The sequence below is a fragment of the Mchenga conophoros genome, linkage group LG6 (genome assembly GCF_057382185.1).
Source record: "Mchenga conophoros isolate Kocher_MC1m ecotype Shallow Benthic linkage group LG6, M_conophoros_male_GT1.1, whole genome shotgun sequence".
NCBI classification, from domain to species: domain Eukaryota; kingdom Metazoa; phylum Chordata; class Actinopteri; order Cichliformes; family Cichlidae; genus Mchenga; species Mchenga conophoros.
Window position 1 is genome coordinate 21,402,835 of NC_140531.1, and position 130,356 is coordinate 21,533,190.

General features: G+C 42.8%; 8 protein-coding genes and 7 long non-coding RNA genes across 16 annotated transcripts; 11 read left to right on the plus strand and 4 right to left on the minus strand.

The window, feature by feature from the left end:
- Positions 1-5,029: 5,029 nt before the first annotated feature.
- Positions 5,030-5,780, plus strand: LOC146572557 (uncharacterized). The gene is made up of 4 exons (XR_014892918.1): positions 5,030-5,075; positions 5,187-5,259; positions 5,423-5,470; positions 5,593-5,780. It is a non-coding gene; the product is annotated as an uncharacterized LOC146572557 (long non-coding RNA).
- A 5,957-nt stretch (positions 5,781-11,737) lies between these two features.
- LOC146572558 (uncharacterized) lies at positions 11,738-17,494 on the minus strand. The gene is made up of 3 exons (XM_085278489.1): positions 16,165-17,494; positions 15,208-15,714; positions 11,738-11,935 (listed from the first exon to the last, which is right to left on the minus strand). Exons 1-3 carry the CDS (start codon positions 17,263-17,265, stop codon positions 11,738-11,740), a joined length of 1,806 nt encoding a protein of 601 aa, XP_085134615.1. The 5' UTR covers positions 17,266-17,494.
- A 3,315-nt stretch (positions 17,495-20,809) lies between these two features.
- LOC146572559 (uncharacterized) lies at positions 20,810-21,583 on the plus strand. Its single transcript, XR_014892919.1, has 4 exons — positions 20,810-20,855; positions 20,967-21,039; positions 21,203-21,250; positions 21,387-21,583. It is a non-coding gene; the product is annotated as an uncharacterized LOC146572559 (long non-coding RNA).
- A 5,247-nt stretch (positions 21,584-26,830) lies between these two features.
- LOC146572560 (uncharacterized) lies at positions 26,831-27,604 on the plus strand. Its single transcript, XR_014892920.1, has 4 exons — positions 26,831-26,876; positions 26,988-27,060; positions 27,224-27,271; positions 27,408-27,604. It is a non-coding gene; the product is annotated as an uncharacterized LOC146572560 (long non-coding RNA).
- A 10,696-nt stretch (positions 27,605-38,300) lies between these two features.
- Positions 38,301-39,078, plus strand: LOC146572561 (uncharacterized). Its single transcript, XR_014892725.1, has 4 exons — positions 38,301-38,427; positions 38,539-38,612; positions 38,705-38,752; positions 38,889-39,078. It is a non-coding gene; the product is annotated as an uncharacterized LOC146572561 (long non-coding RNA).
- A 4,547-nt stretch (positions 39,079-43,625) lies between these two features.
- LOC146572562 (uncharacterized) lies at positions 43,626-44,490 on the minus strand. The gene is made up of 4 exons (XR_014892921.1): positions 44,328-44,490; positions 44,143-44,216; positions 43,941-43,988; positions 43,626-43,804 (listed from the first exon to the last, which is right to left on the minus strand). It is a non-coding gene; the product is annotated as an uncharacterized LOC146572562 (long non-coding RNA).
- Positions 44,491-56,138: 11,648 nt separating this feature from the next.
- Positions 56,139-59,102, plus strand: LOC146572563 (uncharacterized). Its single transcript, XR_014892726.1, has 3 exons — positions 56,139-57,473; positions 57,602-57,649; positions 57,786-59,102. It is a non-coding gene; the product is annotated as an uncharacterized LOC146572563 (long non-coding RNA).
- Position 59,103: 1 nt separating this feature from the next.
- On the minus strand, positions 59,104-65,715 carry LOC146572564 (uncharacterized). Its single transcript, XM_085276791.1, has 3 exons — positions 65,642-65,715; positions 61,947-62,102; positions 59,104-60,131 (listed from the first exon to the last, which is right to left on the minus strand). The coding sequence occupies exons 2-3, from the start codon at positions 62,070-62,072 to the stop codon at positions 59,898-59,900; spliced, it is 360 nt and encodes a 119-aa protein (XP_085132917.1). The 5' UTR covers positions 62,073-62,102; positions 65,642-65,715; the 3' UTR covers positions 59,104-59,897.
- A 1,923-nt stretch (positions 65,716-67,638) lies between these two features.
- Positions 67,639-69,106, minus strand: LOC146572565 (uncharacterized). Its single transcript, XR_014892727.1, has 4 exons — positions 68,925-69,106; positions 68,740-68,813; positions 67,965-68,012; positions 67,639-67,828 (listed from the first exon to the last, which is right to left on the minus strand). It is a non-coding gene; the product is annotated as an uncharacterized LOC146572565 (long non-coding RNA).
- A 3,210-nt stretch (positions 69,107-72,316) lies between these two features.
- On the plus strand, positions 72,317-81,217 carry LOC146572566 (uncharacterized). Its single transcript, XM_085278490.1, has 5 exons — positions 72,317-72,923; positions 73,013-79,207; positions 79,319-79,392; positions 79,546-79,593; positions 79,730-81,217. The coding sequence occupies exons 1-2, from the start codon at positions 72,317-72,319 to the stop codon at positions 75,595-75,597; spliced, it is 3,192 nt and encodes a 1,063-aa protein (XP_085134616.1). The 3' UTR covers positions 75,598-79,207; positions 79,319-79,392; positions 79,546-79,593; positions 79,730-81,217.
- A 16,860-nt stretch (positions 81,218-98,077) lies between these two features.
- LOC146572567 (uncharacterized) lies at positions 98,078-100,540 on the plus strand. Its single transcript, XM_085278649.1, has 7 exons — positions 98,078-98,627; positions 98,826-99,098; positions 99,193-99,249; positions 99,435-99,608; positions 99,692-99,727; positions 99,836-99,874; positions 100,003-100,540. The coding sequence occupies exons 1-7, from the start codon at positions 98,574-98,576 to the stop codon at positions 100,297-100,299; spliced, it is 930 nt and encodes a 309-aa protein (XP_085134775.1). The 5' UTR covers positions 98,078-98,573; the 3' UTR covers positions 100,300-100,540.
- A 573-nt stretch (positions 100,541-101,113) lies between these two features.
- On the plus strand, positions 101,114-103,492 carry scpp7 (secretory calcium-binding phosphoprotein 7). Its single transcript, XM_085278650.1, has 9 exons — positions 101,114-101,221; positions 101,346-101,410; positions 101,700-101,744; positions 101,961-102,008; positions 102,099-102,140; positions 102,383-102,442; positions 102,526-102,693; positions 102,998-103,073; positions 103,207-103,492. The coding sequence occupies exons 2-8, from the start codon at positions 101,357-101,359 to the stop codon at positions 103,028-103,030; spliced, it is 450 nt and encodes a 149-aa protein (XP_085134776.1). The 5' UTR covers positions 101,114-101,221; positions 101,346-101,356; the 3' UTR covers positions 103,031-103,073; positions 103,207-103,492.
- A 556-nt stretch (positions 103,493-104,048) lies between these two features.
- scpp5 (secretory calcium-binding phosphoprotein 5) lies at positions 104,049-106,168 on the plus strand. Its single transcript, XM_085278651.1, has 11 exons — positions 104,049-104,141; positions 104,259-104,319; positions 104,407-104,460; positions 104,596-104,661; positions 104,793-104,843; positions 104,963-105,031; positions 105,156-105,185; positions 105,295-105,342; positions 105,439-105,489; positions 105,612-105,695; positions 105,810-106,168. The coding sequence occupies exons 2-11, from the start codon at positions 104,266-104,268 to the stop codon at positions 105,825-105,827; spliced, it is 525 nt and encodes a 174-aa protein (XP_085134777.1). The 5' UTR covers positions 104,049-104,141; positions 104,259-104,265; the 3' UTR covers positions 105,828-106,168.
- A 4,747-nt stretch (positions 106,169-110,915) lies between these two features.
- Positions 110,916-113,922, plus strand: enam (enamelin). Its single transcript, XM_085278652.1, has 8 exons — positions 110,916-111,392; positions 111,582-111,658; positions 111,765-111,788; positions 111,962-112,024; positions 112,140-112,181; positions 112,320-112,340; positions 112,444-112,527; positions 113,096-113,922. The coding sequence occupies exons 2-8, from the start codon at positions 111,605-111,607 to the stop codon at positions 113,483-113,485; spliced, it is 678 nt and encodes a 225-aa protein (XP_085134778.1). The 5' UTR covers positions 110,916-111,392; positions 111,582-111,604; the 3' UTR covers positions 113,486-113,922.
- Positions 113,923-114,359: 437 nt separating this feature from the next.
- cnga1a (cyclic nucleotide gated channel subunit alpha 1a) lies at positions 114,360-119,199 on the plus strand. Of its 2 annotated transcripts, none has more exons than XM_085276794.1 (9): positions 114,360-114,745; positions 115,502-115,603; positions 115,699-115,758; positions 115,845-115,898; positions 115,996-116,133; positions 116,225-116,329; positions 116,651-116,757; positions 117,272-117,882; positions 117,984-119,199. In XM_085276794.1, the coding sequence occupies exons 2-9, from the start codon at positions 115,524-115,526 to the stop codon at positions 118,983-118,985; spliced, it is 2,157 nt and encodes a 718-aa protein (XP_085132920.1). In that variant the 5' UTR covers positions 114,360-114,745; positions 115,502-115,523; the 3' UTR covers positions 118,986-119,199. The 2 variants fall into 2 exon arrangements, with proteins under 2 accessions (XP_085132920.1, XP_085132918.1); XM_085276792.1 differs by having other exon boundaries at positions 114,506-114,745; positions 115,696-115,758.
- Positions 119,200-130,356: the final 11,157 nt, after the last annotated feature.

Genomic DNA, 130,356 nt, shown 5'->3' on the forward strand with positions numbered 1-130,356 from the left:
AATGGTGACAACTAGTATACCCTGAAGTAACAGAAACATGTAGTGCTTGCCTGCCTTCTCTGCAATCGTCCGATTGCCTGCAAGTCAACAAGGATTCAAGTCACTTTACTCGCAGCTGTCAGTCACTGTGGCCTTTGAGCTTCAGCCTCGTTCCTCAAGCCCTGCACGAACTTATCGGCTTCCGAAGCAGACGTAAACCACTGTTTCTCCCCTGCGGGCAGAACGATGCGCAGTTTAGCCGGGAAGAGGAGCGCAGGTTTAAATCCCCGCTTATAAAGTTCAGACATCGCGTCTTTATACTCAGCTCGGTTCTTCACCACCTCCGGGCTGTAGTCTTCATATAGCCGGATCCTGTGGCCGTTGTAGCTGAGCTCGCCTTTCTTACGAGCTTCCCGGATTATAAGATCTTTTATTTGGTACCGGTGAAATCGCAGAATGACCGGCCGTGGTTTCGTCGATTTCGGAACTGGACTCCGGTGCGCCCTGTCCAGCTCGGGCGGCGAGGGAAGCATCTGCGTTCCAAAAACATCGACGAGGAGTTGAGAAAAGAAAGCTGTCGGGCGTGGGCCTTCAATGTCCTCAGGTAGTCCTACAAGTCGTATATTCTGCCTCCTGCTGCGACCTTCCAAGTCTGCCACCTTGGATTTTAGCCAGTTGTTGTCTTTGCGAAGCATAGAGCATTCGGACTCTAATTGGTCCAGACGTTGGTCAAATTCAGTGTATGTCGATTCCAAAGAATCAATGCGTTGACCGTGGTCCTGCACTGCAGACTGCACAGTGTCTAACTTAGAGGACAAGTCCTGAAAGGATGACTTGAAGTCCGCTAGCAATGCAGCTCTATGCTCCTCGAGCATTAAGCTAATCTCGGCTGCAGTTACAGGCGCCGCAAGTGTCGAGGTTTCTCGGTCTTGTTTGCCCCTTGACTTAGACATTCTTTAAATCTTCGGTAACCGACAAAAGCAAAAGGCATCCAAAACTGGGAAGCAAAATCTCAAAAAAAAGTAGGTTCGTTAGGTAAATGCTGAGCCGTGTAGCGGAGCGGACCTAAAGCACGTCTACCCAGTAAACGCCATTACCCGGAGGTTTTATTTTTTTTGTGTGTGTTTTTTTGTAACCGTTCTCTGGGAATCAACTCATTTGTGCAAAAATACAAATTTCTGCCTGTCAAACTATGTTCTTTTTTGTGGTTGTTCGTAGATTCAACTAAAGAAATAGTAACAAATTAACTGTATCTGTGCTAGACTGCTAGTAACAAAGTGCCTACAGATACAATGTAATCATTAGTTCTTTGCACATTCGTTGGTAATGAGTAGACACAGCACTGGTTTGTCCATTTATTGAGGTGCAATGGCCAAGTCAGTCACCCAACACAAACCCACACAGCAGATACTGGAGACAAAACTGAAGAAAAAGAGACCCACAAAGAAGCAGCACCTGAAGACTTTTCCTAAAGGCCTAAAAAAAAATCTGAAGAGAACCAGTATTTTTGATGCTTATGGTTTGTGTTATTTCCATCAAAGTATAAAAAATAATGTTTGTATATAAAATGATGTCAATTCATCCAGCTATTTTTGAGCTGCTGGGTCTACAGATAAAAGGTATCGGTATTTGTAGTTCTTACACAGTCAATGCAGTATTTTTCTAAAGACACTTGAACTAAAGCTGAAAGTCTGCAATTCAACATTATCTTGATGGTTTGTTTGAAAATTCACTGTGATTGTGTACAGAGAAAAAATGAAAAAATATGTGTACAAAAACTTGTGGGCTTAAAAATAGAAAGGTGTATGTAAAAATTAAATAAAAAAATTTGAGTCAGATTTTCAGTGATGAACTTTATTTGGCAGTGACTTAACACAATAGTGAGCAGAAAGATTTAATAAAAAAATCAAGATTCAATTTGGAAAAGAGGAAATCTAATGCAAAACAAGCAACATTGTGCTGGCTTCATAAAAGCAATGCTGGCTTAAAACCACTCATTGAAATTTAGTTTCCTTTACGATTTCAGGGAGTTATAGTGGGTGCAGCTGTTATAGTAGCTGTAGCAAGTGCTTGTAGGAGGGCAGAGAGAAGCTGCTGCAGGGAGATATTGTTGTTGTTGGTGCTCTGTAGAGAGAAACCCCCCCCCAAAGCTTTTACAGTTCATCTGTGATTTGAATGTGGGGGCGAAAGAAAGCACTCGCCTCATAGTGTCCGTGTGCCCTCACCATCATCCAAAGTGTGGTATTACTTGTATTTGCATATTAAAATAATATCTGCTAATATATCACTTATGATAATACTTGCAGGTTTAACCAGAGTCCCGCACAGGAAGCATCCAAGCAGAAGTACTTTCAGTATTGTTTCAGTTAATGTACCTGTTGAAAAAAGATTAAAGACAATAAGATATGCTAAAATGACAAATTCACTCAAGCAAAAAAAAAAAAAATGTCTTTCACAATCCTTACTCAAGAAATGCTAAGAGTAAAGATTTAATCACCTTAAGTTGTAAGGCCGCAGCAGATTGTCTCAAGGAGGTTGTTGTAGTGGTGTTCTGGATGTTCAGCTTTTCTTATATACAGTTACTGGATCAGCTTTGTTAAGAATACATCCTCCTCCACATTTCAAGGTGTGGCTGATGACTAGCCCTGTAAAGCCAAGTGTAACATATTTGATCTTTTTTTTTTTTTTTACTTTTGTGACTTTTTGTTGCCAGATGTAGCAAATATGATACAAATTTAAATACCTGTATGTGAAAATTTAAATTGAATATCTTTTTGAAAACATTTCATCAGAAGGGTTCAACAAACACTCAAAATTTAAAAAAAATTTCTGGCATTTATTTCACAGTTCAAGCTGATATAATTATGTTGGACTCATTTCATCACAAGTTTCAGAAATAACACAGTTTAATAGATTTGTCCAATACTGAAATGTTAACATTAATCTGAATATAACCAGAAAACATTGCACATTACCACCGTAATGTAGGTCTCCACCCTGTAGTGTTTGCAAACTGGTAAACAGATGGAAATCCTCGCTATGATTACAAATCAGGAGCTTTACCAGCTTAGGCAGTTTACAGACAACACCCAGTGTAGCATCAGGGATTGTTGGGAAATGAGTCGCTGTTATAGGTTTGAGTTTATTTGATAGATGGTCCACATAAAACTTAAAAGGTATTCAATTTGGGTGACCGTGTTTCAGGGGGTGGGGAAGCTCATCTTGTAACCGGATGGTTGCCGGTTCGATCCCCAGCTCTGTCTGTCTTGGCTGTTGTGTCCTTGGGCAAGACACTTCACCTACTGGTGATGGCCAGAGGGGCTGATAGCGTGATATGGCAGCCTCGCTTCTGTCAGTCTGCCCCAGAGCAGCTGTGGCTACAACTGTAGCTTGCCTCCATCACTGTGTGAATGAATAGTGGAATTGTAAAGTGCTTTGAGGGTCTTGAAAAGGGCTATATAAATGCAGTCCATTATTATTATTAATTAAAGAACAGGAAAGGTGGGTCCTTGCTTGTGTTTTTGAAATGAGAGCTATACCACACCAAAAAAAAAAAGCTGACTAAACAACAAAACCAGCCAGGTCATAAGCTAAAATTTTGCTAGGATTAGGTTCGAGTGCCCTATCACACTACATATATCACACTTTCCCGGTGATAAACAGTTTCATCACATTCTCACATTGTATGAGAGCTTATTTGTCAAGAGGCTGAGTCCAACACTGTTACATCAACTTCAGAGAAAGTTTCACTAATGCTGGCTAACATCAGTTAACAGCTAAAATCAGCAGCAGTTACAAAGACAAAAGTTCAGGATATCTTCAACAACCCACCGCAGTGTCGCTGCCATCACACAGAAGTGAGCTTCATAAAGTTGTATCGGACTTATTGCGTCTAACTTTTGGTAAAATCTTCTTTGGACTGATGAGACAAAAGTTGACCTTTTTGAGAGGTTTGAGGCATTAGGCCAGTCCCTTTGGTGCAAAACTAAAACAGTGACAGTGGTAAAACTGTGACAGTGGTAGTGACTTCTTTTCTCTCTACCATAAAATCCTGAAGGAGAAAGTTATCAGTTCATGTCCTCAAACTCCAGTAATTTGATTAAAGAATGCCCAAGGCAAGACAGGAGAGTAGGACAACTACTTTTTTTCAAGTGAAAGTCCTTAGTGATTGCTTAGGTGTTACGAGCATCGGAACAGCTGAGAAGCATTTTCTCTAAACACTGCGCTCTCCTACTCTAAACGCCACATCAAGATGGACAGATTCAGTTTTTCAACTTCCTTACCAGGATGATTGAGCATGCATCAAGATACTTTACAAAGCTTGTTAGACACTGTGAAACACATCATGAGGATCCCTGGATGTTAGAAGATAAATAGAAATGGTCATGCTCACTTGCATTTTTAAAAATTCTTTTAATTGAAACTGCAGTGGTAATACACAAAGATTTATTATATAGATATAAAGATAGAGAGGACATAGTGACCATTCTTCATATATTTTTATGTGTAGACAATTGTACGTAATTGTACGTAAGGAACATTCACAAAAACATTTTAGTTTTGTATGTGAATACATACCATGCAAATCTCATATCACTGTGGTTCAGAAACAAGATTAGCTCTTGCATACACAACAGACCACAAATCCCCAGTATTATTCTATAAAATACAACATTTCTTCACATTCAAGACCTCTAGGACAAAAGAAAATATCACTGAATGCTGACTGGAAGACTGGTACTTAACCCTTTAGTTTTAAGTATCTCAGACCAAAATTGATATCAAGTAAGGACAATGTACACCACAGTTTCACAATTGAATGTTAGACAAAACCAACCATGGCATATAATTTCTGACAGAAATCATACCTACTAAGAATTAGGTGTAATTCAGGTGTGTCCCTGATTATTGCCTAATTGTGTTTCCTCTTATATTAAGATGAGGATGTTTACTAAGAATTATAATTTCCCAACAGTTACGCAAATGAGATTAAATCATCTCTTGCAACTGTGTATAAAAAGCTCCACTGTCAGTACAGCATTACCACAATCATCCACATCTCTGAGACAGTCTGCTGAAGTTGTGAAGACCTGACGGTAACATTTCTCATCAATCCTTTATTGCTTCTGTGTTTTCAATGTAATGTTGGTGGAATGGTGATTTGGCTGATGGTTTTGACCACATCTCATCAAAATTATTGTTAACAGGTGAATCACTGAAACCATGATCAAGGTTGTGTTTCTGCTTGGATGCCTGCTGAGCCTTGCTCTGGCAAATCCTGTAAGTGTAATATGACTGAAGACTAAATTAATGTTTTAATATATAATGTATAACTATATCTTGTACTGTGTGTGGAATCGTGTCACCAGAGACTGTATCAGTGTTCCTGTACTGTTATATCCAAACAACACATTTGCATGTATTTTTTGTTTTTTTTAAACAGATTGACTCAGCACACGAGCGTGATGCACGTTCTTCATCTAGGGAGGGGGTGAGTGTCATGTTTGAACATTAGACACACTGGACTCTCCAATATTATCATATCCAAAGAAAGCCATTCAACAGAGAATGCATTATCCCATGTAATAATATTTATTACTTATTTTCTTGCAGACTACTGGGACTAACACAAGTTATCTTACCCTGATAACAGCTCTTCTACAGAATCCAACACTTCTGCAGAATCCAACGCTCCTTGCAGCGATTCTTGCCGCTATACGATAAGCTGCTCCTTCACCAACAGCTATTACTGTTACAAAGAATGAATTGAAAATGAACCAACAATGAATAAAAACCTATGTTGAACGGCATCATTGTTTTTCATAATTTATTCACACAGATTATTGAAAATCTCCACTTATTTTTGAATGACTTGGTCTTATAGAGAGTTTAAAAAAGCTTGCACGATTCATAGGTCAGTGTTGTGGCTTAACAGAAAAACAAAAATCTTTTGAAATTCTGACTTATTTTCAGAAAGCAGACCATTTTCAATGCAAAATGTCTTACTCTCTACTCTTGCTCAGCTGATTAATGCGCCACGGTGCAAAAACACATTGAAAAAGGGGTGGCTGGAGCTTAGGAGGTAGCACAGATCATCTACTGATTAGGAAGGTTAGTGGTTGAATCCCTGGCTTCCCCAGTCTGCATGCACAATACTTGTCTCAAGTTAGTAACCCCAAGTTACTCTGATGCATCCATTGGAGTATGAACGTGTGTGAATGTTAGCTAGGAAAGTTAATATGGGTGAATGTGGCATGTTGTATAAAGCAGGGAGAGTAGAAATGCACTATATAAGAATCAGTCCACTTACCAAAGCAATACAGCAGCTATTAAAGACAAAACTGAAGATAAAGAGAACCAAAGAGAAGCAGCAACCGAAGGCTCTGTAGTAAATGCCAAGAAGAACATCTGAAGGGAGGAGACACAGTATTTGTGATGTTCATGGTGTATAGACTTAAGTATTTCAGTCAAAGCATAAAAAAAATGATGTTTGTATATAAAATGATGTCAGGTTATCCAATTAGTACTGAGCTGCTCAAAATTGGGCACTAAAGATAAAAATGTTTGTAATACTTAAACAGTTGATGTCATATTTTTGTAAAGACCCACCCACATTAAAGGTGAACGTCTGCAATTCTGCAATAGTATCTCAATTGTTTGATTTAAAATTCCCTGTGATTGTGTACAGAGAAAAAATGGCAGAATCTGTGTACAAAAACTTGTGCCTAACCATACAATACAATGGTGTTTGTGAAAAACAAACAAACAAAAAAAATACATTTTGAGTTTAACTGATTTTCACTGATGAACTTTATTTGGCAGCTACTAAACACAACAGTGATCAGAAAGTCAAAAGTCAAGATTCAATTTAGAAAAGAGAAAAAGTAAAGCAAAACAAGCAACATTGTCCTGGCGTCATAAATGCAATGCTGGCTTAAAACCACTCTTTGGTTTTTTAGTTTCCTTTATGATTTCAGGGAGTTATAATGGATGCAGCTGTTGTAGTAGTTGTAGCAAGTGCTTGTAGGAAGGCAGAGAGAAGCTGCTGCAGGGAGATGTTGTTTGTTGGTCATCTCTAGAGAGAAAAATATCCATTTTACAGAACATTTTACAGAAAGTGATGTTCAATAAGATGAATAGATAAGTTGAGAAAAAGTTAAGATACAATAAGATGAACTAAAACGACAGATTCATCCAAGCAAATAAAAATTATCCTTCACAATCCGTGCACAAAAAATACTGAGAGTAAAAATGTTATTTGTACAGCTGCAGCAGACTGTCTCTGTCACAGCTGCAGAGGCAGATGTGTGGGATTTTAGAAGAATGGGGACCCAAATGCAGACATGGATGCGGGAGAATGTTTTGAACAGAAAGCGAGCCTTTATTTATGGATGATCAATACTGCAAACAGGTGGAACAGAGAAAACTAACAAAACCTAAATTAGGGAAAACTAACCATAAACATATAACCTGAGGATTGACCAGAACCAGGGGATGAGGAACCAGGAAACACAGGAAAGCTGATGGAGAGAACGCTGAGGCAATACAGGGACGTCATGCAGAGGTAACACAGGAGGGAGACATGGCTCAACCTAATGAACATGACGAGACAGGGAGGAAGGAAAACTGAATACAATGACATAAGACACGGACCTTCAAAGTAAAACAGGAAACATAGCGACTGAACACAAGATAGTAAACTTAACAAAGAGACCGGGGAGACAGAGAACATAGGAACGTGAAACGTGGGATGGGAGGGCACCGAGTAGACAACACAGGACACAGGGAAGCCAAATACCAAAACCTAAGAACTAGAACTCAAGAAATACTACTGAACTAGGGAGCTAGAAATACTAGGACAGAAACCAAAACACTAACAGTGAAAACCATGAATAACAAATAATCAAGAAACACAAATTAAAGAGATACAGAACACTGGGTCACCAACTCAGGACTGTGACAGTCTCAGAGAGAAGGAGGTTGTTGTAGTGAGATTCTGAATGTTCAGTGCAGGAAGCATCCAAACAGAAATGCCTTCAGCATGGTTTCAGTTATTATACCTGTTGATAAAAAACAAACAAACAAAGACATTAAAGACAATAAGATAGCAAAATGACAAATACATCAATTAAAAAACAAAACAATTATCTTTCACAATCCTTACACAAGAAATGCTGAGAGTAAAGATTTAATTACCTTAAGTTGTAAGGCTGCAGCAGACTGTCTCAGAGAGAAGGAGGTTGTTGTAGTGGTGTTCGGGATGTTCTGGATGAAATAATACAGGTCAACAGATTTGTCCAATACTTCAATGTAAACATTAATCTTTATATCTGTCACGGTCCTGGGTCATTTGACCCAGCTGTCACAGGCTGGGTCTCCGACCCAGCACTCTGAGTTTTCTTTGTATTTTTTGATATGTTATTAGTTTGTGTTATTTCCTATTTTGCCTTTAGTTTAGGCAGTTATTGGTTATTGTTCCTGGGTTTTCTATGTTTTGGGGTTTGGTATTTATTCATCACGTGTTGGGTCTGTTGAGTTGTGTTGTCATGTTTAGTTGTTAGTATTTCCTGTTTTATTTTGACAATGTCATGTGTTCTTTGTTCATTGTATTTAGCTTTCTCTCCTGGTCCTGTCATTAGGTTTATGTCTGTCAGCTGTTCCCCCATGTGTCCCCACTTCCCCTGATCACCTCTTGTCTGTATTTAAGCCTTTTGTTTTCTTCATGCCATTGTCGGTTCGTCTGTTTATCTCACCAGGGTCACAGTTTTAGTCATGGTCTTAGCCTGTTTACCTCACCTCAGTCATAGTTCTAGTTTTCATCTGTTATGTATTATTAGTCTTAGTCATGGTCTTTGTTTATTATTTTTCCACCACAGTCATAGTTTAGGTTTTGGTCTCAGTACCATTTAGTATTTTGTTTCTTAGTGTTTTGCCTGTTTGTTTTTGGTCTCTTGGTTCATTTCCCTGCCGTCATCGCATTAAAGGTTCACCTTTCTGTTAATCATTACAATTCCTCGTCATCATCTGCTTTTGGGTCCTGTTTCCACACACATCGGCGCACCCCGCCGTGACAGTATGAACCGACCAGTCATGGACCCAGCGGATTCTGCTCTCACCGTGTGTCTGGAGGAGACTGCTCGGATCCAAGCGATCCTCGACCGCATCTTTTCAGCGCCCGATTTGAAGAGCAAGTTGGTAATGATTAACGTTGCTGAAGCTATTATGGAGAGGGATCCCCGCCTTCTCCAGCTCCCGGACTCACCTGCCATAGTTGCTGCCTTTACAAGGATAAAGGAGATGCTGCAGGCTCAGGGACTGTCGAGTCAGGAAATGGCTTCCAGCACCCACCAGTCACAACAACCCCACAATCAGTCATCACCATTGCTGCCTCCGGAACCTGAGTGTGTTCGTGTCGGTTTGCTGAGATTCGCCGCAGCGTCACCACCTCTCAGCTCGCCAGTTTCCACGCCCTCATCACAGTTTCGCCATACTCCTGTCACAGTTCAGCGCGAGGAAGCGCCGCACACCATAGACTTGGACGACGACGAGCGCCAGTCTATGTTCTGCGCTCTCTTGGAGGAGGAGCTCCGGTGGAAGCCGTGGCTCATTCCGGAGCACGAGCATTCTTTCCGGGGAACTCGACTGGCTCTCGGGGGACCTCGGAGTTATCAGGGACTTCCACCCATTGCTCCGCCATCTTCCACTCCTAAGAAAAAGCGGCGTGCGCGCCACCGACGCTCCGTATCACAAACACCAGTGAGTGACTATATCTTGGCTCCTCATGTTTTTTCTCCGGAGGTTTTTGAAACTGACACTGCTTCTCCGGTTCATGAGCTCGGCTGCAAAGAGACTGTTTGCACAGGAAATGCTAGCCATCAGGCTCAGCTAAGCTGTTGTGGGACTGCAAACCAGGCCGTTTTGGAGCCGGGGACGGAGGTGCAGTTTGTGCAGCCTTTTTCAGTGTTAGCTGGAGGGCCCGAGGAGCCCGTCCGGCCTCACATTTTGTCTGCTGGAGGTTCAGGAGAACCCAGCCAGCTTCATGCTTCGTCTGCTGGAGGTTCAGGAGAACCCAGCCAGCTTCATGCTTCGTCTGCTGGAGGTTCAGAAGAATCCAGCCAGCTTCATGCTTCGTCTGCTGGAGGTTCAGGAGAACCCAGCCAGCTTCATGCTTCGTCTGCTGAAGGTTCAGGAGAACCCAGCCAGCTTCATGCTTCGTCTGCTGGAGGTTCAGGAGAACCCACCCAGCTTCAAGTTTCGTCTGCTGGGGGTTCGGGTGAACCCAGCCGGCTTCAAGTTTCGTCTGCTGGAGGGCCCGAGGTGCCCGTCCAGCCTCATGCCACGTCAGCTGGGGGTTCAGGAGAACCACACCAGCCTCATGCCTCGTCAGCTGGAGGGCCCGGGGAGCCCATCCAGCCTCATGCCTCGTCAGCTGGAGGGCCCGAGGAGCCCATCCAGCCTCATGCCTCGTCAGCTGGAGGGCCCGAGGAGCCCGTCCAGCCTCACGACTCGTCAGCTGGGGGTTCAGGAGAACCGCACCAGCCTCATGCCACGTTTGCTGGAGGGCCCGAGGAGCCCTTCCGGCCTCATGCCACGTCTGCTGGGGGGCCCGAGGAGCCCTTCCGGCCTCATGCCACGTCTGCTGGGGGGCCCGAGGAGCCTTTCCGGCCTCATGCCACGTCTGCTGGGGGGCCCGAGGAGCCTTTCCGGCCTCATGCCACGTCTGCTGGGGGGCCCGAGGAGCCCTTCCGGCCTCATGCCACGTCTGCTGGGGGGCCCGAGGAGCCTTTCCGGCCTCATGCCACGTCTGCTGGGGGGCCCGAGGAGCCTTTCCGGCCTCATGCCACGTCTGCTGGGGGGCCCGAGGAGCCTTTCCGGCCTCATGCCACGTCTGCTGGCGGGCCCGAGGAGCTCGTCCAGCCACCTTCTGCTTCTGCTTCGCCTGGTCCAGCTTCAGCCTCTGCTTCGCCTGGTCCAGCTTCAGCCTCTGCTTCGCCTGGTCCAGCTTCGGCCTGTGCTTCGCCTGGTCCAGCTTCAGCCTGTGCTTCGTCTGCTGCGGCTCCGGCCTGTGCTTCGTCTGCTGCGGCTCCGGCCTGTGCGTCTTCAGCCTCGTCTGGTCCGGCCTCCGTGTCTTCAGCCTCGTCTGGTCCGGCCTGTGCGTCTTCAGCCTCGTCTGGTCCGGCCTCCGTGTCTTCAGCCTCGTCTGGTCCGGCCTCCGTGTCTTCAGCCTCGTCTGGTCCGGCTTCGGTGTCTTCATCTTCGCCTGGTCCGGCTTCGTCAGAGTCGTCATCTTCGCCTGGTCCGGCTTCGTCAGTGTCGTCATCTTCGCCTGGTCCGGCTTCGTCAGAGTCGTCATCTACGCCTGGTCCGGCTTCTGCTTTTGTTTCGCCTGGTCCGGTTTCGGCCTCGACTCCTGTTTCGCTGTCATCAGTTCCGGCCTCGGCTTTTGTTCCTGCTTTGCCTCCGCCTGGGCCGGCTTCGGCTTTTGTTCCTGTTTCGCCTCCGCCTGGTCCGGCTTCGGCCTCTGTTTCTGTGTCGGCCTCGCCTGGTTCTGCGGTTGTGTTGCCATCGCCCAAGCCTCGTTTTGTCCCTCGGGATCGCCGGCCGCTTTCCGGGCCGTCAGCTGGACATCATTGCCGTCGGGGTCGGTCCCCTGGACCTTTGACCTCCGACCTGCTGTGCTTTCGACCTCCGGGTCGGCCTCCTGAACTTTTGTCTTCTGACCTGCTGTGCTCTCGACCTCCGGGTCGGCCCCCTGAGCTCATGGGTTTTGGACTGCTGGACCGTTGGCCTCCTGGTCGGCCTCCTGAACTTTTGGATTTTCTTTGGTTTTGCTGTCGACCTCCGGGGCGGCCTCCTGAACTTTTGGATTTTCTTTGGTTTCGCTGTTGACCTCCGGGGCGGCCACCTGAACCGCTTCGCCATGCGCTCCTGTTCTGCCGGGTTCGTGGTCGCCCTCCTGAAGATGGGTCTCGGATTTTTGTGCCCTTGTTGTTTTTGGCCTGTGTGCTTCTGGTGCTTTGTTTTTGGTTTTGTTTCCGGCCCTCCTTCCTGGTCCCCCTCCGCCCGCCCTGGGTGGGTTGTTGTGGTTTTTGTGTTTGTTTTCTGGTTGTTTTCGGGCGTCTGGAATCCGCCCTTAAGGGGGGGGCTCTGTCACAGGCTGGGTCTCTGACCCAGCACTCTGAGTTTTCTTTGTATTTTTTGATATGTTATTAGTTTGTGTTATTTCCTATTTTGCCTTTAGTTTAGGCAGTTATTGGTTATTGTTCCTGGGTTTTCTATGTTTTGGGGTTTGGTATTTATTCATCACGTGTTGGGTCTGTTGAGTTGTGTTGTCATGTTTAGTTGTTAGTATTTCCTGTTTTATTTTGACAATGTCATGTGTTCTTTGTTCATTGTATTTAGCTTTCTCTCCTGGTCCTGTCATTAGGTTTATGTCTGTCAGCTGTTCCCCCATGTGTCCCCACTTCCCCTGATCACCTCATGTCTGTATTTAAGCCTTTTGTTTTCTTCATGCCATTGTCGGTTCGTCTGTTTATCTCACCAGGGTCACAGTTTTAGTCATGGTCTTAGCCTGTTTACCTCACCTCAGTCATAGTTCTAGTTTTCATCTGTTATGTATTATTAGTCTTAGTCATGGTCTTTGTGTCATGCGGCGGCTGTGTGAAGGCAAGAGAGGACCCAAATGCACGGCTCTAGACACACGGGGATGAACTCAAAGGCCGGTCTTTATTAACAGGAACATAAGAAGTCATATAAAACTATACTGGGAGCAACTAAAAGCTGAGGCGCTGGGAAGACACGGAAAATGCACACAACCTAGAGGGACGACGCAACACAGAACAAAGGGACACTCTGACATAAATACACAGAAGGTAACGAGGGGAGTGGGAACACACGGGGAACACAGCTGAAGACAATTACTCATGGCCGAGCAGGGAGGACACGAAACTGACGATACTGACACCAAGATGTGGACCTTAAACACAACACAGTACACAGAGATGAGCACGGAGAGAGAGAGGCAGAGAGAGAGGCAGAGAAGAAGGATGAATACGAGGGGATGAGGAGAACACAGAACACATAGGGTGGGAACACGGTACCAGAGCAGACACCACAATAAAACATGGACACAGAGGGAATCCAAATACCAAACCAAACAATCCAATGGACATAAGAAACAAAATACAAAACTACAGAAAAACTAAGAACACTGGGTCAAAATGACCCAGGACCATGACAGTACCCCCCCCTCAAGGGCTGGCTCCAGACAGCCCAAACACAGGAAAACAAAACCCAAACAGAAAACGACCCAGGGTGGGCGGCGGGGGCCTAGGACGGAGGGCTCGGAACAAAAAACAAAAACGAACAACAGAAACACAGGAGCACAAGACCAAAGGTCAAAGAAAGTTCAGGGGGCCAACCATGCGGAAGGCAACGGCGGAGACATGGAACCAGTTCAGGGGGCCGACCATGCGGAAGGCAACGGCGGCGATGCGGAAACAGTTCAGGAGGCCGGCCGTGCGCAAGGCAACGGCGGCGACGTGGAAACAGTTCAGGAGGCCGGCCGTGCGCAAGGCAACGGCGGCGGCGAAGGAGACAACGGAGCAGTTCAGGAGGCCGACCGCGCGGAAGGCGGCGGCGAAGGAGACGACGGAGCAGTTCAGGGGGCCACCCGCGCGGAAGGCAGCGGCGGCGGCGAAGGAGACGACGGAGCAGTTCAGGGGGCCGACCGCGCGGAAGGCAGCGGCGGCCCTCCAGTCTCAGGCGTGCTGGCCATGGCCTGGTGGGCACAGGACCAGACGAGGCAGGACCAGACGAGGCAGGACCAGACGGTGGCGATGCGGGGGCCGGACCAGGCGAAGCACAGGCTGAGGCTGGACCAGACGAGGACGAAGACTCGGAGGCCGGACCAGACGAGGACGAAGACTCGGAGGCCAGACCAGACGAGGACGAAGACTCGGAGGCCGGACCAGGCGGAGCTGCAGAGGCTGAGGCCGGACCAGGCGGAGCTGCAGAGGCTGAGGCTGGACCAGGCGGAGCTGCAGAGGCTGAGATCGGACCAGGCGTAGCAGAAGCACAGGCTGAGATCGGACCAGGCGTAGCAGAAGCACAGGCAGAGGCTGGCCCAGGCGTAGCAGAAGCACAGGCAGAGGCTGGCCCAGGCGTAACAGAAGCACAGGCGGATGCAGCTGGACCAGGCGTTGACGAGGCGGTCGCAGGTGGCGGCTGGACAGGCTCCTCGGGCCCTCCAGCTGACGTGGCAGAAGGCTGAACGGGCTCCTCGGGCCCTCCAGCGGAGACAGGTGGCTGAACGGGCTCCTCGGGCCCTCCAGCGGAGACAGGTGGCTGAACGGGCCCCTCGGACCCTCCAGCGGAGACAGGTGGCTGAACGGGCTCCTCGGGCCCTCCAGCTGACGTGGCAGAAGGCTGAACGGGCTCCTCGGGCCCTCCAGCGGAGACAGGTGGCTGAACGGGCTCCTCGGGCCCTCCAGCGGAGACAGGTGGCTGAACGGGCCCCTCGGACCCTCCAGCGGAGACAGGGGGCTGAACGGGCTCCTCGGGCCCTCCAGCTGACGTGGCAGAAGGCTGAACGGGCTCCTCGGGCCCTCCAGCGGAGACAGGTGGCTGAACGGGCTCCTCGGGCCCTCCAGCGGAGACAGGTGGCTGAACGGGCCCCTCGGACCCTCCAGCGGAGACAGGTGGCTGAACGGGCTCCTCGGACCCTCCAGCGGAGACGAGGAGGTGCTGGCCGGGCTCACTGGAACCCCCAGCGGACAAGGTAGATGGCGGCGTGGGAGCCGCGGAGTCCTGGATGAGCTCATCCGAGCTTCCAGCAGGAGCTGATGTAGAGCCAGAGAGGTTTGGGACCCCTGGCTGAATGTTAAGCCGAACAGAAGACCGTATTGCTATCGGGGACTGGGCCAATGGTTCAGGTGCGAGCTGAGCTACTGGAGATGCGGATGAGAGTGGGAGCTGAGCTACTGATGGTGGTGAAGTAGATAACTGCACGGGAGACTGAACTGAGGGCGTCTGCACTGGCACAGGGGACTGAACTGATGTCTGTTGTAACGGAGGTGGTGAGAGTGGAGTAGGCAGTGGAGTTGATGACTTCACAGGAGAATGAACCAGAGGTGAGTGCACAGGAGACTGAGCTAGAGGTGGTAGTGATAGTTGAGGGGAAAGTGGAGCTGGTGATTGAGTGGATGACTGTGCTAAAGGAGGCTGCACTGGGGACACTGGAGACTGCACTGGGGAAAGCAGAGCTGCAGGAGACTGCGCTAGAGACTGCAGTGATGGTTGTAGTGGAGGTGTGACGGGTGGAGGAGTGGCTGAAGTGGCTGCGGGTCGGGCGGCTAACGGCTCAGCTACAGAGTGTATTAATGGCAGGGTTATGGGTCGAATGACTGACTGAGGGGCATCCTGTGCAGCTGAGTGCAATGATGGGTGTGGGAGCGGATGTAGGACAGGTGGCAGTGTCAGTTCCCCTGGGCCTACAACGCAGTTGAAAGGTGCAGGCACCTGCTGGACACCAGTCGCTCCCACCTGAGGAGTAGGTACAGGTGCAGAGACTGGCTGGGTCCTGGCGGGCCCCACCTCAGCGGTTGGCACAGATTTCGGCAGGGACTGGGCGGCTGCTGTCCCCACCCGAGGAGCCGATACGGGTGCAGGGACCAGCAGAGCCTCAGTTGACCCGGAAACCGGAACAGGGACCAGCTGGGCGCCAGCCCCCCTCACCTGGGGAATTGAGACAGGTGCAGGTGAGTGCTGGGCCGCAGTTATCCCTAGAACACAAGGGGCCTGGGAGGCGGGCCTAGAAAGAACAGTCTGCAAGAGATCGATTCCCTGCCCTGAGTGAGCGGATGAGGAACAGCGCTCTGACTTCGTAGCGTTAAGTGTACTAAAGCTGTAGCTTACAGGCACTAATGCATCACCTTCAGTGTGTACAGACTCTAGAGAAATGTGATCAGCTGATGCATCAACAGTCTTAGAGCTTCTTTCTTCGGAGCTAACCGTACTTATACTGACAGAGGAGGGGTTAATAGCCGATGTAAACATAGGTCTGTGCACCGGAGAGGCAGATGAAACAAAGTCTTTTACCACCGGATCGCCGGAAGCAGTAAACCTAGGGTAAACAGTGGTGGGTGTAGAGCCCCCTGACTCAAGAACATTTGAATCAGTACATACGTCAGAATGGACAATCCCCGGGGGTGATGGCTCAGAAGCAACGAGCTGGGGTCGAGCTATCACAGGAACATTTACAGTCTTGGATTTTACTGTTTTACCATCTAAGGGGGCAGGTAGTAAAGCCCCAGGGGTGAGCTTAACTGCAAAACAATCATCCTCAGCAGACACACAGGTAAAGGGCACAGAGACAGGTGTCTCTAACTCAGGAAATGCTGACTTCGAGTTTTTAGACCTAGGAAACACTAGCGAAGGATGATCTTTCTCGAATATGAGTCCAAACGTAGGAGAAACTGTCTCTGAGTTGACCCTCCGGGCAGTACAATGGTTCATAAGAAGTTCGGGTTCAGATTCAACGTTTACAGACCGTGAGCCTTTAGCGTCTACGGCAAGAGTCACAGAGTTTGCATTCCTGCATTCAGAGTAGTGAGAACTAGCCTCAGAGTGAACAGAGAAAGTGTCTTTGTCACTCACCCCAGCCGGCTGCCCAGTAGTCCCGGAATCCGACTGAGGAGAGGACCGGCGACGGCGTCTCCTCCTTAATGAGGGAACGGAGGTGACGGGGAAAACCGGTGATGATGCGGGGGTGACGGTCTCCTCTTCATCATCCGACCACATCGCTGCTAGGAGAGCAGCGGGAGAGCGACGGTCAGAGCTGAGAGGGGATGGAGAAGGGCTCTGCGGCAGCGGCGCCAAAAAACCCTCTCGTTTTAGCAGCTGCTGTTGCGACACCGAGAGCCCCGTCTGCTGCTGCGGTACCGTCGCGGCGAGCTTAGTTTGCTGCTGCTGCGGCGGCTGATGGGCGGAGATCTCCGTCTGCAGTCGCTGTGGCGTGGAATCCCGGGAACGGACATTGTCTGCCAGCTCACGGGCTTGTAATGCCTCCTTAGCTCGGCTCAATTCGTCGATAAAGCCTTCATAGCAGGTGAGCTGCTGAAGGAAAGGGTTTCCCTCGATTATTGCCTTTATGGCGTTAAGTCCGACGGAAATTGTCCGTGAGTCCGAGGCGTGGGTTATTCGTTGCACCAGACTCTGTACACGGAGAATATCTCCCTCACGGGCGGAGCCTGCTGGGTCCATTTCGTGGTTGCGTCGTTCTGTCATGCGGCGGCTGTGTGAAGGCAAGAGAGGACCCAAATGCACGGCTCTAGACACACGGGGATGAACTCAAAGGCCGGTCTTTATTAACAGGAACATAAGAAGTCATATAAAACTATACTGGGAGCAACTAAAAGCTGAGGCGCTGGGAAGACACGGAAAATGCACACAACCTAGAGGGACGACGCAACACAGAACAAAGGGACACTCTGACATAAATACACAGAAGGTAACGAGGGGAGTGGGAACACACGGGGAACACAGCTGAAGACAATTACTCATGGCCGAGCAGGGAGGACACGAAACTGACGATACTGACACCAAGATGTGGACCTTAAACACAACACAGTACACAGAGATGAGCACGGAGCGAGAGAGGCAGAGAGAGAGGCAGAGAAGAAGGATGAATACGAGGGGATGAGGAGAACACAGAACACATAGGGTGGGAACACGGTACCAGAGCAGACACCACAATAAAAACATGGACACAGAGGGAATCCAAATACCAAACCAAACAATCCAATGGACATAAGAAACAAAATACAAAACTACAGAAAAACTAAGAACACTGGGTCAAAATGACCCAGGACCATGACACTTTGTTTATTATTTTTCCACCACAGTCATAGTTTAGGTTTTGGTCTCAGTACCATTTAGTATTTTGTTTCTTAGTGTTTTGCCTGTTTGTTTTTGGTCTCTTGGTTCATTTCCCTGCCGGCATCGCATTAAAGGTTCACCTTTCTGTTAATCATTACAATTCCTCGTCATCATCTGCTTTTGGGTCCTGTTTCCACACACATCGGCGCACCCCGCCGTGACACCAGCATTTTCAGTTTGTTGTATTTTGGTATTTATCTGTGATATTATTTATGTTCTGATTGTTTAGTTATCGTGTTTTGAATATTATAATTCTATGTTTCAGTTTATTCTGGTTTAGGGTTTGTTCTTAGGGTTTGTGTTTTGTGCCTTCGTGTTTAGTGTAGCTTTAGTTCAGTGTCACGCTGTCGTCTTTCTGAACTGTTTCCTGTTTTACTTTGAAGGTCCATGTCTTACGTCATTGTATTTAGTTTTGCTTCCCCCTCGTCTCATCACGCTCATCAGGTCCAGCTGTGTTTCCCACATGTGTGTAATCGCCCTGTGTTCTTCAGTGTGTATTTAAGTTGTGTCTACTTGTGTGCTGTTTGCTGGTCCGTCTGTGTATCTACTGTGTGTTTGCCCTGCTGTCAACCTTCATGTGCCTTCGCCCACCTTCCTCCATGTTCTGCTCTGCTGTTTTGTAGTTTAGTTTCTCCCAGTGTAGTTTATCTTTAGTTCCGTTTTGCCATTTTCTCCTTGTGTTTTATGTTGCAATAAACCTCGTTCGCATCTCAGCGAATGCCTGCTCTTGGCTCCTCATTTATGCCTCCACACGGCTCACCCCGTTTTCCGTGACAATATCAGTGTTTGCCAGCCACTGGAGAAATGATTAGGTGTGCCCTGGAAGATCATCTGGTTCCACCTGATTAGTACTCTAAGCAATGGGCATGAGTAACAGGCAGAACAATTACTTTCTCTTCCACTAGAGGGCAGTAATTAAATAGGTTGCCAACTCCCAGTAAAACAGAAGGACAGGAAGAAGAAATTACATAATAGTCATGCTGTGAGACCACGCAGGGCGTAATAGCAATAGATGAATAGTTGAAAAGAAAAAGTAGTCAATCTGATCTGGGTTCTGGAGAAAATTCTGACCAAGATGAAGGCCATAACATGACTAGTGGTCAGAACGAGGCAAAAAAGGTATACTGGGGACCAGTGTTGGTCAAGTTACTTGAAAAAAGTAATCAGTAACTAATTACTGATTACTTCCCCAAAAAAGTAATCCCGTTACTTTACTGATTACTTATTTTCAAAAGTAATTAATTACTTAGTTACTTAGTTCCTTTTTAAAAACACGATTTACAACCTGAAGAGGCGATAAAGCGATAGATCTTTCAGCCCAATTCTACTTTTTCTGCATAATCCATCATACAAAATGTAATCAAATGGAAAAGTCTCTTTTTTTTACTTGTTTTATTAGTTTTAATCTTTAAACTTTATGCATCAAGCAAAAATTTAATTATATGCAACATTCTCTGACTTGAATAAATTAGTTTAACATTTAAACCTATTTTCTGCACATTCCAGCACATAAAATAAAATATTTTTTGTGTTTACACTCAGTCTTTCAAATAGATGCAAGTAAAACACAGCAGAAAATAAATAAAGTCAAAGACTCAGCGGTCCTTTTGCTCTATTTTCACCTGTAATGCAGGAGTGGCATAGGCAGAGGTTTACCCTGGTGCAGGTGTGCTGCGGTCAGTTGAAGAATCCGCGAGTTTCTCTGTGAATTTCCCATTACATCGTTGCGCACTCGGTGCTTGCTTGGAAGTTTAGGGGGTTTTTTCGCTGTAAAAAGAAGTTTTCTTCCCACGCACAACGGACGCTAATGTTTTTGTCACTTTTTATGGAATCAAACTCAAAGTAAGGTCAGTACTTCCACGTTTTAAACGCTGCATGCTCATACTCTCTCCCACAATCGATATATGATCCATTGTTGATCTGCACACAGCTGTTGTCACTAAAGGCGCACTGGCTTACGTCACTGTCGTGAGACATTCTCGCAAAAAATCACGGTTTTAGTAACGCAGTAACGCAGCGTTCCTACGGGAAAGTAACGGTAATCTAATTACCGTGTTTGCAATAGTAATCCCTTACTTTACTCGTTACTTGAAAAAAGTAAGGGATTACTATTGCAAGATTACAGTAACGCGTTACTGCCCATCTCTGCTGGGGACACACTGAATCATTTCCACCACGGATTCTCAAGGGAAAATTATCAATATGCTTTTTGCAACATTTTGTTTGGTTGTGTGCTGTGTGATTTTTCTAATGTGAAATATTGGCCATGGCTCCAAAAGTTTGAGAAACACTTCTTCATATAACTAGAAAGTAATGCATATTACCACTGTAGGTGTCCACCCTATAGTGTCTACAAACTGGTAAACAGATGGAAATACCTCGCTATTATTACAAATCAGGAGATTTCGCAGCTTAAGCAGTTGACAAACAACACCCAGTTTTTTCTTAATGACTTGCTGTTATAGAACAAAGGTACATTAACTTTATTTAATAGATAAGAAGACAAAAATCAATTAAAGAACATCAAGAGCAAGTCCTGGTTTATGGAAACCGCTCGCTATTGTTCTCTCTCTCTCTCTCTCTCTCTCTCTCCGACTGTCGTCACCTCCAACGTTTTCAGGGGTTTCTAAACAACCAAATATCACATGTTGCCATATAATCTTTTGATTGGTTGACAGGATAAAAGTCAGCAGCTTGTTGCTATTTAATTGTGCTGTAGCAAAAGTGTTTAATCAGGTGTGTCCTTAAATATTGCCTAATTGTGTTTCCTCTTATATTAAGATGAGGATGTTTACTAAGAATTATAATTTCCCAACAGTTACGCAAATGAGATTAAATCATCTCTTGCAACTGTGTATAAAAAGCTCCACTGTCAGTACAGCATTACCACAATCATCCACATCTCTGAGACAGTCTGCTGAAGTTGTGAAGACCTGACGGTAACATTTCTCATCAATCCTTTATTGCTTCTGTGTTTTCAATGTAATGTTGGTGGAATGGTGATTTGGCTGATGGTTTTGACCACATCTCATCAAAATTATTGTTAACAGGTGAATCACTGAAACCATGATCAAGGTTGTGTTTCTGCTTGGATGCCTGCTGAGCCTTGCTCTGGCAAATCCTGTAAGTGTAATATGACTGAAGACTAAATTAATGTTTTAATATAAAATGTATAACTATATCTTGTACTGTGTGTGGAATCGTGTCACCAGAGACTGTATCAGTGTTCCTGTACTGTTATATCCAAACAACACATTTGCATGTATTTTTTGTTTTTTTTAAACAGATTGACTCAGCACACGAGCGTGATGCACGTTCTTCATCTAGGGAGGGGGTGAGTGTCATCTTTGTCTTTCTATGTTTGAACATTAGACACACTGGACTCTCCAATATTATCATATCCAAAGAAAGCCATTCAACAGAGAATGCATTATCCCATGTAATAATATTTATTACTTATTTTCTTGCAGACTACTGGGACTAACACAAGTTATCTTACCCTGATAACAGCTCTTCTACAGAATCCAACACTTCTGCAGAATCCAACGCTCCTTGCAGCGATTCTTGCCGCTATACGATAAGCTGCTCCTTCACCAACAGCTATTACTGTTACAAAGAATGAATTGAAAATGAACCAACAATGAATAAAAACCCATGTTGAACGGCATCATTGTTTTTCATAATTTATTCACACAGATTATTGAAAATCTCCACTTATTTTTGAATGACTTGGTCTTATAGAGAGTTTAAAAAAGCTTGCACGATTCATAGGTCAGTGTTGTGGCTTAACAGAAAAACAAAAATCTTTTGAAATTCTGACTTATTTTCAGAAAGCAGACCATTTTCAATGCAAAATGTCTTACTCTCTACTCTTGCTCAGCTGATTAATGCGCCACGGTGCAAAAACACATTGAAAAAGGGGTGGCTGGAGCTTAGGAGGTAGCACAGATCATCTACTGATTAGGAAGGTTAGTGGTTGAATCCCTGGCTTCCCCAGTCTGCATGCACAATACTTGTCTCAAGTTAGTAACCCCAAGTTACTCTGATGCATCCATTGGAGTATGAACGTGTGTGAATGTTAGCTAGGAAAGTTAATATGGGTGAATGTGGCATGTTGTATAAAGCAGGGAGAGTAGAAATGCACTATATAAGAATCAGTCCACTTACCAAAGCAATACAGCAGCTATTAAAGACAAAACTGAAGATAAAGAGAACCAAAGAGAAGCAGCAACCGAAGGCTCTGTAGTAAATGCCAAGAAGAACATCTGAAGGGAGGAGACACAGTATTTGTGATGTTCATGGTGTATAGACTTAAGTATTTCAGTCAAAGCATAAAAAAAATGATGTTTGTATATAAAATGATGTCAGGTTATCCAATTAGTACTGAGCTGCTCAAAATTGGGCACTAAAGATAAAAATGTTTGTAATACTTAAACAGTTGATGTCATATTTTTGTAAAGACCCACCCACATTAAAGGTGAACGTCTGCAATTCTGCAATAGTATCTCAATTGTTTGATTTAAAATTCCCTGTGATTGTGTACAGAGAAAAAATGGCAGAATCTGTGTACAAAAACTTGTGCCTAACCATACAATACAATGGTGTTTGTGAAAAACAAACAAACAAAAAAAATACATTTTGAGTTTAACTGATTTTCACTGATGAACTTTATTTGGCAGCTACTAAACGCAACAGTGATCAGAAAGTCAAAAGTCAAGATTCAATTTAGAAAAGAGAAAAAGTAAAGCAAAACAAGCAACATTGTCCTGGCGTCATAAATGCAATGCTGGCTTAAAACCACTCTTTGGTTTTTTAGTTTCCTTTATGATTTCAGGGAGTTATAATGGATGCAGCTGTTGTAGTAGTTGTAGCAAGTGCTTGTAGGAAGGCAGAGAGAAGCTGCTGCAGGGAGATGTTGTTTGTTGGTCATCTCTAGAGAGAAAAATATCCATTTTACAGAACATTTTACAGAAAGTGATGTTCAATAAGATGAATAGATAAGTTGAGAAAAAGTTAAGATACAATAAGATGAACTAAAACGACAGATTCATCCAAGCAAATAAAAATTATCCTTCACAATCCGTGCACAAAAAATACTGAGAGTAAAAATGTTATTTGTACAGCTGCAGCAGACTGTCTCTGTCACAGCTGCAGAGGCAGATGTGTGGGATTTTAGAAGAATGGGGACCCAAATGCAGACATGGATGCGGGAGAATGTTTTGAACAGAAAGCGAGCCTTTATTTATGGATGATCAATACTGCAAACAGGTGGAACAGAGAAAACTAACAAAACCTAAACTAGGGAAAACTAACCATAAACATATAACCTGAGGATTGACCAGAACCAGGGGATGAGGAACCAGGAAACACAGGAAAGCTGATGGAGAGAATGCTGAGGCAATACAGGGACGTCATGCAGAGGTAACACAGGAGGGAGACATGGCTCAACCTAATGAACATGACGAGACAGGGAGGAAGGAAAACTGAATACAATAACATAAGACACGGACCTTCAAAGTAAAACAGGAAACATAGCGACTGAACACAAGATAGTAAACTTAACAAAGAGACCGGGGAGACAGAGAACATAGGAACGTGAAACGTGGGATGGGAGGGCACCGAGTAGACAACACAGGACACAGGGAAGCCAAATACCAAAACCTAAGAACTAGAACTCAAGAAATACTACTGAACTAGGGAGCTAGAAATACTAGGACAGAAACCAAAACACTAACAGTGAAAACCATGAATAACAAATAATCAAGAAACACAAATTAAAGAGATACAGAACACTGGGTCACCAACTCAGGACTGTGACAGTCTCAGAGAGAAGGAGGTTGTTGTAGTGAGATTCTGAATGTTCAGTGCAGGAAGCATCCAAACAGAAATGCCTTCAGCATGGTTTCAGTTATTATACCTGTTGATAAAAAACAAACAAACAAAGACATTAAAGACAATAAGATAGCAAAATGACAAATACATCAATTAAAAAACAAAACAATTATCTTTCACAATCCTTACACAAGAAATGCTGAGAGTAAAGATTTAATTACCTTAAGTTGTAAGGCTGCAGCAGACTGTCTCAGAGAGAAGGAGGTTGTTGTAGTGGTGTTCGGGATGTTCTGGATGAAATAATACAGGTCAACAGATTTGTCCAATACTTCAATGTAAACATTAATCTTTATATCTGTCACGGTCCTGGGTCATTTGACCCAGCATTTTCAGTTTGTTGCATTTTGGTATTTATCTGTGATATTATTTATGTTCTGATTGTTTAGTTATCGTGTTTTGAATATTATAATTCTATGTTTCAGTTTATTCTTAGGGTTTGTGTTTTGTGCCTTCGTGTTTAGTGTAGCTTTAGTTCAGTGTCACGCCGTCGTCTTTCTGAACTGTTTCCTGTTTTACTTTGAAGGTCCATGTCTTACGTCATTGTATTTAGTTTTGCTTCCCCCTCGTCTCATCACGCTCATCAGGTCCAGCTGTGTTTCCCACATGTGTGTAATCGCCCTGTGTTCTTCAGTGTGTATTTAAGTTGTGTCTACTTGTGTGCTGTTTGTTGGTCCGTCTGTGTATCTACTGTGTGTTTGCCCTGCTGTCAACCTTCATGTGCCTTCGCCCACCTTCCTCCATGTTCTGCTCTGCTGTTTTGTAGTTTAGTTTCTCCCAGTGTAGTTTATCTTTAGTTCCGTTTTGCCATTTTCTCCTTGTGTTTTATGTTGCAATAAACCTCGTTCGCATCTCAGCGAATGCCTGCTCTTGGCTCCTCATTTATGCCTCCACACGGCTCACCCCGTTTTCCGTGACAATATCAGTGTTTGCCAGCCACTGGAGAAATGATTAGGTGTGCCCTGGAAGATCATCTGGTTCCACCTGATTAGTACTCTAAGCAATGGGCATGAGTAACAGGCAGAACAATTACTTTCTCTTCCACTAGAGGGCAGTAATTAAATAGGTTGCCAACTCCCAGTAAAACAGAAGGACAGGAAGAAGAAATTACATAATAGTCATGCTGTGAGACCACGCAGGGCGTAATAGCAATAGATGAATAGTTGAAAAGAAAAAGTAGTCAATCTGATCTGGGTTCTGGAGAAAATTCTGACCAAGATGAAGGCCATAACATGACTAGTGGTCAGAACGAGGCAAAAAAGGTATACTGGGGACCAGTGTTGGTCAAGTTACTTGAAAAAAGTAATCAGTAACTAATTACTGATTACTTCCCCAAAAAAGTAATCCCGTTACTTTACTGATTACTTATTTTCAAAAGTAATTAATTACTTAGTTACTTAGTTCCTTTTTAAAAACACGATTTACAACCTGAAGAGGCGATAAAGCGATAGATCTTTCAGCCCAATTCTACTTTTTCTGCATAATCCATCATACAAAATGTAATCAAATGGAAAAGTCTCTTTTTTTTACTTGTTTTATTAGTTTTAATCTTTAAACTTTATGCATCAAGCAAAAATTTAATTATATGCAACATTCTCTGACTTGAATAAATTAGTTTAACATTTAAACCTATTTTCTGCACATTCCAGCACATAAAATAAAATATTTTTTGTGTTTACACTCAGTCTTTCAAATAGATGCAAGTAAAACACAGCAGAAAATAAATAAAGTCAAAGACTCAGCGGTCCTTTTGCTCTATTTTCACCTGTAATGCAGGAGTGGCATAGGCAGAGGTTTACCCTGGTGCAGGTGTGCTGCGGTCAGTTGAAGAATCCGCGAGTTTCTCTGTGAATTTCCCATTACATCGTTGCGCACTCGGTGCTTGCTTGGAAGTTTAGGGGGTTTTTTCGCTGTAAAAAGAAGTTTTCTTCCCACGCACAACGGACGCTAATGTTTTTGTCACTTTTTATGGAATCAAACTCAAAGTAAGGTCAGTACTTCCACGTTTTAAACGCTGCATGCTCATACTCTCTCCCACAATCGATATATGATCCATTGTTGATCTGCACACAGCTGTTGTCACTAAAGGCGCACTGGCTTACGTCACTGTCGTGAGACATTCTCGCAAAAAATCACGGTTTTAGTAACGCAGTAACGCAGCGTTCCTACGGGAAAGTAACGGTAATCTAATTACCGTGTTTGCAATAGTAATCCCTTACTTTACTCGTTACTTGAAAAAAGTAATCAGATTACAGTAACGCGTTACTGCCCATCTCTGCTGGGGACACACTGAATCATTTCCACCACGGATTCTCAAGGGAAAATTATCAATATGCTTTTTGCAACATTTTGTTTGGTTGTGTGCTGTGTGATTTTTCTAATGTGAAATATTGGCCATGGCTCCAAAAGTTTGAGAAACACTTCTTCATATAACTAGAAAGTAATGCATATTACCACTGTAGGTGTCCACCCTATAGTGTCTACAAACTGGTAAACAGATGGAAATACCTCGCTATTATTACAAATCAGGAGATTTCGCAGCTTAAGCAGTTGACAAACAACACCCAGTTTTTTCTTAATGACTTGCTGTTATAGAACAAAGGTACATTAACTTTATTTAATAGATAAGAAGACAAAAATCAATTAAAGAACATCAAGAGCAAGTCCTGGTTTATGGAAACCGCTCGCTATTGTTCTCTCTCTCTCTCTCTCTCTCTCTCTCTCCGACTGTCGTCACCTCCAACGTTTTCAGGGGTTTCTAAACAACCAAATATCACATGTTGCCATATAATCTTTTGATTGGTTGACAGGATAAAAGTCAGCAGCTTGTTGCTATTTAATTGTGCTGTAGCAAAAGTGTTTAATCAGGTGTGTCCTTAAATATTGCCTAATTGTGTTTCCTCTTATATTAAGATGAGGATGTTTACTAAGAATTATAATTTCCCAACAGTTACGCAAATGAGATTAAATCATCTCTTGCAACTGTGTATAAAAAGCTCCACTGTCAGTACAGCATTACCACAATCATCCACATCTCTGAGACAGTCTGCTGAAGTTGTGAAGACCTGACGGTAACATTTCTCATCAATCCTTTATTGCTTCTGTGTTTTCAATGTAATGTTGGTGGAATGGTGATTTGGCTGATGGTTTTGACCACATCTCATCAAAATTATTGTTAACAGGTGAATCACTGAAACCATGATCAAGGTTGTGTTTCTGCTTGGATGCCTGCTGAGCCTTGCTCTGGCAAATCCTGTAAGTGTAATATGACTGAAGACTAAATTAATGTTTTAATATAAAATGTATAACTATATCTTGTACTGTGTGTGGAATCGTGTCACCAGAGACTGTATCAGTGTTCCTGTACTGTTATATCCAAACAACACATTTGCATGTATTTTTTGTTTTTTTTAAACAGATTGACTCAGCACACGAGCGTGATGCACGTTCTTCATCTAGGGAGGGGGTGAGTGTCATCTTTGTCTTTCTATGTTTGAACATTAGACACACTGGACTCTCCAATATTATCATATCCAAAGAAAGCCATTCAACAGAGAATGCATTATCCCATGTAATAATATTTATTACTTATTTTCTTGCAGACTACTGGGACTAACACAAGTTATCTTACCCTGATAACAGCTCTTCTACAGAATCCAACACTTCTGCAGAATCCAACGCTCCTTGCAGCGATTCTTGCCGCTATACGATAAGCTGCTCCTTCACCAACAGCTATTACTGTTACAAAGAATGAATTGAAAATGAACCAACAATGAATAAAAACCCATGTTGAACGGCATCATTGTTTTTCATAATTTATTCACACAGATTATTGAAAATCTCCACTTATTTTTGAATGACTTGGTCTTATAGAGAGTTTAAAAAAGCTTGCACGATTCATAGGTCAGTGTTGTGGCTTAACAGAAAAACAAAAATCTTTTGAAATTCTGACTTATTTTCAGAAAGCAGACCATTTTCAATGCAAAATGTCTTACTCTCTACTCTTGCTCAGCTGATTAATGCGCCACGGTGCAAAAACACATTGAAAAAGGGGTGGCTGGAGCTTAGGAGGTAGCACAGATCATCTACTGATTAGGAAGGTTAGTGGTTGAATCCCTGGCTTCCCCAGTCTGCATGCACAATACTTGTCTCAAGTTAGTAACCCCAAGTTACTCTGATGCATCCATTGGAGTATGAACGTGTGTGAATGTTAGCTAGGAAAGTTAATATGGGTGAATGTGGCATGTTGTATAAAGCAGGGAGAGTAGAAATGCACTATATAAGAATCAGTCCACTTACCAAAGCAATACAGCAGCTATTAAAGACAAAACTGAAGATAAAGAGAACCAAAGAGAAGCAGCAACCGAAGGCTCTGTAGTAAATGCCAAGAAGAACATCTGAAGGGAGGAGACACAGTATTTGTGATGTTCATGGTGTATAGACTTAAGTATTTCAGTCAAAGCATAAAAAAAATGATGTTTGTATATAAAATGATGTCAGGTTATCCAATTAGTACTGAGCTGCTCAAAATTGGGCACTAAAGATAAAAATGTTTGTAATACTTAAACAGTTGATGTCATATTTTTGTAAAGACCCACCCACATTAAAGGTGAACGTCTGCAATTCTGCAATAGTATCTCAATTGTTTGATTTAAAATTCCCTGTGATTGTGTACAGAGAAAAAATGGCAGAATCTGTGTACAAAAACTTGTGCCTAACCATACAATACAATGGTGTTTGTGAAAAACAAACAAAAATCCCCCAACACATTTTGAGTCTAACTGATTTTCACTGATGAACTTTATTTGGCAGCTACTAAACGCAACAGTGATCAGAAAGTCAAAAGTCAAGTCAAGTCTATTATTACAAATCAGGAGATTTAGCGGCTTAAGCAGTTAGCAGACAACACCCAGTCTGACATCCTTTTTTTAGGGCCTGAGCACTGACAGTGTGAAGGCCCTATTGCATGGCTATTCAACTAAGATGTTAGTTGGGCCAGATTTTCAAACCGAGGAATTTATCTGGGCCAGATATTTTTTTGCAGCCAGTAAGCAGCAGATCATGATCAATTTCAAACCCACACAACATTATTTAAAAACAAGTACTTTTTTTAAAATTCCTTTTTCCTCTGTAAATCTGGTGACCTCTCACAAATGCACACCAAAAGGTCCATTAAAAAAAAGGGAGCTACAACTAAATTAATTTTTTGCACATTTGAAATAATAATTTTAAAAAAACACATTTTGATAATTCCCTTTCAAATTAAAATAAATGTTTTGCTGACCACTCACTTTTCCTGCCACGGATGGAGCCCCATCCGTCACAAGCAGTGGCGTGTCTAGAAAATTTTTGTTGGGGGGGCCAGGTAGGGGCACAGATTTGGAGAAGGGTGGCAGATTTAATTGGCAGATAATGTTTAAAAAAAAAATTCTACCAACCCTTAACCATAATTCAATAATCCTATAAACCTAATAACCAAATGCACTTTTAACTCTTATTAGAATGAGATTTTAACCACTACGGTGCAAAGTTTTTAGATACTGCGTTGATAAAGTACAAGAGATACAATCAGTGCTTTGTCAGTGTTTACTCAGCATTCAAGGACAACAATATTTGCATAGTATTTTTACTGACATATAGTGCACATATGTTTTGGGCAAAAACATTTTTGAAAATTAAAATACGAACATTTGTAACAAACAATTGACAAATTAGCCAATGCCAATGCAAAACTTTATCTGCCTGTTAAAAAAAGAAGATAATCTTCTCACAAACTGGTGTTTGATTTTGAAACAGGAAAAAAGTGGGGAAACAACTGAAAAGACTAACATTTGAATGAAACCTGAAAGCAAGTAAATACTTTCTATGCTGCCTTATGGTAAACTTTGGTAATATTGATAAAGAACAACACTGGCTGATGATAAAATACAGTCAGCTGGCATGGTGACACTGCCAGTATTAACCTGCAGGGCTGGACTGGGACAAAAAAATTGGGCATTTTTACTACAGACCGACCCACCAGGTAGTAAAGCCATAAAGACTTTGACTGAAAACAAACCCTGTTGTGACAGTGATGTACAGTCTTGTTGGTATATGTATGATTTCTATACATTTTACGTCAGATAAAAACTTTGGTTGTAAGATTTAGATAATTATTTAATAAAAACTAGGTATTTTAAATGAGAATAAGAAAGAAAAGTATTTCTTTGTGCCCACCTTTCCCTGTTAATGCCCTACCTGGCCCCCTGGCAAAACTTTTCTAGACCCGCCCCTGCACAGTTACCAGCTGTCAGCTACATAAAAAAGGATCCTGGTGTTATTTGTCTCTCAGAAACAGTTCATAACTTCCCTTCAACTCATTCATGTCACCTAAAAGGTAAACCTGTTTCTCCATCACCTGTTCAGCTCTGATGGTTCAGTAAGGACATCTCCTGGTTTCATCTTCATGTTTCCCTCTCACCACATATCTAAACAGACATCATGACCAGCAGCTTTACAGCTGTGGCTCCAGCAAACATCAGCTGATACTAGAAATTAATATTAAATACATTCTAACAACAGCCGATCAAGCTTAAACGTGCTGCTGTTGTTTAGCGCAACATCTGCTGGTTTCCTCTTTCTGGCGCAAAGTGGGCGATAAATAAACAAGAGAGAAAAGCCGATCAGCTGATCATTGATCAGTTTAATGATTGAAGTAGCAACAGGAGAGGGAGGGGGAGAGAATGAGAGAAGAGGCAGCTGTGCAGCATAAAGACAGAATAAATCCAGCTTTGTGTCTTTTTTCCATTCTAGCTAAAGTCCGGGACAAACTGCGTCTCTTCTCAGCTCAATACGAAACGTGTAATATTTTCTCTGAATGAGGGACCATTCCATTTTTTTAAGGAGCCGTTGGCAACTCTACTAACCTTATGAATAAAATAAAGTTCACTATCAGTAACATCATAGCACCCACCCAGCTGTATAAAAACTCCGTCAAACTGGCTAGAACGCAGTATGAGTTATTGCAACTGACAGTAAAAAGTCAGCAACATGAAAATAAACTCCACCTAAACTTGGTTTATATCTGACCCAGATAGACTGCAGGTCATAACTTCTTACCTGAAGTTCAGTTCACCTGACACTCGGACTGGTGGCTGCTTCGGGTCTCTCCTCCTGCCTCCCCTTCCCTCATCCACCTGTTGCCTCTGTGGAAGCTCCGTCATAGCCACCACCAAACAACGGAGTTATTTCTACACATCGACCTGCATCTGGCCAATCCACCACCTCTCATTGTTCATGCCGTTACAAAAAAAATAAAAAATAAGTCACTGGGGATATGCCCGGTATGCCCGATGGCCAGTCCAGCTATGTTAACCTGCAACCAAATCTGCAGCTCCATACAGCAATGTTACGACTTAGATTATATCTTATAACGCATAACTCTTATGTTAGCTGCCCTCAGTAGCATACTGTCTGAAATATTCCACAGCTGCAATAATTCTTTAAGTGTTATTTTTTTCCTTGGTATTCTAATTTCACCGAAGTTTACTAAACTCAACAAACTTGATATTACTTACCGGGACATTTATTCTGTCCTCATTTTCTTTCACCGAAAAATTGTTTCCTGCAGTGCCATCTTTCGTGCTTGGCTCTCCTACCTTTGCTAACGTGATGCGCATAGCGCAGAAGCGATGCTGCATTCACTTACACTCAGATATCTGAGCGTCACCGTGAAAACATAATCGGACATTTGATATTTGATTGAATTTTATTGTTTTGCCTTTGGGGTGGCACCTGGGGTGGCCAGTCTGGTTTGGGGGGTGGCCTGTGCCCCCCCAGGCCACCCCGCTGGACACGCCATTGGTCACAAGTACACAGACATGCTTCATATCCAGACCATTTTCCTCAAAAAGAGCTGAAATCTTCTTAACCCTGATGCACCCGCCAGGGGGAGAGCGGCAAGGTCAGGGGATGCGGGTCCCCCACAGAGGGAGGGAGGGATGGAGGGAGGAGGTCGGGGTCGCGAGATTCCCCCCCCCCAGGGGATGGGACGGGATGGGAAGGGAGGGCGGGGCCGGGGGATGCCGGTCCCCCGCGGAGGGAGGGAGGGATGGAGGAGGTCGGGCGGGGCCGGGGGATGCGGATCCCCCGCCGAGGGAGGGAGGGAGGGAGGGAGAGAGAGAGAGAGAGAGACATGAGTTTGACAGAGAGCACACGTGCAAGCACGGACGATAAAGTCTTGTAAAAGGTGGCCGAGAAACACCCCGGCGAGAGCACAGCGCGTTGCGCGGAGAGATGATAAGAGCGCGGATGGCGGGTACTAAGCGCGTCGGGGTTACGGGTTACAGAGGCGATGTCCGGGCGCGTGCCGTACTACAACGACGACAACAACGGCAACAAGGTGCCAACGAGAAAGAAGAAGACGAAGAAGACAATGTCACGCACTAGACCGTGGGAGCCAAAGAGCACTAAGGTCGGTACAGGCGGATCGCAATCGCCGGCGGTGTCCTCCTCCTCCTCCTCCCGCTCACCATCACCATCGCCATCGCCAGCGCATTTGGCGTACGCTGCATGGTCGGCTCCAGTCGCTCCGTTGTTGCGACCGGCCACGTTTCGCTATCGAGGGCTAGGGGTCGAGGAAGACCAAGAGCAGCGGCGGCGGCAGCAGCAGCAGCAGCAGCAGCTACAGGAGAACTTGGAGGAGGACGAGAGTGAGGAGGAAGAGGAGCAAGAGGCCGAGGGGGACGACAACGACGACCCGACGGCCCGAACGCTCGCAGACGACGAGGAGGAGCGCTACTCAGAGGATCAGGAGGACGAAAACGATGGGGTGGATAGGTATTTCGGGGAAGAGGATCGCGGTTACGAAATGGCGTCGCAACTCTGCCAGGACGGCGGCTCGCAAGGCGAGTCGAACCGCCGAGAGGGAGAGGAAGAAGAAGCAGGCGCCGACCCGGGGCAGGGGACTCGGGAGATTTGGCAAGAGGACGACGCCGGCCGCGCTGCAGGTGGCGTTCATGATCCTGGGCGCGATCCTGGGCGCGATCGCGGCCGCGGCGCTGTCGGTGAAACTCGCGACGCGGATGTAGCCGACGATTACGACTACGACGATGACGAAGAAGACAAAGACTATGAAGAAGAAGAAGAAGAAGAAGACGAAGACGTCCTCGCCGATGATGATGCGCTGCGGGACTGTTTTGATCACGCGGACTGGGAAATGTTTCACGTGGCCGCCAGAGACATTGATGAATACACAGACTCAGTCTGTGGATTTATCAGGAAATGCGTGGAAGATGTCGTCCCATCCAGAACAGTCAAATCCTTCCCAAATCAAAAACCCTGGATTAACGGAGATGTTCGCGCGGCACGGAACACCGCCTTTGCCTCCGCGAACACATCGGACTACAAACACGCACATTACCAACTCCGGAAGACGATCAAAGCAGCCAAACGTGAGTACAGGGACAGGGTGGAGCAACAGTTTGACAACCCTCGGAGTATGTGGCAGGGACTAAACACGATCACAGACTTTAGAGGGAAAACCAGCACACCGCAGACCACGGCCTCTCTATGTGAGGATCTAAACGTATTCTACGCTAGATTCGACACAGCGAACACCATGAGACCGGACAGTGTGCGCACCGCGGATGACGTCAGTGCGCACACTGTGTCTGAGGAGGATGTGCGGAAGTGCTTCAGGAAGGTGAACGCACGCAAAGCTACTGGTCCGGACGGGATTCCCGGCCGCGTCCTCAGGTCATGCGCGGCTCAGCTGGCTGGAGTGTTCACACACATCTTCAACCTTTCCCTCTCTCTGTCTGTAGTCCCAGCCTGCTTCAAAATGGCCACCATCGTCCCTGTACCCAAATCCTCCACCATCTCCTCATTGAACGACTGGCGACCTGTAGCCCTGACCCCCATCGTAAGCAAATGCTTCGAGAAGCTGGTCAGGGACTTCATCTGCTCTGCACTACCCGACTCACTGGACCCTCTACAGTTTGCATACCGCCACAACAGGTCCACTGATGATGCCATAGCCCTGACACTACACACTGCCCTGTCACACCTGGAGAAGAGAGACACGTATGTGAGGATGCTGTTTGTAGATTACAGCTCAGCATTCAATACCATCGTTCCCTCGAAGCTGGACAGGAAACTGCAGGATCTAGGACTGAGCAGCTCCCTCTGCAGCTGGATCCTTAGCTTCCTGTCTGACAGACGCCAGGTGGTCAGACTGGGCAGCATCACCTCATCCCCCATCACACTGAACACTGGTGCTCCACAGGGGTGTGTACTGAGCCCTCTCCTGTACTCACTCTACACCTACGACTGCACAGCCACTAACAGCTCCAACATCATTGTGAAGTTTGCGGACGACACTACAGTGGTGGGTCTTATCACCAACGGTGATGAGACGGCTTACAGGGAGGAGGTCAGCGCCCTGACCCACTGGTGTCAAGACAACCATCTCACCCTCAACGTCGCAAAGACAAAGGAGTTGATAGTGGACTTCCGGAGGTGCAGAGAAGTACACACCCCCATCACCATCAACGGCGCTGCTGTGGAGAGAGTGAGCAGCTTCCGGTTCCTTGGAGTACATCTGGCTGAGGATCTTACGTGGTCAGTACACACAAACAAAACAGTGAAGAAGGCGCAGCAGCACCTCTTCTTTCTCAGGAGACTGAAAAGATTCGGCATGAGCCCCCGCATCCTCAGGACCTTCTATCACTGTGCCATTGAGAGCATCCTCACTGGATGCATCACCACCTGGTATGGCAACAGCACCGCCTACAACTGCAAAGCTCTCCAGCGAGTAGTGCGGTGCTCTGAACGGATAATTGGAGGTGAGCTTCCCTCCCTCCAAGACATCTACAGGAAGCGCTGCCTGAGGAAAGCGGGGAGGATCATCAAGGACTCCAGTCACCCCAGCCATAAACTGTTCAGACTGCTTCCATCAGGAAGGAGGTTCTGCAGCATCCGGTCCCGTACCAGCAGACTGAGAGACAGCTTCTTCCACCAGGCCATCAGACTGCTGAACACGTCATAGACACCTCAGCTTCACTACTGGAACTTCAACATTATGCACTCCACACTGTATATAAATGCCACTTGTTTTGCACATATTCAACTCTGTATATTTTATATATTTTATTATTATTATTATTATTATTATTATTTATTTATTTTTTTTTCATTTTTTTACTATTTAATTTGTAAAAATGTGTATACACACACACACACACACACACGTAGGAAAATATTTAGTATACACATCCAGAAATGCATACATTATTATATATTGTACATATATTTATTAGTTTCAGGTTGGCCATTCTTGTATTTTGCTCGTTTGTGTTGTTGTGTTTGCACATCTCTGTTGCTTGTGGGGCTCGCACACAAGAATTTCACTCGCATGTGCTGTGCCAGTGTGCCTGCACATGTGATGTGACAATAAAAGTGATTTGATTTGATTTGATTTGATGATGATGAAGAAGAAGAAGAAAAAGAAGAAGATGTCCTCGCCGATGATTATAACGATGACGATGAAGAAGAAGACAAAGACTATGAAGAAGAAGAAGAAGAAGAAGAATTAGAAGAAGAAGACAACGACGACCTCGACCCGCCAGGACGAGGCCCCACCGAAGAGGCCATGGCAGCGGCGCGAGACGAGGCCTCCACGTTCATGGCCTACTTCCCGCCGGAGATAGAGGACTCGGTGATCGGCATGACCAACCTGGAAGCGGACAGGCGCAGGCCCGCCATCGACGGCTGGAAGCCCATGGGCCGCGTCGAGTTCCGAGCCTACGTGGGGCTGCTCGTGCTCGCCGGCGTGTACAGGTCCCGGGGAGAGGCCTGCGAGAGCCTGTGGCACGCCGAGAGCGGCAGGTCCGTGTTCAGAGCCACGATGCCGCTCAAGACTTTTCGAGCCTACTCGAGCGCGCTGCGCTTCGACGACAGAGAGACCAGACGAGCCGGGCGAGGCGACGGCAACGGCGGCGATAGCTACGACAAACTGGCCCCCATCAGAGCCGTGTGGGATGAGTGGTGCGCGAGGTTGCCCGCCATGTACCGCCCGGGACTGGAGGTCACCGTCGACGAGAGACTGGTGCCGTTCAGAGGTACGTACGTGGTGTGTGTGTGTGTGTGTGTGACTGGGATAAGAGAGGAGGAATAGGAGCGGGAATGGCGAAAACAGGCTAGTTCGCTTCGTTGTATATTCGTGTTGGGTTCCGCGTTTGTGCTTTCGCATGACTCTTTATGTCTTCCACGCTTGCAAGCAAGCAAGCGCGTTCTCTGTCAAACTCACGTCTCTTCTCCTTGTGTTTCTGCTCCAATCTCCCCCACACTTTCTCACATCTCTCTCTCTCTCTCCATCCATCCATCTCCATCTCTCTCTCTCCATCTCTCTCTCTCTCTCTCTCTCTCTCCATCTCTCTCTCGCTCTCTCTCTCCATCTCTCTCTCGCTCTCTCTCTCCATCTCTCTCTCTCTCTCTCTCTCTCTCTCCATCTCCATCTCTCTCTCTCTCTCCATCTCCATCTCTCTCTCTCTCTCTCCATTTCCATCTCTCTCTCTCCCCATTTCCATCTCTCTCTCTCTCTCTCTCTCTCTCTCTCTCCATCAGGACGGTGTCCGTTCAGACAGTACATGCCCAGCAAGCCGGCCAGGTACGGGATCAAGATATGGGTGGCGTGCGATGCGCGTTCCAGCTACGCGTGGAAGATACAAGTCTACACCGGCAAGCCCGACAAGCGCGGCCCTCCCGAAAAGCACCTGGCCACTCGAGTGGTCGTGGACCTCACCGAGGGACTGACTCCGGGACGCAGCGTCACGTGCGACAACTTTTTCACCTCGCGCGAGCTCGCCGACAGGCTCTATCGCGAGAGAGGCCACACCGTGCTGGGCACTCTGCGGTCGAACAGACCCGAGATCCCCAGAGAGCTGCGCTGCGTCAAGGGCAGGGCCGTGGGCTCCGTCGAATCCGTGGTACTCGGCGGCTCCGCGGGACGAGGAGGAGGAGGAGGACGAGGACGAGGAGGAGGACGAGGGCCCGACACGATCATCCTCTCCTACGTGGCCAAGAAGAACAAGAACGTGCTGCTCCTCACCACAGCTCCCCGTTACCACCATCGCTCCGGCCCCGAGCCCCGGCCTAGCCGCCGCATCGGCGACAGCAACAGCAGCAGCAGCAGCAGTGGCGGCGGCAACAAAAGCAGCGACAGAAGCGGCGCAAAACCGCCCTTGGTGCTGCATTACAACCGCACCAAGGGAGGCGTCGACAACCTGGACAAGGTCGTGAGCACGTACAGCTGCAGGAGAAAGACCCGCAGGTGGCCCGTGGCCCTTTTCCACAACATGGTCGACGTGGCGGCCTACAACGCGTTCGTGTTGTGGAGGGAAATTCACCCCGACTGGATGCCGGGCAAGCTCAACAGACGACGGCTCTTCCTCGAGCGACTGGGCAAAGCGCTCGCGCGCCCCATGCTCGAAGCCAGGGCTTTAGCGCGAGGAGGAGGAGGCGGCAGAGTCGCGGCCCGAGGCGCTACCGCCGAGGCAGCCTCTAACGCTACGCCACGCGACTCCTCTCCGGTCAAGAGGCGAAGGTGCCGCATGTGTCCCAGGAGCAAAGACGTCAAGACCAAGATCCTGTGCCGCGAGTGCCGAGTGCACGTGTGTACAAACTGCGCCGTCACGTACTGTCCCAACTGCACCGCTTCTTCCCGCACCGCCGCTCCCCAGACGCCACCGACGCCGTGATAACACAAGCGCCCCACGGTGGTCCTAGCGACCCCCCCCCACCCTATCATCATCATCACCATAACACACATATGCCCCGAGGGGGTCCTAGCGACCCCCACCCTATCATCATCATCATCATCATCATCATAACACATATATGCCCCGAGGGGGTCCTAGCGACCCCCACCCTATCATCATCATCATCATCATCATCATCATAACACATATATGCCCCGATGGGGTCCTAGCGACCCCCACCCTATCATCATCATCATCATCATCTGCCCCGAGGGGGTCCTAGCGACCCCCACCCTATCATCATCATCATCATCATCTGCCCCGAGGGGGTCCTAGCGACCCCCACCCTATCATCATCATCATCATCATCATCATCATAACACATATATGCCCCGAGGGGGTCCTAGCGACCCCCACCCTATCATCATCATCATCTGCCCCGAGGGGGTCCTAGCGACCCCCACCCTATCATCATCATCATCATCATCATCAATACCATCCTAATAACAACACACACACACACACACACACACACACACCCCTCGGGGGGTCACCACGACCCACGCCCCGAGAACAGGCGGGCACACAAGGGTTAAAGGAACATATACAAACAACAGTTAGTTTTGTATGTGACTCACACCTGGTCAATCTCACATCACTGTGTTGCAGCAAAAAGATTAATCAGGTGTGTCCCTGATTGTTGCCCAATTGTATTTACCCTTGTTAAGATGAGACGTTTTTCTAAGAATTACAGTTTCCCAACAGTTACGCAAATGAGATTAAATCATCTCTTGCAACTGTGTATAAAAAGCTCTGCTGTCAGTACAACATTACCACAATCATCCACATCTCTGAGACAGTCTGCTGAAGTTGTGAAGACCTGACGGTAACATTTCTCATCAATCTCTTATTGCTTCTCTGTTTTCAGTATAATGTTGGTTGAATGGTGATTTTGCAGATGGTTTTCACCACATCTCATCTGAAATATTGTTAACAGGTGAAATCACTGAAACCATGATCAAGGTTGTGTTTCTGCTTGGATGCCTGCTGAGCCTTGCTCTGGCAAATCCTGTAAGTGTAACATGTCTGTAGAATGATATATCTTGCACTGTGCGTGTAACTGTGTAACCAGAGACTGTATAAAACTGTTTGTTTTTAAACAGAATGACTCAGCACACGAGCGCGATGCACGTTCTTCATCTAGGGAGGGGGTGAGTCTCATGTTTGTCTTTCTAGGTTTGAACATTAGACACACTTGACTCTCTGATATTTACATATCTCTAAGAAGTTATTCACCAGAGAATGCATTATCACATGTAATAATATATATTACTGATTCTCTTGCAGACTACTGGGCCTTCCCTAAATCGTCTTACCCTGCTCCTACCTTTTCTACAGAATCCAGCACTTCTGCAGAATTCAACGCTCCTTGCTTTGCTTCTTGCTGCTATACGATAAGCTGCTCCTTAACCAACAGCTATTACTGCCACAAAGGAGGAATTGAAAACGAACAAACAATGAATAAAAACCTATGTTAAATTGCACTGGGATTTTTTTATTTATTTACACGATTATTGAAAATCCCCGCTTATTTCTGAGTGACTCTGTTTTAAAAAAAGTTTAAAAAAAAAAACAAGAACAGATTATTCTAGTCAATATAAACGACATCTCCTTGTTCATGCAGTTTCTCCCAAATCATTTTGTCTGATCATTACCCAATAACACGAAGAAGACCGACCTGGAGCCAAGTGTCGTTCCACCCACTTGACCTCCGTCAGACTCTCAGCCAGGTTCCCCATAGCACTCCTTTTATTGTGGTTACATGAATATGCATAGGTTCATTAACATATGACGTTTCATACACACAAAGAGTACCGTGCGTTGTGTGTGTGTGCCAGGAGTCTAGTGGTCCATCTAAACAAAAGGCTCTTACACTCAAACAGATATACGTGTGTTTGCTATACCATATATCAGCAAGAGAAGATACGACCTCTCCTAGGAGGTGTGTGATCTATGCCAGAACACTAGGGGTGCAAAGGTATTCGTATCGATATTGAACCGTTCGATACAGTGCTTTCGGTTCGGTACGCATATGTATCGAACAATACAACATTTGTAATTTATTTTATCAACTTTCCTTCTGACGATGCTGTCTGTGTTGAGCGCTCAGTGAATCTGCGTTCGACTACTCCGCCTAGGCTGCACTGTCGAGCGCAGATCCACTGAGCGCTCAACACAGACAGCATAGTCAGAAGGAAGAGCGCAGGGCAAGCTAGCAAGACAGAAGTTAAGCTCTCCTTGCAACATGGCAAATTGAACCTCCCCCACCCTCATTCAGATCTGGCGTTTGGAATTATTTTGGTTTTCATGTGACGTATGACCCTGAAGGTAAGCGAGTCATGGACTAAAGTAAAACAGTATGTTGGATGTGGCATGCAATGCTCAATTACATGGGTGGGAACTAGTGTGTTAGCGCAGTTAGCTTGTTAAGTGTTGGCCGTCTAGCCCCATGCACGGGGCGATCGGCGGTAGCTCGTTAACGGAGATTTGCCGTGTTGTGGCGTTAAGGTCATTTCAACGAGATTAACCTGAAAGCACTAGTGGGAACACAACGAATATGACTGCACATTTACGCCGACATCATCCTAGTGCAAAGACAAAAACAACAAGCATGCTACTAAATTTAGCCGAGTCATTTAGACAGCTGTTAGCACATGATTCTCCTTATGCTGCTGAGAATATAGCCCAGAAGAAGCGGATAGTATAGTTTTTATTTTGGAAAGAGCCATTTCTCTGTAATAAACTCTCTTTTCCAAAGATGAGTGATTCCTCAATCAGATACAGGGCTTGCAATATCGCTAGCCCGACGTCCCGGGGCTAGCGATTTTTTCAGTCGGGCTACCAAAATCTATCTCTTCCCTGCCCGTCGGGCTATTGTAGGAAGGAAAAATATATGTCAATGCTTTTGCATTCTTTCAGAAATGTAGCTGGGTAATTATGTCATTGGCATCGGTGAGCCACTGTCAATATGTGACATATTGAAATCGCGTTTGAATTTGCGCTTGTTTTTTTGCTTTCACTTTGCAATCGTGCGAACTGTGTATAGAGAGCGACAGTACTGATCTGTGAGTGATGATAATTTGTGCACCAATTCCTCTGACATCGTCTTATTAATCGTTAGCTTACTATGCAAACATGACAAGTGAAATCTCCCGCAGCAAGCTTAAACATGTGAGAGGTTGATCGTGCAGAGAATCGCTGAGCTTATGTGAGTGCGTGTGTAAAAGCAGCAGGATATATATTTTAGTTCTGCTGAGCCAAATAAGACAGGTCAGGGTGAAGAAGTGACAGCCAAAGAAAAGCTTACCACAAAACGGAAAAGTTATGACAAATCAGACTATAAGGCAAAAAGAAAGTGCAGCTTTATGGTTTCATGGACAAAATAATTTCTGTGGCTGCAATATGACGAGCTAAATAACCAGGGGTGCACATAAGTGGTCCGCAGGTGCGCATTCGCTGTCAAAATAAAAAACACACAAGGGTTAGGGTTAAATTTAAGAACTGTACTTTTGAGTTAAAATATATATTTATAATTTTAATAAATGACAAATTAAAAAGGCATGAACATTTTTTTTGTATCGAAAAAATATCGAACCGTGACACCAAAGTATCGAACCGAACCGAACCGTGAATTTTGTGTATCGTTGCACCCCTACAGAACACTGTAGAGGAGTGAACACACCCCCCTCTTCATGCTACACAGTTGTTACAGACCTCCTAGGATGACACATTCTTTCAACAAATGATTATATACTTCTAAGCATATGAGTAAATATTTCTAAGCATAAATGATAATGAACAATACAAATCTAACAGTGCACCTTAAAGCTGATACAGTGGTCCCTCATTTATCGTGGGAGTTACGTTCTAAAAAATAACCTACGATAGCTGAAATCGCTGAAGTAGCCAACTGTATTCTCTCTTTTTTTTTTTTACAATTATTATAGATGTTTTAAGGCTGTAAAACCCTTCACTACACACTATACACTTTTCTCAGACAAGCATGAACATCTTTACGCTTTTCTCTCTTGTTTAAACACTCAAAGTTCAAATCTTTGTAGAAAAACAAGTCTAGTATTCCAGAATGAAATCAAGGCTAAAAAACTGTTTTCAGGTCTAGAACATGGGAACAGAGCAGCTGCAAGAGAATTCAACATTAATGCATCAATGGTACAGAAGTAGAGGAAGCAAGAAGAATGAGTTGTGTAAAGTTTGACTTTTCGGACTGTTTTGTTTCGCTTAATGCGCCTTATAATCTGAAAAATATGGTAATTTCTACTTTCCGTTAGCATGTCCAGAAGTCCAACTTTTTGTGCGATTGTTAGCAGCCTCCTCTGCCTTTTGGGTGCTACCGCAGGTGCCTTTGACGGTGCAAAACATTTCGTCAACATTGTTGTGTTTGTTGGGGAGAAAACTTACAAACATGCAGTACAGCACTTCAGAGTCACACTGCTAGCGATCGAAGATTTTTGTAAATTTGACAAGCTGAACGCATTCTGTACTGTACAGGAAACCCGGCACAAGATTGGACGCAGAACACAATGCGCTGTGCAAACAAAAACTAAAACAAACTATGCAAAATTCTACCAAAAAACATTTGCGAAACAGCGAGGCCGTGAAAGGTGAACCACATTATAGCAAGGGACCGCTGTAACTCGTATGCTGCAGAAGAAATTGCACCTTACTAATTTAGAAGATCATCGTTTAGCCTGGAAAGCCAGTTTGCATCTGTATAAAAAAAGGCTATATAATAATACTAGAGAACATCTTACTATTCATCACTGATTGATGGAAATAAGAACAACCATAGGTTTCTCTATAACACTCTAGCCAGACTGAAAAAAACCCGGGGCTCTGTTGAGCCAACAGTCGTTTAACGTCAACTAGTGATGACTTTGTGAATTTCTTCACGTGTAAAATTTTAAACATTGAAGAAAAAAATTGCCCATAATCATCTCACAGATGTAACATTATGTACAGCTACTTTCAGTAGGAAAAATGACAAAAGCTTTGTCCAAAAACTTGTGTGTCATGGCTGTGTGAAGGCAGGCAGGAAAGGTGGACCAAAAAGCAGGACTCACAGAGGCACAGGTGTACTCAAAACCCTCAGCTTTATTGTGGGAATGCAGACTGAACAAAGAACTAACTAGACTGGAATGCAAACAAACTAGCAGGCAGGCAAACAGAACACACAGGGTGGTATGAGGATGAACAGACGTTAACGATGCCACACTGACACAAAGACACACTGGGCTTAAACACACTGAAGGAGTCATCAAGGAATTAAAGACACAAGGGGAACAGCTGGGAGGGATAAGACCTAACAAGACAGGGGGAATAAAGCTAGAAACACTGACAAAGACAGGAACATGAACCTTCAAAGTAAAACAGGAAACAAGACACACTTTACAAGGACACGGACTCGACAAAGTAAGACAGACTAGACGCTGAATTAAACCGGCAATAATAACAAAATACAACCCGAACCTTAGTCATAATGCAAAAACATACCAGAATAACTGAAACACAGATTCATAATTCAAAAATAAACCAAAGCATAAGGAACTCAAAATGCTGGGTCGATCCGACCCAGGACCGTGACATTATGGGCCAAACTGTACAATAAAAAGGTGTTTGTGAAAAACCCAAAACAAATTTTGTGTCTGCCTGATTTTCACTGATGAACTTTATTTTGCAGCTACCAAACACAACAGTGAGCAGAAAGACTAAAGAAAAAGTCAAGATTCAGTTTAGAAAAGAGAAAAACTAAAGCAAAACAAGCAACATTATGTGCTTTAAGGTGCCAATTTGAGAGGTATACCAGGGAATCAGGTACTGATTGAAGCCTTTCTTTTTCAGAAGAGCTACAGTATCCAGAGTTGTACGTAGTGAAGAAGTAGCGTTCAGCTAGCTACACTGCACTGTTGGCACAACAACATTTTTGATCTTATTTTAAGACAGAGTCACTCAAAAATAAGCACTGATTTTCAATAATCCTGTAAATAAATGACAAAAGAACCCCAGTGCAATTCAACATAGGTTTTTATTCATTGTTGGTTTGTGGCAGTAATAGCTGTTGGTTAAGGAGCAGCTTATCGTATAGCAGCAAGAAGCAAAGCAAGGAGCGTTGAATTCTGCAGAAGTGCTGGATTCTGTAGAAAAGGTAGGAGCAGGGTAAGACGATTTAGGGAAGGCCCAGTAATCTGCAAGAGAATCAGTAATATATATTATTACATGTGATAATGCATTCTCTGGTGAATAACTTCTTAGAGATATGTAAATATCAGAGAGTCAAGTGTGTCTAATGTTCAAACCTAGAAAGACAAACATGAGACTCACCCCCTCCCTAGATGAAGAACGTGCATCGCGCTCGTGTGCTGAGTCATTCTGTTTAAAAAAAACATGCAAATGTATTGTTTGGATATGACAAGATAGGAGCACTGACACAGTCTCTGGTTACACAGTTACACACACAGTGCAAGATATATTCATATATTACAGATAACATCACTAGCACAGTCTTCAGGCATATTACACTTACAGGATTTGCCAGAGCAAGGCTCAGCAGGCATCCAAGCAGAAACACAACCTTGATCATGTTTTCAGTGATTTCACCTGTTAACAATATTTCAGATGAGATGTGGTGAAAACCATCTGCAAAATCACCATTCAACCAACATTATACTGAAAACAGAGAAGCAATAAGAGATTGATGAGAAATGTTACCGTCAGGTCTTCACAACTTCAGCAGACTGTCTCAGAGATGTGGATGATTGTGGTAATGCTGTACTGACAGCAGAGCTTTTTATACACAGTTGCAAGAGATGATTTAATCTCATTTGCGTAACTGTTGGGAAACTCTAACTCTTAGAAAACATTCTCATCTTAACAAGGGTAAATACAATTGGGCAACAATCAGGGACACACCTGATTAATCCTTTTGCTGCAACACAGTGATGTGAGATTGACCAGGTGTGAGTCACATACAAAACTAACTGTTGTTTGTATATGTTCCTTTAAGTATAATTGTCTAACCTTTAAAATATAGGGGTAATGGTTACCAGGTCCTATCTATCTATATATCTATCTACTGGCTTTTTAAAAAATGTAAAGAAACTAGAAAATAATCAGGTGTTGTATATTACCACCGTTCAGGGGTGGGTCTGTGACCCAGCATTTTGTGTTATTTTATATTGTTGAGTTTTCTTTTATTCTGTTAAGTTCTATTATTATTATTCAAAATGGTTAAAATCACACACAGGTGTATCACGTCAGGTGCACAGGATCAGTACATTGTTACCCAGCATTATAAAGGAGACTTGTCCTATTGCAACCTCAGATTTAGTTTGGTATGCTCCTCACTTTTTAAGTGTTGAGATGAGCGCCATAGTGAGATCTAATAACTGTCTGACGCCCTAAGAAAGAAGACTGTGGCCACTTATGAGTCTGGTAAGGGATTTAAAAAGATCTCAAAAGAATTTGACATCAGCCGTTCCACCATCTGGAAAAGTATTTACAAGTGGAGGACATTCAAAACAACTGTCACCATGCCCAGGTCTGGCCCGCCAAGCAAATTCACCCCCAGAGCAGACCGCAAGGTGCTCAAAGAAGTCATCAAAAAGCCTAAAATGTCATCACTGGAACTACAGGAGGCTCTGGCTGCTGTCGATGTGAAAGCGCATGACTCTACTATCAGAAAGACACTACACAAGTTTGACTTTCATGGGAGGTGTGCAAGGAGGAAACCTTTGCTCTCTAAGAGAAACATTAAGACCAGACTGAAGTTTGCCAGGACAAACGTAGACAAACGCCATTACTTCTGGAATAATGTTCTTTGGACAGATGAATCTAAAGTGGAATTATTTGGAACCAGAACAGTAGACATGTTTGGCATAAACCAAATACAGCCTTGCAAGAAAAGAACTTCATACCAACTGTGAAGCATGGAGGTGGCAGTATCATAGTCTGGGGGTGCTTATCTGAGGCACCACCTGGCCAGCTCACCATCATAGAATCCATCATGAAGTCTGCTGTGTGTGAGGAGTGGGGCAAACTTTCTTCTGATCGATGTCAGAGACTGGTAAAAGGCCACAAAAGGTGTCTCACTGAAGTTATATCAGCCAAAGGTGGCAACACTAGTTATTAGGGGGGGTAGAATGTCCTAACTTTTTCCTCCATTAAAATACACAATTTTTGTTCCTTTTTTTGTTTTTTGTTTCCAGTAATACATGAAAACATAATTGGACAGTGATATGTGAACATTTCTTAATTAAGAGCTGATAATTTAATGCGGTGCCCTTATTTTCTCACATGACTGTTGTAAAAGTACCAGACACACACGAGGATTGTGCTCACTATTATTGCGTTTTCTTGACAGTTGTGAACTCAAGGAAAACAGTCTGTTCCAGTCGAGCTCTCTCTCTCCCGGCTCGAATCTGGCTTCACTATATAGAGAAATAGAAAGAGGCTGTGTCCCAATTCAGTGTCTGCACGCTTGAAGTACACGCACTACGCGTACTATAAGTACGAGAAGTGCGGAAGTGAGAGGCTTGTGAAATGGGACTGTCTAGCCTTTGTCGTGCTTTTCAGGTTGCCTAGCAACCATGATACTAACCGCGAGAAACATTACATACAGCATTGTTTGACATAAATGAAGGAGAAAAGATGTTTTGTTGGTCATTCAGTTTTTGTGCTGACATCACTTAGTCAGAGATTAGTTGAGTATCTGAGGCTGAGACCACGGAACTGTAAAACATGATTGTTGGGCTTCATTTGACTGAACAGTCATTTCAAGATTAGTTAATAAATAACAATTAGCTAATGTTGGTCATGAGACTAAAATCATCTCACTGCGGTAATGTAAATATAATATGGCCAATATTATATGTATTGTCAGATTATTATGAGATATATATATATTACAGAATATATTACAGCAGTGAGCTTGAACTGTGGGTCAAAGATTTAAGTTGCATTTATTTAAATATCCTATCACCTTAAATCTTCACTCAAAGACAAGTATCTTTGACAGTGTATATATAGATGTATCATATATAAGAGACAAATATTGTTCGTTTAATATATTGGCATTACTAAATTTGGCTCACCGCTTACATACATGTGGGGCAGGGATAGCCCAGTAGGTAGAGTGGTGGCCCCATGATCGGAAGGTCGGGGGTTCGATTCCCCTGAACAGCTACCCTGAGGTACCCCTGAGCAAGGTACCGTCCCTACACACTGCTCCCCGGGCGCCCAATGGCTGCCCACTGTGTCACTGAGTGAATGGGTTAAAATGCAGAGAGGATTTTCCCCACGGGGATCTATAAAGTACACTTTCTTTCTTCCTAAAAGCAAAATGTACGAGCTGTGAAAACTGTTTCTGATAGAATGAAGAGTAGACTGAGATATTAAATATTCCTTTATTGGGTGGGTGAGAAAATCAGACCATGTTATAACTGCTTTAAGTCATACAGAATAGATATCAGAGCCTTAAACAGGCTGACTTCTGCTAAATGGGTCAAACTGGGCAGAAAGTATACAAACACATAACATCCTTATAGAATATGATGTAACACTATAGATCAACTTACCTCAGAATATATAAAGCATATAAACAATTACAGCAATACGACACAACAAACACAGCAGTACTACTAATCCAAAATACTCAAAGCTTCATAGAACTGAAACAAACATTCATTTTTAGCTCCATTCTGCTGCTGATACATACTTTAGGTTTCTGAACATTAAACTTGTTGCTGGCTTTCATAGTGTGTAACCTGAAGGCCCTGAGTACTTTCTCCCACACTGAAAACACTGGAATGATAAAATTATTTGAACATTACCTAATAAGACTGATTCAGGACACACAATTAGTTATTTTAAACTTTCCTAGCAGTCCTTCACAAACAGGGAACAGTCTGTCTATTCTCTCCATCTGTCGTCAGCTGCTGGCTTTTCCTCCTCCTCTTCCTCACACACTGCTGAGTTTGTCTGAGATGATTTGTCTGAGATGATGTGCAGCAGTGTGTCCCTCAGTCTGTCCTCACTCTGGACACTTGCAGTTGTCACACATGGAAATCAAATGTGTGATAAGCTGCAGGATTCAACTGGTCTCTGAATGCTATTGACACCCTTTTCTCAACGAGAAGTCTGGGCTCGGGAGAGCCTGAGTGCCCTAGAGGGACTTTCCCTGCCGGATACACGATGGACGGGTGGCAGAACTGGAGGGTCATGTGCCTGGCAGGACTGTCGATCGAGGACGCTGAAGATATCTATCTATTCGGAACCGTGATAACAGGGTTCTTGCTGATTGGAGTTGGCTTAGCCCTGGCTTATCGGAGAAATAAAAGAGCGGAACCGGCTGTTCAAACCCCCCCAAGGCTGCCCGCTGGAATCGAAGCGATGGGACGAGGCGCGACCTCTCACAACGAACGTAATATGGTCAACACCTTGGAGACGCTTGCATCGGCTGTGAAGGCTCAAAGCAACAACATTGAGCGTGTGGGGGGATACATCAAAGAGAGGCCTGCTCAAAATGGGACCCTTGAGCGACAGTTGGAAGACATCGCGGAACGGATCACTGCAGCTGTGAGGTCTCAGAATCAAAAGAATGACAACACCATGGAACAGAAGTTTGATACCATCATGGGGAGGCTCGCGGCTCTCCAACGGAAGATTGAGAGACCAGTGTCGGAGTGTTAGGGCAGCCTGAAAATTCTCCTGGGCTGCTCGCATGGAAATTTACAAAATCAACATCGAGATTGAGGACCCCCATAACGGCACCAGCTGCAGGCCCAAGGCTGGAGCCGAACAATCACTCCCTGATAACGACTGTGTTACGGCTATTCTTCCCGTCCCATGCAAGGACACCTGGATTGCCTGGAGGACTGTTTACTTAACCTGATAGGCCGAAGGACACTGTCTCAGCTAAACTATGGTCACGCACACACATACACTTACACTGATAAGCACTCACTCATCCCCCCTCCCTTTCCAACGCCTTCGATGCTTGTTGCCCCCTGGGAACACGAGGCGGGTCGCGGCCCGTGCTGTCAAATAGATGACGGCGCCGTCGTAGGATGGCTGCTGTGTTGCCTGGGGTTACTCCTCATCCCCTACCCATCCCTGTGGCTTGTCATGTCTTCCATAATGTTGTGCTATGGACATTTATGTGCTTTTTGTGCAGAGGAGGTTTTTTTGTTTCCTGTTCTCGTGCTGTCCTACCATGGAAGCACAGCATGAGTGGAGGTCTCTTTTTTTCCTCTTGTACCTTCCCGTTGTTGTGTACATTTCAGTGTTTTTCTGTAACGCTACCGATCTCCGACTTGTAACCCCGTGTGATGTCTGTGTTATGTGTGTAAGGTCAGGGGGGGTTTCCATCTCGCTGCGGGGCAACCTGCATGTGACAAATAAAAGCTGTTTCATTCATTCATTATGGAGAAAAAAAAAACAGAGGAGAAAACAAACAAAAAAGAGCAACATAATAAATACAGCACCATCACAATAAACTAGCCAGCAGTAGATACTAAATATTAAACGCTATTGTGCAGCACGCAAGATAGACAACGTACAATGTGCTTTGAGGCAGCAGCCAAGAAAGGTGTAGTCCGCGTCTGTGAACACCCATGTGTACACCTGTGTGGATCAGCATGCTTGTATTCCAAAGGTTTCTCCATGTAACGATCTGCTAGGAAGTGTGGGGAGCCTGCTTCATGCCCCGTCCCCCAGGGCATGAAGCAGGCATGGAGGAGATCCAGGCCCCAGACATCTAGAGGCCCCAGAGTATGAGGACCCGAGGAGGCCCACCAAAGGGGGGGAACCGTGCCACCCTCCTGGGAAGAGCTGAGTAGAGCCCCAAACAAGGGGTCACCCAGCAGCTACGGAGCAGAGGCCAGAGGGGATTGCAGTGGCGTGCCCGCGGGCTCTGCCGGCAGCCAGCTGTGCCAGAGAGGACCGAGCTTCAGGCCCAGAGGCCTGAGGGCATCCCACCCCCCGGAAGGGGCCCAGCCGGGCCACAGGCGCCAGGCCCGGTCAATCGGTCACCAGGAGTGAGCCGGTACATACATGAGCGCCCAGCCCCAGTCGACAAGAACCACCAACACACCAATGTCTGAGGGCATCAGCCACCGGCAGGGAGTGTGGTGAGGAGAGATAGGCCTCTGTACTTTAGAGGGTCTGAGATGTACCCAGAGAGGTTGAGTCTAAGACCCAACCTGACATATAGACACAGACAAACAGGCGCACGCGGACACAAACATGCATTCCTACCCCCATATACACAACCAAATACTCGGCACTCACCCAACGTGTATACAGACACAAATAGACACTGCACAGACAGTCACACTCCCCAAACATACTCTATATCCCAGGTCCAGGTACCCCTGCCGCCAGAGGGGCAAGCCGCATCTAGACCCAGGAGATGTAACCCTTCTCTCTGGGGTGGGGGCAAGTGGACCACCTCCTTATCTGCAGTAGCAGGGAGGCCCCGCATCCCAGACCCCAATCTGACGGCCAGCACCTCCTCCCAGCCACCCAGCCCTGACGGCTAACAGAACCGGGGTGAGTGAAGACCCCAAACCTCCCTCCGCCTGCTCATATGTAGTGTTGCTGTGTGCTTTTCTAAAGTGCATTTAAAACACAGGAGAGCATGGTTCCTGCTTCCTATCAGAGAGCAGCACGGCTCCTCCCGAAAGCCCTCAGTGTCTTCATGATTTTAAAATTGAGGGTAGGGCACCAGCGCCAGAGGTGGGTTGGAATACACCGACCATCCTCTGGATGCTGTAAAACGTGCCCACCCCCAAGGCCCTATATGTATGTGTTATGTGAGAGTGTGAGTAATGTGGATGTCTAGGTTGCAGAATAAAATTGAGGCACAGGCGGCCAGAAGGGGACAGAGGGGAGTGCCTCCCCTGCACCCTGGTGACATACCTGCACCCCAAGCCCTGCGTGTGTGGGTGGGTGTGGTAGAGCGGGAATAGGGAGGCAGCTGAGGATGGGGAGGGAAGAAAGGGAGGGGCAAGCGGCCCCTCCCTGGGGCCAGCTTCCCCGCTGACCCCAGTAGGCACCCCCACACTCTGGAACCCACCAGGGCAAGGGGGCCCAGGCCCATCCAGACCGGGGCCCACAGCAGCAGCACCGCCCAGCCCCACAGAGTCCGGGGCAGCCCACCCGACTCCACCCCAGAGAAAACTGCACCCACCCCATCATCCAATCATCTCCCAAACTACACAAGACAATAGACACCCAGGTTGAGTTCATTCTCTACCTCTCCTATATCTCTCCCCCACCTGCAGAGTGAGCTCCTGTAGAGAGGAGACCACCTACAAAGATAAAACAGCCTCTCCACCAGTTAGAGCATGCCTATTCAACTACGAAGTTAGTTGGGCCAGATTTTCAAACCGAGGAATTTATCTGGGCCAGATATTTTTTTTGAAGCCAGTAAGCAGCAGATCATGATCAATTTCAAATCCACACAACTGTACTGAAAAACAAGTATTTTTTTTATTCCTTTTCCCCTATAAATCTGGTGGTGACCTCTCACAAATGCACACCAAAAGGTCCATTTAAAAAAGGGAGCTATAACTAAACTATTTTTTGCACATTTGAAATAATAATAACAAAAAACATTTTGATAATTCCCTTTCAAATTAAAAAAAATATTTCACTGACCACTCACTTTTCCTGCCATGGATGGAGCCCCATCCGTCACAAGTATACAGACACGCTTCATATCCAGACCATTTTCCTCAAAAAGAGCTTAAATCTTCTCAAACATAATTTCGCCAGCTGTGAGTCCCTCTAACGGTAGTAAACCGAGCAATTTCCCATCCAAAAAACGGACATATACGCATAACTGTGCATTATCAGTTCTGTCTGTGATCTCCTGCTATAGACATTACATCAGTTTTCTTCAGGTCATCTAACAGCATTTCAAACTCGTCTGACGCCAGAACTTCAATTCTACAAATATTTGAACTGTCCTACAGGGGTACGTTTTTAATAGCAGATGTCACACTCACTTTTCACCGCATCCACCACGGCCAGCATGCAGTATTTCATTGTTTCAGAATCTGTGAAAGGCCTTTTCTTCTTCGCCAAGAAGCAAACACGAAGGGAAGATGCTGCAGCTCTCTCTTGGGCTGTACAGGACCCTCACCATGGTAGTACAACTCCGGTTGTAAGATTATTAAACTCGGTAAAATGAATAAGTATTTGTCAGTCCAGGCAGGGTTAAACCGACAGTTTTCATTGTCAATTTTGCGCTTTTGGAGTGAGAAAGACATGCTGTTGTCACATCATATATTACGATGATTGTTTAATATGTTTACATCACGGTGCATTGTGGGTTAAATATTGCTAGGCTACTAGGAGTGTTGCATTCACAGTCTACACTACGCTGTAGGAATTTTTAATTTTTTAAAAATTAATTAATGAATTCATTTTTTGCGTTTTCTCTGTGTTTCTGCCAGGACCACAGGCAGGGCCACTCGCAGGTTGCTTCTGGGCCGCATTTGGCCCGCGGGCCGCCATTTGAACAGGCTTGAGTTAGAGAGTCCCCTAGTTGGGCCGATGCACCAGAGGAGCCCCCCTGCACCCACCCGCCCACAGCTCCGGCGACAGAACAACCAGGACCCAAGCTCCCAAGGCCCAGCCAGCACCCCAGACCGGGGGCGGAGCATCCCCAGACCCCCAAGCCTCCACGCTCGTCCCGGACCCACCCAGGGGCAGTCAGGCAACCAGGCCAGTAACCAACGTCCGGCAGCACAGACCCTCCCCCATCTCCGCTGTACGCAGCCACAAGGAAAACACCATCTAAGAGCCACCAGAGCCCCTAACCAGGTCATGGCCACATCCCCCGGGTTAGGCCCTCCAGGGAAAACGTCCCTATGGACTCCCCAGACGCCCTAAGGCCGTCCCTACCGCCATATCAACCACAATAGCGAAGGCAGGACCATATTGGTTAGAATTAAGATTATTTTTATTTTTCGCCTTCTACTGTCTTTAAAAGTGGGATTAAAGCATCTTTCTTTCAGCTTAACGAGTGAACCGTCAGCTCGTTCAAACACACGTTAAAGTCCGTTTGGCTCGACACCACCGAACAGAGGCAGCAATATAACATAGCTAACATTAACAGTGCAGTGAATCCTGCTTGTGCCGTGATATTCAGGACTGCAAACCGAGCAGCATCACTGACTTTCAGCTTGTTGTGTTTGTGGATATATGACTGACTTTAATTATGCATAAAATCATCACATTCTCTGTAAGATTAAGGTCAACTATATATATATTTTTTGAAGTAGAGGCTTTAAAACCAAGTTAACGCTGAAAGTACAAACATCACTAATGTCACATAACTTTGCCGACATGTGGCCAACAGTAATGTTTTAATGTTCTTCATTATTAAACATTCACACATAAATAAGTGACATCATATTCAGTACTTACTTTTGACAGTTCACTCTTCGGCCGCTCCCTTCTGTCCCTTCGAATTGGGACAGCCGTCGTTGCGTGGCGGTGACGTAATCGTACTCAAAATGCGTACTTCAAGCATGCGGTCTCTTAATTGGGACACAGCCAGAGACTCCATCATCAGTCAATCACCACCACCTGTGGCTCACCTGCCTCCCGGTACTGACCCCTTGAGCTCATTCCACCACTCCTCCCCTGCAGCTGCACCAGGGACCACACCTCAGCCACAACTGCATTTCTTGTGTAACAATTGTAAAAGATCATTTTTTTATTTGCTTGGATGAATCTGTCATTTCAGTACATCTTTATTGTCTTCATTGTCTTTTTTTTTCAACACTTATTGGTTCCACAATAAGTGAAACCATGCTGAAGGTATTTCTGCTTGGATGCTTCCTATGCCTCACTCTAGTTCAACCTGTAAGTATTATTATAAGTGATTATATATGCAGATACTACTTGAATATGCAAATACAAGTAATACAATACTTAGGAATTTTCTACAGATTGTCAATGTGTATGAAAAGTATGGTGGCTCTCACCACGGCTGATATGAGGTGAGTACTTTCTTTATCCTCCACATTTAAATCACACATGAACATCACTTTCTGTAAAATGTTTGGATTTTTTTTTCTCTCTACACTCAACTACCAACAACAATATTTCCTTGAAGCAACTTCTCTCTGTCTTCCTACAAGCGCCTGCTAAAACCACTACAACAGCTGCACCCACTACAACTCCCTGAAATCTGAAAGGAAACCAAAAAAAAGCAAAAATCGAGCCAGCATTGCATTTATTGTGCTGTCGCCAAAAATGCAATGCTGGCTAAATTTTTGGTTACCTTTTAGATTTCAAGGAGTTGTAGTGGATGCAGCTGTTGTAGCTGTTGATTCTGCGAAGAAGATTGGGCCATCCCCCAGCGATGTTAAAGACTCATTGCCTGCTATCACAAATGCTTGATTGAATTTCTTGGAGTCAAAAGTGGCACAACCAGTTATTAGGTTTAGGGTGTAATTACCTTTTCACACAGGACCACGTAGATTTGGATACATTTCTTCATTCTACTGTTTCCATGTCACGAAATACACCTTTTGAGATCTTTTTTTTGTTTTAGCTCAGAATGTAGTAGCATAATTTTCAAACAATAAGTCAACTATACCATTACTTAAGGATAGCACATGACTTTAACAAAATAATAACATAAGAAATCAACAATATAAAATAACACAAAATGCTGGGTCACAGTTGTAATATACAACACCTGATTATTTTCTAGTTTCTTTACATTTTCTAAAAAGCCAGAAGATAGATATATAGATAGTAGGGGTGCAACGATACACAAAATTCACGGTTCGGTTCGATACTTTGGTGTCACGGTTCGATATTTTTTCGATACAAAAAAAATGTTCATGCCTTTTTAATTTGTCATTTATTAAAATTATAAATATCAGGACTCACAAAATTTCAAAATCCCTGGTAGCCCTTCGGGCACGGACTCTTCAGTTTTTTGTAGCCCAAAATAAGTTTAAGTAGCCTGAATAAAAAAGAGAGCAATTTTTTGATTGATGTTTTGTTTCCCGTTTTGTTTCCTTTACAATATTATACATTAAGGTATAATATTGTAACGGAAACAAAACATTAATCAAAAAATTGTTGAAAAACAAATTTTAACATTGTATAAAAATTACAATCATCAACTCAAATACTTGGTTCTAATTGAACAGAAATTTCTATGAACTTGTAAGAACTGTGTAGGACATGAATCAGTCTGTGTCAGATCCTGAATTTTAAATTTCCACTGAAGTCACGGGTAAGAGACAAGTGGAACCAAGATCTAGGCCATTTGCTTTTTGAAGTTTGCAAAGACTGCTAAATTGTGCCAGTGGTAGTTCACTCTTTGCAACATAGTACGCTGTTCTAAACAGATTTTTCAGGTTTATTTTTAGTATGTTATTTGCAATTGGTGTTTGTTCTGGGAAAGATATTGCAGACTGAGCAATAATGCATTTCTTGCATTTCTCATGGGTTCTAATGGGGGCCTTTCTTAAAATGACTGGTCCCAGTAACAAAGGCGCTTGTCGAAAACCAACAACACACCCGGCAGAACATTATGTTATTTACACGAGTGCGCATAAGTGGTCCGCATGTGCGCATTTGCTGTCAAAATAAAAGACGTGCACCAGATAAGAAGTTGCAACGCGCGTTTGCGTCCATATAAAAAGCACTGTTTTTGTCTGCTAGAGTGGGATTTTCACGGCACATTCTGCACCACATCTCTGTGCGTTCATCATTTGTTTGAAGCCAGCTCACCTCCTGCAACCACTTTTCCGAGAATACGCGCTTCTTTTGTGGTTCGGACTCCTTCTGACATTTCTTTGGAGGTGGAGGAAAACCAAAGCAATTGCTTAAAGGAGCTTCTTCGACATCTTTAAGAGTTCTAAACAAATGTCTGTCCTCCTCCAGAAAATGTTATGTACACGCATTACAACTTCTTATCTTGTGCGCGTTTTTTATTTTTGATAGCTGCACTTTCTTTTTGCCTTATAGTCTGATTTGTCATAACTTTTCCGTTTTGTGGTAAGCTTTTCTTTGGCTGTCACTTCTTCACCCTGACCTGTCTTATGTGGCTCAGCAGAACTAAAATATATATCCTGCTGCTTTTACACACGCACTCACATAAGCTCAGCGATTCTCTGCGTGATCAACCTCTCACATGTTTAAGCTGCGGGAGATTTCACTTGTCATGTTTGCATAGTAAGCTAACGATTAATAAGACGATGTCAGAGGAATTGGTGCGCAAATTATCATCACTCACAGATCAGTGCTGTCGCTCTCTATACACAGTTCGCGCGATTGCAAAGTGAAAGCAAAAAACAAGCGCAAATTCAAACGCGATTTCAATATGTCACATATTGACAGTGGCTCACCGATGCCAATGACATAATTACCCAGCTACATTTCCGAAAGAATGCAAAAGCATTGACACATATTTTTCCTTCCTACAATAGCCCGACGGGCAGGGAAGAGATAGATTTTGGTAGCCCGACTGAAAAAATCGCTAGCCCCGGGACGTCGGGCTAGCGATATTGCAAGCCCTGTATCTGATTGAGGAATCACTCATCTTTGGAAAAGAGAGTTTATTACAGAGAAATGGCTCTTTCCAAAATAAAAGCTATACTATACGCTTCTTCTGGGCTATATTCTCAGCAGCATATTAAACATATCAGGTTCCCATAAGGAGAATCATGTGCTAACGGCTGTCTAAATGACTCGGATAACGTTTGTAGCATGCATGCTTGTTGTTTTTGTCTGCTTCCACTTGTCTTTGCACTAGGATGATGTCGGCGTAAATGTGCAGTCATATTCGTTGTGTTCCCACTAGTGCTGTCAGCGTTAATCTCGTTGAAATGACGTTAACGAGCTACCACCGATCGCCCCGTGCATGGGCTAGACAGCCAACGCGTTAACGAGCTAACTGCACTAACACACTAGTTCCCACCCATGTAATTGAGCATTGCGTGGCACATCCAACATACTGTTTTACTTTAGTCCATGACGCGCTTACCTTCAGGGTCATACGTCACATGACAACCAAAATAGTTCCAAACGCCAGATCTGAATGAGGGTGGGGGAGGTTCAGTTTCCCATGTTGCAAAGAGAGCTTAACTTCTGTCTGGCTAGCTTGCCCTGCGCTCAGTGAGTCTGCGTTCGACTACTCCGCCTAGGCTGCACTGTCGAGCGCAGATCCACTGAGTGCTCAACACAGACAGCATCGTCAGAAGGAAAATTTATTGTTCGATACATATGCGTACCGAACCGAAAGCACTGTATCGAACGGTTCAATATTGATACGAGTATCCCTAATAGATAGATAGGACCTGGTGACCATTACCCCTACATTTTAAAGGGTAGACAATTATACTTAAAGGAACATATACAAACAACAGTTAGTTTTGTATGTGACTCATACCTGGTCAATCTCACATCACTGTGTTGCAGCAAAAGGATTAATCAGGTGTGTCCCTGATTGTTGCCCAATTGTGTTTACCCTTGTTAAGATGAGAATGTTTTCTAAGAGTTAGAGTTTCCCAACAGTTACGCAAATGAGATTAAATCATCTCTTGCAACTGTGTATAAAAAGCTCTGCTGTCAGTACAGCATTACCACAATCATCCACATCTCTGAGACAGTCTGCTGAAGTTGTGAAGACCTGACGGTAACATTTCTCATCAATCTCTTATTGCTTCTCTGTTTTCAGTATAATGTTGGTTGAATGGTGATTTTGCAGATGGTTTTGACCACATCTCATCAGAATTATTGTTAACAGGTGAAATCACTGAAACCATGATCAAGGTTGTGTTTCTGCTTGGATGCCTGCTGAGCCTTGCTCTGGCAAATCCTGTAAGTGTAATATGACTGTAGAATGATATATCTTGCACTGTGTGTGTGTAACTGTGTAACCAGAGACTGTGTCAGTGCTCCTATCTTGTCATATCCAAACAATACATTTGCATGTTTTTTTTAAACAGAATGACTCAGCACACGAGCGCGATGCACGTTCTTCATCTAGGGAGGGGGTGAGTCTCATGTTTGTCTTTCTAGGTTTGAACATTAGACACACTTGACTCTCTTATATTTACATATCTCTAAGAAGTTATTCACCAGAGAATGCATTATCACATGTAATAATATATATTACTGATTCTCTTGCAGATTACTGGGCCTTCCCTAAATCGTCTTACCCTGCTACTACCTTTTCTACAGAATCCAGCACTTCTGCAGAATTCAACGCTCCTTGCTTTGCTTCTTGCTGCTATACGATAAGCTGCTCCTTAACCAACAGCTATTACTGCCACAAACCAACAATGAATAAAAACCTATGTTGAATTGCACTGGGGTTCTTTTGTCATTTATTTACAGGATTATTGAAAATCAGTGCTTATTTTTGAGTGACTCTGTCTTAAACTAAGATTAAAAATGTTGTTGTGCCAACAGTGCAGTGTAGCTAGCTGAACGCTACTTCTTCACTACGTACAACTCTGGATACTGTAGCTCTTCTGAAAAAGAAAGGCTTCAACCAGTACCTGATTCCCTGGTATACCTCTCAAATTGGCACCTTAAAGCACATAATGTTGCTTGTTTTGCTTTAGTTTTTCTCTTTTCTAAACTGAATCTTGACTTTTTCTTTAGTCTTTCTGCTCACTGTTGTGTTTGGTAGCTGCAAAATAAAGTTCATCAGTGAAAATCAGGCAGACACAAAATTTGTTTTGGGTTTTTCACAAACACCTTTTTATTGTACAGTTTGGCCCATAATGTCACGGTCCTGGGTCGGATCAACCCAGCATTTTGAGTTCCTTATGCTTTGGTTTATTTTTGAATTATGAATCTGTGTTTTAGTTATTCTGGTATGTTTTTGCATTATGACTAAGGTTCGGGTTGTATTTTGTTATTATTGCCGGTTTAATTCAGCGTCTAGTCTGTCTTACTTTGTCGAGTCCGTGTCCTTGTAAAGTGTGTCTTGTTTCCTGTTTTACTTTGAAGGTTCATGTTCCTGTCTTTGTCAGTGTTTCTAGCTTTATTCCCCCTGTCTTGTTAGGTCTTATCCCTCCCAGCTGTTCCCCTTGTGTCTTTAATTCCTTGATGACTCCTTCAGTGTGTTTAAGCCCACACTGAAAAAAATAATCAGTGGTATAAACGTAAAAAAATTATTGTAATCGGTTGCACGAAATTAAGTTATGTTTGGTTAACCTTAGTTTTTTATGTTATACCTGCACACATTTTTCTGGTAACACAAACATGACTTTTTTATGTTGTTGTTATGTTTTTCATTCCGGTCAAATATTTATAGAAACCACTTGTTTATCAGACATGAACTTTTTGTGTTAATTGTATTGGACTACTATGTGTTATATTGACAAGATTATTTTATGGTAAGCTTATTTTATTTTATAACAAATTTCTAATATATAATATATAATATAATATAGTATATAATTGAGTGTTCAATAAATAAAACTAAATTAAGGCTGATCCTATTGTATGTACTGTACACTTTCTCTTCAATCAAAGAAATAAGCAAAACATTTTTGAACAATGACCTGTATTTTTGAAAATACTACACAGTTGTAACAATGGACTTTCAATTCAGGCTTCCAAAATATACATGAGTCATATTTGTACAATGCATCTCTTGAAAAACATTCCACAACATTCCTCAAAGTTATCTGCTGTAACCTGAATTCAACATTGTGGGGCCTTATGACATCGCGCTTATGTAAAAAATAGTTTTTTAAATGTAAGAGCCATAAGGTAATATGGCAACAGGGGTGTAAATATTAAAATGACACAAAGAAGAGACTTAAAATAACATTATAACCCACAGGCACACAACCAAGAGACCTAAACTGATTAGTATTGGCTTGCTTCTATCACTAAACATCACAATCACTAATACTAGACAATGCAATCTGTTTGTAGTGGTGCACCTTGGGGAAAAAATTGCAAACTGGTGAAATTGGTGCAAGGCACCATTTCCATTGAGAAAAATGGACATTCAAAGTTTGAATTTTTTTTTAAAAGAGTCATGGCTTGAAAAGTGAAAACTGCAGTAATAAAGGCCCCAAGTTGAAAAGTGCCAGAAAAATAAGTTTCACTATGTCCTGCAACTTTACCAGTGCTGGCTTAAAAGAAAGGATGGTACATATTTGAAGAGGTAAACATGTTGTTCCCACATCATAACTGGAAAACTGTTCAATTGTACAGTCTGGTCCTGAAAACCTGGGCCTTCTTTGAAAGGCTGTTTCTTTTGAGCTCCATAACCAGTTTCTATAATACCTCAAAGGTATACTTTTCCAGTGGGTAGGTGAGGTTCAAAGTGTACATTAGTCCAAACAGCATTGCAGCTGCTAGGGTATAGTTATCCAAATCCTGCCAGACTCTCTGGCCTTCAAGGACTATCCCGATGTCCTCAGGGCTGCCATTGGCATCTCTTGACTTTATGATGTAAATTCCCATGGTTGTTTCCTTATTAGATCGTTGGATAATGGCTTCATCTTTGGCCTAGAAAATGCAGAATTCCAAAATTTAATTAAACAGAACACTGGTCAAAGAACATTATACCAAATCTTATTTTAATCTGTGTCACTATTCCAAAAAATGTTAACATTAACTAGAGATGGCACGATACCACTTTTTTATGTCCGATACCGATACCGATATCATAAATTTGGATATCTGCCGATACCGATATGAATCCGATAGTGTTTTTTTAATCAACAAAAGTGTTTTTTAAAATATCTTTCTGCATTTTGCAAGTCTGCAAGTTCATACTCAAGTTTAAAACAACAACTACACTAAAGCTATTCTGTTATACCTGTATGCAAAAAAAAATATTTCATAGTTCAGCAATACTGATCAATCTAATAAACTTAGACCTACACCATCCTCCCTATTCTGGTATTTTAAAGAGTACTTAGCATAAATATTAAGCAACCTAACTAATAGGGTTCCAACTCCCAGCAACAACAAAAATAAATAAATAAAAAATAGGGAACCACCCCTCACGCTCCACCTCATGATGCTTAATCAACGTAATCAACCTTAATTTGATGCAGTGTGAAAAAAAATGCACAGAAATAAATTATTTTTCAAGAAATATTAAATAGATTCAACAACTTTCTTCAACAAAATTGCAGACTGCACAGATGGTACCTTCCCAAAGGAAAAAGTACTATAGCTTACTAGGGTATATATTAGACTTAATAGTCACTATATACAGTAATTGACTTCTATTCCTTTTACATCAAATTAAAACTTTGGGTGTCAGATAATTATTTATTAAAAGCTAGACATTTTAAATGAGAATAAGAAAGAAAAGTATGTCTTTGTGCCCCCTTTTCCCTGTTAATGCCCTATCGGCCCCCCTGGCTAAACTTTGCTAGATCCGCCCCTGCACAGTTACCAGCGTCAGCTACGTAGAAAAAGATCCTCGAGTAGAAAGTAATATTAAATACATTCTAACAACAGCTGATCAAGCTTAAACGTGCTGCTGTTGTTCAGCCGCTGGTTTCCTCTTTCTGGTGCAAAGTGGGCCAAAAACAAACAAGAGACACGGACTCGCGACAGAAAAGCCGATCAGCTGATCGTTAAGCAGTTTCATGATTGAAGTAGCAGCAAGAAGAAGCAGTCGCTCCATATATCGCTCGTTAAGCTTAACGCAGGAATGCTTTACAAACATTCAGAGATGGACTTACACACTTGCTTTACTTCTCTCGGGGATAACTTTGTCGGAGATGAAATGCCGGGTTGCTAGCGAAGCTCCACATGCTATCCAGACCATCGACAGGTCCCGCATGCCACAGCCGCTCTATCACGTGATGCATACTGCTCCGACTGCTAACGTTCTGAGGTGAGTTACGGTGTGTTGCAAGTTTTGTGAGGTGCTTTCGTGATATTTAATGGATCGGATTACATTTTTTATTTTTCTCCGATATCCGATCCAGTAATTTAGGTCAGTATCGGACCGATACCGATACGTAATATCGGATCGGTCCATCTCTAACATTAACACATTAGGTGAACAAAAATGGATTCATTACAGCATGTGATTTGAGTCCTCAGAATGCTTAAAAAGGTAATGAAGTGAAATCTCCATGCAAAGAAGCAGAATACTGTCAGAGCACAGAGAGGTGTTCAACTATCAACTCCACACATAGAAAAATGCAGGTAAAAGAAAAAGAAAAAAAAACGCACCCATGGTAAATTGTGAAAATCCCAGGTGATTTTCAACATACTCCTGGCATAGAGTGACAAGCAGCATTTTGTTAAAATTATTATTTTCCCTAAAGTGTATACACAAATTAATTTTTTTCTTACCTGGGCCGTGGGCTCCAGAATGTTCTGAAGTCTTCTTCCTATTTGTCCTCCTCGCCTTTTGAAGACCTTTATTAGTTTGTCAGATAGCACATCTATCTGCGAGAGTAATCTGGACTGCAGTGGCATGGTGGTAATGCGCTTAAACTCTGCATTTATCTAAAAAGAGAAGTTGTCACATAAAAATGCTGTCAAAATCTCAAATCTCACAAGGTTACATCCACACAAAGTTATATTACTATTTATTAGCTATGGGTCCCATGTTGCTGAGCAGTTCCATAGTTGCCCTTACTTCCAAACCACCCAAAGCCTGTTTGCAACCACAGCAGTTGCCTCCTTCTGGCCATTTTGCAGTTCTGCCAAATGACCCAGAAACTACATCTATTATTGTCATATACACATCAAGGTCTTTCATTAATACTTAGTTAAATTAGTTAATTTGACCTTTCCAGAAAATTTACCTTACAGAATGTGAGATAACATATGCAAATCTTCACTAGTAAATAAAATAATGTTATTAAAACCTTAACAGTAACACCTCTACATAACAGCGCTAGAGAATTGTTCTGAAGCAACACCAATCTGCCCTTCAGCAGGGATAAGCACCATATATCGATACAGAAAAAATAAATTTAACATATTTATACTGTCATTATTTTTATCTCTTTAAGCCCTCCTCTCAGTCTCTCTATAAATCAGTTAAAATAATTTGTTGGGTTTTTGTGTGTCTTTAACATGTTATCAGTAGATTACATTCACTGCCCCAGAACATGAAATAAAGCCCCACGTCATGCACTTCCTCTCCTAATGAGTACTGCATAGGTGTCATGCCCTAAATAAACCGACTTTAGTGAAGACACCCCCCCCCCCCCCCCCAACACACACAGAGCCCACCCCATGGCAAACTAGCTTATTTAACTGTATAACTAAAACATTTTAGGTACAACCAGTTAACTAAATGGACACAAGTTTGTTAGTCTGTATTCACTGAGAAAAAACAAGCGAATGTGACTGGGCACACACTGAAAAAAAGCTAATGCACATAATATTGTCCCGCAGCTTAAGCTAGCATTATCGTTAGTTAACTTAAGGAATGACTTGTTTTTTACATTATGTTGCTCAACAGCAATTCATGAGAAAAACTTCCCCATCTAATGGATGTTCTCTTCGTTTCCTCTCAAACATGTAGTTTTCAGTTTACCTTGACAAAGTAAAGCTCAGCACCAAACGTAAACGAAGCGAAGACAAAAAATGGCGGACCGCCACAGTGAATTTTCCCTCGCAAAACACACCCTGGGGGGTGGAGTTTCAACAGAAAACATAACTATTTTCTGTTATTTTGATATGACTGGTTTTAAAAGACTGAACATCCTTCTAAAACAAGTGAAAGGCGTGAGACTTAATTATGTTTAGACCAAAAATATAAATGATTCATGTTGGATATATTTACTGTATTTTTACTAATTTAACAACCTCATCATTGCATTAGTTGCTTTATGCTATAGCATTACGCTTACATTAGCTTGAAGCTCAAGGTCGTCATTTTATTTAATTTCTTTTTCTGGGCTTACAAACAGGACACACAACATTTAGATAACCGTTACACTGAATCTTGGGTCTGTGTTGAGTCTTCCAGCTGCTGACTACAGAAGCTAGATTGACCTTTCAGCATGTTTATAGCGGCTGTGGCTATGTGCTGGTAATGTTACCGTGTGTGAGCAGTCACATTGGCAGCAGACATGTTTCAACAAACTAGTCATATCCCGGCCCTACATTAGCTTGTTTAATGGTTAAGACACTGCAGGTACCACCACTTACTACAGACACCGATGCAAGTTTGTAATAGTCTGTTAATTTAGACTGAAAGAATATAGAAACAATATTAACTCACATTATATATGTTAATTACTAATTTGCTTATCGCATAATTTCGGTTACCATTAGCTACAGTGGGGCAAAAAAGTATTTAGTCAGCCACCGATTGTGCAAGTTCCCCCACTTAAAATGATGACAGAGGTCAGTAATTTGCACCAGAGGTACACTTCAACTGTGAGAGACAGAATGTGAAAAAAAAATCCATGAATTCACATGGTAGGATTTGTAAAGAATTTATTCGTAAATCAGGGTGGAAAATAAGTATTTGGTCACCTCAAACAAGGAAAATCTCTGGCTCTCACAGACCTGTAACGTCTTCTGTAAGAAGCTTTTCTGTCCCCCACTCGTTACCTGTATGAATGGCACCTGTTTGAACTCATCATCTGTATAAAAGACACCTGTCCACAGCCTCAAACAGTCAGACTCCAAACTCCGCCATGGCCAAGACCAAAGAGCTTTCGAAGGACACCAGGAAAAGTATTGTAGACCTGCACCAGACTGGGAAGAGTGAATCTACAATAGGCAAGCAGCTTGGTGTAAAAAAATCAACTGTGGGAGCAATCATCAGAAAATGGAAGACATACAAGACCACTGAAAATCTCCCTCGATCTGGGGCTCCACGCAAGATCTCATCCCGTGGGGTCAAAATGATCATGAGAACGGTGAGCAAAGATCCCAGAACCACACGGGGGGACCTGGTGAATGACCTGCAGAGAGCTGGGACCAAAGTAACAAAGGTCACCATCAGTAACACACTACAACGGCAGGGAATCAAATCCCGCAGTGCCAGACGTGTTCCGCTGCTGAAGCCAGTGCATGTCCAGGCCCGTCTGAAGTTTGCCAGAGAGCACATGGATGATACAGCAGAGGATTGGGAGAATGTCATGTGGTCAGATGAAACCAAAGTAGAACTTTTTGGTATAAACTCAACTCGTCGTGTTTGGAGGAAGAAGAATACTGAGTTGCATCCCAAGAACACCATACCTACTGTGAAGCATGGGGGTGGAAACATCATGCTATGGGGCTGTTTTTCTGCCAAGGGGACAGGACGACTGATCCGTGTTAAGGACAGAATGAATGGGGCCATGTATCGTGAGATTTTGAGCCAAAACCTCTTTCCATCAGTGAGAACTTTGAAGATGAAACGAGGCTGGGTCTTCCAACATGACAATGATCCAAAACACACCGCCTGGGCAACAAAGGAGTGGCTCCGTAAGAAGCATTCGAAAGTCCTGGAGTGGCCTAGCCAGTCTCCAGACCTCAACCCCATAGAAAATCTGTGGCGGGAGTTGAAAGTCCGTGTTGCTCGGCGACAGCCCCAAAACATCACTGCTCTCGAGAAGATCTGCATGGAGGAATGGGCCAAAATACCAGCTACTGTGTGTGCAAACCTGGTAAAGACCTATAGTAAACGTTTGACCTCTGTTATTGCCAACAAAGGTTATGTTACAAAGTATTGAGTTGTATTTTTGTTATTGACCAAATACTTATTTTCCACCCTGATTTACGAATAAATTCTTTACAAATCCTACCATGTGGATTCATGGATTTTTTTTTTCACATTCTGTCTCTCACAGTTGAAGTGTACCTCTGGTGCAAATTACTGACCTCTGTCATCATTTTAAGTGGGGGAACTTGCACAATCGGTGGCTGACTACATACTTTTTTGCCCCACTGTAACTGGAGCTAGCTAACATTGGCCTCTCATGGTTTTCGATAAACAGCCCACATACCTGTAAAATAACAACACCCAGTAAAAGTCCACATATATAAAGGGTCTACACTCGTTCTCACTGGTGTGTTAGCTTTAAAATCTTATTTACCTTCAAGTGTAAAACTCCAGATGGTAGTAGATTTTCCAAAGCGAGAGACAAAAATGGCGGACAGCGCAGCCGATTTTTCCTTTCCAGGGGGCGGAGCTTGAGGATAAAACACGACTAACTTGTTTCTTTTCAACATGATTTGTTCTAAAAGAATCAATATTCTTAAAGAATATGTGAAAATTAAAAGACAAAAATATGTTTAGATGTGAAATTTAAATTAGTCATGCTGGATATATGAAGTAATTCTATGCAAATTCAACAACCACCCTATTGCATTTTTTTCAGTGCAGTGTGTCTTTGTGTCAGTGTGGCATCGTTAACGTCTGTTCATCCTCATACCACCCTGTGTGTTCTGTTTGCCTGCCTGCTAGTTTGTTTGCATTCCAGTCTAGTTAGTTCTTTGTTCAGTCTGCATTCCCACAATAAAGCTGAGGGTTTTGAGTACACCTGTGCCTCTGTGAGTCCTGCTTTTTGGTCCACCTTTCCTGCCTGCCTTCACACAGCCATGACACACAAGTTTTTGGACAAAGCTTTTGTCATTTTTCCTACTGAAAGTAGCTGTACATAATGTTACATCTGTGAGATGATTATGGGCAATTTTTTTCTTCAATGTTTAAAATTTTACACGTGAAGAAATTCACAAAGTCATCTTGTGCCGGGTTTCCTGTACAGTACAGAATGCGTTCAGCTTGTCAAATTTACAAAAATCTTCGATCGCTAGCAGTGTGACTCTGAAGTGCTGTACTGCATGTTTGTAAGTTTTCTCCCCAACAAACACAACAATGTTGACGAAATGTTTTGCACCGTCAAAGGCACCTGCGGTAGCACCCAAAAGACAGAGGAGGCTGCTAACAATCGCACAAAAAGTTGGACTTCTGGACATGCTAACGGAAAGTAGAAATTACCATATTTTCCAGATTATAAGGCGCATTAAGCGAAACAAAACAGTCCGAAAAGTCAAACTTTACACAACTCATTCTTCTTGCTTCCTCTACTTCTTTACCATTGATGCATTAATGTTGAATTCTCTTGCAGCTGCTCTGTTCCCATGTTCTAGACCTGAAAACAGTGTTTTAGCCTTGATTTCATTCTGGAATACTAGACTTGTTTTTCTACAAAGATTTGAACTTTGAGTGTTTAAACAAGAGAGAAAAGCGTAAAGATGTTCATGCTTGTCTGAGAAAAGTGTATAGTGTGTAGCGAAGGGTTTTACAGCCTTAAAACATCTATAACAATTGTAAAAAAAAAAAAAAAGAGAGAATACAGTTGGCTACTTCAGCGATTTCAGCTATCGTAGGTTATTTTTTAGAACGTAACTCCCACGATAAATGAGGGGCCACTGTATCAGCTTTAAGGTGCACTGTTAGATTTGTATTGTTCATTATCATTTATGCTTAGAAATATTTACTCATATGCTTAGAAGTATATAATCATTTGTTGAAAGAATGTGTCATCCTAGGAGGTCTGTAACAACTCTGTGTAGCATGAAGAGGGGGGGGGTGTTCACTCCTCTACGGAGTGTTCTGGCATAGATCACACACCTCCTAGGAGAGGTCGTATCTTCTCTTGCTGATATATGGTATAGCAAACACACGTATATCTGTTTGAGTGTAAGAGCCTTTTGTTTAGATGGACCACTAGACTCCTGGCACACACACACAACGCACGGTACTCTTTGTGTGTATGAAACGTCATATGTTAATGAACCTATGCATATTCATGTAACCACAATAAAAGGAGTGCTATGGGGAACCTGGCTGAGAGTCTGACGGAGGTCAAGTGGGTGGAACGACACTTGGCTCCAGGTCGGTCTTCTTCGTGTTATTGGGTAATGATCAGACAAAATGATTTGGGAGAAACTGCATGAACAAGGAGATGTCGTTTATATTGACTAGAATAATCTTTTCTTGTTTTTTTTTTTTTTTTTTTTAACTTTTCTTAAAACAGAGTCACTCAGAAATAAGTATGTAAATAAATAAAAAAATCCCAGTGCAATTTAACATAGGTTTTTATTCATTGTTTGTTCGTTTTCAATTCCTCCTTTGTGGCAGTAATAGCTGTTGGTTAAGGAGCAGCTTATCGTATAGCAGCAAGAAGCAAAGCAAGGAGCGTTGAATTCTGCAGAAGTGCTGGATTCTGTAGAAAAGGTAGGAGCAGGGTAAGACGATTTAGGGAAGGCCCAGTAATCTGCAAGAGAATCAGTAATATATATTATTACATGTGATAATGCATTCTCTGGTGAATAACTTCTTAGAGATATGTAAATATCAGAGAGTCAAGTGTGTCTAATGTTCAAACCTAGAAAGACAAACATGAGACTCACCCCCTCCCTAGATGAAGAACGTGCATCGCGCTCGTGTGCTGAGTCGTCCTGTTTAAAAAAAACATGCAAATGTATTGTTTGGATATGACAAGATAGGAGCACTGACACAGTCTCTGGTTACACAGTTACACACACACAGTGCAAGATATATCATTCTACAGTCATATTACACTTACAGGATTTGCCAGAGCAAGGGAGTGCAGAATTATTAGGCAAGTTGTATTTTTTGAGGAATAATTTTATTATTGAACAACAACCATGTTCTCAATGAACCCAAAAAACTCATTAATATCAAAGCTGAATGTTTTTGGAAGTAGTTTTTAGTTTGTTTTTAGTTTTGCAATTTTGAGGCTGCTGCATCCCTCTGCAAGATATCTCACTATTTTTGACTTTTCTAAGCCTGTCAAGTCCTTCTTTTGACCCATTTTGCCAAAGGAAAGGACGTTGCCTAATAATTATGCACACCAGATATAGAGTGTTGATGTCATTAGACCACACCCCTTCTCATTACAGAGATGCACATCACCTAATATGCTTAATTGGTAGTAGGCTTTCGAGCCTATACAGCTTGGAGTACGACAACATGCATGAAGAGGATAATGTGGACAAAATACTCATTTGCCTAATAATTCTGCACTCCCTGTATTGTTTGGATATGACAAGATAGGAGCACTGACACAGTCTCTGGTTACACAGTTACACACACACAGTGCAAGATATATTCATATATTACAGATAACATCACTAGCACAGTCTTTAGTCATATTACACTTACAGGATTTGCCAGTGCAAGGCTCAGCAGGCATCCAAGCAGAAACACAACCTTGATCATGTTTTCAGTGATTTCACCTGTTAACAATATTTCAGATGAGATGTGGTGAAAACCATCTGCAAAATCACCATTCAACCAACATTATACTGAAAACAGAGAAGCAATAAGAGATTGATGAGAAATGTTACCGTCAGGCCTTCACAACTTCAGCAGACTGTCTCAGAGATGTGGATGATTGTGGTAATGTTGTACTGACAGCAGAGCTTTTTATACACAGTTGCAAGAGATGATTTAATCTCATTTGCGTAACTGTTGGGAAACTCTAACTCTTAGAAAACATTCTCATCTTAACAAGGGTAAACACAATTGGGCAACAATCAGGGACACACCTGATTAATCTTTTTGCTGCAACACAGTGATGTGAGATTGACCAGGTGTGAGTCACATACAAAACTAACTGTTGTTTGTGTATGTTCCTTTAAGTATAAATATTTACCCTTTAAAATGTAGGGGTAATGATCACCAGGTCCTATCTATCTATATATCTATCTTCTGGCTTTTTAGAAAATGTAAAGAAACTAGAAAATAATCAGGTGTTGTATATTACAACTGTGACCCAGCATTTTGTGTTATTTTATATTGTTGATTTCTTATGTTATTATTTTGTTAAAGTCATGTGCTATCCTTAAGTAATGGTATAGTTGACTTATTGTTTGAAAATTATGCTACTACATTCTGAGCTAAAACAAAAAAAAGATCTCAAAAGGTGTATTTCGTGACATGGAAACAGTAGAATGAAGAAATGTATCCAAATCTACGTGGTCCTGTGTGAAAAGGTAATTACACCCTAAACCTAATAACTGGTTGTGCCACTTTTGACTCCAAGAAATTCAATCAAGCATTTGTGATAGCAGGCAATGAGTCTTTAACATCGCTGGGGGATGGGGGTTGGTGGTGATGTGTAGAGAGAAAAAAAAATCCAAACATTTTACAGAAAGTGATGTTCATGTGTGATTTAAATGTGGAGGATAAAGAAAGTACTCACCTCATATCAGCCGTGGTGAGAGCCACCATACTTTTCATACACATTGACAAACTGTAGAAAATTTCTAAGTATTGTATTACTTGTATTTGCATATTCAAGTAGTATCTGCATATATAATCACTTATAATAATACTTACAGGTTGAACTAGAGTGAGGCATGGGAAGCATCCAAGCAGAAATACCTTCAGCATGGTTTCACTTATTGTGGAACCAATAAGTGTTGAAAAAAAAAAAGACAATGAAGACAATAAAGATGTACTGAAATGACAGATTCAGCCAAGCAAATAAAAAATGATCTTTTACAATCGTTGCACAAGAAATACAGTTGTAGCTGAGGTAGAGCTGGGCGATATGAGATTTTTCCAAATCATGAAATGTTTTTTTCATTTCAGGCGATAACGATATATATCACGATATAAGCCAAATAACTATATTTGTGAGATTTAAATGTGCCGTTGCTCACAAGTAAAATGTGAAATAATCAGCAGCTTCTTTTGATTTAAATATTTATTTCCCATAATAAGTTCAACAGGGTAGATGTACTACAGAAACATGAGACTTTTTCAGATAAATAAAGGCAAATATTGCAAACTACACAAAAGGCAGCCGCTAAAGCGTTTAAGTTTCAAAATAGAACAAATGAAACAGACTAAATTGTCAATTCCACTTAGAAACAAAATATTAATTCTAAAAATAAATCTTAGTTTGTTTTACAGAAGAACAGACAAAACTGACTAACTTTTGTCAATATCAAATAAACTGAGAACTAAAAGGAAATTCTCAATCTCTCCTTGTTGTATAGCTTAGCTTTTCAAACAGTTTTAACAGTTACTTTAGTCTGACAAAAGCCGAATGACGAATTAGCGCTTCCAGTCAGAGATTGAGCATGCACCGGTTTATTGTATTTCCAGACTTGCTTTCGGCACATTTACAGTGCACGCTACTCTGTTTTTTGTCAGACTTGAAATAGTCGAAATACCTTCACACTACGGAACTTCTATGGCTCTTCCATTCGACAATCTCTCCGGCATTGGAACCATCATCTGTTTTCTCTTCGGTAACCTTTGGTCACGCTCTCGGTTGATTTTTCTCTAGTCGGCACACTCATTTCCTCCATTACCCGGGCGGCACGGCGGCTGGCTGCTTCAAACAAATACACATGTGCGGCTTGGCACTTGTGCTGTACGTAACAAGTCACGTGACGCGACGCTGCGGCTGTGATTGGTTCGGCTCTGCACTACTTAATTTGTATTGGCTGTTCTTCTTTTTTTTTTTTTTAAGAGGACATAAATTAAAATTAAACGCAATAGTTTAATTTTTCTATTGAGAAAAAGTTATTTCGCAATACATATCGTTATCGTTCTATCGCCCAGCTCTAGGCTGAGGTGTGGTCCCTGGTGCAGCTGCAGGGGAGGAGTGGTGCAGTGAACTCAAGGGGTCAGTACCAGGACGAGGGTGAGCCACAGGTGGTGGTGATTGACTGATGATGGAGTCTCTTTCTTTTTTTTTTTTTTTAAGGTTTGGCTCTTTTGCCATTAGAATTGTTGTCTAAAGGCGAAGAAAGATGCCCAACGGATTTACTTTACCAAATTGACCATCCCAGCCTTGCCGTAATGGTCTATTTGATTCACCTTTTATTGTTTATTTTATTTTCACTTGCTGAATACGGGACAGACTTGATTGGGGGAAAGAAAGGGGAGAAAGAAAGAGGGAAAGAAAAACAGCTGAGAAGAGGGACGGGGAAAAAAGGCAAAAAACAAAAACCAACAGAATAAACAGAAAAAAAATACATCTATCGATCACCTGGATCACCTGCTGAGAAAGATAAAAGAAAACAAGCAGAAGAAAACGAGAGTAATAGAATAAACAACATCACAATGATATATGGGAATATGACAGTAAATACTAAATATTAAACATTATTGTGCTGTCATGGTCCTGGGCCGGGTTGGCCCAGTATTCTTAGTTCTCTTGTATTTTTGTATTCAGTTCCCTGTTTAGGTTCTGTTTCCGGAGTTGCCCTGTTATGTTGTTCCCTGTGTGCTTTCCCTTTGTGACTCTCACCCCCTGTGTGCCCCTCTATGTATTCGTGAGCCCTTGTCCCCTTTCGTGTTTTATTCCATGTTTTCCCCAGCCTGTTATGTCTGTGTTCTCCCCGTGCTCTCTCCTCCTGTCTGAACCTCTGTGTACTTCCTGTTTGACTCTGCCTGTCTCCCGTCAGTGTTATGTTCACCCCGCCCTGTCTCGTTATGGTTATCTGTGTCAGCTGTGTTCCCCGTGTGTTCCCACTTTCCTCGTTAACCCTCTGTGTATTTCTGTCTGCGTCTCCCTCTGTTCGGCGTCGCGTTCTCCCTCATGTTGTGTGTTATTCTCCCCGTGGTTCCTGGTACATCTCATGTTTAGTTTTTCCAGTTTAGTTCAGTACTGTTTTGTGTTTCACCTTTAAGCCAGCATTAAAACTGTGATCTTTAAGTTTATCCCCGTGTCTGTGAGTCTGCATCTTGGGTCCTTCTCCTGCCTGCCACACAACGAATCATGACAAAAGAACGCGACCCCGAACTGGACCCAGCAGCTCACAACCCCTCCGCGGACCTCCAGGAAGACTTGGTCTACACGGTGGAATACCACTGTGAGGAATGGGCGACGCTGCCTAGAGGCGAATACCGGGAGACCGTAGCTGTCCGTCTTCAGCGGATGGTGTCCGGGCTCCCGTGGCTATTCGGCGCGCTGCGCCCCCACATCCGGGACTTTCTTGTGTCCGCTGTGGGCATCCGCCCGGGGCAGCTGTCCCAGAAAGAACCGGAAACGGTCAGGATCGGGACCATGGGGCTCACCACCGTTACACCGCCTGTTCGCTTCTCTTCGGCTTCTACATCTTCGCCACCGCCTGTCTACACTACGTGGCGCACGGAGATGCCAGAGGCCAGCGACTTTGGTGAAGAGGAGCGGCAGCAGGTGTTACGGGCGTATCGGGAGGACGAGCTCCGTTGGAAGCCCTGGCTTATCACCGAGGAGGAGCTCTCGTCAGCTGTCCCACCACAGATTGACCACCCACCCTCGCCGCCGCGATCGGGCTACTCGTCTCCTGCTTCCTGCCTGGCACGGATGTGGTCTGAGGGCGAGGAGCCGGTCGCCACGGAAGGCCAGGCTGAGCCCACGGCCGCCCCTGAGAGGAAACGGCGTTCCCGCCGCTGTCGCGCACCGCCACGGCCCGTTCTGCCCTCCACTGAGCAACACGAGGTGGCTGTGGGGGCGCGGATTCCGACCTCGAGGAGCGGCAGCGCGCCGTATGCGCGCAACTGGAGGAAGAGCTACGAGAGGAGCCATGGCTCGCTCCCCCCTACGATGAGGTTTTCCGCGGGACACGGCTAGCCCTTGGGGGCCCCCGGAGTTGCCTGGGACTCCCGCCTGCCACTCCGCTTACTACCGCCTCCTCAGCCGCTGCGACGCCTCAGGAGCCTCCATCTCCCACGTCTACGGGGCCCACGGCCAAAAGAAAACGGCGTTCGCGTCGCCACCGCATCGCCCGACGCTCGGAGGTGAGTGAAACTGTCCAGTCACTCCAAGTTACCTCTGAGCGGAAGGCATGTGAGGAGGCTACGGACTTAGCCGGTGAGGTGGCTAGCAATGAGCCATTCACCGAGCCGCAGGCCAGAGACAGTTCCGCTCCCGCTTCACTCCACCCGGCAGGGACCACAGACTCGATTCACAGACTGACAAGGTTTCCCACTGCCTTTGGTTTTAATAGCGGTAGGGAGGTGTTTCCTTTGGTGTCTCTTTCCGTGTCTGCAGTTCCAACTAAATCTGAGTTGCCTGTGGTTTCTCTCTTCCCTCCTGAGCCGGCCCTGCTCCTCCATCAGTCACTGAATGAAGGCAACGAAAGCATAGCTAGTGCTCCGGTGTGCCCAGCTACACTTGCTTTTCACGAACCAGAGACTGTGAACACTGGTCATGAACCCCTAGCATGTTACCAAGATGCACACATAACAGCAGATCATGGTGACCAGGACACTGTAATGTCACAACACGTCTCCTGTCTCCCCATAGGTAATAAACCAGGTGGTTCTGAACTGTTTTGCTCCAGCACCATAACCACCACTCAGGAGATGGAAGCTGGGGTCAGGATTTATGTGACACCATTTTCTCCTGCCTCTATGAACTCGTCACTAGATAGGGTTTTGGCCCCGAACAATGTCGTAACCACCCTCTCTCAGCCTGAAGTGTCACCTGCTTCAGTTAATGGTTCACGTACCGTTTCACCTATATCTGTCTCTCCACTCAATAGGGTTAGCACTCTGAAACCACAGATCACTGCGGGTACGGGTTCCAACAAACACATCCATCCAACACACCACAGTCATGCTACCACGGTGCCATTGGTTAGGTCCATATCTGTGTATTTACTGTTTTTCCAGGAGTCAGCTCCTGATGATCTAAGCTTTGTTTTTGTGGATCGAGTGGTGGTTCTTGTTTTCCGTATGGTCGAACCAGCTCCTCTGAGCCGCACACTACCACCGGTTGAGTCCAACCAGCTTATGTTGACCTCTCCTAGGACTACACAGACTGGGCTAGTAACCTCTGAGCCACTTCGGACTGATGCAGACTTTGGGAACCTAATGATTGCTGGCTCAGAACTGGTGGTCCCTACCACTGTCCACTTCATGGTTTCTTGTGTTAAGATGTTAAGCCCTATAGACTGTTTTTTACCTGCTCTCTCTCTCTCTGGGTTTGTGCCTCAGCAGCCTGTGTTTCCTCAGCTCCTAGTCCAGCCAGGGGCCTTCATAACAGTTTGTCCTGCGTCTGCTGTTGGACTCCCAGGTGTGCCTATCCGGCACCCTGCGGCGACGCCACCGCTTCGCGTCACGTCAGCTGGAGGGCGCGAGGGGCCCGTTCAGCCACCTGTCTCCGCTGGAGGGCCCAAGGGGCCCGTTCAGCCTCCTGTCTCCGCTGGAGGGCCCGAGGGGCCCGTTCAGCCTCCTGTCTCCGCTGGAGGGTCCGAGGGGCCCGTTCAGCCTCCTGTCTCCGCTGGAGGGTCCGAGGGGTCCGTTCAGCCCCCTGTCTCCACTGGAGGGTCCGAGGGGCCCGTTCAGCCTCCTGTCTCCGCTGGAGGGTCCGAGGGGCCCTTTCAGCCTCCATCAGCCTCTGCAGCTCCGTCTGGCCCAGCCTCAGAGTCTTCGTCCTCGTCTGGCCCAGCCTCAGAGTCTTCGTCCTCGTCTGGCCCCGCCTCAGAGTCTTCGTCCTCGTCTGGCCCAGCCTCAGAGACTTCGTCCTCGTCTGGCCCAGCCTCAGAGTCTCCCGCCTCGACCGGTCCCGCCTCGACTGGTCCTGTGCCCACCGGGCCTCGGCCAGTACGCCTGACACTGGAGAGCCGCCGCTGCCTTCCGCGCGGCCGGCCTCCTGAACTGCTCCGTCTCCTTCGCCGCCGCCGCTGCCTTCTGCGCGGCCGGCCCCCTGAACTGCTCCGTCGTCTCCTTCGTTCCCGCCGTTGCCCTCCGCGCGGCCGGCCTCCGGACCAGCTCTGTCACCTGTGCCACCCGCCCGGTCGGCCCCCCGACCGTGTGACCCGTGAACTTTTGTGCCGGTGGGCTCTGGGTCGGCCCCCTGAACTTTATTTGAACTATGGTCTTGTGCTCCTGTGTTTTCTGTTGTTCGTTTTTGTTTTTTGTTCCGAGCCCTCCGTCCTAGGCCCCCGCCGCCCGCCCTGGGTCGTTTTCTGTTTTGTTTTTGTTTTCCTGTGTTTGGGCTGTCTGGAGCCAGCCCTTGTGGGGGGGGGGGTGATGTCATGGTCCTGGGCCGAGTTGGCCCAGTATTCTTAGTTCTCTTGTATTTTTGTATTCAGTTCCCTGTTTAGGTTCTGTTTCCGGAGTTGCCCTGTTATGTTGTTCCCTGTGTGCTTTCCCTTTGTGACTCTCACCCCCTGTGTGCCCTTCTATGTATTCATGAGCCCTTGTCCCCTTTCGTGTTTTATTCCATGTTTTCCCCAGCCTGTTATGTCTGTGTTCTCCCCGTGCTCTCTCCTCCTGTCTGAACCTCTGTGTACTTCCTGTTTGACTCTGCCCGTCTCCCGTCAGTGTTATGTTCACCCCGCCCTGTCTCGTTATGGTTATCTGTGTCAGCTGTGTTCCCCGTGTGTTCCCACTTTCCTCGTTAACCCTCTGTGTATTTCTGTCTGCGTCTCCCTCTGTTCGGCGTCGCGTTCTCCCTCATGTTGTGTGTTATTCTCCCCGTGGTTCCTGGTACATCTCATGTTTAGTTTTTCCAGTTTAGTTCAGTACTGTTTTGTGTTTCACCTTTAAGCCAGCATTAAAACTGTGATCTTTAAGTTTATCCCCGTGTCTGTGAGTCTGCATCTTGGGTCCTTCTCCTGCCTGCCACACAACGAATCATGACATGTGCAGCACGTAAGATTGACAGCGCACAGTGTGCTTTGAGGTAGGAGCCAAAAAGGGTGTAGTTTGTGTGTGTGATCCCCCGTGTGTACACCTGTGAGCATGAGCGCGCTTGTTGTTAAAAGGTTCCTTCATGTAATGATCTGCTAGAGGGTGTGGGGGGGGGGCACAGCCCCGTCCACCAGGGCATGAAGCAGGTATGGAGGAGATCAAAACGCCAGACATCCAGAGACCCCCAGAACACAAGAGACCAAGGAAGACCAACAGAGGGGCAGCCGCGCCACTGTCCCAGAAAGAGCTGAGGAGAGTCCCAGATGAGGGGTCACTCAGCAGCCGCGGAGCATAAGCCAGGGGGGTTGCAGTGACGTGCCTGTGAGCTCCGCCGACGGCCAGCTGTGCCAGAGTGACCGAGCCCCAGGCCGAGAGGCCGAGGGCACTCCAACCCCGAAGTGGCCCGAGCGAGCCCCAGGCTCCAGACCCCGATAAGGAGCCACCAAGGAGTGAGCCGGTGTGTACCCGGACGCCCATCCCCGGACGCCCATCCCCAGCCACAAAGAACCACCAACACACCGATGTCTGAGGGCGTCCGCCACCGGCAGGGGAAGCGGTGGGGGGAGATAGGCCTCCAAACCTTGGAGGGCCTGAGATGTCCCCAGAGAGGTGGCGTCTGATACCCAACCTGACATATAGAAACAGACATACAGGCACACACAGATACAAACATCCATTCCCACCCTCATGCTCTCATAAGCAATTACTCCATACTCAACCAACGTGGAAACAGACATAGAGAGACGCTGTACACACAAACACACTCCCCAAGCATACTCTAAGAACCGGGTCTAGGTACCCTTGCCCCTGGAGGGGGAAACTGCACCCAGACCGAGGTGGTGTTACCCTTTTCCCTGCGGTGGGGAGAAGCAGACCGCCCCGACTCCGCAGCAGCAGGGAGGCCCCACACTCCAGACCGCAGTCGGACGGCCAACTCCTCCTCCTAGCCCCACCCCCTTGCTTGATTGAAGAAATTCAATCAAGCATTTGTGATAGCAGGCAATGAGTCTTTAACATCGCTGGGGGATGGGGGTTGGTGGTGATGTGTAGAGAGAAAAAAAAATCCAAATGTTTTACAGAAAGTGATGTTCATGTGTGATTTAAATGTGGAGGATAAAGAAAGTACTCACCTCATACCAGCCGTGGTGAGAGCCATCATGCTTTTCATACACGTTGACAATCTGTAGAAAATTCCCAAGTATTGTATTACTTGTATTTGCATATTATTGTGGAACCAATAAGTGTTGAAAAAAAAAGATAATGAAGACAATAAAGATGTACTGAAATGACAGATTCATCCAAGCAAAAAAAAAAAAAGATCTTTTAAAATCGTTACACAAGAAATACAGTTGTGGCTGAAGTGTGGTCCCTGTGCAGCTGCAGGGGAGGAGTGGTGCAGTGAACTCAAGGAGTCAGTACCGGGAGGAGGGTGAGCCACAGGTGGTGGTGATTGACTGATGATGGAGTCTCTTTCTATTTCTCTATATAGTGAAGCCAGAGTTGAGCGGGGAGAAAGAGCTCGACTGGAACAGACTGTTTTCCTTGAGTTCACAACTGTCAAGAAAACGTAATAATAGTGAGCACAATCATCGTGTATGTCTGGTACTTTTACAACAGTCATGTGAGAAAATAAGGGCACCGCATTAAATTATCAGCTCTTTATTAAGAAATGTTCACATATCACTGTCCAATCATGTTTTCATGTATTACTGGAAAAGTAAGTGACTTAATTGCAATTAAATAAAAACCAAATAATAATAATAATAATAATATTAATAATAATTTACACATCAAAAAAACAAAAAAAACAAAAAACAAAAATTGTGTATTTTAATGGAGGAAAAAGTTAGGACATTCTACCCCCCCTAATAACTAGTGTTGCCACCTTTGGCTGATATAACTTCAGTGAGACACCTTTTGTGGCCTTTTACCAGTCTCTGACATCGATCAGAAGAAAGTTTGCCCCACTCCTCACACACAGCAGACTTCATGATGGATTCTATGATGGTGAGCTGGCCAGGTGGTGCCTCAGATAAGCACCCCCAAACTATGATACTGCCACCTCCATGCTTCACAGTTGGTATGAAGTTCTTTTCTTGCAAGGCTGTATTTGGTTTATGCCAAACATGTCTACTGTTCTGGTTCCAAATAATTCCACTTTAGATTCATCTGTCCAAAGAACATTATTCCAGAAGTCATGGCGTTTGTCTACGTTTGTCCTGGCAAACTTCAGTCTGGTCTTAATGTTTCTCTTAGAGAGCAAAGGTTTCCTCCTTGCACACCTCCCATGAAAGTCAAACTTGTGTAGTGTCTTTCTGATAGTAGAGTCATGCGCTTTCACATCGACAGCAGCCAGAGCCTCCTGTAGTTCCAGTGATGACATTTTAGGCTTTTTGATGACTTCTTTGAGCACCTTGCGGTCTGCTCTGGGGGTGAATTTGCTTGGAGGGCCAGACCTGGGCGTGGTGACAGTTGTTTTGAATGTCCTCCACTTGTAAATACTTTTCCAGATGGTGGAACGGCTGATGTCAAATTCTTTTGAGATCTTTTTAAATCCCTTACCAGACTCATAAGTGGCCACAGTCTTCTTTCTTAGGGCGTCAGACAGTTATTAGATCTCATTAGATAGATATATAGATAGATACAACCTGGTGACCATTACCCCTACATTTTAAAGGGTAGACAATTATACTTAAAGGAACATATACAAACAACAGTTAGTTTTGTATGTGACTCATACCTGGTCAATCTCACATCACTGTGTTGCAGCAAAAGGATTAATCAGGTGTGTCCCTGATTGTTGCCCAATTGTGTTTACCCTTGTTAAGATGAGAATGTTTTCTAAGAGTTAGAGTTTCCCAACAGTTACGCAAATGAGATTAAATCATCTCTTGCAACTGTGTATAAAAAGCTCTGCTGTCAGTACAACATTACCACAATCATCCACATCTCTGAGACAGTCTGCTGAAGTTGTGAAGACCTGACGGTAACATTTCTCATCAATCTCTTATTGCTTCTGTGTTTTCAGTATAATGTTGGTTGAATGGTGATATTGCAGATGGTTTTGACCACATCTCATCTGAAATATTGTTAACAGGTGAAATCACTGAAACCATGATCAAGGTTGTGTTTCTGCTTGGATGCCTGCTGAGCCTTGCTCTGGCAAATCCTGTAAGTGTAATATGCCTGAAGACTGTGCTAGTGATGTTATCTGTAATATATGAATATATCTTGCACTGTGTGTGTAACTGTGTAACCAGAGACTGTGTCAGTGCTCCTATCCTATCATATCCAAACAATACATTTGCATGTTTTTTTAAACAGGACGACTCAGCACACGAGCGCGATGCACGTTCTTCATCTAGGGAGGGGGTGAGTCTCATGTTTGTCTTTCTAGGTTTGAACATTAGACACACTTGACTCTCTGATATTTACATATCTCTAAGAAGTTATTCACCAGAGAATGCATTATCACATGTAATAATATATATTACTGATTTTCTTGCAGATTACTGGGCCTTCCCTAAATCGTCTTACCCTGCTACTACCTTTTCTACAGAATCCAGCACTTCTGCAGAATTCAACGCTCCTTGCTTTGCTTCTTGCTGCTATACGATAAGCTGCTCCTTAACCAACAGCTATTACTGCCACAAAGGATGAATTGAAAACGAACAATCAATGAATAAAAACCTATGTTAAATTGCACTGGGAGTTTTTTATTTATTTACACGATTATTGAAAATCCCCGCTTATTTCTGAGTGACTCGGTCTTAAAAAGAGTTTTAAAAAAAAAGAACAGATTATTCTAGTCAATATAAACAACATCTCCTTGTTCATGCAGTTTCTCACAAATCAACCAAATAATTCAGTATGCATCATCACAGAATATGTAGCATATTTATAGATACCTATGTTTGTTAACCCATATGGAAAAGATATATAGAAATTTTATAAAGTTTGTCTGTCTTGTGTGAAACTGGTATGAAAAGCATATATGTGTGAAAACAGATATAAGATCCCTTGAAACATTATATAATGAAACTTGTATGTTTTGGATACTTACTAAAACAATGTATGAAAGTAATGCGAAAGTGGCCACTTTCATGAGTAAATCATGTAAGCCTTATATGATTTACTCATGAAAGTGGCCACTTGTATCTTGTTTAATCTGAGGAAGCCCCTAAAAAAAGTCAGTGATCCCTGTGGACCTGTCTCGGATTTTCTCATCACTATTCATTTTAAAGCTCAGTTTTTAAAACGTTACGATGTAACTACAGCCCAGCCCATGCAGCAGTGTTTTTAATGACTAGCCTTTTATTGCAGTTGTTCTCCTCACTGAAGTTTGGCCCATTTACAGCATCCTGCCATGCAATTACATTAGTCCCTAACCATCAGGAACCCTCACGTTGATTTTTATTGAGTAGAAAAAAGTTAGCGTTCATGCTCCAGCTTCACTGTGTTTATGCTAGGCTAACCATAGCTGTGTAGCTAGCCACCCACAGCACATCATTATATACTGTTGAGACCAAGTAGTAAAAACACATGTTATTTTATGACCAGTAGTCAATCTAGTTGAATTAGGTTAACAGCTGTAGAATATATATTATCCTTTAGTTTAGATGGTATGCTGTGTATGTAGTCTAGTTCTCATTATATTCTTGAGTTAACATAACATATTCACATATTAGTTTATGCCCTGCGACAGACTGGCGACCTGTCCAGGGTGTACCCCGCCTCTCGCCCTATGACAGCTGGGATAGGCTCCAGCGCCCCCCGCGACCCTGAAAAGGACAAGCAGAAGCGAATGGATGGATGGATATTAGTTTATTAGTTAAATGTGCATTACTCTGTATCCTTGATCTGCTGAGAATGTCTCACACTGTGGGTTCTTGACATGTTTTATTGCTGAATCATGAAGAGAGAGGAAGCTCATTTCTGCCGCTTGTATCCGCGATCTCGTGAAGGGTGGCTGGCCTCTCCCTTAGAGATAGGGTGAGAAGTTCGGCCATCCGGGAGGGGCTCAGAGTAGAGCAGCTGCTGCTCCACATCGAAAGGAGCCAGCTGAGGTGGTTCGGGCATCTGACAAGGATGCCCCCTGGGCGCCTCCTGGGTGAGGTGTTCCAGGCATGTCCCACCGGGAGGAGGCCCCGGGGCAGACCCAGGACACGCTGGAGAGATTATATCTCTCGGCTGGCCTGGGAACGCCTTGGTATTCCCCCGGATAAGCTGGAGGAGGTGGCTGGGGAGAGGGAGGTCTGGGCCTCTTTGCTTAGGCTGCTGCCCCCGCGACCCGGCCCCGGATAAAGCGGATGAAGATGGATGGATGGATGAAGAGAGAGGAGACTCTGTGTCTAGGTTAGAAGAGATAAGTCACATTCTATACCCCCACCTTTGCAGAAAGACAGGGAGGCAAGGTCAGGAGCCAGTCTCGCTAAGAAGTAGAAAAACATGTGAAGAGGTAGCTTTATGACTAAGGGGGGTTGCCAGAAGCTATAAAGGTCTGTGAATGTCGCCACCCCTTTGAGAGACATGTGCCTGACCCTCTGGCAGCATCTCTCCTGTCCGGACGTTCTAATGCTCTGTATTGTTGATTGTATGGAAATAAATGATTGTTGATTGAGCATTTATACACCGAGTATTGTCCTTCCTTCAGCCCAAAGATTAAAAGAATTGGGAGATTTCAACAATACCAGCTGGCCCAACTTCAGTAAGCCTAAAAACGCCACTGCTGTTTAGTTTTCTGTCTTCATTTATGTCGGAAGTGATAGTAGAGCTGTAGGTCAAAATTTTTGCTGTGGGATTTCAGCCAACGACATGTGCGGATCGAGGCACAGCGACACCGCAATCCCGCCCATACGGTAAAAAAATACATTTTTCCTGGCCAAAATATATTTCAAATATATGGTAAATATATGTTGCATTTGTGATGCTCAAAAAAATATATTTTTGAAATTGAAAATATATTTTTTTCAAACCAAAATACATTTCAAAAGATATTTCAGGTTGAAGAAAATACATTTCCAACCTTAAAGTAGAATGTATATCAAAGTATCCTTTATTTAAAATGTATTTAGTGCAATAATGATGATGATGATGATGATGATAATAATAATAATAATAATAATAATAATAATAATAATAATAACAAAAGTAACAACATGTTTTATGTACATCTGCAAAAAACAGTTGGATTCAAACAAAACAGTCAAAGTTTTAGCAAGAATTAGGCTGTTTATTCATTTGCTTACAGTATTTCACATTACACAATATCTTACTATAATGTAGCGTTCAATTGACTTTGAAATTATCTGTCAGTGATACAGTAAACAAGATACAACAACTGATAGGTTTGTAGCTTGAACCTATTCGCTGGAACGTTGAGGACAATATAATTACACAGCAAGCAAGACACGAAGTAGGCAACGTTCTTCATGTTTCTCGTGCACGGGAGAGAACCGGACAAACGCCGTTCCTTCGCTTGACCCCAGTTGCTCTCATCCGTTCTCCCGTAACACTGCTCTTTTATTGAGGTTACATGAATATGTATGTGTTCATTAACATATGACGTCTACATACACACAAAGAGTACCTTGCCTTTGTGTGTGTGTGTGTATGTGTGTGTGTGTGTATGTGTGTGTGTGTGTATGTGATTTGTGTGAGGTCAAGATGTGACCCTGTGAAGACTCCCCAAAGCTGGTGCCAGAAGTCTAGCGGGTCCATCTGAACAAAAGGCTCTTATACTTAAAGAGATATACGTGTGTTTGCTATATCAACAAAGAGAAGACAGGACCTCTCTTATGCTCCTAGGATGTGGGTGTGCATTCCACTCTAGAATGCACACCAAGCCTTTGCAGCCTGCTAAAGATCACAGTCCTATCACTACACAATTGATTATACACCTCTAAGCATATATGGTTAAATATTTCTAAGCATAAATGACAATCAACAATACAAAACCTAACATCCCCCCCCTTTTTGACCTTTATGCTAGAAAAGCTCCCAGTTATGATCACTTCATGTCTGACAGTTTCAATGCAAACATTTTTATACACAGCATATTGTGGCATGCAGAGGAAACTTTACAAAGAAGCTCACAGAGAGAGATTGTTATTCAACCCCAAGCTGGTAGGGGGAGCTCTTTATTACAACACACACTGATGCTACACTGTGCTTCGAGGGTCATCAACAGCATAACAGAACTCACCCATGGTTTCATTCATTCTATAAAACAACAACTGTAAGTGCCTTTGAACCACAGTACAAACACAACATTCAGGATAACAGTTAAAAGTAGTGTAAACATAAACAACAAAACAAGAACATCCAAACAGCAGCACACGTCCCAAGGCATGATGGGAGAGAACTAGCCGCTCCCCCAACACGCCACACAGCCCCCACCTGAGTGGTTAGCTGTCCCCAGCAACCGGCATGTCCATAGCAAAGTCTCTGAGGTGTTGGGGAAGGCGACGGCTTCGTTGAGGACGTTCCGTGGGTCCCCCAGCTGCCTCCGAGGCCAGGTTGGGGGCCTGCAGTTGAAGCTGGGACCCTGACGTCTCCCTGGATGGACTCAAGGGCTGATAGGGTGCCAGGCGATCGCGATGGAGTACGACCACCCTGTTCCGTTTGACTAGCCGCACCCTGTAGACCACATCGGACAGCCTCTCAAGAACAGTGCAGGGTCCAACCCACTGGCTCATCAGTTTGGGAGAAAGCCCTTTCTTCCTCTCCGGGCTGTAGACCCACACATGCTGACCGGGCGAAAGTCCTTCCCCCTTGCAGCGGGTATCATAAGCTCGCTTCTGCCAGGAACCTGCATCTCGGAGAGCCTGCCTGCTCAACTGATGCACCTCTCGGAGCCGGCGAGGAGGTTGTGGAGGTAGTCCAACCCGGGGTCCCCGCACACTTCCGGCCCGGGGGGAGATCCAAACACCAAGTCCACTGGGGTACGAAGCTCATGACCGAACATCAAGGCCGCTGGAGTGCACTTAGTAGACTCCTGGACTGCAGAACGGTAGGCCATTAGGACCAGGGGAAGGTGTTGATCCCAGTCACGCTGCTGGTGGGAGGTCAGGATAGCAAGCTGGGTGGCCAGGGTGCGGTTGAAGCGTTCCACCAACCCATCGCTTTGGGGGTGCAGTGGCGTCGTCCGGGTCTTCCTGATACCCAGCCGCTGACAGACCTCCTTGAACACCGCAGCCTCAAAATTCCGGCCCTGGTCGCTGTGCAGTTCCTCTGGTACCCCGAACCGGCAGAACATCTCATTGACCAGACGCTCAGCAGTGGTAACAGCACTCTGGTCAGGGACTGCATAGGCCAAGCAGTGAAGTAGTCCATGGCAACCAGGACGTAGCGGTTCCCCTGGTCAGTGGTGGGGAAGGGTCCCAGGATGTCCACACCAACCCGCTCCATGGGAGCCCCCACCTGATACTGCTGCAAGGGGGCATGAGAGCGTTGGGAAGGCCCTTTCTGAGCCGTGCAGGCATCACACCGATGGACATGGAGCTCTACGTCCTGGCGACACCCGGGCCAGTAGAACCGAGACCGGAGTCGCCGCAGAGTCTTGGTAACTCCAAAGTGTCCTGCCCCCGCTGCACCATGAACCAGCTGGAGCACCCTGGACCGCAACTGTTGAGGTACCACGAGCTGGAAGACCTCACGGTGACCCCCGGGAGCCTGCCAGCGGCGATAGAGGAGGCCGTTTCGGTTTGTGAGGTTGGCCCATTGGGAGTAGAGAGCCTTGGTCTCGAGGTCCAGTGCAGATACCTCTGGCCATGATGGTCTCTGACCGGCTCCAATCCAACACTGAACCTGGGAAAGGGCAGGGTCCTGGTTCTGGTTGTGTTGCAGCTGTTGGGGATCCATGGCCTCCAGACCCTCAGTATCCCCCGCGGCGGACTGGACCTGAAGACTGCTACAATGCCCACCTGGAACAGAGTCATTCTCAGGGCCGCCCTGTGGTGACGCGATCACTGAAGTCATGCCCTCCCGGTCCTCCAAGCGTTGGCAGTACCTGCACTGTTTTTCCTCACAAGGGCGTCGGGAGAGGGCATCTGCATTGGTGTGGAGACGTCCCGCCCGGTGACAGACCTCAAAGTGGTAATCTTGCAACGTCTCCAACCACCGGGCTAGCTGTCCCTCTGGTTCTTTAAAGCTGAGCAGCCAAGTGAGGGACGCATGGTCTGTGCACAGGAGGAACTTCTTCCCGTAGAGGTAGGGTCTGAAATGGCGGAGACCCAGGATGATGGCCAGCAGCTCTCAACGGGTGACACAATAGTTCCTCTCCGGTCTGCTGAGGGAATGGCTGTAGTAGGAGATGACCCGCTCCCCCTCAGGGCCTTCCTGCGACAGTACAGCCCCCACCCCTGTGTTGCTGGCATCGGTGTCCACGACAAAAGGGAGCTGCAGGTCTGGGTAGGCTAGCACCGGTGCCTCAACCAGTGCAGATCGGAGCCGATCAAATGCCACGGCACTGTCCTCACTCCAATGGAACTCCCGGCCCTTCTGTGTGAGCCAGTGCAGGGGGCTTGCAATGGTAGCAAAGTCCTTGACGAAACGCCGGTAGTATGATGCCAGGCCAAGGAAACTCCGCAACTCAGCAATGTTGCCCGGAATGGGCCAGTCTTTCACAGCGGCCACCTTCGCAGGGTCAGTGGAAACCCCTGCTCCGCTCACAACGTGACCCAAGAAGGTCGTCTCCTTTCGGAAGAGATGGCACTTTTTGGGGTGGAGGCGAAGGCCAGCCTGGCGGATAGCGTGGAAAACAGCAGTCAGGTTAGCCAAGGCTTTCTCGAAGTCTGTCGCGTGGACGAGGAGGTCATCCAGGTAGACCACACAGCGGTCGCGGGGGATGTCAGCCAGAACCCTCTCCATTAGGCGCTCGAATGTGGCTGGGGCATTGCAGAGGCCGAAGGGCATCACCTTAAACTGCCACAGTCCCTGGCCAATGGAGAAAGCAGTCTTTGGGCGGGCCTCTGGCGTCAGCTCCACCTGCCAGTAGCCACTGCGCAAATCGAGGGAACTGAACCAGCAGGACCCAGCAATGTCGTCGAGGGCATCGTCAATCCGGGGCAATGGGTAGGAGTCCTTGCGTGTGATGCTGTTGAGTAGACGATAGTCAACACAAAACCGCCAGGTACCATCCTTTTTCCGAACCAGTACAGCCGGGGCTGCCCAGGGGCTGTTTGAGGGTTCGATGATGCCCGCCTCTGCCATTTCCCTGATCTTCTGCTCTGCTGCGGCACGCTTGGCAAGGGGAAGGCGACGAGGGCGGAGGCGGATGGGCCGTGCAGCCTCAGTGTCAATGTCGTGTTGTACCAGGCTGGTTTGCATGCAGTCCTCATCCTTGGCTGCAAAGATGTCGGCAAACAAGTCGAGTATCTCTCGCAGCTGCCGTCGCTGATCAGCCTGGAGACCCTCGCAGCTCCTGTGGTATAGGTCCTCGACAGCTTGCTTGGTCTCTGCAGACAGTTGCGGTACTGCTGGTGAAGGGGAGGCCCCTTCCCCCGCCAGCGGCGACAGGTCCTCAGGCTTCCTGACGCTGGCTGAAAAGGTGGAGGCAGGCAGCGGGACTTCCGTTGTGGTGTGGAGCTTCACAGCCTCCGTGCCCAGGTAAAGGATTGCTCGGGACACGTCCACTGTGGCCTCCCATTTGGCTAGCAGGTCCAGGCCAATGATGCATTGGTCCTGGATGCTGGCTAGCCAGAACTGGTGGTCCACGGTGCAGTTAGCAACAGTCACCGGGAGGGATCTTTCCCCCTTAACTTTGGCACGCTGACTGTGGTGATGTGGAGCTGAGTAGGCTGCCAACCCTGCGGTATTGGGCCATCAGAACCAGGGAGGACTCCAGCCTGTACTAAGGAGAGCGTGGATCCAGTGTCTATCAGGGCTCTACAGGTGGTGCAGGCAAGGTCACAGTCCAGATACAGTCCCCGTGTCTGGCCGAGCCGGCCAACCCGCAAGTGTGATTCGGAGGACAGAGTGGTGGCAGGGGGCAGTTCCTCCGTTGTGCCACCCCGCATTAGTTTAACGGCAGCTGGGGTGCCAGGCTTTGTGGGCTTGGTGCTGGACAGTAGCGTGCGATGTGGCCTGGTTCTCCGCACCGATGGCAGTTACCCCTGGATTGGCCTCCTGCTTGCCTATTCCCTCGCCGAGATCGCCAGGGTGGTGTGTTGGTGGTTTGGCGGGCCTCCTCCGCCTGGTTGCTCCTTTCGTAGTCCGTTTGGCGCACTTGGTGACTTATGCCAGGGCTGCGTGCACCTGGGCTGAGCACATGCTCCACTCTTTCGGCCTCAGTTAGAGCTGCCGCCAGGGTTTCTGGTGCATGCAGACGGATGTGCTCTTGTAGTCTTTTTGGCTGGAGACCCCGGACAAAAGCCTGGAGAGCAAGCTCTTCTTGTGCTGCAGCATCAAAAGCAGGGTACCCTCTACGTGCATAAAGACGTAGGTCAGCAGCATAGGCACCCAGACTCTCCTCTTGTCTCCGTGGGCGGTTAGCAAGTTTATCTCGGGCATCATCTGCATGTGTACGGAGGCCAAACCTGCTCTGCATTGCTCTGGCAACAGCAGACCAACTTAAACGCTCTTCTGGCTGAAGATCTGTGAGGATCTGCAGGGCCCTGCCTTCCAAGGCGAGGGCAACTTGGACATCTGTCTCCTCTGTTGACCAACCGTTTAGCTGAGCAGCCAGCTGTACCTGGATAAGGTAGGTCTCTGGAGGTGCCTCCCCATTATAGCGTGGCAGCTTCATGCTCCCCCGGACAGGAGCCCCTGATGGCAGCGGCGGCTGCACTTGGTCCTGGAGACAGTTGGCGTTGTCCCCCTCGGCTGCCAACAATGAGGGTGTGCTGCTCCCAGGCATCACCATGAGTGGAGGCTGGCTGGTCGCTCGTGGTCTTGGAGCCTGCAGCATGCCTTGGCGGCTCCGACAGCTCCCCAGTGGGCGGGGGTGTGAGGCTCCATCTGGTAAGCCCCACAGGTCTTCCCCTGGCTGGCTTGCTACTGCCCGGGGATCTCCCCGCTTCTTCGATTGTGCTCCATTCACTGCTTCCAGGTGAGTAATAAGCTCCTCAATCTTCCTCAGCTCCTCTTCCTCTTTCAGCATAGTGGCCATGCTCTTGGAATCCCACTTCTGACACCAATGTGGCATGCAGAGGAAACTTTACAAAGAAGCTCACAGAGAGAGATTGTTATTCAACCCCAAGCTGGTAGGGGGAGCTCTTTATTACAACACACACTGATGCTACACTGTGCTTCAAGGGTCATCAACAGCATAACAGAACTCACCCATGGTTTCATTCATTCTATAAAACAACAACTGTAAGTGCCTTTGAACCACAGTACAAACACAACATTCAGGATAACAGTTAAAAGTAGTGAAAACATAAACAACAAAATAAGAACATCCAAACAGCAGCACACGTCCCAAGGCATGATGGGAGAGAACTAGCCGCTCCCCCAACACGCCACAATATGTCAAATCACCCTAAATTACTGTGAAAGTACACAGTTTAACAAATGTATTAGCAGTTATCCCATTCCTCATTGATCTCATCCAATGGCAACCTGCATCCTACGAGCAAACAAATGAATTGTTAATTTAATAGTTGGAATAAGAAAGTAACATTTTCAAAAACATCTCAGCTTGGTGGCGCTTCCTCCGGGTGTGCAAATCACATGTCTCTCTGCAGCGTGGTTTGAGTTCTGCACGGCGTCATAAATGTCTCTTCCAGTTGTTTCCATCATTGTCCATAGGACCAGAGTCCAAATGTATGTAGAATAAACATTCAAACATACCAGTTGGTTTTGTTGTTTGTCGACATGGGTCTCAGCTTATCGTGAAAGCTGCAGACCTCTCAGCACTCAAGTTTTATGGCCTCTACCAACCCCCATTACCTCACTTCAGGCCTTCGTCCTGCGAGGGGGATACTTATGACTCCTCCACTGTCCACGCTCTGCAGAAAAACCCCTCTGTAAAAAGGGTGCTGGGTTCAGTTATCTTACTGCTGTTATGATCCAGCAGCCTTCAGAGTGTCATCGTATGCACAGTATAGTGACACAGCATTAGGTGATGTTCATAGGAAACTGCTGTCATCACCACCATAGCTTCTGGTTCCTGTGCTTTTCACAGAATCATGATGCCATCCTTAGACTCCCTCTGTGTTGTCGATGGAGCTTGGCACGTTCCCCTCATCCTTCAGGTGCCCGTCTGTTGTCCACAATCTCCTCTGTTGGCCTCTGTTGGCCCCCTTGGCACAGCTCTCATTCCAACGCAGTTTCATGGTCCTTGCTGTGGCTCCAAAGTCTGATCTCATGATGGGCCCCAACCAGCTTGACCTTTGACCTCAACCACTGCCTGGGCTGTCAACTATGCCTGGAATGGTTCTCGCTTCTTCACTGGGCCTCTCAGGAGATTACTGCTGCACCTGTATTTCCTTGCTAGGAGGAAAAACTTCTATTTGGAGAGCATGTCAACAATCATCAAACCACATTCTTTAGTTCAGTAAACTTCACTTATAGGCCATCAAAGCCTCATCTGAACATGGATGCACCACTTGCATAGGTTTAATACCTGTAAATAAACTGTTAATCACACAAATCACTGCAACAATAATGAAAAACATTATTTAATGTTAAAAAACATTATTTAATGTTAATCCTGGACACTCCCTCTTGACGCATGGACACTCCCATGAGTCAAATCATCAAACCTGGATTCCTGTCTTAAAGAAAAAGGTTAGCTAAATCATGTCCCAGGCAACATCAGGGCATCTCCGCTGGAGTAGCTCCGTAACCCTGCAATAAAAGATGTTAGTGTGTTTTGCATATTAAGTTTGCTTAACACCTGGCTCTGCCAGGAGCCTGCATACACACCAGCATGGCCTGGAAAAGAAGATCTGGAAATGAAATCAAACTGCACACTTGTAAACAATTGTATCATAAGAGCAATAAGCATTCAACATCAGCAAGACAAGTGTCATGTGCAGGTTTTCTCAAATCAGTAAACTACAACTATTACCATAATTCGCCTCAGACATGGATAATCCCATGTACTCAGTCAACATTAATGTAATCGGTGACTGCTCTTAAGCAAAGTCACTCCACTCATATCTTACTATGGGCTTAAAAGTGGCCAGCTAATGAGCCCATATTCAACTATTCCATAAACACTGCATCTCTTATTTGTTTTTCTCATGTCACTTGTCCGCTTCTGCCGAATCTTCTACATGCATTCTCAGAAAAACAAACATTAGCAACACACATTGACCGTGGTTAGACGCAGGTCGACAGGCTCCAGAGGTGCCATAAAAAGACCATAAAGTTAGCCATCCATAGCTGTGGAAAGAAGTAACACCAGTTTTCAACACAGGAAATTTGTTGTTATTCACATTATCAAAGTAACCTTCACATTTCCCCATCAACACAGTGTAACAGCATCACCACTCATGACCTGTAAACACGGTTTTCTTCACACATAAACCCAGAAATCCTGTAGTAGAAAAACATTAACCAGTTGTCCCGTTATAAATCGCATGAAGAACTGTAATGCTGTAGAAAAGAAATGTAAATGTTAGCGCTGCGCAGGTGTGTACACACTTTCTCACAGTTTCCTCTGTGAGCAACACAAGGTAGTGAATAACACCCCTGGTAGATGCACAGACACAGAAAGTGGCACCTAAAAGGTTAAATCATCACGCAACCTCGAATGTTGCTGTCATCTTTCTGCTCCTGTAAAAGGAAACACACATAGATTCATCTGCACCTTTGTCAGGTGAGGGTTAACTTCGCACAGTCGTGGACAGGAACTTACTTTCTAATTGTCCCAGTTAAGTGACTTTCTCCAGAGCCCATTTTAATGTGGAGAAACTCACTTGTAACAATTTCCTCGACGACGTGTCATACAGCGCTTTCTGTTCTAATCGTGCAGATCTGCTCAAACGACAGAGATTATCGAACAAAACTTTCAGTGCACTGTGAAAGTATCAAAATAAAAAGGCCTTGTTAAGTCATGACACAAGCTCCTCATCTCAGGCGGGTAAATCATACCATTAGCATGGTTCATCATACCATCATACTAATTGGCAGGCTCAACTTCACAACAAAAGAAAAATCATCAGCTAGATTAACTCCAAACCAACCATCAGCTGCACAACACACAACATAACCCTAATGTCCTATTAGCTATGAGTTTAATCCCCAGGTCTGTGCTTTTCACTCATTTAAACCACACACCCATTTTATTCAGTTTTCCTTTTTCCCTTCATCATAAAACATGTGACATGTTGTCATGCACTTCACAAAAGAAGTTTGTTCTCACACTAACATGTGAGCTCGAGTGTTCTGAGACGTTATATTTGGTATATCCAGACCATCCGTCGGCTCTTACTTCGGAAACATGGCTTAAAAAATTTCTCTTCAACGACGTAATCCGATAAAAAAACCGATCTCTTTACCCGTCAGCTTCCCGTGGCTGTCATGCGACCGGTTATTGCAGTTAATAATACAACAGCTTCTTGACATTTTTTGGGTTTCTTTTTATCGCTGCGTAACTGAGTTCAATTGAAAGCCTGCGTGCGCTAGTACCTCTTGCCACAAGTTCCCAGAATCCTTTGCGGTTTTACCCCTGAATGACGTCACATTTTCAATCTTTATCCTGGTGGGCCGGTCTCTAGTCAAAATGCCCGGGCCGATTTTTTGTCCCAGTCCAGCCTTGGCCATTTTGGTTCAGGGTGCCTCTAACTCTGCACAAGTCACTGACCCTGGATCCAGCACCAAAGATTTCAAATTTTGATGCATCAGTCCATAATACCTTTTTCAAGTCTTTAGTAGTCCAATGGTGGTGTTTCATGGCCCAGGCAAGCTTCTTTGTCTTATTCAGATGTCTTAGCAATGGCTTTCTTGCTTCAACTGGTCCTGTCAAATAGGGCTGCCACAAACGATTATTTTGATAGTTGACTAGTCACCAATTATTTTTACGATTAGTCGACTAATCAGATCATGCATCCATTGGATGTAAAACGTACAGCTTATTGCACCAGCACGCATCTGCTCTTATATAACTATCATTAGCTTACAGCTTTAAGTGTTTAAGGTATGTGCTAACTAAAAATAAAGACAAAATGGTAGTTAATTAAATTTTAATGAAATTTGCAGATTGTTTCGGTGAAGTTTAATAAACTCAGCCGTCTGCTCCTTGCTATCTAAAATATAACGGGACACCGGAGTATATTCTCGAGCATCTCACACTTCTAATCAGTTGGCTGCTTGACGTTTATTCAGCTGTGTAAAAACTATAACTTTAATCTCAGCCAAACCGATTTACTCAGGAACAAATAAAATACTAAAAAAAAAAGCCAAACAATAACATTTTTAAGTTATCTAAGTGACTTATATATCATGTTTAACCTGAGTAGGGAAAGGCAGCGGTGGGTTTGAAAACGATTTGCCGGGAGTCCGGTGTTCTCACCGGCTCTAGTGAGCCTTGCCCCCGGCTAGCTATTGAGCTAGTGGGTAACAGACGTCTCCGAAAACGTCGGAACGCTTTTGAAAATATGTGGTGTCTTGATAAACTGAGCAGATATTTGAGGTTTACACAGCTACATTCTCGCCTGAAAATATGTTAAACGTTTATTTTGTGACCTAGAAAGAATAATAAGAGTAATATTAAAACTAACTAGCTGCCGCCATTGTTGAAAACTGAGCAGGGCCGCGCTATGAATTCTGGGACACAGTCTTCTTCTTCTTCGGGGTTTAACAGCAGCTGGCATCCTTGTACATGCATTGCTGCCATCTTCTGTTTCAGTCCGTTATTACACTCTTAAATACTACTACTTTTCCCTGCGTCTTTTGGGATCTTACAAAGCTTCAAACGACGCGTCGACTATTAAATCAGTCGTCGACGATTTTGATAGTCGACGTAATCGTGACTAATCGTGGCAGCCCCACTGTCAAACCTGCAGCTTGAAGTCTTCTCTTCACAGTTGAAACAGAGACTTACTTACTACAACTACTACTGCAAGCTGTGCTTGAAGTTGTTGTCCTGTGAGCTGCCTATCACGCATGCTGTTAACTCTCAGAAACTTGTCCTCTGATTCAGTTGTGGCTTCGTGTCTGCCAGACCTCTTCCCCAGTTTACATCAGTTTCTGAGTGCCTTTTGATTGTAAAGGAAACTACTCACTGACACCTTGACTTCTGTTGTAATTTCCATGTAGGAAAGAGCTACATTTTTAAGTTTTATTAAAATTGTTAATTAACTTTTTCTCGCCATTTTTGTACAAACACACTACTTTCTGCAGTACAATACGATTCAACTGATACTCATAAGGGAATGGTGCATTAGTGTGTTCCAACACTACTTTTATGCAGACAGAGGGGGTTGTGAGTAATCCAGAAAAGTTGGAACACCTGTAGGAATTAGTAGCAACAGCTTTCAAGGCTTGATCAACCTCCATTGCCTCAGAACAGCTTTAAATTGTTAGCCCATTTTGTGTTCCCTGAAAGGGGCCTTTTTGTATAATTCTGAAATGTACATTATTGTTAAGTTTTGGGTAACCTCAACTTTTTTTAACCTCTAACAGTTCACCACTTACCTTTATACCATTTCAAGCTATCCATTGACTTGAATGACTTGAATTGCAATAAATAGCTGGAAAAATTGTGGTGTTCTAAAATGTTTGACCGGTAGCAGCAGTAAGTTGCCCTGGATATTGCAATTACTAAATTTATATTTTTAATACAATAGTGTCTTTTTATTGTAAGCAAGCACATAAAAGAAGTATAAAAATAAAAAAACTAAATACCTAATGCCTCACTATTATTTTTACTGTGGATTATGAAAACCATTATAGGCTATGTTTTCACTTAAACATTGAGATCTAAAGTGCAGTTGAATAAATATAGTCTCATGATGATTCTACCAAAAGGAGTGAGTGAAACAAAGAGATGGCTGAGTGAGCTACACTGACTATTATCAGTAGAGAGAAAGCATCACTTTACTGTGAAGTTGTTAATTATTTCAATAGAAACCACCTCTGCTTTCAGTCTGTTGACTCTAGAAGGTCAAACACTTGGTTGGTGGATGAGCTTTTTCATGAATTTCTCAAGGATCTGGATGTTGTGAGGCTTTCTAGTTTGACACACCTCTTTAATATTGCATTGAAGTAAGTCCTCTGGATTGGCAGACTGGGGTGAAGTTTCCCCTCTTCAAGAAAGGGAACTTTAGGGTGTGCTTCAAGGGAAGGATCACACTCCTCAGTCTCCCAAAGAAGGTCTATGGCAGTTTATTGGAGGAGAAAGTCCATCCTTTAGTTATGTGACACACAGCATATTGGTAATATTTTCTTCCATCAGAAACATTTAAAAAACAAGAAGATCAACTTACTATTTGCAGTGTTCGTAACAAGTAGGTCTTTGAAATGAAAACCACTTTATTTGAAAAGATAACTAAATCTAAGTCTTTCAGCATTATAAATGGTATGTGGCTAAATGGCCTGACTAATGCTTTTTGCAAGAAGAAAAAATATAGAAAGAAAAAAGAAAACATATAGCAGGAGGATAGTGCTAGCACCTTGTTTTGTTTTGGAGTAATGACAGTTTATTGTAACACATGAAGCAACACATCCTAAGTGATCTTTCAAGTTAGTTTTCCAACTCCAGGAAACACTCATATATTTTAACATCACTGTCAAAAATAAAGTCTCTCACAGACATTTGCAAGGTTTAAAATTTAATTGTTAGGTCTAATGTCAGACCTTGCTGCTGAAGAGGTTCGTCACTGTAAACAAAAGCAAGACACTCTGTACGGTTCTCACTTGCAAGCAAGGGAGGTCCGGCAAGATGTTCAGCCGACTTCAAACTGACTCCCCTTGCAGGCTCTTTTATTGACTACCGTGGGTTACACAAACACGGTCAAACTGGTTTAAACTGGTTACACAATGTAAAACCCATGTAGTGTGCCATAAAAGCTAAGGCACTGTGTGTGTGTGCATGCATGTGCGAGCAAGTGTGTGTGTCTGTGTCTCTGTATATGTGACTTCCTGCCACACAATATATGCTTACAACCGTTTAACCACATTTCCTAGTTATCCACAGGTCATCTCCCCACACCCGTATATGGGTTAACTTTAATGGTTCACCATATACAAGCATAGGCGAACCCCTAAATGGAGCGGAGGGAACATCCTTTACCAGATAAGGAAACCAGAACCTTTAGATGGAATGTGCCTGCAATTAAACATTATAGCATCCAACACTATTATCAAAATCAACCTAACATTAATGACAGTACAGGAAATAAAACGAGGTTCACCACATGTCAACAAGATGATTATAGTATTTGGAAAAGATTGAGCAAGTATTGTTTTGCAGGTGGAAATACAGCTCTAGGCAACAGTTTTGCAAGTATATAATGCCTAACCACTTATCAGTCATCCCTGCATTCAGCAACTGCTTATTTGTGTTATATACACATTTGCTTCCATATATATCCATATAACTAGAACATGTTTTAACATGGTGATGCTCTGAATTTTACTTAGATTGGAAATATGAATATAAATTTTAATCTTACAGTATGTGTGTGTCTGTATGTGTATGGGATTAAAAACTCAAAGCTTCTCAGCATGATAAACAGGATGCGGGCCTTTAATGTTGCGAAAACACAATCTAGTCTGCTAATGAAATTGTGTTCACACCTAGTTTGGTTTTGCCTCAGGAGGCGGCCATGAGAACTGACCACATCTGAGGTGAAGTAACATTTAGCGTGGGAGATCAGTGTGGGCACAGAGTCTATTTAAAAGCCAAGGACTGTCTTGGAGATAGACTGCAGGAGCTTGATTTTATTCATTATTGTGCTGTTTACTGTCATACTCTAGTGTGGGAGCTCTAACTATCAAGGGAACTGAATTACACTCTGAACTGCAAGATGAAAGTCTTTCTTCTCATGATTTTATACTTGGTCAATTGCTCTGTTGCTGTAAGTACAAAAATGTCTAAACAGTTTTATTTGATATTTATTGTCAATTTTTATCCCTTATCAAAACCCTTTCTGTTAATATTTAAAACAAATACATTATTTATGTTTTTGTAGAGGCGCCATCATTCATGCAGCAGTGGGTCTGACAGTAGTGAGGTAAGACATAAATAATGCCATAATTGTTTGTAAAGAACACAGTAATATACATTTTTTTCAATGCTTTTGCAGAGTGGCCAACACCGCTGGATTAGACCTTCATTCAATATCTGTACTCTGTTTCCGATTCTATGTGTGCAACCACCTATTCAGCCATCAACATCAACCACAACACAGACTTCCAGGACCACAATCATGTCTACCACTACAGCCCCGAGGGGAGACAGTAGTTGAATAGCATGGATCTGGAAAAAAAAAAGTAGCTTATACTACTTTGGTTTGAACTTTCCAGCATAAGCAGCACAAAGCTGCATAATAATAGGGAAATTGATGCTGTGAGAATGATGTCTGTTTTTTACATTTTGTTACCTTGAAGCCAGAAATGAACCAAATTTTATTGGCATTCAAAAATATTGCATACCGTGTTTGCATATTTTCACATTTCAGTATTGCAGCATCCTTCAACCTCCCTTTACAATGTTATATATGTTTTGTTGATCCTACTTGTTTGAATGTTTTGTTTAATTTAAAAAAAACAAAACTTATATAACCAGTGAGGTTGTATGTTGCACTGTGATTTGAAACATTTAAAATTTAGAGAGGCATTCAGTCAGCAAGGTAATGATGAGTTTTGTTAGAGACTAGGCTTCCAGACATTAGTGGGAGGGATGCTGACGACATGCATGCGTAATATCCAGTCAGCGGGTACACACAACACCAACCCTAGATCAACACAGCTTAAGTGAGGGATGATTGCTGAGCTGTTAATGCATGGCTCTGTGCTTCATGAGTTAAACACATAGTACTGCTTTATTTCTTCTTCACACACCCTCTTCAGCAATATTTTCACTGATTGCACAGCACTGCTTGCTCCGCTGATTTGACAAAAAAAAGTAATTAAGATTGTCATTAGCATACACCCTTTTAACAAAGCTAGTATGGTCTCTTACTTTCTCTTTGATGTGATGTGTGCATGAATGTGCATTATAAATGTAATCTCCTGTTTTGTGGATGTCTGCCTAATTTGCAAACTTGGTTAATTTTGTAAACCAGCTGGCAACCAACTTTTAAAGTATGCACTGAATTATATGTATTTTTCATAATTGTTGTATTTGATGCTTTGATGATTTTTTTTTCAGAATAAATTATAATTTGAAAAGAGAACCTTGTTGTGGGATACTGCACTTTTTAATCTATCTATCTATTGATCTATCTATCGATCTATCTACATAGTTAGACAGATACTGCTATTACTAATAACAATTTATTATTATTATTTGGATCCTGTACCCAAATTGCCACTTGTCAGTAATTTTTATGTATGCCGTTTTAGCGTATGATGTTGCAAACAAAATGTTGTGTCAGTTTAAAATGATGGAAAGATATTACTTTATCAAATGTGAAAAAAATGTGTGGTCATAAGTATTATCTGTGTTTCCTTTATTTTGTTATTTGTTATTGAGTGTTTGATTAAAGAAGGTTGATTCAAGGTGATCTACAAAGGAAATTTCTTTTAAACAGAACAACTAAAAGTCAAGCTGGATAGAATTTATACATATTATAATTACTTGCTCTTCAATTTTCTCTCACATTTCAAATACATTTAGTGCTAAGTTAAGCATTTGAGCTCATCTGCAAATTAATTTTAATATTTGAATCAACATATATGTCATTAATGTGTAGTTTGTCATTTTTTTATGTCTTACATTAACTTATCAAGTGTTCATTTTTATGTCTGTTGCAGCTTCAGTTATTTTTCATGTCTGCTTTTTAAGATTCTTTTTTTGCACATCACACATTCTTGGTTTGACCATACTGCAATTACAACAGCGAGACACTGACACATCAGCCACATCAGCCACACCCGTAGGTGCCCGTAGTAGCAGGAAAACCACAAGGCCTCAACTCTCATGCATTTGTTTAATTATTTCAAGAGACATTACACCATCATAATTGAAGAAAAACATGCCGTTTAGGACACTTATTAGATTTTCTTTGGTTTCCACCTCCCTGCTTCATTCAGCAGACGATTAGGTTGAATTTATCTTTCTTCAGTCTGCCATGTGATTGGTTGATCCAGTTTGTGAGCAGTGCATAAGTTGAAGGACCCCTCCATACAGTTTCAATGAATTTACTCCTGAGTGCTCCACGGAGATAGTCCTTAAAGCACCCACTGATCCAGTGGAACTGATTAAAAACCATATCGATTTTGTTCTCTTTTTGGAAATGATTATCATAACGCTGCTGTTATGCTTTACCATAGAAGTCTCTGCAGTACCAGTAAGTAGACTAATAGAATATGGTTTAAAATACAATACTTGATATAATTATATAATTTTATGTTTATTCATTTAATACTGGTTGTCATTTAATTAACATTTGACATTCTATGAACTCTGTGACTCAGTGATAATTTTACCATCTTCTTTCTTTCTTTCTTTCTTTCTTTCTTTCTTTCTTTCTTTCTTTCTTTTTCAGGTCAATTCAAATGTCCGTCGTCCCCTGCTGTTACAAGGAAGGGAAACAGCAACTCAAGGTGCTCAGCACGTTGTAGCCGCAAACCAGAAACCCGAATCTCCTACGCCAGCCTCTATTTCTCCCAGTGTTCAGCCACAGGCAGGAGGTCTACAGCAGCCTGATCCACAGCCCATTCCTTCACTGCAACAGTACCCCTGGTATCCACAAGGGGGCATGCCCATGCAGCCACTCTTCTATGGACCCCACCAGCTGACACTGCCACAGCAGCCTCTAGTAGGAGGAGGCGGGGGAGCTAAGAAAACAGAATATTAACTCTTATTTTAAATTATTTTCTCCCTTTAAAAATGTGTATTGCTGCTTTTTTCAGATTTTCCCACCTTATGGATACTTACCGCTGTTCTCCTCACACTATGGGAATCAGCTGGTAAGCTAAGAGACACGCTTGCTGGAGACAGGAAACCCTTTCATAAGACACAGTATTATGAAAATAAAGACATTGGTATTTTGGCTTTTGGAGTAAGGAGTTAATATTGGAGTTGTAACTTGTGGTGTCGGTGCAGAAATTGTTGATATGTGTTGTTTTGTTTTATTTTATTTTCTCTCCATCAGTTCAGCCCATATGGTTACCCAATGATTCTGGAATCGGCTCTCCCACAAACTCCAGCAAATCAGCTTCCCAACAGTCCAGTGTTACCTGCAGAAAATGCTGCAGGAGTTGCAGTTGCTCCTTCAATAGATGCAACTCAGGGAATACAGCAGCCACAGCAGCAGCTGCAACAACAGGTGTCTCTGCATATACATAATGCAGAATAAGTCAAAAAAAAGAAAAAAGAGTTACAATTATCTAACCGAATTCTCATCCACAGAATCCCCAGATTGTATACATGATACAGCAACCAATGGTAAATATATAACACCCTCTGCAGACTTAGATGATTAATGCTATTTGCAATTTCACAATTTTCTTTCTGAGAACATTTCACTTGACATATGTTGTAATTCCTTACCAGAGCTCACCTCTTGGCAGTCTTAGCTCTGAGGAACTTCAGGTAACACAGCCAAGATTTTTTTCTTCTTCCAGCTTGTTCAAACAGTCTGTTTAGTGAACTCAGTGATCCCACTAACACTGCCCCTCCCTTGCCTCTTTACAGTATCTTATCTCTGTTTACTGTTTCAGATGGCTGCTACAATGGGCCAATTGGGGGTGTACATGCCTAATGTGCTTACAAACCAGCCTGCGGGAGCTGTCCAGCCCGAGAGCCAGGCCGCAGGACTCACACACCCAGAACAACAAGGCGTTCAGCCAGCTGTGGGGACCTCAGCTGCTGGAGCTCAACCGATAAAGGCACTGCCGTGCTCTGGATCACATCCAAATGCTAGCGGGTTCTCTGCAGGTTTAGCTGGGTCGGATGCTGCCACTGCCCAAAGAACTGCTGAACCCCAGCTTCAGCCCATGCGGGAAACCCTTGTCTGAGACTGTTGTCACCAGTGGAGATAACCCACAACATACAGAGAAAACAAAATGCATTATTGATGGGTACTAACAACTATTCAGTGGAGCTTCTCAAGGATATTACTAACCGTTGCTATTTAATTTCATTTATTATTATTTTACTTAAAAAAATAAATAAATAAAAATAAATGTCAAATAAAAAAGGAAAACAAATAAGGCTGGGCCTGAACTGTTTTGTCTTTCCATGTTACTGTCTTTCATAACCTTCAATTAAATACATTTTAAAACCATAATGTAAGAGAGTGTGCACAGTATTTATCTAATCATCATCCTGAAGCATATTTATCCCAGATTATAGATTGTCATCACACCTCTGACGTATCCACGCAGGCTCAGATACAATGTGCAGTGAATGTCCCTAAAACTGTTGTAAATTTAAAGTTCTACCCAATTCATTGAAAAAGACATTCAGTTTTACAAGTATACATGATCATTTGTAGGTTTTAACAGGCCTCGAAATACTGCTGTTGGTAAAGCATTTATCCTCTAAACATCATCAGGTATAAAGCATCATATTTTCTATTAGGAAAAACACACAGGAGTAAGTAAGGAAGCACTCTTTTGAATTCCAACTCCTACTCCCGAATAACCCTGTTGCCCTTTTTGAGTTTGAGCTGTTGCAAGGAGGCACCTGATAAGACACATTGCAGAGGAATGTGAAATATGTGCTTTTCAAGCCAAAAAAATTATTAAGAGATTTCCCAGACATGCAGCTGCCAGGTTTGTGATTATACAAAGAAAAACGATTGGCTTACCATCAATACCTGTCAAAAGTTTGCTCGCCCTTTGTTTCTCTCAGCAAATAAATAGGCGATCTCACTCTCCTCTAATCACACCTCTCTTCAACAATCCTCCAGTGCTCACGTGCAGCCAGGAAAGAAAGGTAATGTAGATCCTGCTAATATCACATGAAACTGCAAAAGACGTTTTAAATTTGAATGCTTTTTTAAAAGACGTGCACTAAAAACTACCAAATGTAATAACTCAAAATTCTCTTTCTGTCACAGCAAGTTTCAAAATGAAATTTATCGTGCTTGCTGCCTGCATCCTTGGGATGGCCATCTCTGCTCCTGTAAGAAAAATACTTACATTTCTGCCAAAATATCTATTTTCCCTTTCTTTTTCTTTCACATGTAACAATTAACATACAACATTCATCTTCAGTATTTTAGAGAAATATCACCTACAGAGCTTTAATACTCACCTTTGTTTTTTTTAGCAGATGGAGTTTTTCGGTCATTGTTATCCGTTTATGGTGTCTGTTTTTGTCTTTAGCATTAATCAGTAAAACAACATTCAATAACTGTCTGAACATGTTACACTGACCTGCATTACACTGAATTTTATTCTCTTCTTTACAGCTGCAGATATTTGAGGAGTTTGACATCCATTACGCTCCACCTCAGGTACAATAAGAAGCAGCTTGGATCAGCTGGTGGATATCATGACACCCACACACATTAACCACAGTAAAAGCCAGATTTTCAAACTCTGCACGGTGGTCTGTTATGATTTGTTCACCACTGATGTCTTCATAGCTGAACTGCTTTTCTCCAACACGGCTGACTTTTCTCATAAGATTGTGTCCCTGTTAAGTGTATATGATTAAAACTGTATTTCAGGCGGCCCAGGTTATCCCTGCTGGAGTCCCACTTGACAATCTGGAAGTTGTAAGAGTTCAATCATTGTTTTGCACCTTTTCAGAACTTTTCTGTGCATCTGGTGATTATTTCTTTACTATGTTGTTTTAATGCTTCCAGTTGCTCCCTGTTGATGCCCAAAGACACCCTCTTGGAGGACCTGTGAGTAGCACAGTTCATAAATATATATATATATAGATATTTACCTATTGAGAGTGTAGTTTGCAGACTTTGATCCAAAGAATGGAAATGGAATAGAAACCTAAATGCTATCTGATAAAAAGAGTTAATTCTATAGACTTTGACGTTTTTAGAGCCTACATGTAATCAAAGAAGAGCCACAAATCAGAAGTATTACAGATTCCAGTGCAATTATGAGTTTCTAAGTCTGTTTTCATTGAAAGGTCCACGGCTTTATCAAGCACGAGATTCCAAATCCGAATGGCATAGGTACCAAGGAGGTGGTAGGTGTCTGCAGAACATATTTTCTCTGGCAAAGGTTTTTCAGATATTTTATTGAATTCACAATTTATTTTATTTTCTGTAGTTCTACCCCTTTGGCTTCAACCTGCCTAATCCAGCTGCAGCTGACCCAGCTGCTCCAGTTGCCCCAGCTGCTCCAGCTGCTCCAGCTGCCCCAGCTGCCCCTGTTGCTCTTGCTGATCCTGCCATTCCTGTGGAACCTCTGAATCCTGTCGTCGTTGCACCTCCCCCAGTAAGAAAGACTATCGCATTTAAATGTATTTAACAAACAATAAGCCTCTGTCATGATTTGATGCTGGCAATATGCAGTTTAGTGCAGTAATAGCTTCAATAGACTTTGACAGGCAATAAAGTGGAGTTGGATTGAACTGAAATTTGTTATGAGGGCAGCCGGTTCATTCCAATAAAAAGGATCACGTCAGACAAACCTCCCAACTATTTCTGCTGAGTTGTGGAAAAAACCGTGACTCATAAATGCACATGTAGGAGACTATCATCAGTCCTGATTCGCTCACCCAAGTCCTCTGTCATTTTAGCGTGGCAAAGATGATGAAGATGAAGATGACTAAAACTACTTAGTCAGCAGGAAAAAAACACTCTTGGCACACTCAGGTATCAATTCACATATTCATATATAAAGGTTTTAGCAGTAGTAGTTCATATAAATAAATATGCAAGGATCACATGTTATTTTTCTAGGGGATTGAGTCTCTCAAACTTTCATTTGCTTTTGTCCCCACTGTAGGTGACCAGAGGTGTAAGACTATCTGCTTACTGTGGTGAAAAATCGCCAGCCAGCAATGCTATTTTCTGTGGTGCTATGCATTTTTTGAAATGGTGCTTTGTTTGGAAAAAGAAGAATAAAGTCAAAAAGCATGACATGCCTCTTATGAAAAAAAAATTGATGGTTTGCAGTTAAATATGACCAAAAGAAAATATCAAAATAAATGTAGCAGTATATTGTTTCCTCTCTACATGCAACATGAAATGTTTCATTTCTGTGCTTCATAATAAATGAAACAGCTCATTCATCTATTGTTTCTGGTTCTTTGCTTAAGATATATTTCAAATAATAAATATCTGATACTCAGTCCATGAATTATATGCAGCATTTTGCAGATTATTACTGACTTGCTTTTTTGACTATCCACAAATAGCTACAGCAGGCAATTATATTTATTATAAATAATAAAGGCTGTTCTCTGATTTCACTATTATGTGCTGCTTCAGTACAAATTTATTTTTAGAGTAAAACCAGCAAACAAACAAACAAAAAAGGATATAGTATTATATTTATCTATGCTGTATTAACATAAATTTTTAGTTTCAGATATTTGTGCCACCTTATGCAATTGTAGTGAGACTAATGGCAGAATGAGGAGTAAGCAAAGTGAAGGTGTGCTCTGCTCTAGACGGTATAATCAAACAGACGACTCTGCTATTACACAGAAAGTGGATATGACCACTGGTCATTTAGTAAAGCTGAAGACTAGACACCTAAACTCTACCTAGTCATTGGGCAACACCACTCCTATCTCCTGTGACTGGCTCTTTGGTGAGAAAGCAGTGTATAAATATCCAAGTAACTCTGCAGAAGTCACAGTCCAACCTGCTGGCATCATCTCCAACATCAGCATTCATCATTTTCTCCTTTTCTGGTGATTTTTAAAATTTCAGACGGTGAGTTGAGCAAAATTTTAACATTAGCTCCTACATGCCTTTCCAGAAGGAAGCAACCATCCAGTGTGACTGTGGTGGAAGTTTCACAACTTGGAATGATTTATTTTATGTCTGTAGGATAAACATGAAGCTGGCTCTCTTGTGCCTCTGTTTGGCTAGCACAGCCTGTGCTGCACCAGTGAGTGTTAAGTAAAAGCCAATCATTTATTTCATGGAGCTGAAACCTGTCCAATACTTAAAGTTTAACTTCTGTTTATGCCTTTAGTTTCAGTACTTGCCTCATTACACTGGATCCAGGCAACAGATGCCAACTTTACAGGTAATTATGCATACTGCATACTGTTTATCTTCTCTATATCTTCTGTGTATATTCTATATACAGGTTCAAAATACTGCAAACACCTACACAAAATATTGCTGTATACTGAAGTCTTCAAAATTTGCATGCATTCAGATGAACAATCCCTTTACGGCTGGTTTTCCACACACTGGACTACCTGGTGGTTACAGTGTGGAACTGGTATGTCAGACTCTTATTATTACTCAGGTTTATACACGTTTTCAGATCAGCACCATTATTTATTACATTTGGCTCTAACAGTGGCTATGAATCATGATTACAGTACAACATTTATGTTTTTTTTCTCCAAGATTTATCCCCACAGATTTCCAGGAGGTGCAGGTGTTTCAAACCCAGCACAGGTATGCATACATCAGTTTGAGAGAAGTTTTTCCACCTACAAAAAAATAAAATAAAATAGAAATCACCTAACTTCTTTTCGTTGATCCTGATTTTACTTTTGCCTTCTTTCTCTCTGCAGCCCTTTTCATCTTTTGGTCTCATCAAGTACTCCATTCCTCAGCTACCTGGCAGACAGAGTGTTGAAGTAGTAAGTCATTTCTCTTTCCTGTTGCAGATTATGGAAACGTTTGGCCCAGGAAACCTTTCTGCTCATAGAAGTGTTTTAACTGCTTTCTTGAACTTTTTTGTGTCTTGTGTTTTTACAATTCCAGTTCTATGCATATGACTTTGCTCAGCAAAGGGTAAGAATTTTGAACTCTTAGATATTAATTTAAAATTTGAAAATATGAATTTATGTTTGTATATTTCTATATATCATGGGACTAAATACAATATATAATTTTATTACAGATAATCCCAAACATCCCCCCAATGACAAAAGGCCCCATAGTGCCAGAAGTAAGATTTTAGTTATTCTATTTACCCCAACGTATTTTTGTTGTTTATGTTTAAAAACATGTTTGTTTATTTACCATTATATTTGTTTCCCCACAGGTTCTCCCATTTGACTATCCACCACAAAACATTCCCCAGCAAAATATGAACGTGAGAAAATACAGTAGCAAATAATATAATCTCGTTATGTTTTGAAGAAGCTAATTGTATTGACTGTGTATCTCCATGTTTTGGTAAAGTAGGTGTTTTTTTTTTCTTTTCTTTTTTTCCAGATTCCGCAATTTGACGCTAATGCTCTTCCATCCCAGGACCCCCCAAAATTGCACCTGCAGGATCAGCCCATACAGACAAGCCAGGTAACCAATCAACAGATTGGTCCTTATAAAGCATCTTTAAAAACAAGGGAACACTATTTGAAATGTGTATGATTTTAACAATGCTGATATGAAACTGCTCATTTGTCTTTACAGATGCCAGCAAAGGTGTAAACATGTGAACATTCAGAAATCAGCATTGGAAGAAATTGTCAGTGATGTTGTTTCCGAAAGTGCTAACATGAGTTAAAACCCCACCCACAAATGTTATAAATAACACTTCTTTATTAAGAAATCACAACATTATTAAACTAAAGAGTAATAGGATAATCTGCATAAAATAAGACATAGTCCTGAAGCACTCTTTTATTCCCCTTGTCATTTCCCCACATTAACAATAACCTGTTCTAGAACTGCAGATGCAATGTGATGCTGAATTTTCATCATACTTTAATTACTTCATTCTAACTTTTCCTTAAATGTCATTTTCTTTGAATAAATAAAGTCTACTTTTTGAAGCAAATTTTGATACTTTTACTCATTATTTAAACACTTGTAGATCTGCTTTGTTTTGTTTTTTATTAAAATATACATGTAGTAAAAATAATGTTATTTTTCCTTTAGGATTTAACTTGTGATTTAACATTACACTATTACAAAGCTAGGTGGATTATCAAGTATCAGTTTGACTTTAACTGTGGTGCCATTCAAAAGTACATTTCATACCTTGCTCTATAAAGACCTTGCCCTAGTTAGTGCCTCAGGTCTTCTGTCAGGTGAGAAAATAAATATCTCACTTGTCACATACAACAGCCTCCACACAGCAAAACTTGGTTCCTTTCCCAAAGACTTCTATAAACCTTGGAATTTTTTTTTTTTACTTACAGTCATACCTCTTCAGTACACTTAAATAAATACCAAAGGTTTGGGTATCAGCAGCAACTCTATTTCTATAACTGTGTTGCTAGAAACTTCTAACATACACAATAAACTTGAAATTGATTATTTGAACTGAACTCTTACATTGAAATTTGTGTTGAAAACTAATCTCAGAATGTATGAATAATGAAGAAAAATGCAACAAGTCATAAGAAAAGCATGATTATAAATGATTAAAGACATAAAAATATGTCTATTTTAGAGTTTAGATGTATTCCTGAATGGAATAAACCAAATTCATCTATAAATACTATTGCTTGATTTCAGTTTGCTGAGTTTGGTATGTTTGGTATGTTTAAGACTTAATATTACTTGGCATCACATGAGCTATTTTACCAGAAAATACTCTAGCATTATCAGCCTAAAAATAATATTTTCTAATGAATTAAGTTATGTTTATAAAAAAATATAAATATGCAATCTTATATATGTATAATTTATATAAAAATAAATAAAAAAAATTAAAATTTGTTCAAAATTAACCGACAAAAATGTAGAACCTTACCTGATTTCAGCATCGGTGGTATAATTTTTAGATCTTCAGTCACATTACATTTTCTTGTACTTGTGGACATAAGTGTAGGCAAAAATGTGTAGAACCGCATGAATGCTGAGAAAACAGCATGTGCCTCCCAGTCTTGCTTCTCACCTCTGGCAATGGCTTTGAGCTTGGAAACTGTGGTCACTTTGACTGAAAACTTGAATCTTCACACGGGTCCCTTTGAAACAGAAAATAATGTTTGCTCTTTGCTTACCTTTAAGTTCCATAATTAAACTGCAGAGCACGGCGTTCAAAGAGCAATTTAAGTATAACACCTACACCAGAGTAATTCTGCACATGCCTGTGAAGATTATCGAATAGGAGATCAGCCATGGTTAAAAGTCAGAATTTTGATCTTTTATAACACAATTTAGTATTTAGTATTTATTTATTTATTGTCATTGTCAAGAACAATGAAATTGCGTTTGGGGCTTCCATACAACCCAAAAAAAAAGAAGAAAATAATAAATACCCCTTAAAACCCAAGTGTACATATTTAACCCAGTGTGACTCCAATGCAATAAGACAATCCTTAGCAATAATGTTCGTAGAAATTCAGACAAAGACCTGAGAAACATGACAAAATACAACAATGCAACCCATTCAATATTATTGTACTGTGAGATATGATATCAGATATGATAGTTATCTATTTAAGAAAGAGGGGGGGGGGGGCAGGAGGGGGAAGAGAATAAAGATATGATGCACCAATGCAGACCAGTTCATTGCTATTAAGAAGTTGGATATGGTTATTGTCCGTGAGAGGGGGGCAGAGAGTTCAGGAGCCTCACAGCCTGTGGATACAGGCTGTTGGCCAGTCTGGATGTTCTGGCCTGTATAGACCTGTACCTTCTCCCTGAGGGCAGCAGATGGAAAAGGTGGCGCGCAGGGTGATGTTGGTCCCGCAGGATACTGTGCACCCTCCTCAGACAGCGAGTGGGGAAGATATTACTGATCTCTGGCAGACTTGTCTGATCTCTGGCAGACTTGGAATTCCCAGAGGTTTTGATCACAGCTTGTATAAAAATCCTTGTTTAGTTCTGCAACATAGCACATACATTATAAACACCATCTAAGTGATGTAAGACACTACTATAGTTTATCACACAGAAGACATGGATTTTCACTGTTGGTGGCAAAATCTCCCCACTGTGAAACGTAATTGTCATAAGAAAATAAAAAACATTACAGGAGAGAGAACGATCTCCCTGATCTTGGCTCACCTGGGGACAAAAGCTTGTCCCAACATGACTGAACACTTACCTCTTCAGAGGCACATCAGAAATGCAGACATTGGCCTCTCACGCTATTACCGTCTCTTCTTCAAAAGATTCTTTCCTGGAACTGTAATTCAAGCCAAAAAGTCCTCTTTTTAGTGTTTTACAGTTATATATGATGTGGATTCACATTACTGATAGTTTAATGTTCATGTTGGGTTTTACCACTGCAGATGTTTGAGGTTTAGCTCATTTTAAAATTCTTTATATACTGGTGCATAGTTTAATCTACAACAATACACCATATTCTATAGGATCATCGTGTTTGTTGTTGTTGTTGTCCTGCAACTGGACCTCTGAAAATACAGGTTTTTTTTAATGCTGTTCTTTATGCTGGCTTTGCAATTAGAATCTGAATGCATGATGGTACCAAGCACATTTTGCTTTAACAAGAACAGCTACATAGAATCTCTAGTATTGTATTGCATTGTATGTATTGCCAGCTTTGGTACCTGTAATACACAAAAAACAAAACAAAAACATACAGCACCTGAAACACTCAAAAAATATACAGATACATGAATCACCAATCTTCCTATAGTGTGAGTGTGTGTGTGTGTGTGTATGTGTGTGCGCGCGTGTGTGTGTGCGTGTGTGTGTGTGTGTGAGAGAGAGAGAGAGAGAGAGAGAGTGTATGAGTGAGGGAATGTGAGAATGCCTGTGTCTTTGTTGTTTGATAATGAGACTGGGAAGCTGCAGTGATGCCCCCCCAGATGGCCCCCCAAGTACTGAAACTAAAGGCATAAACAGATGACCAACTAATTAGGGAATACACATTTTTCCCTGGACACTAGTAGTTGCCAGGGGGTCACCAACTGGTCTCTAGGCCAATGTGACCGGAATCTAATGGCCCCATTATGATCGCCATGTTTCTTGTGTCACAGGTGTTGCATACCCATTTTAACATCACAAAATGTATTGCACGACACAATCTTTGTGGCCGGACGTGCACTTTTGATTTTTGTAACCTGGCACATTGTGCTGGAGCTGCCACAGATAGGTTAAAAACTCAAGTGTACAATCGTGTACAGAAACTCAGAAGACACACAGATATACAGACGTAAATGTTGGAACACTTTGAAAACTTGTTTTGTCGATTTTGTGGAAAAAACTTTGCAACAGGCACAGTCTTGGCTTCCTTTTTAAGTTCTCCTCCTTTATCAGCACTTATGTTTAAGATATTGTCTGAGTGGTGACAACTATCGTTCAGGAGAATACTGCAGCAGCTTCAAGGGCTTAACTATAAATTCAAGTGACTGTGAGATGAGGTTGCAGTGGCAAAGCAAAGCAACCATTGCTGCTTGTATACCTTAAGACTTGAAACTAGGGTTGAATCACTTGTCAGGAAAATGCTCACTGAAGGGAGCTGAAGGGTTGCATTTCTATAGACTTTTATGAAGCTGGAAGAGGATCTGCTTCATGCTAGTCCTTGAAAAATGTTTAGAACACTTTACTCCAGTGAATTGAACGAGGTTCTTTATGACGGTTTACCTTAAGTGAGCCACACCCAGTTATGAGGTTCACTGCTATGTAGAGGCTTTGTAGAGCTTTGATGCAAGTCACGCTTTTAGATTTTTACTAAAAGTAAGTAAAAACCTAAAAAAAAAAAAAAAGCTTTATTTTGTTCTGTTGCTTTTGATGTTGTTCTAAGAAACAAAAAAGCATTAAAGCATTTGTTTGTCAAAGCAACAATGTAGCCTTCTGAAACAAAGCATAGTTTGAGAGTTAAAAGTTCTATATTCCTGTTGAAACAGATGATCACATTGTAACCACATTTTTATAACTGCAGTTTTTCTTCAAAGGAGAAAACAGGAATAATCTAACTACATGGCACAATATCAACTGTTAACTTTTAAATGACTAATGGAGAGATTGTTATCTTTTGACAAAGTTGATTAACTCAGCGGATTTGAGGTCAGAATAGTATAGAGTTCAGCAAATTACAGACCAACTCCTTCATTATCTGATCTGGAACCTGAAAAAATAAACATAAGTGAGCTATAATGTTCAAAATCACTGTGATGAACAGCCACGCCAGTTAAAGAAACACATTTAGTTAAAACTCAGACACTATAGAAGTGGTGCTTCCCACTGGCACTTAGACCCACTGTAAGTTTCAGTAGATGAAAATAATCTTTGGAATACTTGTGTGAAATGTGGTGTTCAATTGAGAAACAATATGTAGTTGTTTAACTTAAGTCACACAATTGTTGTAATACATACAGTGTAAAATACCCCATTGCAGAGGGTATTTTACATGGGGTCAGAATTCTTTCTTAGACTAAAACAGATTATGAGAAAAATGTATGTAAAGGCTAACCAGCCTTTACATACATTTCTACACATTATCTCCTGTATGCATAATGAAACATAATGTCTGTAGTCAGTCAAAAAAACTTTTTTTTAAAATACCCCACCCTTTAAAATGCTAAGCTAAAAGAAAGAGCTGAAAAAGTGCAATACTTGAATAGATGTTCTTATAACCTCTGTTCAAGCGAGGAGGATCAACACTGTATTTCATGTTTCTGTAGCTATCGCCAGTACTTACATTATTTTTAGTAATAAGATATTGCAGATATTTAAGTTAATTTAAGTTTCCTTTTCACTGTTTTCAAGTCAAACTAAGTAGGGACTCTCTGTCATATCATTACATGCTTATGTCTGCTTCATGGTGTCTCTCTCTGTTTTTTTTTTTTGTTTTTTTTCAAAGTTTGGTTTTAGGGCAGTAAAGGTGGGCATATGTGCTAAGCATATTTGTATAGCATGTAATTAACAACAACAGGGGCCTCAACCCTAGATACCTCTTTTTTTTTTACCTTTGACATGTAAGGATAATTCTTCAAACACATAGGTGTGCCTGTTCTACTGGATGGGATTGGCTGCTACGTGATATAGCAGTATATAAATTGCATCCATGAGGGACAAGAAGTAGACTTCTTTCTACTGAGGTACTTTTTCACAGTTTCTCTCCAGGACAACAAGGTAAGGTGACTTTACAAACAGAAACTATTTCTCATTTTTTGGGGCAACCTTGTTGTTTTCACAAATATTTTTAATCTAATTTTTTTTAAACTATTTCTCTCTTGATTTTCTTAAAGTGCCCCCCCTATTCACCAAAGAAAATTAAGAAAAATTGAGATAAAAGTCTGGGTTGTATGTTATATTATACAGATTTTTCTACTGAACCTGTCAAAATGAAGCAGCTTGTTCTCTTCATGTGCCTCTTGGTCTCTACTCTCGCTGCCCCTGTAAGTCTAATATTGTGTATTATTAAATCTGCCATCTGATACCATTTTAAAACACAGTTATCCACATCTAACTGTTGTTTGCTCACTTCTATTTCTGAAATTGCAGTTTCCAGCAAGCGAAAGCAGTGAGGTAAGATGGCCTTTTCAACTTTTCTGTTTTGAGTGTTGGATCCGTCTGCTATGACATGTAATGCTATGTTTTTGTCATGCCATCAGTTGGGCACTATGATCGTTGTCTGACAGACAGGGTATAATTGGCTTAATTGCACCGCATGTCTGAAGATGCCTGGTATTTATTTGCAGATTGCAGCACATGCTAATGAGGCCCTGAGGTGGATGGAGATGTACAGGCTGTACCAGCAGCAGGTAATGGGGGTTCATTGATGTTTGAAGTAAAAAAGAACTTCAGATAGACCTTCCATGAATGCTCATTTATGATTATAAATCTGTTTTAATTCCTATTATTGTTGTTTCTTTCCAGGGAATAGTCCAAAATCCCTTCATTCCCTCTGCTAATTCTCCCGTAAGTTTACTCTTGTTAGCCTCTTACAGGAGCTTAGTGGTGGATTTTTGTGAAAACTAAAAATAAGCATATTTGGCATGATTGCTGAAGTTTGTGTGTTACTTATTTGCAATCTGACATAAAATTATGTTCTTTTAGGCTGTCTCAGCTGGGGCCACTGTGAGCATACACACAGCACTGTGACATTGCATATACACATTTATTTCCTGTTATATATATTATTATTACAAATAATAATATAGGCTATATACATTTAATATAGGTGGATGCAGCACCAGCCCAACCTGCTGATGTCCCTCCTCCAGCTCCCGTCCCTGTTGGAGATGCTTCAGAGGAGGAGACAGAGGTGCTCAGGCATCATAGTTTCATGCTGAACTGTATATTGATTGTTATTGAGAAATTCATGTGTACATTTTCTTGCCTGTTTAGAGAAATATTTACTAATATTTTCTCGTATCTTGTTTATTCACAACAACTTCTCTGTCCACAATGGATTGGTTTAAGAATAGCCTAAGTGTAGAGCTAAAAACAAACTGGGAAAAACTTGTAATGCATGTAGAACAAACACATTCCATTGTAGAATAAATTGAGGCTTTTCTCAATTTTCCTCAGAGACCTGAATAAATAAATTTAGGCTAAATTGACAACGGCGGTAGACGCTATGTGCAAACACTGTTAAAACAGAGCTAGAACAAGAAAAGGACACATTCAGGACAGACGACACTCTGACGGGTGTAACAAGGCAAAGAAACATAGACTGTTACACATTTTGCTGGAGCATTAGTTCAAACAATAACTTTAAATATGACAGCGTCACAAGCATAAACCCTGAACATGAAGCAGCTAACTTCAAAAATTCATCATTTTTTGTCAACATATATATGACATGATTTTTTCCCATTTTTTTGGCACAGGATGGTAACCCTGCCACCAAAGCTGCAGGACGTGCCCTGCTGAACTCTGATGAGGTAGAGGAGGCCGAGGAGGTGGAAGCAGCTAAGGCCGACCCAGCCATGGTTGAAGCAGAGCCTTCAGCAAACCCTGCAGCGGTAGAGCCAGCTGTAGTTGACGTCCCCATAGATGTTGCTCCAGTTGATGATGCTGCTGCTGTGGATGTACCTCCTGTTGATGTAGTTCCTGTTGACAGTGCCCCAGCAGCCCCTGAGGTGGCCGTTGATCCAGCTGCCCCTGCCACCGCCGATATACTTGCTGCTGCTGATGTCCCAGCTGAGGTTGACGCCCGTGCCACTGATGTCGGTGAGGCTAACATGACAGGAGGGCCAGCAGATCCCACTGCACTGTAATCTGCCTCTCATCACCAGCAACAATACTCCTCTGTTAGCAAATAGAACAAAAGCTGAAAACAGATACAGGTGATGTAGTTAAAAGAGACAAAAAAAAATATTTGGGAAAAAATTGAACACTTTGTAAAGAGAATAACCAAAATGTGTTTTCAGACCTAATCTAAAAAGGGTTTTTTTGTTTGTGGTTTCTCTCTTTTTCTGTAGTTCTGTAATTGAAAGTTTATTCTTAGTCATCAACACATTGTATAAATGGTTGAGGATTATCTTATGTTTTATTGTTTTGCTGTACTGTCCACAGTATTAAACCATTAAAGTGCCAAAAAATAACATATCAGTATTTTGTGTACACGATCTTTATCTTGTTGTGTGCCACTGTTACCTCAACAGTGTTTCCTTCTAGTCAATGTTCTCCTGAGTTTCATCAGTGACATAAACACATCAAAATCACACACTGTCATCTCCATTTATACTTATTTCAAATTAAATCAAATTAAAGGACATTAAACTCCTGCAAAGATGCTTCAGCTCAAATGCAAACTGTGAAATTTGCTGTCATAAAACTGCAAACACCACATCAGCCAACAGGGAGAGCCACTGAACCACAGGATTTCTACATATACTCCTGTACACGTTTTTCACCGATAGAGGTTCTGCTTTGATTTCACACGAGACATTATTGTTCTTTTATGCCTGATCTGGAATCTGTTTTACTGGACATGATCTAATAGGATTAAAGGAGGATATGGAGGAGAGTGCTGACTGAGCAGGAGTAGTGTGTGTGTGTGTGTTAGAGTGCGTGTAAGCGTGTGTGTGTGCAAGCAGACTAAATCCTCTGTTCCGCAAATGATCAGGAAAATTATAGCTTGTTGCTGAATTTTAAAAACAATGTCAACACATAATGGTTTTCAGTGTTGTGGATCCTGAGTAGGAGGTTAACTGAGGCTTGTCGAAACTTCACTTAAATGTATCTCATCTCCCGCTGGAGTGGACAAGCAGGGAGGATGATTGAGTTTGCCACCACTCTCCTCAGACAAGTCTAATCCCCAAATCCTCATCAGGGTCACTGAGACTCTATGACACAGTTAGATGGACTCAGTACCTACAGGTGTTAGTTGCCTAGTTACATGTTGTTATACATTATTAAATAGCATTCAGTGATTGATGATACAATAAATCTGTGGATACCGTGAGTGTCTAAGTTCCAGGAAAGTACACAACTAAAGGGAAATGGACTTTAAATTACATTAAGGATCGGAAAAGGTAAGTTTAGTCACACGATACTGTAAGTTCTTTTTGTAGCATCATCTATGTGTATGGCTAAATAATTCATTTAGACCTGTAAAACAATGTGCTTACCAGCTGAGACTGACACTACAAATGCAATAGTAACATTGGATATAAGTGACACATGATGCAGATGAAGACAGTAAAATCTTTTTTTTTAATGGATTTATTTATATATATATATATATATATATATATATATATATATATATATATATATATATATATATATATATATATATGTGTGTGTGTGTGTGTGTGTGTGTGTGTGTGTGTGTGTGTGTATTTATTTATGTATTTAGACCTCGAGGCAACTGTTGTTGTTGTTGTGATTTGGTGCTATATAAATAAAACTGAATTAAACTTTATATATTTATAAATATATATTTTTTTACATATGTAAGAATTGTATTTATTTAGTTATTTATTTATTCAGGCATTAATCATTTATATGTTTATTTGTTGTCTCAGTAAACAAGTTTTGACAGCACAACACATTTCTGCTTCCATGGGTTGCTCTTGTTTGTAAAAAGAAAACATCAAATCAAATCAAAAAGTTCCTATGGTAAATCAAAAAGCAGATATATTTTTCAGTTTTTTTTCTTTTAAAGCTAGGTGATCAAACAACTGCCAAAATACGTCCTGTTTCAGTTTAAAATATGTGTAAACCAATTTAGAACCCAACACTACTTAAATGAAGTTGTCATCCTGAAAAATATTTTATTGCTGCAGAGTATACTACAGTTCTGCTGCAATGGCCACTACCACCCAGGCCTTGCTCACCTCGCCACCTTATGTTCCACCTCACTTTACCAGTGACAGTGACGATGACATGTGAGCAAAACTTAAATATAAATACACAAAGAATAATAATGACAAAAAAGCAAAGATTTGTCAGTTAATAAAATGTGCTGTGTTTGTTTCAGAAGTTCACCTCAATCAACGCCTCTTCATATAGGCAACACGAACAATAACAACAACAATGAAGAGTAAGTACAATTTGGAGTCATGAAAAAAGTAAAGGCTTAGATTCCTGTAATCACGTTAAACATGTTGCATTAATCGTTTTTTTCAGAGAGAAAAAGAAAAAAAGGAAAAAGGAGAAGAAGGAAAAGAAGGAAAAGAAAGAGTATTGATTTTTATCTCCTCACCTTTTAGGAAATGTTACTATGTTATTAAGGATAACCGGTGCTCAGTATTCTCTAATTTATTATTGCACATTACAGAAAAAAGGAGAAGGAGAAGAAGGAGGAGGAAGAAAAAGAAAAAGAAAAAGAAAAAGAAAAGGAGAAAGAAAAAGAAAAGGAGAAAGAAAAAGAAAAAGAAAAAGAAAAAGAGAAAGACAAGAGCAAGGACAAAGATAAGTAAGTACATAATTTACAGAAACTTCAAAATAAATTTATGTGTTGTATGATTTTGAGTATTTATTTTACACTTTCATTCTTTCCTCCACAGGCCAGCAGAAATATTTGTCATTAATCCTGCTGGAAATTTGTATTACAACTGGCTGTTTATCATTACGCTACCAGTGATGTATAATTGGACCATGATCATAGCCAGGTGACCTTGATAAATCAGTCATTCTTCCATCACTAAAGGTCAAATATTTACATGATTTCATTTGGTTGTTTGTTTTTAATATCCTACTTCATTAAAACTACTTTTAGCTACAGTTTGGTTTCATGCACAGAAATAGTTTTGTTTTTTTTTTAAAGTGAGAAGTTGTGTTTTTTAACATTGTATTGTCTTTTTTTCTGTTAGTACAGATTACTGGGTTAATGGGGTGCGACAGTAGCACAACAGGACATAGTCCTGAGATATTCAACATTGTTAATTTACAAACCACCCTCACTGCTGGTGGTTGTCTTCTCTTGCAAACAGGGCTTGCTTTGAGGAGTTGCAGCATGACTACATAATTTACTGGGTTATTCTGGACTACACCTCAGACCTTATCTACCTGGCTGATATGTTCTTCAGGGCCAGAACAGGTGAAAGACTAACCTTACCATTCTGCAGAAATATTTTCAAAATGTGATATAGTTTTCCTCAAAGCACTAATTAGACTTACACAGATGAAATGAGTGGCCAGTGATGTCATCGTTTCTCCTGGTCATGTTATATGTAAGTGATGGTGTGGTTCTGTCTCTCTACTGCAGCACAGCAATCAACTATCATCCAGCAAGACTCAAAATGGAAATTTGTACTGCTGAATTCATGTTAGAAAACATCCCTTTCTAACATGAATTCCCTTTCTGGATATAATTTTTGTACTCTGATCAACAGAAAAAAAAAGACTTGTTGAAACTGCTTTACTATAAGATATCTAGAGCATTATTTACACCACCAACTACAAATCTTAAAGCTGCTAATAATTACAGTTTGAACGGTGATCCTGTGTGCAATTAAAAGGTGATTGTTGCAGTAGAAGGGAACATTCAATTCCATATAGTATTTAAAAACACAATGTCCCTGTAAATGGTAAACACTGTCTTTCAACTGCAGGTTACCTTGAACAAGGCCTACTAGTGAAAGATAAGAAGCTGCTTTTGGATCGATACATCAGCAGCTTTCAGTTTCGTCTCGATGTTCTCTCCATGCTGCCCACTGACATCTTCTACTTCGTCCTTGGCATCGACTACCCAGAGATCCGCATAAACAAGCTTCTGAGGATTGGGCGCATGATGGAGTTCTTTACCAAAACAGAGACTAAAACCAACTACCCCAACATCTTCCGTATTGCAAACCTTATCATGTACATCCTTATTATCATCCACTGGAATGCCTGCTGGTATTTCTCTTTTTCCAAATCTATTGGATTTGGTGCTGATGACTGGGTTTACCCTGCTCTGGATGATCCTGAGGAGCCTGAGTTTGGACAGCCCATGAGGAAGTATGCTTTCAGCCTGTACTGGTCCACACTGACTCTGACAACTATTGGAGAAACCCCACCACCAGCTTTGGACTCAGAATTTCTCTTCCATGTTGTGGACTTTTTAGTTGGAGTCCTAATCTTTGCCACCATTGTGGGAAACATTGCCACCATGATCTCCAACATGAATGCAGCCCAAGCCCAGTTCCAGTCCCGCATTGACAACATTAAGCAGTACATGCAGGTAAATAAACATTGATCAAAAAAGTCTAGATCAAAAGACGTAGTAAAATAATCTAGTCTTTAAATATTATTTTAATCCTCTTGTTTTCTTTTCATTTGCAGGTTCGAAAGGTTAGTAAGGACCTAGAGTTGCGAGTCATCAAGTGGTTTGACTATCTGTGGAATAATGGCAAGGCACAGGATGAAAGAGAAGTGCTGAGATATCTCCCAGACAAGCTAAAAGCAGAAATAGCCATCCAAGTCCACATGGAGACGCTAAAGAAAGTTCGGATTTTTGCAGACTGTGAGGCAGGCCTGCTGATTGAGCTGGTGCTCAAACTCCGGCCACAGGTGTTCAGCCCTGGAGATTACATCTGTAAGAAAGGCGACATTGGTCGTGAGATGTATATTATCAAAGATGGAAAACTGGCAGTCGTTGCCGATGATGGTGTGACACAATTTGTTGTACTTGGAAGCGGCAGCTATTTTGGTGAGATTAGTATTCTTAATATTAAAGGTAGCAAAGCGGGTAACAGGCGGACCGCCAACATTCGCAGCATTGGATACTCAGAGCTCTTCTGCCTTTCCAAGGATGACCTGATGGAATCATTGTCAGAGTATCCAGATGCCAAAGGCATGCTTGAGGATAAGGGTCGGCAGATCCTGATGAAAGATGGTCTTATAGACTTGGATCCAGCTAATATCAAACCTGAGCAAAAAGAGCTGGAGGAGAAGGTAAACAAATTGTATGGTACCATGGAGCTGATGCAAGTCAAGCTGAAGAAGATCTTACGAAATAACGAAAATGCAGACAAAACTCTAAAACATCGTATTATAGATCTTGAGCGCTTAACTGGAGAGGAGGTAGAAGAAGATGAGGAAGAAGGAGAAGATAAAAAGGAAGAGAAAGAGGGGGGTGGGGAGAAAAGGGAAGAGGAAAAGGTAGAAGAAGAGAAAAAGGAAGAAGGGGAAAAAGTAGAAGAAGGGGAAAAGGAAGAAGAGGAAAAGATTGAGATGACAAAAGAAGATGAAGAAAAGCAGGAAGAGGAAAAAACAGATGAAGGAGGAGATGAAGAAAGAAAAGATGAAGACACCAAAGAAGAGAAGGAAGAAGAGAAAAAATAAACAATAATTTATGTAATGCACCAAGCTCTTTTTTTTAATGTAGCTACAATAGAATGCTTATCATAATGAAGTGGACTTTGTACTTTAATGATTCAGTAATAATATAAAAGACAACATATGAAACACTATAGATGGACTGAAATACCTACTCTAAGTTGTCCTTAAAAGGTGTTGCTATTCTATATGTGTAATAAAATTAACATATTATACAAAATCTTTTCCCATTTTTATATTCTCATTCAATTAAACATTGGGCAGACAAACACACTATGAGCAGCAATACTCGGGTAGGCTGTAGCACTAAAAGACACTTGTTTGGTGCTAAGGGGCTCAAAGTGTCAAATTTTGACCCTACCATCTAAATGTTGGATAAGAAATTGAGACATATTAGATCAGGAATCATTTTTACAATCTTCTATTGTCAAAATTTGTTGAGCTGTGTAAATTGTAACATCAGTTTCCTGTTCTTAGCAGACATGAGTTGCGCCTTTTTGCGGTCTTCTGCTGTTTTAGCCAGATGAGCTAAAACAGCAGATGCTCCTCTGCATACCTTCACTGTAATGAGTGGTTATTTTAGTCACTGTTATCTTCCTATCAACCTGAAGCAGCAGGGGCAACATATTTTTACCCAGAGAACTGCGGCTCATAAGTGTTTTCTTTTTTTCTTCCCCATCCTAAAGCTCTTTTTGAGCTTCATCTTTGGTCATCTTGACCTTATCAACATGCCTAAATGTTTTGTGTTTTTGGCACATTGATGGGTGATGAGATATTTGCTTTAACAAGTTGTTCAGCAGCTCTTCCCAAGAGAACAACTGATGATTATCTGTTTGCCTGGGGATGGTAACTGATAAGAATTTAACGATTCCGATTGCATCACTGATTCAATTCCTTATTGATTCTCATTGGGTTCTCATTGACTCTGCCTTGAGAGTCACCATCATCACAAGCCAATATGTCAAAGGTATTACATTGATCCAAATTATTTGTGTGCTGTGTGGTCAAATGTTTGTGAATGTTGGAAGTATTTCCCCTCTTTGCTGTGATTGATGTTGGGGTCATTACTCAAAAAAACATATTACACATTTTTCTGTAATAAAGTACACTTAATTACATACTTAATTACTTCCAGGCAAAAATAATTTGTTACATTTAGTAAATGATTGTCTTGACATGAAACACATTGTCTTATATTTACCATTTAACAATATAAAACCCATAGGCTACATTCTCATACACCAACACAAATCCCTATCCTGTGGACACACATATGATCTTTCCTTTAGTATTTAGGGATAATAATAAAAAGACAACAGCACAAACGAAAGATCAATACCACCAAAAAGAAACTTTAAAGTGATCACCAATGTCATATTACTTTAGAAACATGAACAGGTAGAAACAGTCCAACAACCAGACCCTGAACTTTACAAGCTGAAGTTCAGGGTCTGCTTGCTTGCTTGCTGGGCTGGGCTCAGCTTTAACATCACTTTGGCTAGCGTTGGCATGCTTTCTATGCAGATGCTTGCAAAGCTAACGTTTTTTTTTTTTGGGGGGGGGGGGGGGGGGGGGTTGCAGCATAATGCAGCTATTTCTGTCATGGATGCAGTTTCCACTTAACCACCATGCTCTCGTCCAGTTGTGCAATAAAAATAAAAGCAATTGTCATATCCAGGGTGCAGACTACGCCACTATTTTCCTCCTCCAGCATATAACCTGGAATCAGCTGGTTGTAGCACAAGTGCAAGTGGAAGCAATAAGCAAAATCCATAGGCAAGCTGTCTAACAATTCCAAGTAGTGACGACATGAATCATAAGTAGGTCAACCAAAAAGGGAAAACTGACTTTAAGAGGCATTAAAAAAATCTATGAACTGTTTCATTAAAAAAACAAACAAACAAACAAACAAAAAAAAAAACAATCTGAAAAATGCAATATAGCCTTTAATCCAAATATTAGGAAAGCTTTTCATATTTGGCTTTGGACAAACCCACAAGTTGGACACACTAGTTCAGCTCATTAGTTCCCATGCATGGGTTGATGAGTTCAAACTGAGAGGCTGTCATACATAAGTGTGTATAAATAGAGGCCCAGGCACTGGCCCTTTTTGATGGAGTCACAAACTTAAAAATTCTGGAACCTCAAGTCAAATCTCTTTCATATAAATGATTTGAGGCTAATTTAAAACTATCATTCAGTGACCTGAAATGGTGTATGACTTTGCTAATAGCACTAGGAATGATAATTGAAAATGTTATTTGCAGAGAGAGGAATCATAGTTTAATAATGGCCAACATGGCTCAGTTTTTTTAGTTCTTTATTTAATTATTCTTGTGGGGAGGGAAACAGAACAAACAACCCAATATCATGGCAAAGAGTGTATCAGACACGCCACTTCAATGTGTACATGTCACACTTTGCCTTTCCAAAGCTTGAAATGAATATACATCCAGAAGTTGCACTTCCAGCAGGAGGAGGTAATATATTTAAATCCAAGAAGTTAGTAGTGACCAAGGAAGGTATGAAGTACATTCCAGGGTCCTCTTACAAATGATTAAGATAGGTATGTATTTACATGTAAATGTATTAGCAATGTCTCTTCGACATAAAAAATCTCCCTCTTTTGGTACTGTAGCTTACTGGAACTTCTGCATGCAGGTCCATTTCACACTTTGGAGAGGCAAAGCGATACATACACACATTGGACTGGCACGTTACATTACATATTTGGCCGTTATACTGGGTTAAGACAAGAGACAGGTAGAAGAAAGTCATATATATATAATATTAATTTACCAATGATTGAATGCAGAGTGATGTAGATACACATAGCGAGTAAAACAATAGCAAACAGTGATTACTGTGTCAGCCAGTCATATAAGTAAACAATAAGCGGCTCATTATAAAAGACCCTTAGGTATTTTATGAATAGGTACATGGAAATTCTTGTATGGATTCACTGCTGCTAGGAATTGGACCGGTGGTTAATTTAAGTATGTGGGATAGCCTTAACCAAGTAGTGTTGGTTCTTAAATCTAACCAAACAGCACATGAAGCAAGAGAACATAAAGTCTAAAAGAATGGAGTCAAATTGAAGTCAAGGAGGGTGAGAGTCGCCTCCTTTTTGGTTTCACATACTGTTGTTTCAACAGTGTTCTTTATAATTCTTATTATAAATGCCAGTTATTATTTAACAATTAAAGAAAATTTTCATGTTAGTCATACACTATGTAAATAATTGAGCTTATTTTCCATTTCATTGTGTTCAAATATTAATACTGCAGTGAAGATTACTGCAAAAAGTGGAGCCTATGGTGTCACTAAATTGATATTCCTAGTAGTCTGTTTTTCTCCTCAAGTGAAACAGGAAGAGCTGGAAATAAAAATCTAAAATGTAACAAAAACATTCAGTCATATGAAGGTACTTTGTATGAAATCACATAGCTGTCTTCAAGAGTGAAGGGACATTTGTGAACCCTGATTTTTTTTCAAAAATAACATAGAGAAATCTCTTGTTTCACATCAAAAGGACCTAATTCTTTTTCACTCATCAGCACTTTATTACTATTGCACTTCACCTGAAAATAAATGAACCGTTTTAGATCAAAGTAAGACATCTGAGAGAACGAAAATAAATGCCACACACTCGGGTCCCCAAATAGAGTGTGAAAGCAGCCAGGCATGTGACTATTGATCATCCTTTGTGCTGTTCTCCCAGTGCTGCTGAACGTATGGCACTAGCAAAGAGTTTGTGAGCTCTCATATGTAAATCAGTGATAAAGCCAAACCAAGAAGAAAAGCAACTCATTTGAGATAACTCACAAGGATGAATGAGTAACACAGAGGACTGTAATTTGTTGGCGCTTGGAAAATTAACAAGGTGCATTCTGAGAGCAGAACATCTTGGTCCTGATTAATGAAGAGATGACAGCAGGTTCATTGCACTGTACTTCAGATGGTAGCAATTTAGTGTTTAATTAAAAGTCCATTTTCTAAATATCGTCTCTCAATAAGACAGAATAAACAGATATGCATTCAAAGGTTTATGAAGTCAAGCCTATCTCTATTGTTATACAGATTCACTTTTGGATTCTATAATGTGTCAAAAGCACCAAAACCCAATTAATGTGTTTCAACTTTATTCTTTTTTTATTGATTATTCTTTTCTTCCAACTGTATAAGATAAAGGTCTAATCATCTGTTAGTTTACTCAGATTGCACAGAGTGTATATTTGTTAATAATTTGAATCATTTTGGATAAGGATAAGTGTAAGATAATGGGGAATTTCAGTTTTTACTTTATAATTTGTTTAGGATAAGATTTACAGTTAAATTGTATTTTCTTTCCTTATTTCATTTTTACGTACTGTTCCTTTAATACATGGTAACTGTGCATGGGGGGAGCGTTCGCGACTGGCAGTGTGGAGTAACGGGGCTTTAACTAGCTGTGGAGTCAAACAGTTTTCTTACCGTGTTTGCAGTGTACAGGAACATTCAAACGGATTATTTCAAGACTGTGGAAATAAATGTTTGCCTGATTGTTTTTCAACTACAAGCGGATTATTTTCAACTGCACAAAGACACGCGTATGGCCCAACTACCAGCTAGTGCTTCTGCGGTATTACCACCAATTAAATGACAGTCAGAAGAAGAGATGGCACAGTGTGTTTATTTTATCCCTGTGTTTAAAAATGAGGGAAGATGAGCATAATTGGATAGAAAACTACTGATGAAGACAGTGGTAACATTATTTATTAATATTTATCGTCCTGATCTAAATGAAATTTTGAAAGGTTTAGGTTGAACGCAAAAGCAGATAACAGGAAAGTCTTTGTTTTTATTTATTTATATAGCACTTTTCGAGACCCTCAAAGCGCTTTACAATTCCACTATTCATTCACTCACATATTCATACACTGGTGGAGGCAAGCTACAGTTGTAGCCACAGCTGCCCTGGGGCAGACTGACAGAATCAGAATCAGAAAGACTTTATTTATCCCCAAGGGGCAATTAACATACAACAGAGCAGCATAACGTTGAAGATAAGAACAATAAGAACAGGCAATAAAAGTGAGATAATAAATACACAGAATATACAGTATACACAGTTTTAAAATTACACAGTTCAAAACTAAAGTGACTGAAAGGTGAATAAATAACTGTGAGTGACTAAGAGTGAATAAAGTGTCGGTAGTATAAAAAGAGTGTGGGGTAGTTTATGTTTCTGGTGTGGGAAATGGTCTTATCTGCTGGAGTTAAAAAGCAAAGAGTGGCTTTGGGGACAAAGATAGCTCTCCTCCTCTCAGTCCTGCAGGAAGTGCAGCGGAGGCATCGCCCGGAGGGGAGCCATTGAAATGCAGAGTGAAAAATGTGAGAGGGGTCGATGATGATTTTGGCTGCCTGTCTAAGGGCAGCCAAGGGCTGAAAACCTGTGCCAGAGTTCTGAGGGAGTGGAACCAGCAGGTAATGAAGAAGGTCATGATGCTTTCCAGGAAGGCATAGTAAAAAGTCATCATGATGGGTGTGCTGACTCCAAAGGAGTTGAGTTTCCGTATAGCCGTTGGTGGCACCTCCTGAGAATCTCCTCTGTGTTGGCAGAGAATTTCAGGAGGTTGTCAAAGATGGTTCACAGGTATTTGTACTCCTCGGCCATCGGCCCCTCTGGCCAACACCAGTAGGCGGTAGGTGAAGTGTCTTGCCCAAGGACACAACGACCAAGACAGACAGAGCTGGGGATCTTAAACTAAACAAATATTTAGTTTAAGCCAAACATGGTCTCTAATGGTGTGAGTGTCTAGAGCAGGGGTCGGCAACCCTAGGCACAAGGGTTAACTGATGGCACGACCATAGCTGGACTGGCCATTGGGCATTTGCTTGGTGGCCCGATGATTTTTTTAAAATATTTTTAGTAGCGATGTAAACAATGAAAGGTGGTGGATTGGCCGGATGCTGGCCGGTGTGTAAAAATAACTCAGTTGTTTGGTAGTGGCTGTCGCGGAGCTTCCACAGATTCAGTAACATTAGCAAGTGGTGGAGGCCAGCAGGTGGATGAGAGAAAGGGGAGGCAGGAGGAAGAGAGACCCGAGCGTCAGGTGAACTGAACTTCAAGTAAGAAGTTATGACCTGCAGTCTATCTGGGTCAGATATAAACCAAGTTGAGGTGGGGTTTATTTTCGTTGTGCTGACTTTTTACAGTCAGTTACGTCAGTTACAATAACTCCTACTGCGTACTAGCTAGCATGACAGAGTTTCTATACAGCTGGGTCGGTGCTGTGATGTTACTGATAGTGAACTTTATTTTATTCATAAGGTTAGTTAGTAGAGTTGCCAACCATCCCGTAAAAAGACGGAATCGTCCCGCATTCAGAGAAATTATTACACGTTTCGTGTTGAGCTGAGAGGGGACGCAGTTTGTCCCGGACTTCATCTAGAATGAAAAAAGACACAAAGGTGGAGTTATTCTGTTGTTACGCTGCACAGCTGCCTCTTCTTCTCTGATTCTCTCCCCTCTCTCTCCTGTTGCTACTTTAATCATGAAACTGATCAATGATCAGCTGATCGGCTTTTCTCTTGTTTGTTTATCGCCCACTTTGCGCCAGAAAGAGGAAACCAGCGGATGTCGCGCTAAACAACAGCAGCATGTTTAAGCTTGATCAGCTGTTGTTAGAATTTATTTCATATTACTTTCTAGTATCAGCTGATGTTTGCTGGAGCCACAGCTGTAAAAGCTGCTGGTCATGATATGGTTTGGTTATCTGGTGAGAGGGAAACATGAAGATGAAACCAGGAGATGTCCTTACTGGATCATCAGAGCTGTGATGGAGAAACAGGTTTACCTTTTAGTTAACATGAATGAGTTAAAGGGAAGTTATGAACTGTTTCTGAGAGACAAATAACACCAGGATCCTTTTCTATGTAGCTGACAGCTGGTAACTGGGCGGATCTAGCAAAGTTTTGCCAGGGGGCCAAGGGGGGCATTAACAGGGAAAGGGGGGCACAAAGAAATACTTTCTTATTTTCATTTAAAATGTCTGGCTGTTATTAAATAATTATCTGAAGCTTACAACCAAAGTTTTTATCTGATGTAAAATGTATAGAAATCATACATATACCAACAAGACTGTGTACATCACTGTCACAACAGTGTTTGTTTTCATTCAAAGGCTATATGGCTTTAATACCTGGTGGGCTGGTCTTTAGTCAAGCCCGGGCTGTTTTTTTGTCCCAGTCCAGCCCTGGGCACGACACGCAGTGAATTAATCTGAGAGGGTGCATCAAAAAATAAATGGCCGGGCCAGCAGTGCATATCACAAATCAGCTCGCATAGACACATTAGTTGTGCCTCTTCATAATGAATGATGGTATCTTAGCTAACAACCCCAACTACCAGATTCAACTTGTAATTGGCTAAAAATAATTTAGCCTACTGGTAAGAGGGACGTTGTTAGTTTTCCACAATCCGACACTTCAAAAGCTTCAGGAGCTTTCCGCTCAGCACAGCATCAGCACTACGGAAATACACAGATACATCCGTAGACTCGAGACACAATGCATTTTTTTTAAATGTTATTTATAAGATTTTAAGTTCAAAGTTACATAACGTCACACCAGACAAAGGACATAAGATTCAAAAACAATAACATTTAAGCACAAAAAAAAAAAAAAAAAAACCAGAAACCAAACACACAACAAAAAAAAACCCAAACAGGAAAACAGGAAAGAAAAGGAAAAAAAATTAAATAAATAAAAAATTTATTAATAAATGAAAAAAAATAAAAAATAAAAAAAATAAAAATACACCAGTTAGCCAGTACAAATCAAAAGTTCAAAAGAAACACCATTGTTCAAAGAAGATGATCTTCTGCGTGAGTTTAGACAGGGCAACAGAGAGTTCACCAAGACCAAAAGATGTGGGAAACAAGTCCAGGAAGGAATCAGGGTCCGGCAGAAGTGCAGTTTCACACAAACACAAAGTGCAGTCAAATGGGTTAAAGTTTATGTTGAATTCCCATTAATATGATTGAGAAAAGGGCCCCAGATTTCGACAAACTTAAAATGGGTGTCAGCCAAACGATAACGAACCTCTTCAATATACAAACAAGCAATCATCTCATGTAGCCAAACCCTGAACAATGGAGGAGATGGTGATTTCCAGGCTCTAAGAATAAGTCTTTTAGCTACAATCATGCCAAACATTAAGGCTCTCTGAAGAGGATGTCTGAGTGCCAATGAGGTTAGGGAGACACAATGCATTTTTGGGACTTTCAGGTGTATGGACCAATGTTTTATTTTCTGATCAAACCAGAAATCTTTAATGAGCAGCTAGATTTGTCTCGCATTAACTGGCTAAGTTAATGCCAGTTAATGCAACATCGAAGCAGCTGGTATCCACAGCTGTGCGTGTTCATGGAGCTTGCATTTTCACCTGCTGGACATCACTACCTGACAAGTTTAACTGTCTTCAGAACATTGCAGAGGCCTTATTGACAGTATTTGGCTCTAATATCTGTGTGAGCACATTTTCTCCTACACGAAGCGTGTCCTCAGGTAGCCGTCTGAATGCTGGAGTGCTGAGTGGGAGACCAGAGATGACATTAACATGTGTGTCTCTGTATTAACAGACATGCCATATTGGCTTAGTTTATTTTTCTTATCATTGTTGTGAGGACACCATAAATAGCATTTGTATTTTCTGTTGTACAGTCCATTTGCTGTTATGAAGTTCTTGTTGTGGATAAAATGTGTCTTTTTTTGTTTATATTGTGTAACTGTTCATATAGAGCATTATTAAATTTATTGCTAAAGCAATCATATGGCACACTGACTTCTGAGGAAATTTTAAATGGCACTCGCCATCAGAAAGGTTGCCTACCCCTGGTCTAGAGGATAACCAAGTTAGGCACACTGACAAGTGTCCTAGTGACTGTCAAAATTAACGCGTTAACGCAAATTAATCCGCCATCATGGTCAATGTGATAAAAAAAATTTAACGCAATTAATGCATCTGGAGTGCAGAATGACTCAAAATCCCTGAAATGTTTCTGTCAATGCATTTTGGGCAATTTTTGCAGGTAGAGTTACCTTTGCACATGGGCAAATGGGCAGTTGATCAGGTAGTGCGTATATTTTCCCTTTTTTCTCGAGTCTGTTTGCTCATGCAAAATTAAATGCGATTAATATAGAATACAAATAAATGATATTTAATCGTGATTAATCAAAATTAATCCACTGTAACCCTGTAAGGTTTTAATTGTTTGACAGCACTCATTTATATTATATATTAGTGTATACTTACCTATTAGTATATAGGTTTTTTAAAAAGTTGTATTTCACAGGAGAGAACCTGTGTTAAAAGATTGAAGAAAACTATTCATTCATATTCATATTTTTTAAATCACTAGTCCTGGCACAAGCAACTGGATCTGCATAGGCTAGGCCTGTTAGGCGTTGGCGGTTAGACTCCGATTGCCCGCCTCGGCAGGTGTTCCATGCTTGTGTATTGGCAGGTATGTGTGGGTGTGTGTGTGTGGATACAGGTGTGTCTGGGAGCACCTGTTTACAGGCATCTTCAGGCCCGGATTGGAGTCTTTGCCATCTCCAGGCCTGGCCAGGTGGCTGGCCACACCTTAAAAAAATGATCGCACACCTGCAGCTGATCAAACATCGTCGGGGGAGCTACAAAGCAGTGTGGCTGAGAGCTCCTCGACACTGGATCGTTTTGTGACTTCCCGTCAGTTCTCAGTAAATGTGTGAAGTAAGTGCCAGTCTGCCGTTGTGTAAAGGTACTCACGGCTGCCTTTGTATGTGTGTTTCCCCAGGAGGATTTGTGGAAACAAGGAAGCAGCAGACGGACTGTACACAAGGAACGGAGACAGAGCACGGCGCACTGGAGAAGGGAGAAGACACGGAACGGGAGTCGGGATCGCACTGGGGATTTATTGTTGTTTGGATTGTTACATCTCTGTAAATAAATGCACTGCCTTCATCTAAGAGTCCTGTGTTTTGGGTCCTATTTTCCTCCACATCCCCACAGTCTGCCACGCGGACTGTGACACTCAGCCTGATGTTCTAGCATACCCAACCCATGGGAGTTTGGAGTTACAGAAGAATAGGGTGGCAGAGAGTAGATATAGTTGCCAACTCTTTGTTCTGTTGTTCTCTGCTTTACTAGTACTCTAAAGATAAAATCAGAATGCTGGCAGAGCGGAAGCTTTTCCAGATGATGGAAGTGAACTGAGGTCCCCTGTCCAAGGAGATGTCACAGGGAGGAGTTGACCTCAAAACCCCTTTCTGACCAGCCCATTTGTTGCTTCCCTGGCAGATGGCAATTTATGCAAAGGCACGAAAATGCAGAAGCAGTCTGTGAGTTATTATGAACGATCAGATCCGTTTGTGCCCAGATTTTTTTCAGAGTTGTAAGGCATATCATTTTATCAGTTGAGTCCCTCTGAATCATGTTATGTATTTATTTTTTCCATTTTGTACTTTTTTTTGAAGAAAATAGCATTTTTATGACTGGCAACAATTGTTGCCAGTAGTCACACAGCTTGTCACTAGGTCAAATGTCACCTAATAATAATAATAGAGAAGTAATAATAATAATATAATAAGAACAAAATAATAATATAGTCATAATAAATAATAACAAAAAGGTGGAGCCTCAGGTTCCCCCTGTATAAAATTCAAAACATCAAACAATTTGAACTGATTTCTTTATTCTCAATTTTTTTATACTCAAAAACTCAACAAACATTTTTTTCTTAGAACCTCTAAAAACATATATACATATATAACATATTTCTTCCCATACATTCCATCATCTTTCATGCATGTTCTACTCAGTGTGGTACTTCTTGAAGCACTCCACATGTAGTGGCACATCACACTTTCCACACGCAAATGATGTGCGTCCGCCGCAGTTCTTGCATCGCTTGTACCTGCTACCAGTGTTGCAGGGCCAGTGGTTCAAATTATCAAACCTGGTGGCATCAGTTATCGCCACCGCCATTGAAGATCTTCTGCCCTGCCTACTTGGCTTTGTTCCATGGCGCAGGAGGAGGGTCTGGGCTACCAGCCTCTGGAAGGAGAGGAGATCCTTCTCCCCGCTTTTCCAGGACCTAAATGAATGACAAAACAAGCATGATAGATGCATGAATGTGCATCGTTTCATCCTTTCTACAACGTCATGCCCCATATGTAGAATGTTCTGTAAAAGCAATATCACACTTGAGTTTGTGATGTTGGTCTGGATATCATCACTGTTGCTCTTGTTGACCGAAGAGCACTAGCGATGACCTCGAGTCAAACATCACCAACTCGATTGTGATATCACTAAATAACATACAGCCTTGTGTACCTGTAATAGCACCAGCTG

Coding starts and splice junctions, on each gene's coding strand:
- cnga1a (XM_085276792.1), top strand. CDS start 115,524: ATGGCCACTACCACCCAGGCCTTGCTCACCTCGCCACCTTATGTTCCA. Junction 115,899..115,995: donor GAAAAGAAGGAAAAGAAAGA/GTATTGATTTTT, acceptor TGCACATTACAG/AAAAAAGGAGAAGGAGAAGA. Junction 117,883..117,983: donor ACATTAAGCAGTACATGCAG/GTAAATAAACAT, acceptor TTTCATTTGCAG/GTTCGAAAGGTTAGTAAGGA.
- LOC146572567 (XM_085278649.1), top strand. CDS start 98,574: ATGATTATCATAACGCTGCTGTTATGCTTTACCATAGAAGTCTCTGCA. Junction 99,250..99,434: donor CACACTATGGGAATCAGCTG/GTAAGCTAAGAG, acceptor TCTCTCCATCAG/TTCAGCCCATATGGTTACCC. Junction 99,728..99,835: donor ACATGATACAGCAACCAATG/GTAAATATATAA, acceptor ATTCCTTACCAG/AGCTCACCTCTTGGCAGTCT.
- scpp7 (XM_085278650.1), top strand. CDS start 101,357: ATGAAATTTATCGTGCTTGCTGCCTGCATCCTTGGGATGGCCATCTCT. Junction 102,443..102,525: donor GCATAGGTACCAAGGAGGTG/GTAGGTGTCTGC, acceptor TATTTTCTGTAG/TTCTACCCCTTTGGCTTCAA. Junction 102,694..102,997: donor TCGTCGTTGCACCTCCCCCA/GTAAGAAAGACT, acceptor CTGTCATTTTAG/CGTGGCAAAGATGATGAAGA.
- LOC146572564 (XM_085276791.1), bottom strand. CDS start 62,072: ATGCCACTGCAGTCCAGATTACTCTCGCAGATAGATGTGCTATCTGAC. Junction 60,132..61,946: donor TTCTGGAGCCCACGGCCCAG/GTAAGAAAAAAA, acceptor TGCATTTTCTAG/GCCAAAGATGAAGCCATTAT.
- enam (XM_085278652.1), top strand. CDS start 111,605: ATGAAGCAGCTTGTTCTCTTCATGTGCCTCTTGGTCTCTACTCTCGCT. Junction 112,182..112,319: donor TTCCCTCTGCTAATTCTCCC/GTAAGTTTACTC, acceptor ATGTTCTTTTAG/GCTGTCTCAGCTGGGGCCAC. Junction 112,528..113,095: donor CTTCAGAGGAGGAGACAGAG/GTGCTCAGGCAT, acceptor TTTTTGGCACAG/GATGGTAACCCTGCCACCAA.
- LOC146572566 (XM_085278490.1), top strand. CDS start 72,317: ATGACAAAAGAACGCGACCCCGAACTGGACCCAGCAGCTCACAACCCC. Junction 72,924..73,012: donor GGAGCCGGTCGCCACGGAAG/GCCAGGCTGAGC, acceptor CCCTCCACTGAG/CAACACGAGGTGGCTGTGGG.
- scpp5 (XM_085278651.1), top strand. CDS start 104,266: ATGAAGCTGGCTCTCTTGTGCCTCTGTTTGGCTAGCACAGCCTGTGCT. Junction 104,461..104,595: donor AACAGATGCCAACTTTACAG/GTAATTATGCAT, acceptor GCATGCATTCAG/ATGAACAATCCCTTTACGGC. Junction 104,662..104,792: donor GTGGTTACAGTGTGGAACTG/GTATGTCAGACT, acceptor TTTTTCTCCAAG/ATTTATCCCCACAGATTTCC.
- LOC146572558 (XM_085278489.1), bottom strand. CDS start 17,265: ATGACAGAACGACGCAACCACGAAATGGACCCAGCAGGCTCCGCCCGT. Junction 15,715..16,164: donor CGGGGATTGTCCATTCTGAC/GTATGTACTGAT, acceptor TCAATTCCCCAG/GTGAGGGGGGCTGGCGCCCA. Junction 11,936..15,207: donor TGCAGTCTCCAGTGTCCCCA/GTGCAGCCTCCT, acceptor ACCCATCTTCAG/GAGGGCGACCACGAACCCGG.